Here is a 144,179-nt window from a genome sequence, read left to right as displayed (position 1 = left end):
GTAGTAGAATGTCCCACCTCTTCATTAAGATTGTATGGATTTGTGGGTGTTGGGCATTGAATCGTGTAATGAATCGAGGGCAATCTACGCTGGGTGGCTTGGTGTGGATCTGAGTTGGGTTATGTGATGGAACTGTTGCATGGTCCCTGCTCACCATGTTGGTGGCCTGCAGAAAGGGAGCCAGCACTAAGCACACCTGCTGCATGTGCCCCCAGTCGTCATCGGGGACGATGGACAGGATGTTGCTGGTCTTGTCCCTTTTCTGAGCGGCGGACACAGTGGCCAGGGCAAGGTACTGGTTGACAGCGTGCTTCTGTTCAACCAGACGCTCCAACATCGCCAGGGTGGAGTTCCAGCGAGTTGGAACGTCAAGGATCAGCCGATGGCGTGGCAGCTCCAGCTTCTTTTGCACGTCTTCCAGGCTCGCAGAGGCTGCAGGCGAGGGCCGGAAGTGACGCACAACATTCCTTGCCGTTTCCAGCAGTTCGCCCATCCCCTGGTAGGTGCGCAAGAACTTCTGCACCACCAGGTTCAGCACGTGGGCAAGACAGGGGATGTGGGTCAGGTTTCCCCTGTCGATTGCGGCAACCAGATTGGCCCCATTGTCGGCCACCACCTCTCTGACTCTGAGGCCTCTGGGGGTCAGCCAAATCCTCTCCTGCTCCTGGAGTTTGGCCAACACATGGGTTGCCGTCAGTTTGGTCTTCCCAAGGCTGACCAACTGCAGCAGCGCTTGGCAGTGGCGTGGCTTCACGCTGCTGCTGAGGCGGGGGGTTTGGCCAGGTGTGCCGGAGGATGGCAGAGGATCGGAGGAACCTGCTGCAGTTCCCCTGACCCTGCGGGGTGGCACCACCCACTGTGTTGCTGCTGCTGCTGTGCCCGCTGCTGCTCTCCCATCCTCACCCCATTCCACCAAGCTGACCCAGTGGACAGTGAAGGACAGGTAGCGGCCAGTCCGGAAGCGGCTGCTCCAGGAGTCCATGGTGACGTGGACCCTTTCACCAACCGCGTGCTCCAGCCCTCGCTCCACATTGGCCATCACAAAGTGGCGCAGTGCAGGCATGACCTGGCGGGCGAAGAAGTGTCTGCTGGGGAGCTGCCAGTCTGTGGCTGAACAAGCAAGCAGCGCACGCATGTCGCTCCCCTCCTGCACGAGCGTGTACAGCAGGAGTTGGGAGCACATGGCCCGTGCCAGCAAGCCGTTCAGCTGCCGCACGCGACGGCTGCTGGGAGGCAGAGCCCTAACCACCCCCTGGAAGGACTCGCTCAAAAGGCTCTGGCGTCGCCTTTTGCTAGCACGGGAATCAGCGGAGACAGCAGAGGAGGCCACTGAGGACTGGCTCCCAGAACAGGCCTCAGTGTCGGCGGCAGGAGTTGCAGAGGGGGGAGGAGCAGTGCGTTTCCGCACTCCTGCTGGTTGTGCTGGAGGAGCAGGAGGGCGGGTGGCTGCTGTTGCTGCTGCTGAAGGCTGTGCAGTGATGGGTGTGGTGCCACTGCCAGCACCAGATGCCTTCAGCCTCTGGAACTCCTCATGCTGGTGGTAATGTTTAGCAGCAAGATGGTTGATAAGAGAGCTGGTGCTGAACTTTAAGGGGTCTGCATCTCTGCTCAACTTCCGCTGACAGTGGTTGCAAGTGGCGTACTTGCTGTAAACTGTGGGCATGGTGAAAAATTGCCAAATTGGTGACATGAAAAACCCCCTACGGCCTGGAGCCGCTGCTGCCTGTCTCCCTGTGGTGGTTGGGGGGGGGGGGGAGGGCTTGGGTGCGGCTCGTGGTGGTACTGGCAGATGCTGCTGCTGCTGCTGCTGAGCCTGAGACACCAGCAGGCTGTGGGACCTGCCTACTGCTGCCAATGCTTGCAATGATGCGCCTCCTTGCAAGGCCCACAAGCGCATCCTCCTCCTCCTCCTCAGAGCTGCTGATGATGACATCCCCAGGTGCTGGTGGTGGCACCCAGTCTTTGTCCGTCGCCCTGTCATCATCATCATCATCCTCCCCCTCCTCAAACATGTCCTGCTGGGATGATGACCCCCCAAACTCCTCTCCTGATGCATGGATGGGCTGCTTGACTGTCGCCACCGTCTTACTGTCCAATCCCTCCTCCCCCAAAGTGCCCATCAGCATCTCCTCCTCAAAATCGCCAACAACAGCAGACAATTGACTCATGATGCCTGGGGTCGAAATAGACTGCTGAATGACAGGTCGCCAACTGACGGTGAACTGGCCTCCTCCCCAGGCCCTGCTGGGCGGCTGCTGCGAACAGGGGTGGTGGTGGTGGTGAGGGTGGAGGCCTCGGATGCAGAGCTGATGGCGGGCTGCTCATCCTCCGTCATCAGTTGCATCACAGTGGCTGCATCCTTTTCCTCAATGGGACGTTTCCGACCCGGCTGGGGGAAAATAGGAGCAGGTACTACACGCTGCTGCTGCTGTGTCTCTGCAGCGTGAGTTGCAGATGCTCCTGCTGGGCGCCCAAGGCGTCCACGGCCAGTGGCTATAGGCGGAATGTTAGCCACTGACGCAGCTGCTGCTGCTGCGGAACTGTGCATGGTGGCGCGGCTTGCCACAATGCTGCTCCCTCTCCTCCTGATTCCCTTGCTGCCCTTCCCCTTGCCCAAACCGCGCTGGCTGCCACTTCCAGACATCTTAGATGTTTTGGGCGTAAACAAAAACGTTTTTTAAAAGGGCGGGTGAAAAAGTGGGGTACTTTAATGGAGTGGGTTGGTGGGTGAGGTGACACTAATCACTAAGTGATTAGATCGCTAAGTGATTACTAGTACAGTACAAATACAAAATACAATAATCAGTAAGTGTGAACAGTGGACAGTGAGTGTGTCCCCTAGTACACTAGTACAACTAGAAAATACAATAATCAGTAGTAATCAGATTCAGTAGAAGGAAATAGAGTGTGTGTACACTACAGACAGTGCACGCACACACACACGCAGGAGCTAGCCTATGAACAGTGATTGAGTGTCCCTAGTACAGTAAGTACAACTAGAAAATACAATAATCAGATTCAGTAGTAATCAGATGATTCAGTAGAAGGGAATACTGTGTACTGTGTACACTACAGACAGTGCACGCACACACACACGCAGGAGCTATGAACAGTAACAGTGAGTGTCCCTAGTACAGTAGTATAACTTCAAAATACAATAATCACTCAGTAGTAAAGGACAAGACAGGGTAGAATACACAGCAGAAACACTGGTATAGATGAGAAATAAACTAACAGAGGACAGGAGGACAGCTGCCCACACAGGCAAGGCCCTGAGGCCTAAAGCTGTGTAAGCTTGCCTGCAGCAGCAGCTGTCTCTATGTAACACACAAGCTACTAACTAAAATACAATCTCTATCTAGCTAACAACAATATAGGTGTGTATAGCAGGTGTATGTGAGCAAAAACGCTAGGTGATTGACCACAATAGAGCACTTGCTAAGCCAAAGCACAAAGGAGCAGATCTCTCTCTGTACAAGTCAAGCAAGGACGGAAAAAACGAACATGGCGGCTGCTATTTATAGGGTAGGGGCTGGTCAGGGTCCCCCTCTGTGATTGGCTGCCGTCAGAGGGCCTGGGAGCCCTCTGATTGGCTCTAAGGACATCAATCTGGGCTATGATGCTATTCGAGCTCGGTATTCGAGCTCGAATAGCGCGGTTTGCTCGAATAGCGCGAATAGTGAGTGGGCTATTCAAGTTCACTCGAATAGCCCATTCGAATAGCTGCAGCTATTTGAGCTCGAATACCGAGCTCGAATTGCTGAAAAAGAGCTCGAATATTCAAGCTACTCGAATATTCGAGCTCTGCTGAGCATCCCTGCAACACACTGATACAATTCACACAACCTGATTAATATTTAGAAAACACAAAAATAATTCCTATCTGGAGTGTGTACATTATAAAATATAACTTTTATTAATATAATTAAAATAAATTCATATGCCTAATTGACCTAACTGAGGTAGGTTACAAAATCAATGATCAGATATTAATCATTTGTGAACATACATCTGATCAACCTATTCCTCACTAAGATTGCTAAAGTGCTATAAAGAAACCCCCCACCACCAATTCAACATGCTTCAGCTCCCCATTTGGAGCCGTCGTCAGGGAATAAAGTGCTAAGTGCTAGGGTGCAAGGTGCATATCTTATAAATTAACAATCATGACATATAGAAAACAATAAATAAGAGCTGTGCTCTCTAGCTCAGTCAGGCACTGATGACAACACTTTGATTATCTGCAAACTGTGTGGTCAGCACTTGAAAAGAGGCCAAGACCCCAACAAACTGGGTACCACTTGCATGAGCGCACATTTAAAAAGCCACCACCCGGTGGCAGCATCTAGCTACAGCACAAAGCTCTGTGCGTTGACCTCCATCCAAGAAGAAAACTGCATCTGCTGCATCTTCCTCCACCGTCTTGCCTCCTGCCATGTAAATTACCTGTGCTGCTGCAAGTGTGGGATGTAGCCGAGAATTACAGTTCTCAGCAGGGCCGGATTTACAGTTTAGGTGCCTATAGGCACTTAAGCTCCGGCGCCTTTAAATCCCCCTTAACACAGGCCACACCCCCACACACCCCACAGAAATTCAGATGTGCTTCCCTCTTCCCCCCATTGTCAGATGTGCCAGCTATAGGTGCCCCAGTATAGGATTGCCAGGCATAGGTACCCCAGTATATGCAGCCAGCTATAATTGTCCCAGTATAGGTTAACCAGCTATAGGTGTCCCAGTATAGTTAGCCAGACATATGTCCCCCAGTATAGATAGTGAACATAGGTGCCTCCAGTATAGGTAGCCAGGTATAGGTGCCCTAGTATAGGTTATCCAGCCACAGTATAGGTTAGCCAGCTATAGGAGCCACAGTATAGGTCAGCCAGGTATAGGTGCTCCCTCTGCTCCCCCTCCCTCTGCAGAGTGCCAACAGAACAGTTACTAGAAGAGGCTCACTGGCTCCCGACATTCCAACGATGATCTCCATTCAGCAGCGGCAGAGTGTCCAGCGCCGTCTCCATGGCTACAGCAGGTCTCTCTGCGTGTGACCCGACGGCTTGTAACAGCAGTTACAGGATGAGTCATGTAATGCACTGTTACAAGCCACCGGGTCATAAGCAGAGAGACCTGCTGTAGCTGTGGAGACAGCACTGGATGCGCTGCTGAAGATCATTGCTGGAATGTCGAGAGCCAGTAAGTCTCTTCTCTGCTGGCACTCTGCAGAGGGAGAAAGGGGAAACGGAGAGGGAGCAGAGGAGCCACTTTGGGACAGCCAAAGTGCCACCTTGTATACATGGCTCGTCTGTAGGCACACGCCTACAGTGCCTATAAGTCAGGGGCGCCTCTAGTCATTTTGTCACTCCAGGCGAGAGAACCTGTGGTGCCCCCCCCCCCCTTCCCCCGCCTGATAAAACTCAGATAATGTGGCACCCATAAGTCAATAGCAGATAACATGTCCCCCGCAGATCATACACAGATAACAAGTCCCTCACAGGTAAAACACAGATATCATGTTCCCCGCACATCAAACGTAGACACCATGTCCCCCGCACATCAAACGCAAATACCATGTCCCCCACAGGTCATACGCAGATACCATGTCCCCCGCAGGTCATACGCAGATACCATGTCCCCCGCAGGTCATACGCAGATACCATGTCCCCCACAGGTCATACGCAGATACCATGTCCCCCGCACATCAATGTTTAACAATTAATTGAGATGGAACTTGCTTTAATTTATTGATCCATGTGAAGTCTGTACCAGGGAGGGCAGGGGAACACAGAGGAGGGAAGAGGAACACAGAGGAGGGAAGGGGAACACACAGGAGTACAGAGGAACACAGAGGAGGGAAGGGGAACACACAGGAGGCAGGGAGACAAGAGACAGGAGGGCAGGGGAACACACAGGAGGGCAATGTAACGCACAGGCGGTAGGGAGACAAAGAGACAGGGGAACACAGAGGAGGGCAGGCGAACACACAGGAGGGCAGGCAAACACACAGGAGGGCAGGCAAACACACAGGAGGGCAGGCGAACACACAGGAGGGCAGGCGAACACACAGGAGGGCAGGCAAACACACAGGAGGGCAGGCGAACACACAGGAGGGCAGGCGAACACACAGAAGGCAGGGAGACGGGGAACACACAGGAAGGCAGTGAGAAAAGAGACAGGAGGGCAGGAGAACACACAGGAGGGCAGGGTAACACAGGAGGCAGGGAGACAAGAGGGCAGGGGAATGCACAGGTGGCCAGGGGAATGCACAGGTGGCCAGGGGACCACAGATGGGCAGGGGAACACAGGAGACAAGCAGACAAGAGACAGGAGGGCAGGGGAACGCACAGGTGGCCAGGGGAACGCACAGGAGGCCAGGGGACCACAGATGGGCAGGGGAACACAGGAGACAAGCAGACAAGAGACAGGAGGGCAGGGGAACGCACAGGTGGCCAGGGGAATGCACAGGAGGCCAGGGGACCACAGATGGGCAGGGGAACACAGGAGACACGCAGACAAGAGACAGGAGGGCAGGGGAACACACAGGAGGGCAGGGGAACGCACAGGTGGCCAGGGGAACGCACAAGAGGGCAAAGAAAGGCGCAGGTGGGCAGAGGAACGCACAGGAGGCCAGAGGAACACAGGAGGAAAGAAGAGAAGAGACAGGAGGGCAGGGGAACACACAGGAGGTCAGGGGAACGCACAGGTGACCAGGGGAACGCACAAGAAACGCACAAGAGGGCAGTGGAACGCGCAGGTGGGCAGAGGAACGCACAGGAGGCCAGGGGAACACAGATGGGCAGGGGAACACAGGAGACAAGCAAACAAGAGACAGGAGGGCAGGGGAATACACAGGTGGCCAGGGGAACGCACAGGTGGCCAGGGGAACGCACAAGTTGGGGGGGAACGCACAGGAGGCCAGGGGAATGCACAGGAGGCCAGGGGAACACAGATGGGCAGGGGAACACAGGAGACAAGCAGACAAGAGACAGGTGGCCAGGGGAATACACAGGTGGTCAGGGGAACGCACAGGTGGCCAGGGGAATGCACAGGAGGCCAGGGGAACACAGATGGGCAGGGGAACACAGGAGAAAAGCAGACAAGAGACAGGAGGGCAGGGGAACACACGGATGGCCAGGGGAATGCGCAGGTGGGCAGAGGAACGCACAGGAGGCCAGGGGAACACAGATGGGCAGGGGAACACAGGAGACAAGCAGAAAAGAGACAGGAGGGCAGGGGAACACACAGATGGCCAGGGGAACGCGCAGGTGGGCAGAGGAACGCACAGGAGGCCAGGGGAACGCACAGGAGGCCAGGGGAACGCACAGGAGGCCAGGGGAACACAGATGGGCAGGGGAACACAGGAGGAAAGAAAACAAGAGACAGGAGGTCAGGGGAACGCACAGGAGACCAGGGGAACGCGCAGGTGGGCAGAGGAACGCACAGGAGGGCAGGGGAACACACAAGAGGGCAGGGGAACACACAAGAGGGCAGGGGAACACACAGGTGGCTAGGGGAACACACAAGAGGGCAGGGGAACACACAAGAGGGCAGGGGAACACACAAGAGGGCAGGGGAACACACAGGACAGAGCAGCACTAACCCTCCAAAATCGTTGTTTCAAGCAGCTGCAGCATCCCTTTTTCCTGTCTGCTGGGGCTCCAGTGAACTGCACCATAGAAGGCAGACCATGCCAGGCAGTTGTCTCCAGAGCCCCAGTTCCTTCCTGGCCTTCTTCCTGCTTCCTCTCTGGGCTCTTCACAAAAGGGGCGGAGCTACATGGAGATGAGCCAGCCAGAGTCCTGCAGCACAGGCAGTGATGATGATAGAGGCATCATGAGAGGGGGCTGCTGCGTGTATGTGCACAGGACAGGGGGCTTAGCAGGAGGGCACAGTTATGTCTTGTCACACCGGCAATTAGAATCCGGATTCCTGCGGCGACGAGTCACGCTTGCGGGGGCGGAGCTGGAGGCGGTGCCACGCACGAGGTTAACAGAGTACCCGTGCAGCTGCTGCTATAGAGATGGGGCCAGCCGGGCTACTGGAGGAGGAGGAAAGGGTGGGACTGGGAGGTGGCTAGCATGCTAGTGTCATGCCTATTGGCTGGGGGCATGCATAGAGGCGGCAGCAGCGGCGGAGCACGTGGTTTAACATGTAAACAAACCACGGAGGGCTCCAAGTTGTCACAGACGGTGACTGTAATAGCGGCGAACGCGGCGACGCTCCCCCTCCCCTTGCCGCTCCAAGCCCTTGCCTATATTGCCTGCAGCTAGGAGCGCCCCTGCTATAAGTAAATCCGGCCCTGGTTTTCAGGCTCCAAGTGTGGTGAGGAGGAGCTTCAGTGCACAGTGGCTGGTGTCCGTCACAGTAGTAGCTGTCAGGACCAGGCATCATACCCGACACCATCTACTCCATTGTCCCAGATTTCTGACAGCAGCAATAAACCTTACATCCAGGGGCTTAGCTACAAATCATGGGGCCCCATATCAAAGCTTTTCTAGCCCCCTCCCACCACCCAAAAAAATAAAGACCACATTTACTTACGGTAAAGTCTTTTCCAGGAGTCAGAAGGACAGCACCCCTCCTTGAGACTTGTCTCTCTTCCCCAAGTTGGACAGGAAGCTAAAGGATTAAAAAATTAGCATAACAAGCAGGCAGGCAGCATAAATATCCGTAGCTCACCCTGAGTCCTCAGTTAGTAAAAAAGATTACACGGACCATACTTGATGCTCAATAATGTGCGTCATCAGTTCAAGCCAATCACTAGAGCGAGAAGTGCAGGGGAGACGGATGTCTGCAGTCATCGCGGGCACATTGTGGAGGTAAGCTGCCTCTACTGACTCAATCACCCGGGGGGGGGGCAGATACGCAAGGGGGAGGGAGCACATGCTAGCGGGGGAGCGCTGAGGTCATTAACCATCGCAGGAGCGTTAGGAAGGTAAGCTGCCGCTGCTACAACCCCAGGGGGTTGGAGACGCAAGGGGGAGGGAGAGAAGGCTAGCAGGGAGTTGCCACTATTAACAATACACCGGGGGGGGGGGGGGGCAGGAATCACAAGGGGGAGGGAGGGAGCAGGCACACAAAGGCAGGGAATCCCCCGTCGGGTCGGCGGTTCCAAACGGCGGGCGTTCATAAGTCCCAGGCTGTCTCCCAGGACAGCACCCCTCCTTGAGAGATAGACAAGATGAAATCTTAGGGTGGGACGACTGCCTGTAGAACTTTTCTGCCAAAACTCAAATCTGCACAGGATAAGACATTAAGTCTGTAGTGCTTGACAAAGGTGTTCTGGCTGGACCAGGTTGCTGCTTTGCAAATCTGTTCAATAGATGCACCAGCCCTCTCTGCCCAGGATGTTGATACACCTCTTGTTGAATGAGCTTTAATTGAAGAAGTAAGCAGTTTCCCCTGTGACTGGTAAGAAGCAGTAATAGCCTGTTTGATCCATCTTGCCAAGGTGGCTTTAGAAGCCTGATTTCCTCTTGATTTTCCACCGAACAAGACTAACATTGTATCAGATTTTCTCCACTCTCTTGTTCTTTCTAGATAATGAAGAATACATCTTCTTACATCCAAGCAATGTAATCGCTTTTATTTATCATTGGATGGATTAGGAAAAAATGAAGGTAAGTATATTTCCTGAGATCTGTAGAACCTGGATACTACTTTAGGAAGAAAAGAAATATCTAGTCTTAACGTAAATTGGTCGTCTGAAATTATACAATATGGTTCTCGGATTGACAAAGCTTGAAGTTCACCAACTCTTCTAACTGTTGTAATTGCTAAGAGAAAAGCAGTTTTTAGAGAAAGAAATGTATCCGAAACTTCTTCCAACGGTTCGAATGGTGTTGCACACATAGCCTGAAGGACAGTATTTAAATCCCAGGAGGGGATTCTGGAACGTATTACTGGACGAAGGCCTCGATTCATCAACACTTAGCAAATTTGTTAACAACAGTTTGGTAAAATACCGAATTTGTTAACTTCATTTCAGGATTCATCAAAGTTATCTACAGCTGTTAGCGAACATTCGGTAACGATTCGGTAACGATTCGCTAAAACGGAATAAAGTGCAATTCATGAAAAAGAAAGTGGGCGTGGTTTAGCGTTACATTTAGGATTAGTTATCTCCTTCACTGCTCTGTCGTTATTCCTGTCAAATCATTGCTGACAGAGAAGATGGAGCCATTTGAAGTGGTTATGTATCAGCTGAGAGTGATTCAAAGGCGCAGAAGGGCAAGAATAAGGTCTGCAACCATATTAATTTGTAAGAGAATAGATTTATTTGCTATAACTCGACATCTGCATTTCTCTTGAATCATCTTGTAAGAGAACACAGGCAGTGTCAGGGTTAACTAATTTGCTAGCTGCACTATAAATTTTTAGAAAAGGCTCCTATCAAATTGTGGGATTGTCCCAACCACTTTCAGAATCCTGGTCCAGGTGTAAAGCCCTATTCAGAATGTTGCTACGTAGTGCTCAAAGGACTGCCTTTTACCCACAATTCCATGGGAATCTTATGGCCTTGTGTTAAAGTACCACTGTAAAATGGAAATATCGACACGTTACCGAATGGTTACCGAATTGTTATCGAATTCACACCGAATGAGGAAAAACCTTGATGAATACAACTAGAAATCGCTAAACTTCGAATTCGGTAATTTAACAAACTGGAAAAAGTTATCTCAAAGAGAATGATGAATCGAGGCCATAGTCTCTTCAATGCCTGAAAAATCTAATAAAATATTCCTCTGCTGCTTGCTTTCTTTCTTAAAATACACTGATTGCAGAAGGTTGAACCTTCAATGGCCTCGATTCATCAACACTTAGCAAATTTGTTAACAACAGTTTGGTAAAATACCGAATTTGTTAACTTCATTTCAGGATTCATCAAAGTTATCTACAGCTGTTAGCGAACATTCGTTAACGATTCGGTAACGATTCGCTAAAACGGAAGAAAGTGCAATTCATGAAAAAGAAAGTGGGCGTGGTTTAGCGTTACATTTAGGATTAGTTATCTCCTTCACTGCTCTGTCGTTATTCCTGTCAGATCATTGCTGACAGAGAAAGTGGAGCCATTTGAAGTGGTTATGTATCCGCTGAGAGTGATTCAAAGGCGCAGAAGGGCAAGAATAAGGTCTGCAACCATATAAATTTGTAAGAGAATAGATTTATTTGCTATAACACGACATCTGCATTTCTCTTGAATCATCTTGTAAGAGAACACAGGCAGTGCCAGGGTTAACTAATTTTGCTAGCTGCACTATAATTTTTTAGAAAAGGCTCCTATCAAATTGTGGGATTGTCCCAACCACTTCCAGAATCCTGGTCCAGGTGTTAAGCCCTATTCAGAATGTTGCTACGTAGTGCTCAAAGGACTGCCTTTTACCCACAATTCCATGGGAATCTTATGGCCTTGTGTTAAATTACCGCTGTAAAATGGAAATATCGACACGTTACCGAATGTTTACCGAATTGTTATCGAATTCACACCGAATGCCGAAAAACCTTGATGAATACAACTAGAAATCGCTAAACTTCGAATTCGGTAATTTAACAAACTGGAAAAAGTGATCTCAAAGACAATGATGAATCGAGGCCAATGTCCTTTCTGAAAGCCTTTTGGAAGAAATTGGAGAACCGAAGAGGATAAGGTTAAATCTAGAGATCATCCCTTACACCATTCCGAGTAGACTCTCCATGCCTTTTTATAAATATTTCTAGTTACTTTCTTCCGACACTGTATTAAGGTTTCAGATAATTTATCTGAAAATCCTTTTGCTTATAAGATATTCCCCTTAGGTTCCATGCCGTAAGGTGAAGAAGTTGAAGGTTGTGATGAAATGCCATACCCTGCTAAAGCAGATCCTGTCGATCCGGTAGAATAATTGGTTGAGATACTGCCAGTTTCTGTAATAACGTGAACCAGGGTCTTTTCGGCCAGAATGGAGCTATTAGAATGATGTGGGCCTGATCCTGGATGATCTTGTTCAGTACCTGCGGAATAAGGGATATCGGAGGAAAGTTGTACATGCGATGGGTTCCCCAATTCAGAGAAAAGGCATCCACTGCTCAAGGCTTGTCTTGAGGGCATAGTGAACAAAACTTCAGACACTTGGTATTCTCCCTGTTAGCGAATAAGTCCACTTCTGGAGAACCCCACTGGTCTATGATCTCCTGAACTACTAATGGATTTAGGGCCCAATTGTCCTGTTTCAGGGGAGGTCTGCTGAGAAAGTCTTCCAGCTCGTTGGCGGTACCTTTTAAGTGTGTGGCCTTGAGAGATTTGAGATTCTTTTCTGACCAATTCATGATTCGCATCGTCTGAGACCACAGTATTTAACTTCTTGTTCCGCCCTGCCGATTCAGGTAAGCCAACACACTGCTGTTGTCTGTTCTTATTAATACATGACGCTGGTTTATCTGTTTGCTGAAGTGTTGAAGAGCATACCAAACTGCTTGAAGTTCCCTGCTGTTTGATGACCTTGCTCTCATCTTGCTGGACCACTGTCCCTGAGGGAAGCAGGAAATTTGGGCGCATGAGGCAGGTGGACAAAAAGGGCGCCGCCATTCACTCCCATAATAAATATCGTTTAATCGGCGCCCAACAGGAAAAAAGGGCGCCGGAGAAAAATAACGTTTTAAAATCGGCGCTCAGGGACTTTTAATGTTTTATAACTGTTTCTCATGATTACACATTATTTAATGATTTATAATTTTTTAAACATTATTTTTAAACGAAAAACAGTACAATATTTTTTAAAACATTACTTTTAAACGAAAAACCGAACACTTTTTTTTTTAAAAATTTTTACATTTTTAAACGAAAAACCGCACCATATTTTTTTTTAAAGTTATTAATGCTTATCACAGGGGGGTCTTAGGTTTAGGCACCACCAGGGGGGTCTTAGGTTTAGGCACCAACAGGGGGGTCTTAGGTTTAGGCACCAACAGGGGGGTCTTAGGTTTAGGCACCAACAGGGGGGTCTTAGGTTTAGGCACCAACAGGGGGGTCTTAGGTTTAGGCACCAACAGGGGGGTCTTAGGGTTAGGCACCACCAGGGGGGTCTTAGGGTTAGGCACCACCAGGGGGGTCTTAGGTTTAGGCACCAACAGGGGGGTCTTAGGGTTAGGCACCACCAGGGGGGTCTTAGGGTTAGGCACCAACAGGGGGGTCTAGGGGTTAGGGATAGGTACAGGGAGGGTTCTGTGTGAGAGTAGGGTTAGGTTTAGCTTTAGTAAAATTCTTATTAATGTTTTATAAAACGTTATTATAAATTTCAATTGTTAAACAGGGAAGATTAACGTTTTTAAAATTGCCGATTTTATACACATTATTTAATGATTTATAACTTTATAAAACATTATTTTTAAACGAAATATAACACAATTTTTTTTTAAACGTTATTCATGATTATCTTTTAAAACCCTGCGCCCTTTTTTCCCGGCGCCCTTTTTTAACGTACGCGTCCCTGAGCTGGAAGACAATCCATGTGGGCTCCCCAACCCCAAAGACTGGCATCTGTCGTTATCATTGATTGACAGGGATAATGCCACAGACGACCTTCAAACAGATGTGCGAGATCTTGCCACCACATGAGTGACACCTTTACATTGTAAGGAACTAATACTCTCTTGTCTAGGGATTTTACGTCTCTGTTCCACTCTTTGAGGATACAAATCTGTAAAATCCTGGAATGAAACTGACTCCACTGGATGAGTCAGTAGTCCTAGGATCGCCATAGCTTTTATGAGAGAGATGTAATGAGCCTGCTGGAAAGAAGAAACAGCATTAAGAATCGCAGAAATCTTTCTGTTCGGTAACAATACTTTCTCATCAGAAGTAGAAATAGAGAAGGGTGGAGAGACGATTTAGGCCAGTTAACAAGCCACCCTAATGATTGCAAATTCTAACTGAGCTAACACTGAGTCCCTAGAATCTCCCCAAATTAATAAATCATCAAGGTAACCCAGAATTGATATAGATTTGCTCCTAATGACAGCTAATACTTCCGACATGATCTTTGTGAATAACCATGGAGCAGAGGCGATGCCGAAAGGTAATGCATTAAATTGGAAATGTCTTACCTTTCCCTCCAGATGAATGGCAAACCTGAGGAATTGCTGTGATCTCAGATGTATTGAAACATGCAGGTAGGCAGGGCTGGGACAAGGTCCACCATCAACAGAGGCTGAGCTGCCCAATTGCCCCCCCCCCCCCCCCGACCATCTCCGTAAGCTTACTGCGCATGCACGGTTCCCTGATGACCGTACTGCACGTGTGCAGTAAGCTTACAGAGACGTCCTCCACCATCTTGCCAGAAGCGCAGACAGGCCGTCCATGTGCACAACTGCCAGCAAAGTCACAGGATTTTTGAAGCTTCAGCCAGACGACTGATGGGGATCCTCAGGACGCCGAGGGACCGTGGAGACTACGGGGGGGGGGGGGGGGGGGGGGCTAGAGGTATGTATAAAAGTCTTTTTTTGCAGTTCAGGGTCTCTTTAAATATTCAGAAGATGGCTAAATAATACATTGGGCTTGATTCACAAAGCTGTGCTAACTGTTTAGCACGTGAAGTACTGCTCGTGGAGTTTTGCGCGCGCAAAGTGCCGCGATCACGGACATTTGCACGCGATCACGCGGACTTTGCACGCGATCACGCGGACTTTTGCCTGCGATCGGCCGCTGATCGCGTGCAAAAGTCCGCATGATCATGTGCAAAGTCTGCGTGATCACGTGCAAAGTGCCGCGATCGCGGACATTTGCGCGCGATAACGCGGACTTTGCACACGATCATGCGGACTTTTGCACATGATCAGCGGCCGATCGTGGGAAAAAGTCCGCGTGATCGCGTGCAAATTCCGCATTATCGCGCAAATGTCCGTGAATGCGCGCAAATGTCCGAGATCGCGCGATCGCGGCACTTTGCACGCGCAAAAGTCCGCGAGTGGCACTTCACGTGCTAACTGTTAAGCACGCCCGTGCTAAACAGTTAGCACGGCTTTGTGAATCAAGCCCATTGTGTTTCAATCAGCCTGACAGTGTCTTGATTAAAGTAAAGTCACATAATACAACAGCAGCATTAAAATCTGAATCTCCACTTCCACTAGATATTTAATGGTACGCAGAATTAATTGTCTCATCAGAGTGACTCTGACATCACATCACTGTCTGTGTGAGCTCTTCTGAGGACAGTCAGTGACATGACTATGTACTCTGTAATGTGCTGCAGCACGTCAGTGCTATATAAATACATAATAATAATATGGTAGGACATTAGACTATGACTATGGTAAGGATTAGATTGTGAGCTCCTCTGAGGACATTCAGTGACATGATACCTTTGTGGAACCTTGTCCGCGTTGTATGCACTCCACAGTGGTCGGCGCTGCTCGCTCTCTTCTTGCAGTTGGAGAAGCCATGATCCCGCCCTGCTCCAAGCTGATAGGGCGAACTTACCCCCAATGAAGCATGGCCCTCTGGGTAGGCCGCGGCGGAGATCAGCGAGTGACTGAATGCTGCAGGCTGCCATTCTAAGAGGTAAGGAGGTGGTCCGTGTCGCCCAGTATCCAATTAGAGTACTTGTTTCTTTGAGAGTTGGGAGGGGTTATTGGCTTCCACTATAGTACTAAAGAAGCGCTTTTAATGGTGTCTTGTGTACATACTGCCTCTGAAGAAGCTGGTTTAAACCAGCGAAACAGCTGTCAGGCACTTGATACCCCCACTGCTATGTACCTGCTGTTTCCCCCACCGGAATAAAGGGATTTTTTAAAGGAGTCGTGCCCCGTTTTTTTCTTCTATTCTATTGGATTGCAAAGGCTTCGGACGAGCACGCCCTGTGTCCCAGTCCTGGTGTGTCTGCCCTGCTGCGTTTGGTGCCAGGTACTGTCGTTCTCTTCTCACAAGTCAGTGACATGACTAAGTACTCTGTAAAGTGCTGCAGCACATATCAGTGCTATATAAATACATAATAATAATATGGCAGGCCATTAGAATATGACTATAGTAGGATTAGAGTGTGAGCTCCTCTGAGGACAGTCAGTGACATGACTATATACTCTGTAATGTGCTGCAGAAGATGTCAGTGCTATATAAATACATAATAATAATATGGCAGGCCATTAGAATATTACTATGGAGGAGAGTGCAGTGTTGCCAACCTTTCACGTTATTTTCTACTTACAAATACCTAAAAATTTACTGCCAAAAGATTTTTTTTTACTGACAAAACCCCCTGCGCCGCGTGGCGCGCCGAAAAAATGGGCGTGGCCACGCAACAGGATGTGGGCGTGGTCATGGGTGGGGCCAAATATACATGATTTTAATATTGCTGTGAAAGGTCTGCCAGGGAAGTTTGAGCTCTGCCATAATGTTTCCCCCCCTTCCCCCAAAATACATGTAATCTTACAGCATTTCACTAAAAATCCACGTAATCAGGCAGAGGTTCTTCCAAAATACAGATAATATGGCAGTGGTTCCCCAAAAATAGATGTAATCTGGAAGCAGCGATTCCCCCAACATACACATAATCTGGCACCAATTCCCCAAAATACATTTAATCTGACAGCAGTGGTTCCCCAAAAATAGGTAGCCCCAGGTCTATAGGTGTCCCCAGAATAGGTGGCCAGGGGTATAGATGTCCCCAGAACAGGTAGCCAGGGGGAGAGATGTCCCCAGAACAGGTAGCCAGGGGTATATGTGCCCAGTATATGTAGGCAGGGGTACAGGGCCGGTTCTAGACTGGCACATATGAGGGGGCAGTCAAATGGGTAGGGGGCAACATGTTCAAGGACATTTGCGGTGACTAAAGTGGGCATGGCAAGTAAATGCACATAATGAGAGACAGCGTTTTACCAGTGAATGCACATAAGAGACAGCCTTTCACCAGTAAATGCACGTAATGACAGACAGCTTTTCACCAGTGAATGCACGTAATCAGGGACGCCTCTAGCCTTCTTGTCACTCCAGGCAAGAAATCCTGTGGCGCCCCCCCCCCCCCCCATAAAAAATAAAACAAAAATCATATACATTATAGAACACTTCACACATGATATAAGCCATCAGAGAGGGATAACTATGAAATGGGGCCCTAGGCAAGATAACACTTTGCCCTCCACTGATGGTCACCTGGCTTATTTAGTTAGACTTGGTGGGGGCTAGCAACCACCAGGCCCCTAAACTCTCTCTAGACCCTAGGCAGCTGCCTAAGTTTGCCTTGTGGATGATCAGCATTGTATGCCATACAGCACATGCTGCCAGTATGCACCTCAAATAAATACAGCATCCACACTACAAGTTCCAATGGCAGTCACATTGCAAGATTGGATTATCAAGCAAGACATTCTTACTTTCAAAATAATTTTTCACAAACATTATGAGATATGCAAATATGTTACCACCTGTTAGGGTAGGACTGGAGTGAGTATATCATGACATTGAAGGGCTGATATGGTAAGGTGGTTTAAGGCCCAGTGCACACCGAGCGGTTTTAGCAGCGATCCGCCAACCGCATCTGTCTGTGAAAACGCTTGGCTAATGTATTTCCATGGGATGGTGCACACCAGCGGTTTGAGGTTTTTAGCAAACCGCAAACGTGCCTCCTGCTGCACATTTGCGGTTTGCAGAAGCGATTCTGCCTCAATGTAAAGTATAGGAAAAATGCAAACCGCTCTGAAAAACACTAGATCAGAGCGGTTTTCCAGGCGTATTTGTTACAGAAGCTGTTCAGTAACAGCTTTTACTGTAACAATATTTGTAATCTGGTTCACAAAAACACTCGGCATGTTTAGAAAATGTCTCTAAACATGCCTAGAATCGCTCTGAAATCTGCTTCAAAAACCGCTAGCGTTTTGAGGATCTGCTAGCGGTTTTGGTGTGCACTGGGCCTAACAGTTTGATTCATAATCCATTCTGGAGATAAGCACAGTGTGTTTGTAGTGTAAGTGATACAAGAGAAGAGAAGTAGAATAGAGGGAGGGAGGGTAGTGGAGGGTCAGAATTGATGACATGGATGAGTAGATATCTATGAGTAGAATAGAGGCTCAGTGGGTACCACTACTGCATTTTAGTGCTGAGTCCTAGGCTTGAACATTGGCCAGGGCAAAATCTGCATGGAGTTTCTGTCTTCAGACACTTCAGACATTTCCTGCATCCTAAAAAACATACTAATAAGTCAACTGGTTTACCCCAAAACAATCCTATATTGAAAATATTAGACTATAACTGTGGTAGGGATTAGACTGTGAGCTCCTCTGAGGACAGTCAGTGACATGACTATGTACTCTGTAAAGTGCTTCAGGAGATGTCAGTGCTATATAAATAAATAATAATAATATGGTAGGACATTAGACTATGACTATGGTAGGGTTAGATTGTGAGCTCCTCTGAGGACAGTCAGTGACATCACTATGTACTCTCTACAGTGCTGCAGAAGATGTCAGTGCTATATAAATACATAATAATAATATGGTAGGACATTAGACTATGACTATGGTAGGATTAGATTGTGAGCTCCTCTGGGGACAGTCCGTGACATGACTATGTTCTCTGTAAAGTGCTGCAGAAGATGTCAGTGCTATATAAATACATAATAATAATATGGTAGGACATTAGACTATGACTATAGTAGGATTAGATTGTGAGCTCCTCTGACAGTCAGTGACATGACTATGTACTCTGTAAAGTACTGCAGAAGATGTCAGTGCTATATAAAGTACTGCAGAAGATGTCAGTGCTATATAAATACATGATAATAATATGGTCGGACATTACAGTTTGACTATGGTAGGGATGAAATTGTAAGCTCCAGTGAGCAGTCAGTGCTACATAAATACACAATAATAGTTCCAAATGCTACTGGCTCCCCTGAAGAGTGCTCAGACTAGTGTACATAATTGTGCACATTGTTCCCCAAGTAGCAGTTGTTTGGTCAGAGAGACAGTGGGAGAGGGAGCATGAGCAGAGGGTGAGGGCAAGCAAAGTTAAGCTCCACACTCACCACAGTGACCGCAACAACACAGGAAGATGGATCCAGCGAGGTGTCCCCTCATGACAAGCGTCCAGCGATTCATCTTCCTGCCAGCGGGTATGCGAGATGTCACGTGACATTACAGGACGGTCGCGAACGAGAAGTCAAGCGACCTCAGTACTTTACTTGATCCTCAGTGACGGTCACTTTTCACCACACAATGCTAAGCGATGTCACGACATCGTGTAAAATGACTACTTGTCGCTCAAAAAAAAAATTGATGGACATCGGGAAAATCGTTGGAAAAATCGTGAGGTGGTACATAGCATTAGAGAGAGGGCAAACAGACAGCATTAATGGAAATACATTATTATGCCATCTTCAATTATAAGTAGTGATGGATGTAATTACACACATTGCTTACATGTCCATTATCATTGTTTGAGCTTTAGATGCTGCCCTCCTATTCACTCTCTCACAATGAAAGACAAAACCTGCAACCCCCACTGTGTCCATTACACACTTCAAACACTGTCCTGTTAAATTCAGGGAGAAGTTTGGGCTGTGTAGGGGAGAGGATCAGATGATCCTACCTCTCCATAGCTAGTCATGGCGATCCTCCTGACATCTAGACATGCAGACATTCTAGCAGAGCACACAGCTGTCTGCAGAGTTTACTGTTTGTTTGTTTGTCTCACTCGCTCTGCAGACTCAGTAACATTTGGGGGTAGGGCGCTGTCACCTCTGTGGAGGGGCAGAGAACAGCTATAAACCAGACACCTTCTTCTTAGGGAGTATCTATAATTCTGAACTCTGAATGATTCTTTATCCGTGACTTAGCAGAAGGCTATTTGTGAAAAGAGCAGAGTAACCAAGCAGCTCAGGGTGACCCAAGCTACTAGGAATGTATAGGGGGATAAAAGGAACCAAATGCCCTCCTACTAAAAAAGCAACGCTTGGTGTAATTTTCCTTCTTAAAACAGAAGGTAATCTTTTTCTCTCCAGTCCCTTACAACGGTCTTTCAGGACAGGAATTTTTATTTCCCCTTGGACTGACAGTAATTTATTGCGCCTTCCCCATCAAAGCCCTCTCCAAGCCGCTGCCTGGGTGGTCAGTAGGTAAAGGCGCCCCTGCACGTAATGAGAGACAGCTTATCACCAGTAAATGCACGTAATGAGAGACAGATTTTCACCAGTAAATGCACGTAATGAGAGACAGCTTTTCACCAGTAAATGCACATAATAAGAGACAGCTTTTCACCAGTAAATGCACATAATAAGAGACAGCTTTTCACCAGTAAATGCACATAAGAGACAGCCTTTCACCAGTAAATGCACGTAATGACAGACAGCTTTTCTACCAGTGAATGCACGTAATGAGAGACAGCTTTTCACCAGTAAATGCACGTAAAGAGAGACAGCTTTTCACCAGTAAATGCACGTAATGAGAGACAGATTTTCACCAGTAAATGAACATGAGAGACAGCTTTTCACCAGTAAATGCACATAATAAGAGACAGCTTTTCACCAGTAAATGCACATAATAAGAGACAGCTTTGCACCAGTAAATGCACATAATAAGAGACAGCATTTCACCAGTAAATGCACATAATAAGAGACAGCTTTTCACCAGTAAATGCACATAAGAGACAGCTTTTCACCAGTAAATGCACATAATGGCAAACAGCCAGTGTCCTCAGTATATGTAGCCAGCAGTTATATGTGCCCAGTATATGTAGCCAGGGTTATATGTGCCCAGTATATGTAGCCAGAGGTATATGTCCCCAGTATATGTAGGCAGGGGTATATGTGCCCAGTATATGTAGGCAGGGTTATATGTGCCCAGTATATGTAGGCAGGGTTATATGTGCCCAGTATATGTAGCGAGGGTTATATCTGCCCAGTATATGTAGCCAGGGTTATATGTGCCCAGTATATGTAGCCAGGGTTATATGTGCCCAGTATATGTAGCCAGAGGTATATGTGCCCAGTATATGTAGCCAGGGTTATATGTGCCCAGTAGATGTAGCCAGGGTTATATGTGCCCAGTAGATGTAGCCAGGGTTATATGTGCCCAGTATATGTAGCCAGAGGTATATGTGCCCATGGGTAGCCAGGGTTATATGTCCCCAGTATATGTAGCCAGGGTTATATGTGCCCAGTAGATGTAGCCAGGGTTATATGTGCCCAGTAGATGTAGCCAGGGTTATCTGTGCCCAGCAGATGTAGCCAGGGTAAGGGTTATATGTGCCCAGTAGATGTAGCCAGGGTTATATGTGCCCAGTAGATGTAGCCAGGGTTATATGTGCCCAGTAGATGTAGCCAGGGTTATATGTGCCCAGTAGATGTAGCCAGGGTTATATGTGCCCAGTAGATGTAGCCAGGGTTATATGTGCCCAGTAGATGTAGCCGTGGTTATATGTGCCCAGTAGATGTAGCCAGGGTTATATGTGCCCAGTAGATGTAGCCAGGGTTATATGTGCCCAGTAGATGTAGCCAGGGTTATATGTGCCCAGTAGATGTAGCCAGGGTTATATGTGCCCAGTAGATGTAGCCAGGTGACCCCCCAAAGCAGGAGGGGAGCAGCGCAGTGGAGGGAGAGCTGTGGCATCAGCGGCGGAGAAGGGGGGCAATTCCCCCCCCCTTCTCTCACCTTAGTGCTCTCCCTCGCTCGCTCTCCCCTCCTGAACTAAGTGACGAGTGGCTGGCAGTGGCAGGCGGCAGCGAGCGGAACTTACCTACGTCTCGTCGCCGGCGCGGGATGATTTGCCGCTACTCTGGTCTGGTCCAGACCAGAGCAGCAGAACTTCCGGCGCAGGAGCGAGACGGAAGGTAAGTCCCGCCTGCTGCCAAACGCCACTGCCAGCCACTTGTCACTTAGATCAGGGAGAGCACTAAGGTGAGAGAAGGGGGGGAGATTGCCCCCCTTCTCCACCGCTGCCCACAGCTCTTCCTCCACTGCGCTGCTGTCCTCCTGCAACAGAGCGGGCGGCCGATTGGCCGCCCTTTTACAGGACAGGAATTTTTATTTCCCCTTGGACTGACAGTAATTTATTGCGCCTTCCCCATCAAAGCCCTCTCCAAGCCGCTGCCTGGGTGGTCAGTAGGTAAAGGCGCCCCTGCACGTAATGAGAGACAGCTTATCACCAGTAAATGCACGTAATGAGAGACAGATTTTCACCAGTAAATGCACGTAATGAGAGACAGCTTTTCACCAGTAAATGCACATAATAAGAGACAGCTTTTCACCAGTAAATGCACATAATAAGAGACAGCTTTTCACCAGTAAATGCACATAAGAGACAGCCTTTCACCAGTAAATGCACGTAATGACAGACAGCTTTTCTACCAGTGAATGCACGTAATGAGAGACAGCTTTTCACCAGTAAATGCACGTAAAGAGAGACAGCTTTTCACCAGTAAATGCACGTAATGAGAGACAGATTTTCACCAGTAAATGAACATGAGAGACAGCTTTTCACCAGTAAATGCACATAATAAGAGACAGCTTTTCACCAGTAAATGCACATAATAAGAGACAGCTTTGCACCAGTAAATGCACATAATAAGAGACAGCATTTCACCAGTAAATGCACATAATAAGAGACAGCTTTTCACCAGTAAATGCACATAAGAGACAGCTTTTCACCAGTAAATGCACATAATGGCAAACAGCCAGTGTCCTCAGTATATGTAGCCAGCAGTTATATGTGCCCAGTATATGTAGCCAGGGTTATATGTGCCCAGTATATGTAGCCAGAGGTATATGTCCCCAGTATATGTAGGCAGGGGTATATGTGCCCAGTATATGTAGGCAGGGTTATATGTGCCCAGTATATGTAGGCAGGGTTATATGTGCCCAGTATATGTAGCGAGGGTTATATCTGCCCAGTATATGTAGCCAGGGTTATATGTGCCCAGTATATGTAGCCAGGGTTATATGTGCCCAGTATATGTAGCCAGAGGTATATGTGCCCAGTATATGTAGCCAGGGTTATATGTGCCCAGTAGATGTAGCCAGGGTTATATGTGCCCAGTAGATGTAGCCAGGGTTTTATGTGCCCAGTATATGTAGCCAGAGGTATATGTGCCCATGGGTAGCCAGGGTTATATGTCCCCAGTATATGTAGCCAGGGTTATATGTGCCCAGTAGATGTAGCCAGGGTTATATGTGCCCAGTAGATGTAGCCAGGGTTATCTGTGCCCAGCAGATGTAGCCAGGGTAAGGGTTATATGTGCCCAGTAGATGTAGCCAGGGTTATATGTGCCCAGTAGATGTAGCCAGGGTTATATGTGCCCAGTAGATGTAGCCAGGGTTATATGTGCCCAGTAGATGTAGCCAGGGTTATATGTGCCCAGTAGATGTAGCCAGGGTTATATGTGCCCAGTAGATGTAGCCGTGGTTATATGTGCCCAGTAGATGTAGCCAGGGTTATATGTGCCCAGTAGATGTAGCCAGGGTTATATGTGCCCAGTAGATGTAGCCAGGGTTATATGTGCCCAGTAGATGTAGCCAGGGTTATATGTGCCCAGTAGATGTAGCCAGGTGACCCCCCAAAGCAGGAGGGGAGCAGCGCAGTGGAGGGAGAGCTGTGGCATCAGCGGCGGAGAAGGGGGGCAATTCCCCCCCCCTTCTCTCACCTTAGTGCTCTCCCTCGCTCGCTCTCCCCTCCTGAACTAAGTGACGAGTGGCTGGCAGTGGCAGGCGGCAGCGAGCGGAACTTACCTACGTCTCGTCGCCGGCGCGGGATGATTTGCCGCTACTCTGGTCTGGTCCAGACCAGAGCAGCAGAACTTCCGGCGCAGGAGCGAGACGGAAGGTAAGTCCCGCCTGCTGCCAAACGCCACTGCCAGCCACTTGTCACTTAGATCAGGGAGAGCACTAAGGTGAGAGAAGGGGGGGAGATTGCCCCCCTTCTCCACCGCTGCCCACAGCTCTTCCTCCACTGCGCTGCTGTCCTCCTGCAACAGAGCGGGCGGCCGATTGGCCGCCCTTTTACGGACGCTGCTGAATTCCTTACGGAATTCACGGGCAGCTTAATTTGTATCAAAAATTACGTGGTTGGCAACACTGTTAGAGTGTGAGCTCCTCTGAGGACAGTCGGTGATATGACTGTGTACTCTGTAAAGTGCTGTAGTAGAAGATGTCAGTGCTATATAAATACATAATAATAATAAAGGTGGACATTTGACTGTGACTATGGTAGGATTAGAGTGTGAGCTCCTCTGAGGAGAGTCGGTGATATGACTGTGTACTCTGTAAAGTGCTGTAGTAGAAGATGTCAGTGCTATAGAAATACATAATAATAATAATATAGTAGGACATTTGACTATGACTATGGTAGGATTAGAGTGTGAGCTCCTCTGAGGACAATCGGTGACATGACTATGTACTCTGTAAAGTGCTGCAGAAGATGTCAGTGCTATATAAATACATAATAATAATATGGTAGGACATTAGACTATGGTGGGATTAGATTGTTAGCTCCTCTGAGGGCAGTCAGTGACATGACTATGTACCCTGTAAAATGCTGCAGAACATGGCAGTGCTATATACTGTACATACATAACAATAATATGGTAGGACATTAGACTATGGATATGATAGGAATAGATTGTGAGCTCCTCTGAGTACAGTCACTGACATGACTATGTACTCTGTAAAGTGCTATATTCTTTGTTACAGCTGTAATAAATCTGCACTGTTTCTACTTCCTGCTTTCATGGAAGCAGAAATATTGCTAACATCCTGTGCTTTCAAATGAGCTTATATGCCGTATATGTAGTGGCAATCAGGTGGCACAGGGGATAGATCAAATTACTTCTTGTGATTAGACACAGATGAGGGGGAATTAGGCTAAGCTCTCTAAATACATACAGGGTGCATTTCAGCACGTTTTCCCTTTGTCCTGTGAGAAGTTCAGGTCCACTTTAAAAGTGAAACAGGATGGGATGCTTTTGGAGAGGGAAATACAGGGAGTGCAGAATTATTAGGCAAATGAGTATTTTGACCACATCATCCTCTTTATGCATGTTGTCTTACTCCAAGCTGTATAGGCTCGAAAGCCTATTACCAATTAAGCATATTAGGTGTTGTGCATCTCTGTAATGAGAAGGGGTGTGGTCTAATGACATCAACACCCTATATCAGGTGTGCATAATTATTAGGCAACTTCCTTTCCTTTGTCAAAATGGGTCAAAAGAAGGACTTGACAGGCTCAGAAAAGGCAAAAATAGTGAGATATCTTGCAGAGGGATGCAGCACTCTTAAAATTGCAAAGCTTCTGAAGCGTGATCATCGAACAATCAAGCGTTTCATTCAAAATAGTCAACAGGGTCGCAAGAAGCGTGTGGAAAAACCAAGGCGCAAAATAACTGCCCATGAACTGAGAAAAGTCAGCACGGTGGCGTAGTGGTTAGCTCTCTCGCCTTGCAGCGCTGGATCCCTGGTTCGAATCCCAGCCAGGGCACTATCTGCAAAGAGTTTGTATGTTCTCTCCGTGTCTGCGTGGGTTTCCTCCGGGCACTCCGGTTTCCTCCCACATTCCAAAAACATACAGATAAGTTAATTGGCTCCCACTAAAAAATTGGCCCTAGACTACAGTACTTACACTTCATAATATAGACATATGGCAATGGTAGGGATTAGATTGTGAGCTCCTTTGAGGGACAGTTAATGACAAGATATATATATATATACACACTGTACAGCGCTGCGTAATATGTCGGCGCTATATAAATACTAAATAATAATAATAACAATAATAAAAGTCAAGCGTGCAGCTGCCAAGATGCCACTTGCCACCAGTTTGGCCATATTTTAGAGCTGCAACATCACTGGAGTGCCCAAAAGCACAAGGTGTGCAATACTCAGAGGTTACCCAAGGTAAGAAAGGCTGAAAGACGACCACCACTGAACAAGACACACAAGCTGAAACGTCAAGACTGGGCCAAGAAATATCTCAAGACTGATTTTTCTAAGGTTTTATGGACTGATGAAATGAGAGTGAGTCTTGATAGGCCAGATGGATGGGCCCGTGGCTGGATTGGTAAAGGGCAGAGAGCTCCAGTCCGACTCAGACGCCAGCAAGGTGGAGGTGGAGTACTGGTTTGGGCTGGTATCATCAAAAATGAGCTTGTGGGGCCTTTTCGGGTTGAGGATGGAGTCAAGCTCAACTCCCAGTCCTACTGCCAGTTTCTGGAAGACACCTTCTTCAAGCAGTGGTACAGGAAGAAGTCTGCATCCTTCAAGAAAAACATGATTTTCATGCAGGACAATGCTCCATCACACGCGTCCAAGTACTTCACAGCGTGGCTGGCAAGAAAGGGTATAAAAGAAGAAAAACTAATGACATGGCCTCCTTGTTCACCAGATCTGAACCCCATTGAGAACCTGTGGTCCATCATAAAATGTGAGATTTACAAGGAGGGAAAACAGTACACCTCTCTGAACAGTGTCTGGGAGGCTGTGGTTGCTGCTGCACGCAATGTTGATGGTGAACAGATCAAAACACTGACAGAATCCATGGATGGCAGGCTTTTGAGTGTCCTTGCAAAGAAAGGTGGCTGTATTGGTCACTGATTTGTTTTTGAATGTCAGAAATGTATATTTGTGAATGTTGAGATGTTATATTGCAGGGGTCCCCAAACTTTTACGGTTAAGGGCCGGGCCAACATACTTCAAACTAATGGGGGCCGGAGTATACATAATATGATGTAGAAAACATTACATTTCACCTAGGTAGTGTAAACTATTACCTGTTTACACTTGCAGCCTTTTTGTCTCCCATTCATTCAAAGCAGATATTATGCCCCCAATACAGCATGTGCAGATAGTAAAAAACCTCTTTTAGCCAGACAGTGAAGCATACTCAGGGAGCAACCTGTCATCCAATAGGAAAGCAGTATCACCTGATGCAGAATTGGATTGGAAGCCAGCGAATGACTGCTCGCTGGCTTCCATGAGGAAGGGTGGTGCCAACACTGCTATTCTATATGCGAGACACCAATATTTAAAGATGCAGCGGACCGCATATATATGTAATACATTTTGTGTGTGGGGGGCCGGTGAAAATGCTTTAGGAGGGCCGCATTCGACCCGCGGGCCTTAGTTTGAGGACCACTGTTATATTGGTTTCACTGGTAAAAATAAATAATTGAAATGGGTATATATTTGTTTTTTGTTAAGTTGCCTAATAATTATGCACAGTAATAGTCACCTGCACACACAGATACCCCCCTAAAATAGCTAAAAATATTCAGCTTTGATATTAATGAGTTTTTTGGGTACATTGAGAACATGGTTGTTATTCAATAATAAAATTATTCCTCAAAAATACAACTTGCCTAATAATTCTGCACTCCCTGTATTTGAGGAAAGATAGGGTAGAGAGGCAGAGGGGTAGAACATTTAGAGACAGAAAGGGGGGGGGGGCAGGGGGTTAAAGGGAGATATAGCATGAGGAGTACAGACTAACCAGCAAGCTCATGGTGACCCAGAACTTATTGGAGTGTGTAAGGGACTACAATGGTCTAACTCTCCTAGCATGAGGAGGGAGGAATAGAGAGTGATGGAAATGGGGAGGGGCATGGGAGTTGGTGACATAGAGGCCAGCATCATCACAGACCTGGCACAGCACTCATAGTTACCCCACCTGTGTGCTATCCTATCACCCAGGAAGTCCAGCTCTTACAACCCCCACATAATCATGCAGCAGCATCATGAAGCCCAAGGAAGAAGGAGAGTTTCAAGGAAGAAGGAGAAAGAGAGAGCTCCCAGTTGGACACTCACTGCAGAGAGGGTGAGTGTATCCTGTACACATGTGGCAGCCAGCAGCGTTGGGGAAACTGATCCAGTGGCAGGCAGTATGCGAGCTGGAAGTGAGCAGAATCATGTCTGCATGTTCTGCTCTGAACACTTTTCTCCCTCTTCTGAACATACTTCTCCTTGCAGTGCCTCTCCCCCCTTCCCCCGCATTGCTACCTGTCTTTTGGAAGCCTTCGTTCTTGAATTCCCCGGGTTCCTCTCTACAGTCAGCCCTGCCCCTCAGTGTCACATGGAGAAGACAGGAGGGGAGGAGCGCTCTCCTCTCTATGCACGCAGCCAGGAGAGACTGGGGACAGCGGCAGCAGACGGCTGATCACCGATAAACAGCTGATCTGCTCCGCTCGTCATTCCCAGCAGCCAGTAAAGTGAGCGCAGCGCAGTGTAAACACACCGGGGGTGGTGGGCGGCCAGCCAGGCAATACACAAACCTGCTCCCTGCGCCCACGCAGACTGCAGTGACCTCCGCCCAGAGGCTCCAGCCTCGAGAGCCTCTGTGTCGGCCCGGCCCTGCAGGTAGGCGTCTTTTAAATCCAGAGATGCTAGGAAGCAATTTTTCTGTAAAAGATTTATCACAGAGTAAATATTGTCTATCCGAAACCATCTATATTTTACTGACTTGTTTAATTCCTTTAAATTCAGGGTGAACCGAAAATCCCCCTGAGGTTTCTTTACTAGGAATACCGGGGAGTAAAACCCTAGTCCCTGTTGGCACGCTGGTACCTCTCTGATCACTTTTTTCAGAAGAAGAGAGGACAACTCCTTTTGCAAGGCCAGTCTCTGACATATGTCCATGGGAATTGGGCACACCATGAATCTGGTCCTGGGGGCGCCATGCTGCTGGATTAAGCCCCACCCCTAAATTAAGCCCGAATCCTGGACTAAGCCCCACCCCCATGGGTGTTCTATTACTTGCTTCTGCTGCATCTACTTGGCGTAAGTTGCATGCAGCTGCCACCTCTGTGCCTTGTGCATCCTTCTTTCCCCCATTGTGCCTCCTTCTGTCCTATTGGTGCCTCCTTCTGTCTCCTTGTGCCTCCTTCAGCCCCTTGTGCCATGTCTGACCCCCTGTTTGTTCTTCTGTCTCCCTTTGTGCCTCCTTCAGTCCCCCTGTGCCACCTCTACCTCCTTCTGTGCCCCTTTGTGCCTCCTTATGTCCCCCTGTGCCTCCTTATGTCCCCTTTGTCTGTATTTGTCCCCTTGTCCTACCTCTGCCCCCTGTTCCTCCTTCAGTCCCACTCTGCCTCCTTCTGTCCTCCTGTGCCTCATTCTGTCTCCCTTTGTGTCTCCTTCTGTCTCCATGTACCTCTTCAGTCCCCATGTGCCACCTCTGTCCCCTGCGCCTTCCTCTGTCCCTCTGTGCCTCCCTCTGTGCTCATTTGTGCTTTCTTCTGTCTCCCTGTGGCTCTTTCTGTCCCCCTCTGCCTAATTCCGTCTTCCTGTGCCTCCTCACACCCCCCTCTGCCTCCTTCTGCCCCCCCTTTTGTACCTCCTTCTGTCCCCCTGTGCCTCCTTCTTTCCTCCTGTGCCTCTGTCCCCATTGTGCCGTCTCCTTCTGCCCCACTTTTTGCCTCCTTCTATCCCCCTGTGTGCCTCCTTCAGTCCCCCTATGTCTCCTTCTGTCCTGTTTTGTGCCTCTTTCTGGCCCTCATGCCTTCTTCTGTCCTCCTGTACCTCCCGCTGCCTCCCTATGTCCCCCTGTGTGCCTTCTTCCTTACATGTAGTTTCTTTCTTACATGTAATTTCTGGCGAAATGCTGCCTCAATAAGTGTAATTCCTGATGAAATGCTGCTGCATTACAATTATTTTCTGGTAAAGCATTGGCGCATTACGGTTATTTCCTGGTAAAAAGCTGGCACATTATCATTATTTTCATGGACGGGGGAAGGGGGGGGGGCACCATGGAGGTGGGGGGGGGGATGCCACAGGTTTTCTTGCCTGGAGTGACAAAGTAGCTAGAGGCGCCCCTGCATCACACATACACTCAAGGGAATAAAATAATGGTATAGTCCATTAAAAAAATAAAAAAAAAAATAAATATATATATATATATATATATATATATATATATATATATATATATATATATATATATATATTCACTAGATCTTTTGGCTTCTGTCTTGCCTAAAGCCTTGTACATGCACTCAGGCACAGGGCCTGCTGTGACATGCCATCATCCCTCCTACCTTCTTCATAGCAACAGGGGCACATGTACACAAGCCAGATTTGTAGTCAGGACTCAGGAGAGCCACATTTCATCTACCTATACATAGCTTAATTCTCCTTTTATTATGGATAGGTGGGGGCCAATTAAACTACCAGGATATGTTTTGGGGACATACAAATTTCACACAGTGTCTTAGCAAAAACATGAGCCTGGAGCTCTGTACATGCACAACAAAAACACTACTCAAAAGAAGCTGCTCAACCTCACCAATGCTAGCAGGTACGTAGTGCAGTAGCCAAAGCTGCACTCGATTGAAAAGCAAAATCTTTATCGCAGATCCAAGATCAGACACAGGAACAATGGTTCATAGAGCCAACCAGATTCAGATTGTTCACAAATCATGTTTGATGAACTAATGAAATGTACTGGCTTTATGGTTGGTTGTTAGCATGTCTGTGTTCTAGGTTGTGTGATGATACCAATTTTACTTTTTAAGCGAGTGTGGACCTTCCTTCCTATCTTTACCAAGTCCTAACTGCTTAACCACTATACTGCTTGAGGACTCATGCACAGTGGGTCGCTGCGTTGTAATACAACGTTGAAGTCACATCGCAGCATTACAATGCAAAAAAGGTAGTAACGCACATCAACACTTACCATCGCATACAGTAGGTACAGTAAAGCATACAGGCAATGAAAAGTATGCTTTCCTGTACCTGGTAATGTGTGCATTTAGAGGTAACACACGGCAAGCAGTGCATTGCTATAACGCTACACGTTACAACGCGACGCCAACGTTGCACTGTGAACGTCCCACAGGATTAGCATTGCAGTGCGGTAAAGCTACCTTATAAGAGTTTATAAAGCAGATCCAAAGCACCCCACTGTGAATAAGGCCTGAAGAACAACAGCTGTCATTACTGTCAGTGATATAGTGATCTGGCATGCAAGAAAACTAAACACTATATAGGCCACTACATTTTTACATGAGACAAGCATTAACAAGCGCCTTGGGGCAAAAAGCCAGCTTTTGTATGTCCCCTCAGGACGCTGCATCCCCTCGACTGCTGTGGGGAGCAGAGAAAAGTGGGGGTGATATTCCTCATACAGCTGCATACAGAGCAGGAGCATCCTCTGCCCGCTCTCTAGCTGAGCTCATCCCCAGCCGCTGCTCCACGTGAGGGACCAGGCCTCGTTCACTCACCGTCTTCTTGGCGGCCACCACGATTGCAGTAATCCCAGACCTGCGGAGGACAACACATCGTCACTGCAACCTCACCCTGCCATTCCACACAGGACCCGCCAGATCCCCCCAAAACCACAGAAACCCTCCGGCAACTGGAGCCCCACTCACCAGAGGCGCAGCTCAAGATGGCCGGGGAGCAAGAAAGGAAGGAGTTTCCACAATGCACCACATTTTACCCACACAGCGTGGAGAGGCGTGGCCGCCTGGAACATACGCTGAGTTGGAATGCAAACGTTGCGTTTCAACTCAGCGTGCGCTCCAGGCTGCGCCGCTTCTCCCCGCTGTGTGGGTGAAATGCAGTGAATTGTGGGAACTTAATCCTTTCTTGCTAGCTGAGTAACCTGTTCCCCTCCCTATCAGGATAAAAGCGAGCTATTAGCAAGGTTGAGAATCTATAAGCTAGTAATACAACTTTTTGAGAATAGAAAGGCTGAAATCAGCTACTCAATGTTAAAAAAATAAAATAAAAATCTGCTATGATATCCTAGGAGTGGCTATATAGGGCTTGATTCACTAACCGACACTAAGCCAGTTAGTGTGCCTTATCACTTAGTGGGCACAAACTACAGCGCTAACCTTATCTGAGGTTAGTGTGCCTTATCTGAGGTTAGTGTGCCTTATCTGAGTTAGTGTGCCTTATCTGAGGTTAGTGTGCCTTATCTGAACTTAGTGCCCCTTAAGTAGCTTTGTGCACACTAAAAGATGCACAAAGCTACATCGCGCACTGCACCGATCGCGCACTGCGACGATCACATCGCACCCGCTATACTGTACATGATGCGACCTTAAGGTCACTGTGCGCGGTGCAGTGCACGATGTAGCCTTGTGCATCTTTTAGTGTGCACAAAGCTACTTAAGGGGCACTAAGTTCAGATAAGGCACACTAACTCAGATAAGGCACACTAACCTCAAATAAGGCACACTAACCGGCTTAGCTCGGAAAACTCTTTTTTACTCCGCGGCGCTAACACTTCGCGCCGGTTAGTGAATCAAGCCCATAGTAAAGTAAAATATCAATGCAATGATGCTATTCAAAGAACTAAGCAACTCCTCCTAGTCAGCTCGTGACCCATTCAAAGAAAGTTATCTTTGACAGCTTGGAATTGACAAAAAAAAAAACTGACGTATTTTGAGTAAACTGCTTCTATGTATAGTGCAGAAAAACGTAATGTGATTTAATATTTAATTAATAAAAACTGTAATTGTATGCTTCCACCTGCATCTCTGTGTGCTGCCCAACCCCAGGGGTGCAGCTAAGGTTTTGGTGGCCCCAAGCAGTCCATAACCTGAGGCCCCCTCCATGAAAGAAGCGCAGCAGCGAAAAAATGGGTAGCCACACCACAAAACAAAGCAAAAATGTGCGTGGCCAAAACATGATGTGGTTGAAGCCAAACACTAGCAAAATACAGGTAGTCCCTGGTTTATTTATTTTAAGTATTTATATAGCGCCAACGTATTACGCAGCGCTGTACAGAGTATGTTGTCTTGTCACTAACTGTCCCTCAATGGGGCTCACAATCTAGTCCCTGCCATAGTCATATGTCTATATCATGTAGTGTAGTGTATGTATCGTAGTCTAGGGCCAATTTAAGGGTAAGCCAATTAACTTATCTATATGTATTTGGGATGTAGGAGGAAACCCACGCAGACACAGGGAGAACACAACAGATGTTGATCTGGCTTGGTTTGAAACCAGGGACTTAGCACTGCAAGGCGAGAGTGCTAAACCACTACACCACCGTGCCGCCCAACATATGAGAGGCGGCACAGGTGGTACCCTCTATAGTACCAGCTATAGGTCCCCCCCCCCCCAGTATTGGTAGCCCAAAGAGTTGCCCCCAGTATAGGTTAGATAGGTAGGTGTCTCCAATATAGTTAACCAGTATATTTGCCCCAGTATAGGTTAGATAGGTAGGTGCCCCCATATAGGTTAGATAGGTAGGTGCCTCCAATATAGGTAGCCAGTATATTTGCCCCAGTATTGGTTAGATAGGTAGGTGCCCCCATATAGGTTAGATAGGTAGGTGCCCCCAGTATAGGCTAGATAGGCAGGTGCCCGCAGTATAGGTTAGATAGGTAGGTTCCTGCAATATAGGCTAGATAGGTAAGTGCCCACAGTATAGGTTAGATAGCTAGGTGCACGCAATATAGGTTAGATAGGTAGGTGCATGCATTATATGTTAGATAGGTAGGTACCCCTCAGTATAGGTTAGATAGGTAGATGCCCCAGTATAGATTAGATAGGTAGGTGCACACAGTATAGGTTAGATAGCTAGGTACCCCTCAGTATAGGTTAGGTTGATGCCCCCAGTATAGATTAGATAGGTAGGTGCACGCAGTATACTTTAGATAGGTAGGTACCTCTCAGTATAGGTTAGGTAGGTGTCTCCAGCATAGGGCGGGGAAGCGGCAGACCGAAGTTTCAACTCACCTGCCTCGATCCTGCAAGCAGCTTCTATCTTCATCCTGTCCCGACGTCCATCACATCAGTAAGAGCTCCCCTGTGACGACATGCGGTTACGTCATCACAGGGGGCGCTGTTACCATAGCGACAGATGACGGAACGGGATGAAGATAGAGGCTGCGTGCAGGATCGAGGCAGGTGAGTTGAAACTTCACTCTGCCCGGTCCCCCGCCGCTGCGCACACCCTCCTGGCTCCTGCGGCTGTCGCTCTGCTTGATGCCTGCACCTGGGGGGAGCCGCCCCCTTAGTGTGAGGCCTCAAGCGGAGGCGTGGCTCGCCTGTACGCTGGCGGCGCCCCTAGCCAACCCATAGTGTGCATGTGCATGGCTGTTGGCACACGGAGGGCTGTGGGCATGCACACTCCAATGTGCATGTGCCCATGGACATGGCCGTAAATGCGCAGTGTACACCTGCTAATGGTATAGGCATAATAGCTAGTCCTAATAATTATGCCCCTTAATGCAAGGTATACACGATGCAATCTTTCGTCAGATCAACAAGTCAAAAAACAATAATTTCTGACATGTTTGATTTGCTCCCAATCGATAACGTCGGGACCAGTTTTCAGATCACTACTGCATAAAATTGACCTCGTTAACGATCAGGAGCAGATCGGACATGTCAGAAACGAGCGTTTCGACCCATTGATCTGACGGACAGTTGCATCGTGTATACCTAGCATTATGTACATCTGTAAAGGAAATGTCCGAGCTGGAAAAAAAAATGACATCTACTTACCTGGGGCTTCCTCCAGCCCTGTGCTGAACACTCCAGACCATGTGGATGTGATTGACAGCGGCTCTGGCGCAGGCACAGAAGATCCCAATCTGGCGAGATCTGAAATGGAGGAGATATTGGGACACCGGAGCTGTGATGGACATGTCGGCTGCCAGGGGCTGGAGGAAGCCCGGGTAAGTAGATGTCATTTTTTTTTCCAGCTCGGACATTTCCTTTAACTCACTAAAAATTGCTAAAATAATGAAAATGAACAGCAGGTGGCACTAATAGCAAGCTTAATGAATGTGTTTGTATGTGTGCAGCAATGGCCGTAAGAACTCATTTATATGTTATAGAGTATAGAACAGGCAATAATTTTGCATACCTCTCAACTTTTGGAGAGAGGAAAAAGGGACACTGCTCCAGCCACACCCCTAATCAAATGCCACATGCTAAGTGTGCTGTCATAACCAAATACACATGAACTTATCAGCAGTTTCCTCCCTCTATTTGAAAAAAATAAGGCCAAAAATACCTATGAGAAATAACTAGATATTTTTCCACATTAACCGCTTCTTTACATTTAACCTGAAATCTCTCTCACACAATAATTATGCAGCATGTTTTCCCCAAAACATATTATTCAGCATCAGCAGCATGGGCACTAAACAACATAATTATCAATGTTTTTCTCCAAAAACTTAAATAGGTGTCAGCCCCAATGGACAGTGTTTCCCCCATTATTAATGTGCATTTCACATCAATAAGTAGGGGTTCCCTCAAAGATTATAAGGCAGATGTGATGTTCTGGTTGAGATGCATTGACAATGTCCTCCTGGCCTGGCGGCTAACGGTGGAAAAATTGCTTGAGTTCTTGTCCACACAGAATCAAAATGATAAGATCATTAATTTGACCTATAGTTTCAGTAAAATAAAGATATCTTTCTTGGATTTAGTAATTGGGATACAGGATGGTGTTGTGTCATTGTGTGCAAAGACATTCAGGAAGCCGACAGCGGGAAGTACCTACCTTCATTATGGTAGTTTTCCTTTGGGACACCAGAAGCGAGGTATTAACACTGGTCAGTTCATCGGACTCAAAAGTAATTGTGTTGACAATGGGGAGTTTGAGAGAGAAAGGTGGGTGAGCTTTCCTGTAGAAAGAGGATATCTTGATGGACAAGAAAGAGGTTATCCAGTTGATGTACTTGAGTCTTCCCTGGAGAAGGTGAGACTGAAGTCCAGATGTAACAAACTTACCTGGTGTTGTCTCTGGAGGCTGCTCTGAGCAGCTGGAGGAAGCTTCCTCTTCCTCTTTGGTCGGTTGCATCCCCGGCTCCCCTGTAGACGTGAGTCAGCATGTTCGCATCCCCGGCTCCCCAGTAGATGTGGGTCAACGTGTTGTTTCTGTCAGTCTCTCTAGGAGGATGCGCACAGCTCAGAACTGCCTTTATAGGTTAAGGAGGCGTGTCTGAAGTGTGTAAGCTGATTCCTGCAGTCAGCTGACACTTGCTGCAGGGATGTTGCTGATTGGTCTGATTTTCCTGGGGGCTTGGTCTGTGCTCTATTCCTGCTATATAAACCCTTGGCATTCAGTTACTCGCTGTCCGTTATAGCTTTCAGTTCTCTGAGCGCTGGACCTGGCTATACTACTGAGTGTAGTTAGTTATCCGCAGAGCTACGTATATATGCAGACACTGCCGATATACAGTATACATACTCTACTTAGTTCAGTATTGTGTATTGTATATTGTAATCATCCTGATTGTTATTCTGTGTATGACCTGGCATGCCCTCCACTTTGATTAAAGTCTCATCTCATCTGATCTTATGTGTATGACTTCAGCCTGTTTAACGATTTAGCACCTGTCTCAGCCCTTTGTACTTTAGCCATCTGATTACCAGTGTATGAACTTAGCATGTTACTGACCCAGCTCTGCCTTAATCCTTTTGTACCGCATATTTCTGACCTCACGTGTATGACCTCAGGTGACGATCTGACTTAAAGTTATAGTATACTCAGTGTACACTTATACCAGCGTTACACCAGAAGTGAATTGTTAGCCAACAAACCTAAACAGCAAAAAAATAATGTAGTTCGGATGATAACTAGATACGGTTCGCACTGGCCGTCTTGATAAGCACTGGTCAGTACTGGGGTTGGACCCTAAATTCACAGAGATCGTTAGCCCTCGGCATTCCTTACAGCAAGGAGGGCAGATTCCTTCTAAAACTGTTGTATAATAGGAGGAGCTAGGAAGGTCTCTCAGACATGCAGTGTGTGAGAGGAATTGCTGCTGCTGAGGTAACCAACACACCTGCTGTATTGATAGCAGCAGGTTCTGAGGAGGAATTCAGCAGGTGCGAGGAGCATATCACAAATCATGTATAGCCTGCACTCTGCAATAATGTCTAGCCAGCAGTTTTACTTTACATCTGTAGAACTGCTACCAAGCACTTCTTAATCTGCACAAGTTTAGGGATGGATTTGCACTTTTCTTAACTATAGTGCAGCTCTAGAAATTCATGCTAAAATGCCACTATTACCTAGGATTTAAGAAGGTTCTTATTATCATGCAGAACTGTTCTCCCTGCTGGTTAGAATGGATTAAGAAGAAAAAACTGTCGGTAATGCGTTGATAAATCTCCCCCTAAGTGTCTTACTTTACACCCCAGTCTTTGATCAAAGACTCATACCTGCTGTATCTGTGATATTTTCTTCAGCTCTAAACTTAAAGCTCTGCTAGACCCCCAACCTATCACACAAATCTATGAAAGTACATCATCAGCATTTAGTGTAACTCTCATTGGTTTGTGTCACATGGGAGGGTATGGGTGTGCATAGGGGGCATGGCAGAGCCCCACTTTAGAGCCCACTCTTGTAAAAAGGAGTTCATTTTTGTGAATTAAAGGCTTTGACCAAAATGTAGTGATATATTTGTGGCTTGGAATACAGCTCTGAACTCATCACAAACCTGTAAAAACAAATAGCATACCTTCTTGCTAGTTTGTGTGATTCCAGCAAGGGTGGGGTCATGGTGTGTATACAGGGCCGGCCCTAGACTTTATGCCGCCTGAGGCAAAATTTGAAAAAATCGCCCCCCCCCCGGCCGTGGGGGGGGGGGGGGGGGGGGGGCTGCGCCGAGCTAGAGGGGTAGCTGGCAGAAAGGGGGTATTGGGCCTAGCGGTGGGGAGGGGGGTCGGACCCCCCCTCCCTCGTCTGGGTCCCCCGATCTGCGCTCCTCCTCCAGCGTTAAGTACCAGCCTGCATATGATGAAGAGGCAACGGGCGGGGGAATCACTCACCTCTTCCGCGTTCCATCGTGCGCTCCACTGACGTCACTTCCTGCAAGGCCGTCCACTTACAATACAGTGGGCGGCGTTGCCGGAAGTGACGTCAGTGGAGCACACGATGGAACGCGGAAGAGGTGAGTGATTCCCCTGCCCGTTGCCTCTTCATCATATGCAGGCTGGTACTTAACGCTGGAAGAGGAACGCAGATCGGGGGACCCAGGCGAGGGAGGGGGAGGTCCGACCCCCCTCCCCACCGCTAGGCCCAATACCCCCTTTCTGCCAGCTACCTCTCCAGCTCGGCGGGCCGCCCCCAGCATACATGGACAGGCGGGTGCCGCCCCCCCAGATCTGCCGCCTGAGGCAAATGTTTCACCCCGCCTCATGAGCGGGCCGGCCCTGTGTGTATACAGCTCAGAAATGAAAAGGTAGTCACATTTACAACATGCACCTAGGCTTCATAGAATAAGCGTCAGATACAAGGCGATAACGGTCAGTTGCTGTCTATTGTGTGTGATGGGACAGTAAAAATTGCTTAGTTCCTGAATATAGCCTGTGTGCGGAACCTTCTTCATGATTGCCTGATATGACCGCCATTGGGTTCCAGCAACAGCTCGAATAAACCAGTGTGCGGTCCTTTCAACTGGGTACTACACATTGTAAAATAAGGAGAACAGAGGGTTGCATATTGTCAACCCAGGTCTTTTATTTTCAGAGTCTAATACATACTGTATTTAAGATATTTTCTTCAGCTGTGAACTTAGAACTCTGCCAGGTCCTCACCCATCACATAAACCCATGATAGTAAACCAGCAGCAATTTGCAGAGCTTGCACTGGATTGAGTGACAAGGGAAGGTATGTCACATTTACAATATTTCACCAGTCTTGCATGGGTTCCCTTTCTTTCTTTAGCTAAAGTCATACACATGTTATATTTGTGGCTTTCACTTCAGTTCTGAACTTATGCTGGGAATACACGTTTCGTTTTTGCCTTCGTTTTAGCCTTCGATTCGTTCGGTAAACGAATCGAGTGTTGAAAACGTATGTGAAAATAGTCATAATCTCATTATAGTTTCGATTAATAGACCCCAAAAACGAACGACTAGTGATCGAACATGTTTGATATTATCTCTCTTTATCCATCTAATCGAGCCATTGGTAGGCTTGATGGCTGTTCAGATCGATTATATATTCGTTTATGCCGTCCGTCCCTGTACTACGTTTCGTTTCTTTGCAGCCTTCGATCATTGGAAAAACGAAACCATCAGAATCGGAAAAAAAACGAAACCGTGGGTGGTGATATTAACCGTACGGTCGATTATTTCGGGATCGAAAAGGACAAAAGGCACAATCGAAACGAAGGTTTAAACGAAGGCAAAAACGAAACGTGTATTCCCAGCATTAGAGCTCTATTATACATCACAACCATGACAAAACCTGTGACAGCCATTTCCCTCCTGCGCTTTAACTGGTTTCTGTGATATTAGGGAGGGTAGGGGTCATGGTGTGGCTTCAATTCAAATCTAAAATTGTGGTTAGGTTTATAATATGCACTAGTCAGTGTGTCAGCTCTTGCCCCCTTAGCCCTGTCCTAGCCAGGTGTAGGTGCCCCCAATATAGGTGTCCAGGTATAGTAAAAATATACTGGTGGAGGCGCCCTTGATGATATGATACTACTAGATGCTGTATATTTGAGTAGCATCATTTCTTACCTTCTCAGAAGGACAAGCCATTATTCAATGGAAAAAGTAATGTTTATTCCTGCATGAATAAACATTATTTTTGCATTAAATAATGGTTTGTCCTTCTGTGAAGGTACGAAATTACGCTTCTCAAATATACAACATTTAGCAGTATCATATACTCAAGGGCGCCTCCACCGGTGGGGTTTTTTTTTTAGCACAGTCCATAATACATAGGGGTTTTTTAATCACAAGGACCTTCAGTCCTCACAACTAATCCAGGAGAGTGACCGACCAGCATTTGTGCCAACAGACCTGGGACACTGAGCAGGGACGGTTATATTCTTGCAGGCTCAGACGGTGGTTGTAAGTTTTGCAACCTACCCTTGTGAGTATAATACTTACGCACATGTGCTTAAAACACTTTGTCTAACAAAATTATATATTACTGACACGAGCTGGATAGCTTCAACAATTTATTAAAGACTTAAAACACATGAATTCGGTCAATATCCACACACACCTTCATTACACATCCATACTATAGAGAGGCCTCTCCATTCACTTTAAACTAACTGTTTCCACTACTCAATCTAAAAAAATATATATATATAAATATATATATCCCCTAAAAAAGGCTATATCTAATTGATCGTCCGTTTCAGTCTCCTTAATCAAGGTTCCATTTGCAGGTATTAGCAGTGAAAAAATCATCACTTCAAACTCTGCCGCTTTTCTAATCAAAACATCTTAATCTTTGTTAAAAGAATCGTTTTGCAAAACAGCGATGTAGTCAAACTCACGATCTCCTTTATAATGAATGCACCGCTTCTTTGGAGAGTCCTTTTAAAGTCGCTGTTTTGAAAAACAATTCTTTTAACAAAGATTAAGATGTTTTGATTAGAAAAGCGGCAGAGATTGAAGTGATGATTTTTTCACTGCTAATACCTGCAAATGGAATGATCTTTGATTAAGGAGACTGAAACGGACGATCAATTAGCATAGCCTTTTTTTAGGGGATATATATATATATATATATACAGTGGTGTGAAAAACTATTTGCCCCCTTCCTGATTTCTTGTTCTTTTGCATGTTTGTCACACTTAAATGTTTCTGCTCATCAAAAACCATTAACTATTAGTCAAAGATAACATAATTGAACACAAAATGCAGTTTTAAATGATGGTTTTTATTATTTAGTGAGAAAAAAAACCTCAAAACCTACATGGCCCTGTGTGAAAAAGAAATTGCCCCCTGAACCTAATAACTGGTTGGGCCACCCTTAGCAGCAATAACTGCAATCAAGCGTTTGCGATAACTTGCAACGAGTCTTTTACAACGCTCTGGAGGAATGTTGGCCCACTCATCTTTGTAATTCAGCTTTATTTGAGGGTTTTCTAGCATGAACCGCCTTTTTAAGGTCATGCCACTACATCTCAATAGGATAAAGGTCAGGACTTTGACTAGGCCACTCCAAAGTCTTCATTTTGTTTTTCTTCAGCCATTCAGAGGTGGATTTGCTGGTGTGTTTTAGGTCATTGTCCTGCTGCAGCACCCAAGATCGCTTCAGCTTGAGTGGACGAACAGATGGCCGGACATTCTCCTTCAGGATTTTTTGGTAGACAGTAGAATTCATGGTTCCATCTATCACAGCAAGCCTTCCAGGTCCTGAAGCAGCAAAACAACCCCAGACCATCACACTACCACCACCATATTTTACTGTTGGTATGATGTTCTTTTTCTGAATTGCTGTGTTACGTCTACGCCAGATGTAACGGGACACGTACCTTTCAAAAAGTTCAACTTTTGTCTAGTCGGTCCACAAGGTATTTTCCCAAAAGGCTTGGCAATCATTGAGATGTTTTTTAGCAAAATTGAGACAAGCCTTAATGTTCTTTTTGCTTAAAAGTGGTTTGCGCCTTGGATATCTGCCATGCAGTCGGTTTTTGCCCAGTCTCTTTCTTATGGTGGAGTCGTGAACACTGACCTTAATTGAGGCAAGTGAGGCCTGCAGTTCTTTATATGTTGTCCTGGGGTCTTTTGTGGCCTCTCGGATGAGTGTTCTCTGCGCTCTTGGGGTAATTTTGGTCGGCCGGCCACTCCTGGGAAGGTTCATCACTGTTCCATGTTTTTGCCATTTTTGGAATAATGGCTCTCACTGTGGTTCGCTGGAGTCCCAAAGCTTTAGAAATGGCTTTATAACCTTTACCAGACTGATAGATCTCAATTACAATACTTTTGTTCTCATTTGTTCCTGAATTTCTTTGGATCTTGGCATGCTGTCTAGCTTTTGAGGTGCTTTTGGTCTACTTCTCTGTGTCAGATAGCTCCTATTTAAGTGATTTCTTGATTGAAACAGGCGTGGCAGTAATCAGACCTGGGGGTGACTACAGAAATTGAACTCAGGTGTGATAAACCACAGTTAAGTTATTTTTTAACAAGGGGGGCAATCACTTTTTCACACAGGGCCATGTAGATTTGGAGTTTTTTTTCTCAGTAAATAATAAAAACCATCATTTAAAACTGCATTTTGTGTTCAATTATGTTATCTTTGACTAATAGTTAACGGTTTTTGATGAGCAGAAACATTTAAGTGTGACAAACATGCAAAAGAATAAGAAATCAGGAAGGGGGCAAATAGTTTTTCACACCACTGTATATATATATATATCCCCTAAAAAAAGGCTATGTCTAATTGATCGTCCGTTTCAGTCTCCTTAATCAAAGATCATTCCATTTGCAGGTATTAGCAGTGAAAAAATCATCACTTCAAACTCTGCCGCTTTTCTAATCAAAACATCTTAATCTTTGTTAAAAGAATCGTTTTTCAAAACAGCGACTTTAAAAGGACTCTCCAAAGAAGCGGTGCATTCATTATAAAGGAGATCGTGAGTTTGACTACATCGCTGTTTTGCAAAACGATTATTTTAACAAAGATTAAGATGTTTATGTTCATATGCATATATATATATATATATATATATATATATATATATATATATATATTTTTTTTTTTTAGATTGATTAGTGGAAACAGTTAGTTTAAAGTGAATGGAGAGGCCTCTCTATAGTATGGATGTGTAATGAAGGTGTGTGTGGATATTGACTGAATTCATGTGTTTTAAGTCTTTAATAAATTGTTGAAGCTATCCAGCGCGTGTCAGTAATATATAATTTTCTGAATTACGTATTTTGAGGGTTAAGGGATCCCCTCCACAAGACACGCAGCTTGCTGTAAAAGAATTTTTCCAGCGCCGGAAAGTGTGTTTTTTAAATAATATATACTTTGTCTAACAATACTGCACCATTTGGTTCCTGGTCTTTCTCATTCACAGATACTTGGAGGTTACGGGTAACCATCAAGGGTCAAAACTTTTACTATCCAGATATAGGTCTCCCCAGTATATGTAGCCTGGTACAGGTGGTGCCCCAGTATAGGTAGCCAGGTACAGGTGGTGCCCCAGTATAGGTAGCCAGGTACAGGTGGTGCCCCTAGTATAGGTAGCCAGGTACAAGTGGTGCCCCAGTATAGGTTAGCCAGGTACAGGTAGTGCCCCCAATATAGGTAGCCAGGTACAGGTGGTGCATCCAGTATAGGTAGCCAGGTACAGGTGGCGCCCTCAGTTTAGGGAGCGTGGTACAGGTGGTGCCTCCAGTATAGGTAGCCAGGTACAGGTGGTGCCCCCAGTATAGGTATCCAGGTACAGATGGTACCCCAGTATAGGTTAGCCAGGTTCAGGTGGTGCCCCAGTATAGGTTAGCCAGGTACAGGTGGTGCCCCAGTATAGGTTAGCCTGGTATAGGCCGCCAGTGGAGACTTACATAAGCCTGTTACAGCATGAATCTTCTCGCCACTCTCTAGTCCTGTTGCTGCTTCGGCCTTAGCCTCACGGGCTTCGTGTCCTACCACCATAGTTACATCAGGCAGTACCTCTGACGTCATGAGAGGTGCCTGCCGGGGTAACCATGGAGACAGGACGCGAACCCAGCTAGGCAGCAATAGGACGAGGAGAGAAGTGGTGAGAGGATTCGGCTCTGGAACGAGGTTAAGTAAGTTACTGGGGACCACACAGCACAAGGAAGGCCGCCAGCAAGAAAACAAGCCCCCCCCCCCTCTAAAGTGGGGCTCAAAACAGGGGCATGCCTTGCTTATATGCTGGTGATACACCTTACCTTTTGTTAACCAGAGGCTTTGATCAAAAACTTTCAATTATAGTTGTGACTTTCAATTCAGCTGTGAGCTAAAGGTGCGTACACACGCACTACTGTAACTAACGACAGGTCCGTTAGACCCTTCTGCTCTACTGTCGGCAGAATGCCCGCCCAGCGTGAGGGTATGACGGACCCATCGTTTGTTACAGTAGTGCGTGTGTGCGGCTGTGCACACCTTAAGAGCTCTGCCAGACTCCTTATCAGTCAAACACACCTATGAAAGTAAATCAGTAGGAATTAGCAGAATTCTCAAGGGTATGTGTGACATGGGATGGTGTGGGAATAGCTGGGGCATGGCAGAGTCCCACTTCAGAGCTGAACATGTTGTCACATTTACAACATAAGCCAGGGGCGTTCCTATTGTCCTTGGAAATCAGGGGCACCTGTGGGCACTAGGTGGGGGGCGTATGCGGCAAGTAGGTTTAATGCTATTGTCTCATATGATGATGATTCAGCTCTTCCCATAGTCTCACAGTTAGCAATCATGTGACCCCCAACAAGATAAATTCAGCAATTGTGAGGCCCCCAACAAGACAAATTCAGCAATCATGAGGCCCCCAACATGACAAATTCAGCAATCGTGAGGCCCCCAACAAATCATGAGGCCCCCAACAAGACAAATTCAGCAATCTTGAGGCCTCCCAACAAATCATGAGGCCCCCAACAAGAAAAATTCAGCAGTCATGAGGCACATAAATAGACATCATTTCACATAAAAAGGGCAGAATGCCCCCTTAATATGGTAGACACCTCTCACCTGACTTCTGAATTTTCCTCTACAGGCTGCTGTGCCTGGCAATACTGTTTTTGGCTGGATTGGGGATGATGTGTGGGCTGAAAGTCCTGGCAGTGATGCTGTGGCCTGGCTGGCGGTGATGCTGTGGCCGATGCTGTGGCTGGGTTGATGGGCGGTGATGCTGTGACCTGGCTGGCGGTAATGCTGGGCTGTGCTTGGCTGGTTGAAGTAAATGCTGGCCTGACTGGTGGTGATGCTGTGGCCTTTTTGACAGTGATTCTGGGCTGGTTGGCTGGTGGTGATGCTGGGCTGGCTGGCCTGCATAGTTTAGGTAGTGACAGGTGCCCCCTAGTTAAGGTAGCACCAGGAGTCCCCCAGTTTATGTAGTGACAGGAGCCCCCCAGTTCAGGCAGTGACAGGAGCCCCCCAGCTCATTTAGATACAGGAGCCCCCCAGTGTAAGTAGAGACAGGTGCCACCCAGTTCAGGACCGGAGCCCTGTGGCCGCGGCGTCCTGTTACGGTGCCATCTTGGTATACAGATGAGGAGAGGAAACTCTACATCCTACTGGGGGAGGAGGAAACAACCATGCAAATAGCTGCCCGATATGTCACAGCCTGCCACCAACTGAGAGGAACATGATACCACATGGACTGTATTCCCCCCCAATACCCCCCTATGGACTGTATATCCCAGTCCCCCATGCTGTCCCTTACATCCTCCACACACCTATGGACTATATACAGGCCTGGATTTCTGGAAAGGTCACAGAGGCCATGGCCTAGGGCGATAAAAATTAGCAGGGCGCAGGACTTGGAGAGATAAGAGGTCACATGCCAAAGTAAATCACCACTCCTGCTTTGCTCTGGTCTGCCTGAATTCCAGAGATCCCTGTATCTCTCTTACTTGTGCAAAGTGTGTGTTATGGCAGTCGGCATCTGCTGTCACCTGTATGATGAGAGGGGACAAACAATCTGCTGTAAGAAGAAAAATATATGGGCTCAAGTAGCAGAACTCTTGAGTTCCGATTAGTTTTTCTCATTCAGCACGCATTCACAGGCAGCAATTACCAGCTCTCCCCCTCCCAGAAACTCTCCGCCCACATCCAGGATTTTACCTCCACAGATGAGGAGAGGAAACTCTACATCCTACTGGGGGAGGAGGAAACAACCGTGCAAATAGCTGCCCGATATGTCACAGCCTGCCACCAACTGAGAGGAACATGATACCACATGGACTGTATTCCCCCCAATACCCCCCTATGGACTGTATATCCCAGTCCCCCATGCTGTCCCTTACATCCTCCACACACCTATGGACTATATACCCCAACCCCCTTTATCCTTCCCCTATTCCCACAAACCCCCCCCCCCCCCCCCATGTTAATGTTTTGTTTTGTTTTGCTTTGGCAATGCTAAATGTATTTGGTCCTGCCAATAAAGCTTTTTTGGATTTGGATTTGGACAGGGACCCCCCAGTGTATGTAGTGACTGGAGCCCTCAGTTTAGGTAGAGACAGGAGCCCCCAGTTTAGGTAGTGAGTGACAGGGACCCCCAGGTTAGGTAGTGACAGGCGACCCCAGGTTAGGTAGTGAGTGACAGGTTCCCCCAAGTTAGGTAGTGACAGGGATCCCCAGTTAGGTAGTGACAGGCACCCCCCTTACCTTGACAGCCAGCGTCCCTCCCCCCAGGCCCGCTTAGGGCAGTTTTTGGGGGCTGGAGGGGTCGCAGCATGAGGGGAGAGCTTGGTTGCATGTCGGCGGGGAGGGGGGGCCCCCCCCTCACCTCGGGCTTTCCCCTCTGCGCTCCCCTCCAGCATTAAATAGTCCGTATGCAGACGGCGGGCAGTGGCAGATACATACCTTCCTTGCGCTCCACGGATGTTCCACTCTCTAGCTTCTGGCGCGACTTCCTGTATAAACAGGAAGTCGCGTCAGACACTAGAGGGAGAAACGTCCGTGCTGGAACGCACGGAAGGTATATGCTGCTGCCCGCAACCTGCATACGGACTATTTAATGCTGGAGGGGAGCGCAGAGGGGAGAGCCCGAGGTGGGGATGGGACCGTCCCCCCCCCCCTCCGCTGATGTGCAAAGCTTTCCCCTGTAAATAGATTGGGGACACCCTAGGACATGTTGGGGGCATGGGCCCCCCTAAAATAGGGCTAGCGACGCCCATGACATAAGCCCAGTCCTGTATCGGTACTCTCAGGTTAATTAGTTTGAGACACTTGTTTTTGGTGCACAGGTTTCTTTGGCTATCCTATAAGCTGTAATATAATATTGAGGTTCTGGGGTACAGGAGACCTGAAATTTGGCGTACGATCAAATAAGACATAGCAGAGTGGGGAGAAGCAGCGGGGACTGTGCTAGGATTGGTATTGAGTTTGGCTACATTGCTGGGGGAAGAATTGTGTTAAGGTGGCCACACAGCTTACAATAAATGGATCAGTTTTTACAGCAATTCACTAAAAATTATTGAAAGTTTTTTTTGTTTTTGTTTTTTTGTAATTTGCGTGAAAAATCCAATCAGATTTCCTGTTTTGTTTTTTTTCTCAATCAGGAGTGGTGGAAATTAATGATCAATTTTTTGGTAGGATTGTATAGAGTGTGGTAGATTGATAATTTTTGTAAAACCAATAAAAAATTTACATTAGAATTCAATGGGAGGATAACTGTTTCAGTGATATGTAGAAACAAGCAATTAGTGTGAAAGTGTAGGATGTGAAATATGAAATTCATGAGAGAAAAAGGGTATTTAGGAAAATGTATAAATTGTAAAGGTGGTTATGTTAGAATTAATAAAGAAGTGTTAATGTAATTATTATTATTTAGTATTTATATAGCGCTGACATCTTACGCAGCGCTATACATAAGTATATTGTCTTGTCACTAACTGTCCCTCAAAGGAGCTCACAATCTAGTCCCTACCATAGTCATATGTCTATGTATGTATCAAGTAGTGTATGTATCGTAGTCTAGGGCCAATTTTTTAGAGGAAGCCAATTAACTTAAGTGTATGTTTTTGGAATGTGTGAGGAAACCGGAGTGCCCAAAGGAAACCCACACCGACACGGAAAGAAGATCCAAACTCCGTGCACATAGTGCCCTGGCTGGGATTTGAACTGGGGAACCAACGCTGCAAGGCGAGAGCGCTAACCACTATGCAATTAATAATATTATTTGAAAAGGCAGGTAGTGGAGGGATTCCTTTCCTGTCAGTGGGTGATTTATCAGTGCCCTAATATGTATATAAGTGTCAGCACTGTATCACATTGAAGTTTCCCACCTGGGTCATGTGTAGCCTTTGTGCTTTAAATAGTAGTAAGGTGAGATATTTAGTGCAAAGTGGTTAACACTACAGCAGGGGTTCTGCCTCTACCTTCGCAGTGTAATTGCAGTTAGAGCGGGACTACAAAAAAATGGCCACCTGAGTCCACATTCGCAGACATATTGGTGGCTTTTGTTTTGTGGTCATACTCTAACTACAGTTGCAGGGTGAGGAGAAAGATCAGAGGGAGTGGAGGGATAGGTCAATCTCAAACTGGATGAAAGGTGTGCACTGTTTGCAGTTGCCTGATGAGTGATTGCAGCCAACTTCATCTGCCTTTCCCCGGTTACCCTCTTCAGTCTAGACAGTTTAGACACAGCTCAATCAACTGCCTCTCCTAAACAATTAAAAGCAGCTTGCTTTACTAGCCCAGCACCCTCACCTGCCTCTCTGCAGCTAGCACCCTCAGTCTGAATCTATCACCCTCAGCCAGTTTTACCCCACCCTCACCGGCCTCTCCCGAGCTACCCCCGCCAGAATTCCATTATCCCCACCAGCACCCTCTGCCAGCATCACGTTATCCCCACCCAGCACCTGCCGCCAGCATCACGTTATCCCCACCGAGCACCCCCGCCAGCATCACATTATCTCTACTGAGCACCCCCACCAACATCACATTATCCCCACCTAGCACCCCGACCAGCATCACATTATTCCCACTCAGCACCCCCACTAGCATCACAGTATACCCACCCAGCATCACCATCCAGTGTTATATTATCCCTAGCCAGCACCCCCTGCCAGCATTACATTATCCCCACCCCCCACCAACATTACATTATTATCACCCAGCACCCCCAGCCAGCATCACATTATCCCTTTCAGTACCCCCGCCAGCATCACATTATCATCAACCATCACTATAGTGCTCGCCCGAAATGTAGCAAAAAATGACTGTGGATTTTAGAAGACGCCCACCCAAACTTAACCCGGTCACTATCTATGGCACTGAGAACATCATCAAGAACAAGAAGAAGGCCCAGCAAAGTCTGTTATTCCTGAAACAACTGAGAAAGTTTGGCATGCCGCAGGAGCTGCTGACCAATTTCTACACCGCCACTATCAAATGCACCCTCTGCTCTTTCATCATCGTCTAGTTCTCAGGCATAATTGCAAGTGACAGCAGGCACAAACTACAAGAGTAATCAGTGCCACTGAGAGGATCATCAGGTCACCCCTACAAGATCTGAGGAAGTGTAGTCATTTTAAGACTGCCCACCCTTCCAAACCAGGATTGTGGCCTCTCTCTCCCCTTAGAGAGAGAGGGCAATCCTGTCTGGTCCCATTGTGTAGGCAAAGCCTGTCTGATAGTGTAAAATTTACTTTGACCCTTGCAGTAGGGTGAATGTAAAGAAGGGAGATCCACCCCTTCATATTCTGGCCTAGGCCAATCATGACTAGCAATGCCAGGTTACCCGGTCAAAGGCCTGCTCGGTGTTCAGTGGAGATAAGTAACCCCTCCACTGAACACCGAGAAATCCAATGCTGTATGTCTAATGTTTTATGGCCAGGGCCAAACTCAGTCTGATCCCTGGAAACAAGCTGCAGGATGAAGGAGATTAACCGATTTGCAATCATTTTGGTGAATAATTTCAGATCATTGTTGAGGAATGAAATTGTCCTGTAGCCGGAACAGGAGAGCATGTCCTTCCCCTCCTTATGTATGTCTGCAATGTGGGCCTCTAAAAGTTAAATGCCATTAAAAAGAAGAGAGAAAGTAGGTCACAAAATTCCTTGTAATAGTGTATTGTTAGTCCATCAGGGCCGGGGCTCTTACCTGTTGCTGTCTGTTTCAGAGCAGGGACAAACTCATCCTCACTGAGTTCAGCTTCCAGGTCTTTAAGGTCATTATCATTTAATCTGGGAAGGCCATCAGTCCGCAGAAACTTGCCTATCAGGGAAAAAAACCTGCATTTTTCTGCAATATTAACCAATTTTTGCAGTTGGAATGTGAAAATGTGCATTGCCATTGACATGTAGATCCTTTTTTTTTATGCAGAAAAATTGGATTCGAAAATTTGCACTACAATGCATGTCAAATGCAATGCCATTGACTTGCATTAGATGTGCAAATTTGCAAAAATGTAAACACGCACAAATTCTGTCATGTGTGAAAGGGGCCTTAGGCATCAGCTGTTTTCTTCCGTGTTCTTCATTTGCAGCCTCACTTGTCCATTTCAGCCTCCTCTTCCATATGCTGCTACTGTTCTTCCATGTCCCGCTCCCCCTTGGGCAGCACCTGCCATAGGCCAAGGTCTATATGGCCTTTCCAGAAATCGAGCCCTGAGATCAGGTGAGGATTCTGACTAGATTCTGAACATTTCTAAAAATGTATAAATGTAAAAAAAAATTAATTTCTACTAGTTTTGGAACCAACAGTAAATATTCAGCAGAGATGTACCTGACAGCACTAAAGATGCCTGTGTTAAATTTCAGAATGTGAATCAGGGTTTGGAAAGATTTTACAATGAGGTGAACACAGACTAAACAGTTTACAAAGTAATACTGTACTGTAAATAATAAACAATTTTATTCATTGCATTATTTTCTGTACTGTTCCTCTTTCAGCTCACTTCTTCTATCTAGACTCACAGGAAGATTCGTTTGTTGTCAGACAAGCCCTAAAAGATCTCAAGTAATACCAAAAACTACAGTTTGTATATTTTCCAGTCTTGTTGCTTAGAGTGACAATCAACTGTACCCCCAACACACCCCACCCCCCTTACCAAACTACACCAATGCAAGAACAGGGGAGTAATTAAGTGGAGTAAGGGGGCATGTAGGCATTTCTGTGGCAGTGAATGAGATGAGAATTATTAGTATAGATTTTATGCTCCCCATACAGTACTATGCTCCGTTTTAAAACTGGACACACATTCCACTTCAAGGCACCAAAATTCACTGTCCCACAAATCCATGGCCGTTTCTTTGTAAAGTGAACATTTAGCACTTCAGAATTTCGAAAGACTGTTTCTTTGCAGTATTTGCCATTATACAGTAAGAAGAAGGTAGTTACACTTTAAATCCAGCGATCATGAAATTAAATGGTATTTGCATGGACATGTTTGTTAAATCTTTCTAAGTGGTTTTCTTGGCACTGATTGTGGCTGCATCCAAAACAAACCCTGGGCTGTATAGAGTTTCCTTGGCAGAGGTGTGTACCTCTTTATAGAACAATCTATTAATTACTGTGTATTAGTGAGAGTGCAGCACTGTGTGTACCTGAGACTCCTCTACAGGTTATTCTCATCATGCTCCTGATCCAGGTGACATTGATGTTCAGCTGTGTCAAAGGTTGGTACAGGAAAATCTCCGCTTTTTGGAGAAACTTCTTATAGATCACTTCTAGGGGCCTAACTAGCCATAGAGGATAGGGGCCTAACTATAAAGGATGGGGCCTCTAAACAAAATCCAATGTAATTTCACTTTAGGCAAAGAAGGGTTAAGTATCACAATGCTATACAAATATTGTGGTTTAATTTAATTAAAAATACCCCTTTAATATCAGTCTGCACACAAGTATATTTCAGAATCAGCACCAAGAATTTCACATTTCACTGCTTTGCAGCCATATCTATAGCACACTGCTTGGTGTACAAAAAAACCCCCAAATTCCCATTGTATTTTTTTCTTTTGCATTTCAGATAAAAATATAAAAAAGGTCAATTCAAAGAGACTATGCTATACCTTTTGTACTTGCTATATACTTTATATGTTATATATCCTCATACCTTACCAACTGATTCAATAAACTTTTTTCTTGAGTTTTCTCAATGTTCGCACACATCTTGGCCCCTATTCAATTACCCTTTGTCCTGAGTTTTCTTCCGGGAGAACATTTTTCATCCTACCCCCAAAATAACCTTTCAGAACTTGACAATTGCAAAAAACATTTAAAAAAAACTGCAGAAAGTAGGTAAAGTAATATTTAAGTTTTTTTTTTTTTTAAATACTTACATATTGATTTAAAGAGACACTGAAGCGAAAAAAAAAATGATGATATTATGATTTGTGTGTGTAGTACAGCTAAGAAATAAAACATTAAGATCAGATACATCAGTCTAATTGTTTCCAGTACAGGAAGAGTTGAGAAACTCCAGTTGTTATCTCTATGCAAACAAGCCATTAAGCTCTCCGACTAAGTTAGGGCTGGTTCAGACGGACGTTTGGAGGCGGCGAGTTCGTTGGCGTCGCGGCGGCAATACGTTCGGGCTTTCAGCAGCGTTCGCATTGCGTTTGGATGCAGTCGCGTTTTTTCTTCCCCTAGGGGGACATTACCCGTCGCGGTTAACCGCCCCTGGAAGCAACATGTAGCTTCCAGGGGCTCTTTGAACGCCAGTGAAAATCGGGACCCGAACGCCGCGTTCGTGCAAACGCGCATAAAAGCTTGGTACAAATGCTCCCATTCACTTGAATGGGAGCGTTTAACGCCAAGCCCCGAACGCTGGCAGTAAACGCTCTGCAAGCGTCCGTCTGAACCAGCCCTTAGTCCTGGAGAGGGCTGTTATCTGACTTTTATTATCTCAACTGTAAGTGAACTGTTTACTTTTTCTTTGCTAGAGGAGAGGTCATTACTTCACAGACTGCTCTAAAAGACTCATTTTGAATGCTGAGTGTCGTGTAATCTGCACATATTATAGAATGATGCAATGTTAGAAAAAACACTATATACCTGAAAATAAAAGTATGAGAATATTTTCTTTGCTGCTAATCTTCTAGTAATTATTCATAGTACACAACCAATTCACTATATCATATTTTTTTTTCCGCTTCAGTGTCTCTTTAATAAGTACAGTGGGATGCAAATGTTTGGGCAACTTTGTTAGTCATCATGATTTTCCTGTATAAATCGTTTGTTGTCATGATAAAAAATGTCAGTTAAATATATCATATACAGGGGTCCCCAACCACCGGGCCGCGGCCCACTGCTGGTCCGTTGGCAGTTTCCAGCTGGGCCGCGGCGGGTCTGTCATCTCCCCCTCTCCCCCGCGGCCGCCGCTCCTGTTGCCTTATGAGCGGGCGGCCGCTTACGGATTCCCCCAGGCGCCGCTCTCCTTCAGTATCTCCGATAACAGCAGCGCGTCTTGCGGAGCAGGGAAGGAGGCGGGGCAGCGGTTGCCATGGTAGCGGCGTAGCATATCGCCGCTACAGGAAGCCGCTGCCCCGCCTCCTTCCCGCCTCCACAAGATGTCATAAGGTAACAGAAGCGGCGGCCGCGGGGGCACCACCTTCCTATACTGGGCACTTTACTAGCCATGCTGGGCAGTATACTAGCCATGCTGGGCACTATACTAGCTATACTGGGGCACTATACTATCCATGCTGGGCACTATACTAGCCATGCTGGGCACTATACAAGCCATCCTGGGGCACTATACTAGCCATGCTGAGCACTATACTAGCCATCCTGGGGCACTATACTAGCCATGCTGAGCACTATACTAGCCATCCTGGGGCACTATACTAGCCATGCTGGGGCACTATACTAGCCATGCTGGGGCACTATACTAGCCATGCTGGGGCACTATACTAGCCATGCTGGGCACTATACTAGCCATGCTGGGCACTATACTAGCCATGCTGGGCACTATACTAGCTATACTGGGGCACTATACTGGGGTAACTATACCACTATACTAGCCATACTGGGGCAACTAAACTCCCTATACTGGGGCAACTATACTAGTCATGCTGCCGCACCCCACCCCCCCCCATAACCCGCTGCGCACAACACTGTCCACTAGGCAGCACACCACCCACATCCTCCCCCTGACCCCTCCCACCGCCATCCATCCCCCCCCCCCCCCCCCCCCGCGGTCCCCGGAGAAAAATTTGGTCCCCGGGCCGGAAAAGGTTGGGGACCCCTGATATAGGAGACACACACAGTGATATTTTAGAAGTGAAATTACGGTAAGTTTATTGCATTTACAGAAAGTTTGCAATAACACAAGTTTAAACAAAATTAGGCAGGTGCATAAATGTGGGCACCACAAAAAAGAAATGAAATCAATATTTAGTAGATCCTCCTTTTGCAGAAATTACAGCCTCTAAACGCTTCCTGTAGGTTCCAATGAGAGTCTGGATTCTGCTTGAAGGTATTTTGGATCATTCCTCTTTACAAAACATCTCTAATTCATTCAGGTTTGATGGCTTCCAAGCATGGACAGCTTTCTTTTACTTAGGGTCATTGTCTTGTTGAAAAATCCAGCCTTGGCTCAGCTTCAGCTTTATCACTGATTCCTGGACATTGGACTCCAGAATCTGCAGATACTGAGTGGAATCTATGCGTCCCTCAACTTTGACAAGATTCCCAGTCCCTGCACTGGCCACACAGCCCCACAGCATGATGTAACCTCCACCATATTATACTGTAGGTAGCAGGTGTTTTTCTTGGAATGCTGTGTTCTTTTTCCTCCATGCATAGCGCCCCTTGTTATGCCCAAATAACTCATCAGCCCACAGCACCTTATTCCAAAATGAAGCTGGCTTGTCCAAATGTGCTTTAGCATACCTCAAGCAGCTCTGTTTGTGCTGTTAGCTTCCTCTGCATCACTATCGCATACAGCATCTCCTTGTGCAAAGTGTGCAGAATGGTTCAACGATGCACAGTGACTCCATCTGCAGCAAGATGATGTTGTAGGTCTTTGGTGCTTTTCTGTGGGTTGACTCTGACTGTTCTCACCATTCGTCGCTTCTGTCTATCCGAGATTTTTCTTGTTCTGCCACTTCAAGCCTTAACTTGAACTGAGCCTGTGGTCTTCCATTTCCTCAATATGTTTTTAACTGTGGAAACAGACAGCTGAAATCTCCGAGACAGCTTTCTGTATCCTTCCCCTAAACCATGATGGTGAACAATCTTTATCTTTAGGTCATTTGACAGTTGTTTTGAGACCCTCATGTTGCTATTCTTCAGGGAAAATTAAAAGAGGAGGGAAACATATAACTGACCCCCTTAAACACTCTTTCTCATAATTGGATTCACCTGTGTATGTAGGTTAGGGATCACTGAGCTTACCAAGCCAATATGAGTTCCAATAATTAGTTGTAAAGGTTTTGGAATCAATAAAATGATAACAGTGCCCACATTTATGCACCTGCCTAATTTATTTAAACAATTATTGAGCACTTTCTGTAAATCCAATAAACTTCATTTTACTTCTCGATTATCGCTTTGTGTGTCTCCTACAAGATATATTTAACTGACATTTTTCATTTTAAGAACCAACGATTTTTACAGGAAAATAACAACGATTAACAAGGTTGCCCAAACTTTCACATCCCACTGTATTTTCTTGCTTGCTGGAGATTTAAAAGGTATTTCATTGATAAGCTATGAAAATATTTAATGTATGTTCTTTTATATTTTATATTGATGAAAACCAGGCACTCTCTTTGTCTAACATGTGTCATGTAATCCATTGTGGTAACCTTGTGCCTCAGTTTACCTTTGATGCAGGCAATGTTTCAAGCCTGCTGTCTGTTACTTTTGAAAATGACAAAACCCAAATAAAATATGTTTAAAAAAAAGAAAATATTTAATGTAAGATAACTCAGGAGAAAATTACTTTGCAGATTAGATGAAAAAGAGAGAACACTTGCATTGAAGGGCATCCATGGCTATAGTCACTAGGTCGTTTCCGCGAGAGTTGATCCAGGGATTTATCTGACTGCCATCTGGACTTGGAAAGGAATTATTCCCTTTTAACGCTAATTGGCCCAGGCCTTATAAGGTTCTTTGCCTTCCCCTGGTTCAAATGAGATATGTGCTGGCTCATGATGATGTTTTTTTTTTCTGGTTGAAGTTGATGGATGGATGTCTTTTTTCAACCAAACTAACTATGTAAGTATATAAGAAGAAAGGCTTAGGGCTGGTTTCCACTAAATCAGTGTGCATCTTGCATGACGCATGCTGGCACTTACAGTGATGAGATTACGCATCTGAATCTATGTAGCCGTCCCATTTATGTGTGTTTGTGTGTGTGTGTGTGTGTGTGTGGGGGGGGGGGGGATGCTGTCCGAATCACAGTTCAGACAGCACGGCTATTGACGGAATAGGCAGCATTTCCTTGCTCAAATGTGGGGGAATGGCCCTTATTGAGTGGAAAAAGATCCTTATTGAGTCAGGCCTTAAAGTAAACCTTAAGTGACAAAAATAAATTGAGTTTTACTCACCTGGGGCTTACCTCAGCCCCCTGCAGCTGATAGGTGCCCATGATGAGTCGCTCTGATGCTCCGGGTCCCGCTGGCGGCCACTTCCGGTTTCACCGTCAGGACCAGTCAGGCTGGGGAACGCGGCTGATACTACGCGTTTCCAGCCAAAATAGCACCCCTATGCGGCCATATGGCCGCGACCTGCAAAGTCGTAGAACTTTGCAGGTCCCTTTCTGTGTAATATATCACTCTTCTGCCGCGGGGATGCAGCAATTTCACTTAGGCATTTACTCTTTACAGGCTGACTACAGAGTCTCTTTAAATGAGTAAAAAATAATGTAAGGTGAAAAAAATAATATTATACTGTACTTTAGTAAATCAGGGACAACTTCATTCAAACTGTCTTTTGCTTGCTGCCTTCTAAAAAATAAGGACCTTGATTTTATGAAGAGAGAATGTTTCAGTTTCCTCTTCAATCATTCAGATTCACAAACATATCTTTTTTGTTAAATTTTCTAGAACCTGATGATTTGGGTTTTTAAAGAGACAACAGGCAAAGTCAGTTGAGATAACTCATGGGAGAAGTCTCATACATAACGGCCTTTGTCATTAATCGGCAATTATTAGCATCAAAATTTTCTCTCTTCAATTGCTATGTGACACTGAGGTTTTTTTTTACTGTCTGTGATGTACTAAATCCCTCCATAGGAGAAACAGAAAAAAATATGACTTTTATATATGTCTCTCTCTTTCCCTTCTAGTGCTCTCTGCTGCACCCAGCCTGATTCTGCCCACCAATGTGACCCTCTCAGAAGCTGCACCCCCAAATACACTGGTTGCCAAGATGTCTGCCACTTATGATCCCAATGACTATATCGTAGGAGCACCTTTTATAGTCAATTCAAATCCAGTGGTTCACCCATTTGTCGTTATTCCTAAGGCTAGGGATAACTGGGAGGTATGCATATTATTACTCAGTAATCTAGATGTATGATGTGGATAAGGGCCATATGGAAGAAATATATTCATGATGGGGTGATCAGCTCTGAATAAATTGAAGTACGATATATTTATAGTAGAGAGACAAAGGGAAACTGTCAGACCAACAGAGTGTAGCTCCGGGCCCGTGTGCCCCTTAGGTAGATTGTGATCTACCAATAGATCGCAAATGACTTCTGGATGGATCCCACATCACCTGCCTGAGTGATGTATGCCTTGTGCTTTGTCTCTGTGACCTAGATGAGCTTAGTGTGATATGCTGTCCTGAAGTTTTGCTCAGTGTAGAGGATTACAATGTTGCAAGGTGGGAAGCTATACAATTAAGGGACCCATACACTGGTCGATTTCAGCAATCGATCGATAGATTCTGTAGAATCGATCGTCAGAAATTGATTCTATCGAATTCCCAGATCGGTCGATTTGTGGCCGATTTCGATCGATTTCGATCAATTCGATCTATCTGACAGGATGGAAAATCTAGGTCGATCTGCTTCTGGCCCATAGAGTTGCATTGGCTCTAATGGGCCAATAATGCATTTAGATTGATTTCCAATAGATTTCTTTCTGAAATCTATTGGAAATCTGTTCCTAGTGTGTGGCACACATCAAAGTGGAAATGGAAAGTCAATATGGTTTCTTTATGTTAATCAAAATGTGTTAAATATTGATTGTTTATCTGGGGGTAATCTGTTTCCTACTGTATCTAGCTAATAACAACAAGCATGCCCAAGCTGAATTTCGAGGCAGTCCCCCTGTATACTCTACAAATCCTGCTGGAAGACAGTAAGGGGGCAACGGCAACCCAGTCTATTGTTATTGAAATTACAAAAGTGAACAAGGCTCCGGTCTTCTATGGAACACTGGCTAAACAAGGTATAGTTACTGTCCTGGGGGGTGGGGGTCAAGTGCTGGTTGTAGTTAAATTTGCTACTACGAGCAATATGGAAATGTTTAAATTGTTCAGACTTTATATAATTCAGAGTATGTTCAGTTTATTTTAGCATTTTTGGTGCATCTGCCAGACAGAGCTGGTCACAAATAAATCCCATATTCCAGTAGTGTGTAAAATTCCCACTCCACGGATTCTGCCCTTTTTCTCAGTAATGATGAGGGTGACATTATCTTTGTCTACTTATTAGCTTTACATTGAATGGGAAACTAAGGCTAGGAACATAGTGGGAACTTACTGAACAACTGATAAACTGCAAGAATATTTTTTGCTAAATCCAACTTCTGCCTCCATGTTTAAAGCTAACTAGGCGAAATCCTGGTCATCAGTGTTCACGGGATGTATTGCAATTCAATAAATAATGTAAATGCATATAATTGGCATAGTGTGAATCAAGCCTTATACTGAGGTTTTATTATTATTATTTAATATTTATATAGCACCAACATCTTCTGTGGCGCTGCATAGTGTATATTGGGGTTGATTCACTATATGACGTGCCTTATCAGAGTTAATACATCTTATCAGAGTTAACAACCCTTATCAGAGTAGTATAGCGAGCTCTACGAACTTATGACTGCTAATTGGCAATGACGAGAGCTCCACCCGACCTGCCCTGGGCCCCTGCGGGTCCAATCACTTTAAAGGACCTTATCCCCACACTTTGACTGGCCCAATAGGCTGCCTGTCACTTGACAGAAAACTTGACAGGCAGCCTATTGGGCCAATCAAAGTGCGGGGATAATATTCTTTAAAGTGATTGGACCCGCAGGGGCTCAAGGCAGAACGAGTGGAGCTCTCCTCATTGCCAATTAGCAGGCATAGGTTTGTAGCGCTCTCTATGGTACACTGATAAGGTGTGTTAACTCTGATAAGATGTGTTAACTCTGATAAGGCATGCTATTTATTATAGTGAATCGACCCTAATGTCTTGTTACTTAACTGTGCCCCACAGGAGCTCACAGTCATTTTTTTTTCTAAACTGCCCAATAGGCAGCAAATAGTAAAGTTTGCTTTATTATTATTATTATTATTATTTATAAAGCGCCAACATATTCCATGGCGCTGTGCAATGTAAGAAAACAGACAAGGGATTCATAATGATACAGACAATGATATACATCAAATATGAACACTGATACAAAATACAGAACTGCAGATTACAATAGCAAATTTAACATGATGACTAAAATGTATGAATGTCTAACAGAGTGCAAACAATTAAATTAATAACATTCCATGACACAAAAGGAACAATCTAAAGAAATGGGGGGAAACAAGAGGTGTGGGAAGTATACAGTATATGTACAGGCAGTGCGTGATTAGGTTATTTAGTGGGTGCATGGCCTAAGCTAGAGAATATGCTTGTAGGAAAAGGTGGGTTTTGAAGGAGCATTTAAAGATATCAAAGGTGGGAGAGTGGCGGATGTGCTGTGGAAGGGCATTCCAGAGGAGGGGTGTAACGATTGTGGAATTATCTCAGTGGTCAGCACACAACATGTGCGCTGACACTGCGGAAACCCTCCACAAGCGTTTGGATAAGGGAACCCAGCTTTGGTGCAAATGCACCTGCAGAGAGGAATTCCAACCGGCAGATGGAGCTGTGGAGTACAGAGGAAGTTGGTCTCTGTACTACCACAGATGCCAGATGTACAAAGTGAAGCAAAACAGGGCAAGAAAGCCATTTGAGAGAGTGTGAGCACAGAGACAGAATGTATGTATGGCCACCAATCTAGTCGCCATCCAGCGACGGTTGACATACAACAGCGAAGACCAAAGCAAGAAAGCAATCGTAAGAATGGCGATCGCTAGCAGAGACACAAGACGGAGCAAAGACAGAACATAGAATGAATAAAGACAGAACCAATTAGCAAACTGCAATCCAACACGAAGGAACGGACAGGACTAGCTAAACGCGGTCACCACATGTTAAGCACAATAGCGTCAAAGCACTTCACGGCACGGTCACCGCACGTTAAGCGCAACAGTGACAAAACGTACCAACCCTGACTAACAAATGAAACACGGAAAAATGAACGTAAACAGAGAACGCGAACATTTGCTAATTGGTTGCCTCACCCGGACAACAGCAAGCGTTCGTTCCAGACAAGACAGACAGAAGGAGTAACCAGTAGCAACCGCAGCTAAAGTTAAACTCCAAGGTTCAGACAAGAGAGATCCACCACCTCTAACGCTAGGGCGAATGCGATCTAGGAACAGGACAGAACGATTCTCTGTCAGCCACCGCTGGCGACAGTACCATCGCACGGACCAGACAAGACAGACAGAAGGAGTAACCAGTAGCAACCGCAGCTCTGGCTTACACTCCAAGACAGAGTACAGAAGGATCCACCACCTCTACTGCTAGGGCGAATGCAATCCAAACAGACAAGACAGAACTAGGCAATACAGATAATAAACCACCTGACTGCGCTAGAAGGAATGCTAGTACACTCCCAAGGATAACTACTCTAAGACAATATTAGCAAACAATATCAGAGGGCTGAAACTCAAGGTAAGTCCAGCAGAACCAAACCTTTATGACCAGCAGGGAATTCTGGGAGGAAATGGCATTTACACTGCAAGCCTTCAAAGGCAGCAGATAAGCAATTTGCATGGCAAGTGGATGCAAATCCCTCACCAGAACAGTAAGTCTGAAACTTGCAGAATGAAAACAGGTCTCCTTTTCAGGGACCTGCAGCATGCAGACCTGAAAAATGGTAAAAAATCTGCCTGCCTGTGCAGACAGCAGAGCAGATCATTACAAGGGGTGAGGCACGTGAGAAGTCTTGTACATGTGAATGTGAGGAGGTAATAGTAGAAGAGGCACAACTTTGGCGAGGTCTAGACTTTGGACTAGGATTAGGTTTAGGGTTCCACAGGAATGGTGAGGGAGAACATGTTCCAACACTACACAAACAGTGGCAGTTTTATGGGACAAAGTGGTGGCTAACTTGTAATGTAACCAGAGGCCTTCTAGTACCCGGATATTAAGCAAGAGGAGAAAAAATACGATCCATTATTCATCCAATCCCCATTTTAGGGCCATTTCTCTAAAGCATCACAAAAGGGCACTTGCAATTAAAAGTGTTACTCTAGCTAAATTGCTATTTTTTAGTTTTAGACTTAGTAAGGAAGAGCATGGCACCTTTTCTTGGTATCTTCTCACTGGAAAGTACACAGAAATCCACAGAGAACAGTCTAGCGTGTGGTTTAAGACTTAAAAGCCTCGTACACATATACGAGGACCAGGGGTATTTCTAGTATCCTGAAAGATCAGGGGCATGCTGCACCATAAAATGCGCATGGCCATAGGTGAAGCCAAATGTACATGAACTTAGAAGTATAAGCAGGCCTGCCCAGCAAAACATTGGATGAAGCCCACTTTCCTTTAATACAAACAATAATGCCCACCCACAAACATAAATAGACAGCATATTGCATAAGTAGGCAGTGAGTGACCCCTAAACATAACTAGGCAGAGTTACCTGGCTTGCGTGCTGTGCTGGCTGGCCATCTGGCTTCTGTGCTCTGCCGGCTGGCCTGGCTTGCTGCTGGGCTGGGTGGCCTGTTCCTCGGCTGGTTCTCATCCCCCATAGTTTTCCCTGGAAGCCTAGTGCCCCCCCACCCCTACACCATATTTCCTGGTGGTTCAGTGGTCCTTAATCACCCCATAGTATTCCCTGGTGGTCTAGTGCCCCCCAACTTACTACCATATTCCCTGGTAGCCAAGTGGTTCCTTCATCCCCCTACATTGCTTCCTGGTAGTCTAGTGGCCCCCCAACACCCCATAGTAGTCTCTGGTCATCTAATCATCCCCCAACCCCCAATAGTGTTCCCTGGTCCCCCATAACATTTCTTGATCATCTAGTGGTTCCCCCCACCACAGTATTCCCTGGTCATCTAGTGGTCCTCCCAAACCCCAATAGTATTCCTTGTTTGTCTAGTGCTCCTCCCAACCTCCTATAGTATTTCCTGGTTGTCTAGCCATTCCCCCCATCCCTCCACAGTATTCCCTGGTTTACTCCCCCTATACTGATACCTGGCCATCTAGTGGTCCCCAACCCCCATAGCATTTCCTTGTTCTCTAGCAGGCAGCACTAATTCACCTTCTCCGATGCTCAGTGTCTGAGTCTGGACCCAACTCCAGTCTCTGATTTCTTTTCAGACACTAGAGAGAAAAGCCTGGTACAGAATATGTCTCCAGACTCTGGGGCAGCTGGAGGAGGTGAGGTGAGTAGTGCTGCCCACTGTGCAACTCTGTGATAGGGGTCCGGGGCACAGAGGTACTCAAGATCAGGAGCATCCCCAAGAATAGATATTTTTTTTGTTGCTCCGTCCACAAATCTTTATGTTTAGAAATGTGCCTGATGAGGGCTTTGGCCCTGCAGCGATCGGGATAGATCCCCCCAGGCAGCAGTTCAGGGCCCTATGCTGTACAAACATGTTACCTGCAGGGTAGCACTTGTATGGGGGGGGGGTGTTTGAGGGCCAATGAGCAGAAAATGATAGAGCGACTTCTCATGGGCGGGGTGAGTGGGGAGAACAATGTGATCGGGGGCTGCTTGGACTTCAAGGTCGCTGAAGATCCACTATTACAGACCTTTAGGGGATGTTTGGTGGCCATGGTACACATTAGATACATGCTAGATTTTCGGTTAAGGTGATCTTTATTGCTTGTGCTAGCCGAGTTTAATCTAGCATGTGTACCGCTTTAGGCTTTAAGCCTGGTATACACCATGCAGATCCTATTTAAAGAGACTCTGTAACAACATTTTAAGCCTTATTTCTTCTGTCCTATAAGTTCCTATTACTGTTCTAATGTGGTCTGTCTTACTGCAGCCTTTCCTACTTGCACTGTCTCTGTAATAAATCTTATCTCCTTTCCTCTGTCGTGTCTGTCGGGCTGCAGCAGGGAGTGGCAGAAACAGCACAGAGGGGCACAGGAGAACATAAGGAATAGAATGGTATGCTTTTTATTGTAAGAATTTTAGAGTACAGATTCTCTTTAAGCAAGTGATCAAATTAATATTCAGATCTGACATCAATCTGAAATAGAGGAAAGGTATTGTGCACACGTATGCACATTTTTCCAATTCTTGATCAGATTTCTGATCATTTTCCATAATTGGATATCAATTTATATATAGCATTTTTCAATCGAGAAACAGATTGGTTTTGAGCTTGAGGTCAGTTGCTGTCAATCAGTAGTCTGTATTTTTTCCCAGATCCGATCATTTTCCCGACTGGAAATAGAATCTGAAGCGAAATTGGCATGGTGTGTACCAGCCTTTTCTTAGCTGCAATTAGCTCTCCAAGCTGCCATTATTCTTTTATCTCGCAGTGCAGAAGATAAACATTGAGAGAACTTCTGTCTGCAAAGTAGAAATATAGAAATCTGTGCAGTAGATGTACAGTCTTAGCAGTGTAGTGCTTGCAGACTGAAGTAGATATTGCATTATTCTGCAGGATGGCATCTTCCACATTAGCGGGATGGGATGGAAGCTAAATTTGACACACATAACTATTTAAATACAAAATAAATAAATAGAATAAATAGTCAATAGGGAATCGGGAGGTTTTCATATTGTAGCTCTAATTTAACAGCATGTTGTCTCCACCATTACTACATAATTGCTCCTGTCACTGATGCGAAGCTGTCATTTTTTCTTTTCAGATGTCGAGCTGTACATAGCTGAAAACACAGCAGTATCCACAGTCATTTACAAGGTGGCAGCCAAGGACCCAGATAACAACATCCTACAGGTAATAACTGCACCAGTTATAAAGCATTCAGCAATGCTGGAGCATTACAAAACTCTTATTACTTGCCTTGTGATTCCCCTGCTAGCACACAGGTTAAGCCATGGCTATGGGGCCATTTATTACAGTCGGCAACAACTCCTCTAGTCAACAATCTTCTTATTTTTTTCACTGGGGAATACTGTTTCCCACTTTGTAAAATAATTGTATTATACCATAAAAACGATGTAGTGTTATACTTATATTTTATTTTGAAAAGCACTAGCAACTATTATCAAGTGATAACACAGAGGCCTTGTTCACAACTACAAATGCAGATGGCAGTGCGATCGCAACGCAACACATGCAATCGCACACCTTCTGTGTTGCCGTACGTTGCACTGCTGATCTCAGTCACTACAGTGAATGGGTCAGCATTGCGTTTTCCCAAAAATGCATGCAGCAGTGCAATATCGCATCACATTGCTGCGCAGCGCATTTCAAAGTGTAGCATTTTCTGTTCCGCTGTGTTTTGAAAAACTGACAGTACACTACTGTCAGTTTCTCCAAACTCAACTGTACACAAATAGCTAAATGCATGGATAAAATATACCACGGACATAATACGCTAAACTTGTTTCATGAGTTATTTCAGATCTTTTACTCACTATACATAATTATTTGTCAATATCTCGCAAGCAAAAAGCACTCAAAATAAAAAAAACAGACATTACTGAGCATGTGCAAGCAGTGTAACGCACAGCATGCTGCACTTTCATTAAACGTGCAGCGTTATACTCTGCACTGTGAACAGCACATTGATTTTTCATTGCTGTGAGTTGGGCTGCGTTACAGGTTGCTGTAACGTGGGACTTTAATGTCCCACTGTGAAAGCAGCCTTAAAGCAAACCTGCACTAAAAGAAAAAGACTTTAACTTACCTGGGGCTTCTAATAGCCCCCTACAGCCGCCCTGTGCCCACTCTGTTACTATGTGTTCCTTCAGTCCTCCCCAGCGACCATCTTCTGAACGGCTGACTGGCGCGTCAACTGGCCACGGGACTGGGCATTCACAGGAGTGTGATAAGGAGGCGTGGACTGGGGCCACGCATCTAAATGATACTAGGGAGCTGCAGGGAACCAGAGGATCATTCAGTGACGGCGTAATCTGGTAGACCCCAGGTAAGTGAATTTTTTTTTTGACAATTTAGGTTCACTTTTACCTTTTCACCTGGGTGGTAACCCAGTGCCATAGACCCCACCATAATATTGTCTTCACTGCCTGGATACCAGAAATGGTGACAAGCCCTTTGTCCTTAACATTTGGGCAATGGTGCATTGCAAGTGCAGAGATTTTTCACTCTCCCTTTCCAATGTACCCCTTAATGTTTAGGCCCATTGGGGTGGCACATTAGGTTGTGGTAGGTTGTAGGGTAATATATTAGTTAGCCTCCCTTCCACTGTTCACTTTGGGTGGTAGACGTGACCCAGGGGTTGAGGATGATGACCACAGATCCAGAAGCCAGGTTTGCACCGGGAGGAACAGCACTGTCTGCCTGTTGGAGGTTGTTGTCACCTCTGTAACTGAGGACCACATACTGTAGGTAAGTATACGATGTTAGGGTTCTATCTATTAAGCAGGTGAGCTGGAGGCAGGCAAAATCCTGGAGTTAGGCTTAACACGATCACATTGATTTTTTTTTTAATTAGGCACAGCTGTTTAACATACTTATTTTCATGTTCTTACTGTTTACATCTTTTCTTACCTCTTTGAGACAGTGAACATCAAGCTAGTGGGTGAAACAGTCAACTTGAATGCCACCGATAATTTAAAGAGGAACTCCAGTGAACATTTTACTGTTGGCAGGTGATGTAGCTGGTTTTTTTTTGTTTTTGGCAGTTGGAAACAGCTGTAAACAGCTATTTCCCACAAAAGTTTGAACTTTTCTTGTGGGAGGGGTTTCACCACAATATCAGTCATACAGCGCCCCCTGGTGGTCTGTTTGTGAAAAGGAATAGATTTCTCATGTAAAAGGGGGTATCAGCTACTGATTGGGATAAAGTTCAATTTTTGGTCGGAGTTGCTCTTTAAATCTTGTGTTGAAATAGACTGTTATATTAGGCTCCTAGTAAACAAAAGATTATCATTCCGTTATGGAATAAACTGAAGTTTACTTAAAAAGCTCATCATGTTAATGATTTACTGTCCCATTGCTCGCACCTTTGTTTGTTATGTGGGCATCACAAGCTAAAGTGTATTATACATAACACTCTGTTACCAAGAGACTTTCTATATACAGGATAGACTGTCAGCAGTGATGATGCCAGTTACCCACAGCCATTGTAAGCTTTGTGTCATTGAGTGTGTTTAGTGGCTTCGAATACAAAACCAAGTAAATAAAGTTCCTATCTGTATAGTAGATCGCTATTGAAATAATAACATGTTGCTGAGTGGATTGATACTTCAAATAGCTGTGGTAGAAAAGAAAAAAAGGGACAGAGAGAGAGAGAGAGAGAGAGAGTAAGCAAATATGGCAGTGACTGACGGAATAGTTTTGAATCTCTTGTTCAAACAATAAAAAAGAATTACGAAACACGATGTATTCTGTGCAAATACAAAGGAAGTTCTAAGGTGATGTACTGTAAGGTAATTTGAACTCCACTAATGGGTTTGTTATTGTAATCTTCAGCCTTGACTCTGTCCTCCTGCTTTCTGCAGTGTTCAGAGGATTTAAAGGAAATGCACTAATGTTTTTTTTTTCCCCATTTCGCTTTTACTTATTTATTAGATAGTACTAAACTCAATTTTTTAAAGCCTTTTTCTAACTCAGGAAAACATAAAATATCACAAATGAAAAGTGATATTTGTTTAGAGCTTCACTTTTTTGCTTTGACTAGGAAATTCTATATGATTAAGAAAGGAAAGCAGGAAATTTGGGTGCCCGCTAACGACAAAAGGTTGGATGCCGCCATGGGCACCCATTGAAATCTCATGGACACCCGTGGCACCTGATAAATATTGGGTAACGGGGTCACGCGCAATGCAAAATATGACTACAAAGCAAGCTATTTGTAGCCATATTTTGCATTGCAGACACCCCCTGTACATGATATTTATTGGGCGCTGCAGATGCTCAAATTACCAACCTTTACCAATATTTCAATGAGCCCCTATCATGGCACCTGAAAATTAGCGATTTGCAGAGTATTTTTTCCCACGGATTGGTGGTGGTGGGGGCAATGGACAGTTAAGGCTAGCTGTTTGGGTGGTCAAGATTAGGCGTGCTGGAAGAAGGTGAATAAGATTAGCCGTTCGGAGGAAGGGTTAAGGTTAGCCGTGGGAGGGTTAAGGTGCGTACACACGCTCTACAAAAGGAAACGACGGGTCCGCCAGACCCTCCCACTGGGCGGTCTTTAGCCGACAGTATGCGCGTGTGTACGCGCTGTCGGCGGACTGATAAGGTTGTTTCTGAACGATCCGCTCAGCAGATAATAATATATAAATATAGGATGTGTTTCTGATACTGAAGTCAGGAAAATTACCCAAAAAAGTGGGTATCCTGAATGACTTACTGAATTCTACTATATATTTTGTTTACTGCAACTGTAATACTCTCTTCTGCTTACAAGGCATTATGGTGTATATATACTATACAGTACATATATTTTAGTTGGCTGTGACATGATTGACCAGTAGCAAACTTCCACGCCCAGCATGACATCTGGTCTGAAGTCAGCTGGCCAAGGAGCATTCATTAGGGTCGTGACCACACTCGTGAGCTGCACTAGTGCAGTCCAGCTGACTTTAGGACAGAGGTCATGCTGGGCATTATGGGATGGAGGTTTGCTGTGCCAAACTACTATAAGTATGTACTGTGTGTGAGAATATAAATAAATATATATACAGTGGGATGTGAAAGTTTGGGCAACCTTGTTAATTGTCATGATTTTCCTGTATAAATCGTTGGTTGTTACGATACAAAAATGTCAGTTAAATATATAATATAGGAGACACACACAGTGATATTTGAGAAGTGAAATGAAGTTTATTGGATTTACAGAAAGTGTGGCCAAACTTTCGCATCCCACTGTATGTGTGTATATACAGATTTCTACAATCCCGTGTGCCAGATTGTGTGATATGGTGATGATACAGTGTGCGTGCGTGTGTGCGCGCGCGCTTGTGTGTGTGTGTATATATATATATACATATATATATATATATATATATATGTATATATATATATATAGTATGTATATGTATATGTATGTATGTATATTCTATCTTGCTGCATGCAGGCCTTGAATTACGTGTATTTTATAATACTAAATAATAATAATAATATTTTATAATGCACACGGTGTCCATTGCAGTTCACACAAATTATAGCACGTGTGTTATGTAACATGGACATTGTGAATATAGTTTAAGGGTATATGCACACTATGGCCTCAATTCACCAACACTGCTTTTGATAATGCAGAAAACAGCTTTTTACTGATCACCTTGCCAAATGCCAATTCAATAAACCTATTACCACACTGAAAAGTAAAATGACCGACTAGTGAGGTAAATTACTGACTTGTGCGGTTAGTATCTAAAGGAATGTCAAGAAATTGCAATTCACAAAGATTCAAGCGTTCTGTAAATGAAGTGAAAGTGTTCTGTATTTATCTCTAGCTCTGACCAGCTGGTAATTCACAATCTCCATGCAGTAAAAGTTGAAAGATATAGCAGACAGCCAATAGAGAGAGCCAGATAGCCAATATGAAAAGCCACACAGCCCTGCTTCTCATCCCATTTGATCCAATACTCTGGTGGGCGGGACTTCAGAACGGCAGAGCAGAAGGAGACATTTAAAATGGTTTTTCTGTATCCCTTTAGATGTGTATATCTGTATACCGATACACAGAAGAGCTCTCTCTAATTAGTATAGATGCAGATCTAAATTGATACCGGGAATGCACTGGACAAAAAACAGTACGGCTCATGCACAGACTTGTAAGAGAAGACTTATAGCTTGCTGCCTGATCTGCTCCACAGCTGGTAAGACTTACTGAGCAGGGCTTAGTGAAATGAAGCATGTTTTTTCGGTATATTACCAAACTTCTACCGCATGCAGGAAATCTTAGTGAATTTGGAAAAAATTTGAAAAATACAGAATGCAGTATTTTACTGACCTAAATTATTTTACTGACCTGCCCTTTGTAAATTGAGGCCTATATCTGTTGCGTGCATGCAGATTTTGAATTAATATGTGTGTTATAAAATACTGTGATCAGTCGGCGATAGGATTTTCTTTTATTCTATGTTTTTAATTTGCAAGTTGACTTATTTAACATTGACTAATGTATTCACAGTACTCCATCAGAATTAATCCAGGCAATTCTGGCTTTCAAATTGACAACACGGGAACAATATCAACCACTCAATTATTTGATTATGAAAGCAACGTTAAAAGGTAATGTAAAGAATTTGAAAAGAGAATGGCCAGCTTGTTGCGAAATCTATTGAAGTGTGTGTGGGTGCGCATGTTTGCAAGCATTTACCTGCATTTGTATGGAGTGAACCTCAAGTTAGCAAACCTAACATATACAGGAGGCCTGCTTTATAAAAAGCCATGGCAAGTGGTAATGAAACGAGGGTGGGTCACTCACAGAATAATTAAAAAAAAATGCTGGCCAAAAATAAATGTCGATCATGGTGGAAAATTCCCTCAGAGGCTTATTTGACTTTACTGCTAAGGATTTCAATTAATCCATTGGTATGGGCCATTGTACAGTTGTGTTCAAAATAGTAGCAGTCAGACATCACTAACCTGATCAATCATTGTTTTTGGTCAAAATTATATTTCTACATCAAATCAATAGAGTTTTGGATGTCCACACTTAATTGACTTGATATCAAAACATAATTTTCATGCACCATGCCAACAAAATATATAATAAGGATAGGATATATATTATATTAATTTTTAATTAAAACTTCAAACACTCACCTGGTGTCTTGATTTGATTTCCTTCTTCCATTCGTAGCTCAGCCCCCTAAAGGAAGAGGGCACAGGCACTTATCTGATTTGTCATAGAGAAGCACCTATGACCTCTTCCTTTAGGGGGGCAGGGCTACGAAGGGAAGAAGGAAGCCTGGTAAATATAATAAAGTTTTATTTAAAAAAAAAAAATCACAAATCATAAGTTTACTGTACAGTGTCTGGCAAGTATAATAAAGTTTTATTTAAAAAAACAAAAACAAGTTGCAAATCAAAAGCGCTGTACAGTTTACAGTGCTTCCAAGCATTGGGAAAACAGTGCAAATGCCCTAGGAACCACTGCACACAGCGTATTACGAGGAGGATAGGAGGCGCCCTTGTGTTGTATTCGGTGTTCGCTTTGTATAAAGAGACTCCACTAGGTAGAGAGTTCTGAAGTTTTTTTTGCACTATAGACAACGCGTTTCACGGTTTAAACCGCTTCCTCAGGTCAAGTACAGATGCTTTCAAAAAATAAACAAATAATTTATAATGGACGCTCAGTATTCAATAAATTAAATTAAAAAGTTACCCTAGGTAACATGAATGGAATAGTACAAAATTACACCACTAAAATTACCTAAAAAATTATAAATATTAATATGCTGAAAATTCCATACGTTTCAACAACTATAATAACAAATTAAAATGACAAAAATTAAAAATAAACATTATTACACATTGCCATATGGTGATACTATAGGTAACTGAAGAACAGGGTATATGTATCTACAATTAGTTTAAGGTTGGAGCATTTTCAAGCCAACCAATATCCGCAGTAAAAACACGTATATACAATGTATTAGTACTAAATGGGAACCTAATATGGAGCAGGGCCAGATTACTGACCAGGCAACAAAAGCAGTCGCTTGGGGCCCCATTCAGAGTCAAAGGGGCCCCATCAGCACATAAACCAGCCCTCGCCATCCTGTCAGCGGTGGCTGGATGGTATAATGGTTAAAGGGACTCTGAGCTGTGCAGTAACTATGGAAAGATGCATATCATTTTAAAGCTCTCTTTCTCCTCTTTCCAATGATATATAAATGGCCGCTCTATGCCTTTTAGTTTTCGCTATTTTCCCGATCCAAATCGCGGCCACAGGACGACTTTTCTCCAAAGTCGGCAGCTCGATTCAGCACAATGCAATGAAATATAAGGAACGCAGGGGGATATAATTACAAACATCATGCTGGTAGGTTTGAGGATGTAATTAATTAGTTGTGGGTATGCTTAAAGGCATACCCACAGGCACTGTTCGGAGTCCCTTTAAGGGCTCTGCCTCTGACACAGGAGACCAGGGTTCGAATCTCGGCTCTGCCTGTTCAGTAAGCCGCCACCTATTCAGTAGGAGACCTTAGGCAAGTCTCTCTAACACTGCTACTGCCTATATGGCGCGTCCTAGTGGCTGCAGCTCTGGCACTTTGAGTCCGCCAGGAGAAAAGCGCAACATAAATGTTATTTGTCTTGTCTTGTCAAATGATGCCGTGCGCTGCTGATTGTCTTCAGAGCCAGGCTCTCCTCCTAGGTCCCCCTCTTGCTACTGTGCGCTCTGCCGCTGCCCACTCTGCCCTCCCTTCCCACAGAGAACTACAGCTGCAGCAAGAATGATAGCAGCAGATGGCAAATGCTCACTCACCTCTCCATGATCCAAGCGATAGAGATCCCGTCATCTAAAACCCATCTGTCTTTTCTACAGTGCAGCCGCTCGCTCTGAACTTCCTGATTCTCAGATCAGACAGGAAGTAGGAAGTAGTAATAGTAGTAGTAACAGAGCGGCAGCACTCTAGAGGAGACAGATGGGCTCTGGATGACGGGACCTCTATTGCTTGCATTGCAATAGGTGAATGTGAGTCATCTGGTGCTGTCATTCTCCCCCGCTGCAGCTGCCTTCTCTGGTGGACTATCGTATACACTGGGTTGGAGGCTGCATGGTGGCTGTCTAGTTTGGGAGGAAATCAGTTGTTCAGTGGTGAGGGTGGTTATGTAATTCTGACTGGGGAACGGCTTCTGGTTTGGCAGTGTCCAGAGCTTTCTGCTATTGCCAGGCTGGAGATGCAGGGGGAAAGTGCTGCTGCTGTTATATCTGGCGCCCTCTTCACAGGGGTCCTCCAGCCCCTGGGAGCAAATGTCCCAGCTATTCATCCCTCGCATTTTGCCGCTGCTATTCCCTGCATTGTGCACCCACAGAGGAAAGCGGGCTGTTGCCCATAGCAACCAGTAGCTCGGCTGCCCGGTGTGTGCGGCATGTTGCTGTGCAGCTGCATCTTCTGATTCTATTACGACATGATGGGGGCCCAAATGAGTTACTTTGCTTAGGGCCCCATTTAGCCTTAATCCGGCTCTGATATGGAGGACACAAGGTGTAAAAAGGTCATGGGAAAGAACATATGAGGGTATGTGAATACGGCAGCTGTATGTGAGTATGTGAGTATGGATTAAAAATGAAGGCAACTCTCTTACCATTTGTTGTAGGTGATGGTCTATTAGTTCTGACAGATGTGAGGATAGTGAGTTTATGCCAGCTATGATTGGCCTGCCCGGAGGATTAGTTATGGATTTGTGAATTTTGGGTAAATGATAAAAGTGAGCTACAGTCGGGTCTTCTTGGATGAGTATGAAGTCTTTCTCAGATTTGTTCAGAATGCCTTCTCCAAGGGCGTCAATCACCAATTCTTCAGTTCATTCTTGTAGGTATCGGTTGGGTCTTGTTCTAATACACCATAATACTCTGTGTCTTTGAGTATTCTTTCTGCTTCCTTAATGTAGTCCACTTTATTCATTATTACGATCCCTCCCCCTTTGTCTGACGATTTTATAATGATCGTGGTGTTATTCTTCAGACTTTTGATCGCTCTCTGTTCTTGTTTTGTCAAGTTTGATGTAGAGTCTTTGTTACCCAGGTTTCTAAAGTCTTCCAAAACTTGATTATAAAATCCCTCTATGGCCTCGATTCATAAAGCATTACCTCATGCGGTAATGCTGAAAACAGCAGACTTTACCGACCACTTAGCAAAATGTCAATTCATAAAGGCTGTTACCGCATGAAAAGCTGACATTACCGACCAGGGAGCTAAATTACCGACTTGGCTGCAGTTACCGACAACACATGTCAGTAAATTGTCAGCAAATGTCAATTCATAAAGCCTTCAACATGCGGTAAGCCTGGCGGTAGTTACCGAAACCTCTGGTGAGGTCTTAACAAGTTACCGACAGCTCTGACAGCTCTGATTAATGCAAAGTGCAGAGATCCGAAAGTCTGTTTGATTCATCTGTGGAGAGAGCCAGAAAGCCCTCTGTGTGAATCATTTCAGCAGGCAGGGAAAGACTGTGTGACTCATCTGTCTGAGTCATCAGTGGTAAGAGCTGGCTGTGTGAGTAATTTCTGCAGGCAGGGAAAGACTGTGTGACTCATCTGTCTGAGTCATCAGTGGGAGAGCCAGAGAGAGCCATCTCTGTGATTCATTTCTGCAGAGCAAAGAGGGAATCGGGACACTGCTCTACTCTACCGCTCAATGGGCTGCGGTAATTTACCGACCTCCAAGGGCAGCTGGGGAAATCTTTATGAATTAGCACACAGACCGGGAAAATACCGAGTGCGGTATTTTCCCGACAAGATTTTTGTTATCGCACTGCTGTTTATGAATCGAGGCCTATGTGAGGCCCCCTATACATGGTAGGATAAAAATTGGATTTATTTTCAGGCAATCCGGAATCCATTCAAGGTAAGCCCTTTATATATACTATGAGCCTCTCTATGGACTATGCCCACACCCACTCCTTATTGGAACATTTCTAGCAGCATTATCCAAATACTGCTTACCAGCAATCTATATACGAATGTCTCCTACCAGATCCCCATATACAGATCCCTCCAGACTGGACTATATTTATATCACCTCCAGCCCACCACCTGTTACGAGGTCCACCACATATACAGCTCCATGCAGTCCTACAAACTGCACCTTCATCCCTCCTATACCTTCTCCCACACAGATATTGGCTTGTCCACATGTTTACACCCATATCCCTGATCTGAGGATCCATACTCACATACAGCTGCTGTATTCACATACCCTCATATGTTCTTTCCCATGACCTTTTTACACCTTCTGTCTTCCATATTAGGTTCCCATTTAATACTAATACATTGTATATACGTGTTTTTACTGCGGATATTGGTTGGCTTGAAAATGCTCCAACCTTAAACTAATTGTAGATACATATACCCTGTTCTTCATTTACCTATAGTATCACCATATGGCAATGTGTAATAATGTTTATTTTTAATTTTTGTCATTTTAATTTGTTATTATAGTTGTTGAAACATATGGAATTTTCAGCATATTAATATTTATAATTTTTTAGGTAATTTTAGTGGTGTAATTTTGTACTATTCCATTCATGTTACCTGGGGTAACTTTTTAATTTAATTTATTGAATACTGAGCGTCCATTATAAATTATTTGTTTATTTTTTGAAAGCACCTGTACTTGACCTGAGGAAGCGGTTTAAGCCGTGAAACGCGTTGTCTATAGTGCAAATAAAACTTCCGAACTCTCTACCTAGTGGAGTCTCTTTATACAAAGCGAACACCGAATACAACACAAGGGCGCCTCCTATCCTCCTCGTAATACGACGTTTAATCACCCCACTAGTGGGGTCCTTCACGACTATCCAGAAGTGAAGTTTTTTATCTAAAGGAGCAGCGACCAACCATTCTAAAGACCGAGTGGGGACGGGACTTCCCAACATGCTTGTCCGAGTGGTTGCCTTTGTAGCAACCCACACTTGTGAGTATAATTTACTCTTACCTTTATTTCAGTTACCTGAAGATAATACACCATAAGGGCTCCTGGTACTCCTGCGTTTTTTTTCTTTTTCCTTTTTCTTCTTTACTGTACTAGTTACAGCCCCCACACTGCACACAGCGCTGCAGCAATTTTGAAGGCCTAAGGGTGCATTCAGACTATATCCGTTACAGAATAATTCTGCATGTCCACTCACTGCCCATACAATTATATCGGCCTGGTCATCTATACACGGTAATGGAGCTCATTATTCTAACGCGCTGCTTGCAGGCTTTGAATGAATGTGTATGTTATAACGCGCAACGTCCATTGCAGTTATACGCACACATTATAAGGTGTGCGTTATGCAATGCAGTGACTCACTGTGTTAAGAGCCAAGGTTTGTCTTCATTGAAGTAAACCACCTCAAACGTTAATTTATTGTTTCAATTCATTTTACCATCTTCTGCTCCTTTTTGTCCTGTTGTGCATTGTATACCCCCCCCCGCCCCCCGGGTCAGGTTAGGGCATACCCTTGAACCCGGTTTATGGACCCCCAGGGCCTTTTTTCTCAAAAAAGTGCGACCATCTCCGGCTAGCCTGGACCCCCGAGTGGAATCGGGTTTATTGATCTCCACCTGACTGCAGTGGTTGGTTGCCCCTTTGCAACCTTCCCTTTGTGGGTACCCTCTGTTTATATTTTTTTGCTTCTTCTATCATTTGAGACATACTGCACCATTTGGGCTCCCGGTGTCTCTGTGTTTTTCCAGGGTGACTGTTCACCCTCTACTTTGTCTGCGTTATGCAATGCGCACAGAGTAAATCCACCCTTATAAGAGTAAGGTGGCTACTAATGGTCCAATTTCTAGCAAAAAATCGTTTGAGCAATCAGAAATTCTGATCGGAAGAAAAATCGTTCACTACACCATCAACGAACCAATCTTTGCTTCCTATCTATCACAACCAATCAAGAAAATCCAAATTTTGGTTTGACAAAAATCCAATCAGACGACTATTTTTGTAATCGTTCATAATCGATTGTGCCCATCAACTGAGACTATTTTCAACCAATCCGATCAGAATTTCTGATCGCTCAAACGATTTTGCGCTAGAAATTGGACCATTAGTGGCCACCTTAAGAGATGTTATAAATGAATTAAAAAAGAGGTTTCACAAAATAGATATTAACTACTGCACTGGTATGGGGTCAGAAAATAAATTCCTCTGGCTGAGAGTGTTTATTTAGTTGCTTTTTTAAAGGGAACCAAAAATGACAATAAGTTCACCATTTTAAATTATTTAGGATTTTTCCGGCCCCCTGTTGCCATCCTGTTTCCTCATTGTCTTTCTGTTCTTATTCCTTTAGCCGCTGTGTCTGCCTGATATCTGGCTGACTCAGCCAGTCACTGGGCTATTGCAGATGTGCAACCCTGGGCCATGCACGCCTCAGTTATGCTCCTGTTGCCGGGAGGCAGCGTTCTGTGTATTTGCAATTTTTGCAAATTGCACAAGCGCAAATGCTTCCTACAAGGGTAGCGCGGTCAAGGCTCTTAGAGCCAACCCTGCAGCTTCCTACAAGGGGAGCGCGATCAAGACCCCCGAGCCAACCCTGCAGCTTTCAGGTGGCAGCGGCTGTAGGGAGAAGAATGGAAAGACAGTGAGGGACCAGGGCGACTACAGGGGGCTGGAAGAAACCCCAGGGAAGTTAAACTGGTGACCTTAATGTCATTTTAGATTCCATTTTATATGGCTGGCTGGTTCACTGTGTGCCAGAGTGACAGCTTATTCATATAGTAGGAATATGCTGTACAACTCCAGCAGTCTATGATATTCCTAGGGCCCCCTCTGCACTGGGAGTATTTACTATGCAACATCACACTGCATGGCTATAGCACTTTTTTTTAAATATACAGTGGGTTGCAAAAGTATTCGGCCCCCTTGAAGTTTTCCACATTTTGTCACATTACTGACACAAACATGCATCAATTTTATTGAAATTCCACGTGAAAGACCAATACAAAGTGGTGTACATGTGAGAAGTGGATCGAAAATCATACATGATTCCAGACATTTATTACAAATAAATAACTGCAAAGTGGGGTATGCGTAATTATTCGGCCCCCTGAGTCAATACTTTGTAGAACCACCTTTTGCTGCAATTACAGCTGCCAGTCTTTTAACCACTTGAGGACCTAGGGCTTTCTACCCCTTAAGGACCGACCACTTTTTTTCCATTCAGACCACTGCAGCTTTCACGGTTTATTGCTCGCTCATACAACCTACCACCTAAATGAATTTTGGCTCCTTTTCTTGTCACTAATAAAGCTTTCTTTTGCTGCTATTTGATTGCTCCTGCGATTTTTACTTTTTATTATATTCATCAAAAAAGACATGAATTTTGGCAAAAAAATGATTTTTTTTAACTTTCTGTGCTGACATTTTTCAAATAAAGTAAAATTTCTGTATACATGCAGCGCAAAAAATGTGGACAAACATGTTTTTGATTAAAAAAAAACCATTCAGTGTATATTTATTGGTTTGGGTAAAAGTTATAGCGTTTACAAACTATGGTGCAAAAAGTGAATTTTCCCATTTTCAAGCATCTCTGACTTTTCTGACCCCCTGTCATGTTTCATGAGGGGCTAGAATTCCAGGATAGTATAAATACCCCCCAAATGACCCCATTTTGGAAAGAAGACATCCCAAAGTATTTACTGAGAGGCATAGTGAGTTCATAGAAGATATTATTTTTTTGTCACAAGTAAGCGGAAAATGACACTTTGTGAGAAAAAAAAAAAAAAAAGTTTCCATTTCTTCTAACTTGCGACATAAAAAAATGAAATCTGCCACGGACTCACCATGCCCCTCTCTGAATACCTTGAAGGGTCTACTTTCCAAAATGGGGTCATTTGTGGGGTGTGTTTACTGTCCTGACATTTTGGGGGGTGCTAAATTGTAAGCACCCCTGTAAAGCCTAAAGGTGCTCATTGGACTTTGGACCCCTTAGCGCAGTTAGGCTGCAAAAAAGTGCCACACATGTGGTATTGCCGTACTCAGGAGAAGTAGTAAAATGTGTTTTGGGGTGTATTTTTACACATACCCATGCTGGGTGGGAGAAATATCTCTGTAAATGACAATTTGTTAATTTTTTTTACACACAATTGTCCATTTACAGAGATCTTTCTCCCACTCAGCATGGGTATGTGTAAAAATACACCACAAAACACATTATACTACTTCTCCTGAGTACGGCGATACCACATGTGTGGCACTTTTTTGCACCCTAACTGCGCTAAAGGGTCCAAAGTCCAATGAGTACCTTTAGGATTTCACAGGTCATTTTGAGAAATTTCGTTTCAAGACTACTCCTCACGGTTTAGGGCCCCTAAAATGCCAGGGCAGTATAGGAACCCCACAAATGACCCTATTTTAGAAAGAAGACACCCCAAGGTATTCCGTTAGGAGTATGGTGAGTTCATAGAAGATTTAATTTTTTGTCAAAAGTTAGCGGAAAATGACACTTTGTGAAAAAACACAATTAAAATCAATTTCCGCTAACTTGTGACAAAAAATAAAATCTTCTATGAACTCGCCATACTACTAACGGAATACCTTGGGGTGTCTTCTTTCTAAAATGGGGTCATTTGTGGGGTTCCTATACTGCCCTGGCATTTTAGGGGCCCTAAACCGTGAGGAGTAGTCTTGAAACGAAATTTCTCAAAAATGACCTGTGAAATCCTAAAGGTACTCATTGGACTTTGGGCCCTTTAGCGCAGTTAGGGTGCAAAAAAGTGCCACACATGTGGTATCGCCATACTCGGGAGAAGTAGTACAATGTGTTTTGGGGTGTATTTTTACACATACCCATGCTGGGTGGGAGAAATACCTCTGTAAATGGACAATTGTGTGTAAAAAAATCAAAAGATTGTCATTTACAGAGGTATTTCTCCCACCCAGCATGGGTATGTGTAAAAATACACCCCAAAACACATTATACTACTTCTCCCGAGTACGGCGATACCACATGTGTGGCACTTTTTTGCACCCTAACTGCACTAAGGGGCCCAAAGTCCAATGAGTACCTTTAGGATTTCACAGGTCATTTTTGTTTCAGGACTACTCCTCGCGGTTTAGGGCCCCTAAAATGCCAGGGCAGTATAGGAACCCCACTAATGACCCCATTTTAGAAGGAAGACACCCCAAGGTATTCCGTTAGTAGTATGGCGAGTTCATAGAAGTTTTTATTTTTTTGTCACAAGTTAGTGGAAATTGATTTTAATAGTTTTTTTTCACAAAGTGTCATTTTCCGCTAACTTGTGACAAAAAATAAAATCTTTTATGAACTCACCATACTCCGTACGGAATACCTTTGGGTGTCTTCTTTCTAGAATGGGGTCATTTGTGGGGTTCCTATACTGCCCTGGCATTTTAGGGGCCCTAAACCGTGAGGAGTAGTCTTGAAACCAAATGTCGCAAAAGGACCTGTGAAATCCTAAAGGTACTCATTGGACTTTGGGCCCCTTAGCGTACTTAGGGTGTAAAAAAGTGCCACACATGTGGTACCGCCGTACTCAGGAGAAGTAGTATAATGCGTTTTGGGGTGTATTTTTACACATACCCATGCTAAGTGGGAGAAATATCTCTGTAAATGACAATTGTTTGGTTTTTTTTACACACAATTGTCCATTTACATAGAAATTTCTCCCACCCAGCATGGGTATGTGTAAAAATACACCCCAAAACACATTATACTACTTTTCCTGAGTACGGCGGTACCACATGTGTGACACTTTTTTTGCAGCCTAGGTGCGCTAAGGGGCCCAACGTCCTATTCACAGGTCATTTTGAGGCATTTGTTTTCTAGACTACTCCTCGCGGTTTAGGGACCCTAAAATGCCAGGGCAGTATAGGAACCCCACAAGTGACCCCATTTTAGAAAGAAGACACCCCAAGGTATTCTGTTAGGTGTATGACGAGTTCATAGAAGATTTTATTTTTTTGTCAAAAGTTAGCGGAAAGTGACACTTTGTGGAAAAAAACCAATAAAAATCAATTTCCCCTAACTTTTGACAAAAAATAAAATCTTCTATGAACTCGTCATACACCTAACAGAATACCTTGGGGTGTCTTTTTTTCTAAAATGGGGACACTTGTGGGGTTCCTATACCGCCCTGGCATTTTACGGGCCCAAAACCGTGAGTAGTCTGGAAACCAAATGTCTCAAAATGACTGTTCAGGGGTATAAGCATCTGCAAATTTTGATGACAGGTGGTCTATGAGCGGGCGAATTTTGTGGAACCGGTCATAAGCAGGGTGGCCTTTTAGATGACAGGTTGTATTGGGCCTGATCTGATGGATAGGAGTGCTAGGGGGGTGACAGGAGGTGATTGATGGGTGTCTCAGGGGGTGGTTAGAGGGGAAAATAGATGCAATCAATGCACTGGGGAGGTGATCGGAAGGGGGTCTGAGGGGGATCTGAGGGTTTGGCCGAGTGATCAGGAGCCCACACGGGGCAAATTAGGGCCTGATCTGATAGGTAGGTGTGCTAGGGGGTGGACAGGAGGTGATTGATGGGTGTCTCAAGGTGTGATTAGAGGGGGGAATAGATGCAAGCAATGCACTGGCGAGGTGATCAGGGCTGGGGTCTGAGGGCATTCTGAGGGTGTGGGCGGGTGATTGAGTGCCCTAGGGGCAGATAGGGGTCTAATCTGATAGGTAGCAGTGACAGGGGGTGATTGATGGGTAATTAGTGGGTGTTTAGGGTAGAGAACAGATGTAAACACTGCACTTGGGAGGTGATCGGACGTCGGATCTGCGAGCGATCTATTGGTGTGGGTGGGTGATCAGATTGCCCGCAAGGGGCAGGTTAGGGGCTGATTGATGGGTGGCAGTGACAGCGGGTGATTGATGCGTGGCAGTGACAGGGGGTGATTGATGGGTGGCAGTGACAGGGGGTGATTGATGGGTGATTGATAGGTGATTGACAGGTGATTGACAGGTAATCAGTGGGTTATTACAGGGGAGAACAGATGTAAATATTGCACTGGCGAATTGATAAGGGGGGGTCTGAGGGTAATCTGAGCGTGTAGGCGGGTGATTGGGTGCCCGCAAGGGGCAGATTAGGGTCTGATCTGATGGGTAACAGTGACAGGTGGTGATAGGGGGTGATTGATGGGTGATTGATGGGTAATTAGTGGGTGTTTAGAGGAGAGTAAACGCTGCGCTTGGGTGGTGATCTGATGTCGGATCTGCGGGCGATCTATTGGTGTGGGTGGGTAATCAGATTGCCTGCAAGGGGCAGGTTAGGGGCTCATTGTTGGGTGGCAGTGACAGGGGGTGACAGGGGGTGATTGATGGGTGATAGGTGATTGGCAGGTGATTGACAGGTGATCAGTGGGTTATTACAGGGAAGGATAGATGTAAATAATGCCCTGGCGAATTGATAAGGGGGGGGTCTGAGGGTAATCTGAGCGTGTAGGCGGGTGATTGGGTGCCCGCAAGGGGCAGATTAGGGTCTGATCTGATAGGTAACAGTGATAGGGGGTGATTGATGGGTGATTGATGGGTAATTAGTGGGTGTTTAGAGAAGATAACAGATGTAAACAATACATTTGGGAGGTAATCTGACGGCGGGTTTGCGGGCGATCTAATGGTGTGGGTGGGTGATCAGATTGCCCGCAAGGGGCAGGTTAGGGGCTGATTGATGGGTGGCAGTGACAGGGGGTGATTGATGGGTGATAGGTGATTGACAGGTGATCAGTGGGTTATTACAGGGAAGAACAGATGTAATGAATGCACTGGTGAATTGATAAGGGGGGGTCTGAGGGCAATCTGAGCGTGTGGGCGGGTGATTGGGTGCCCGCAAGGGGCAGATTAGGGTCTGATCTGATAGGTAAAAGTGACAGGTGGTAAAATTGGGTGATTGATGGGTGATTGATGGGTAATTAGTGTGTGTTTAGAGGAGAGAATAGATGTAAACAATGGATTTGGGAGGTGATCTGATGTCGGATCTGCGGGCGATCTATTGGTGTGGGGGGGTGATCAGATTGCCCGCAAGGGGCAGGTTAGGGGCTGATTGATGGGTGGCAGTGACAGGGGGTGATTGATGGGTGATTGATGGGTGATTGATGGGTGATTGACAGGTGATTGACAGGTGATTGACAGGTGATCAGGGGGGATAGATGCATACAGTGCATGGGGGGGGGGTCTGGGGGGGGGGGTCTGGGGAGAATCTGGGGGGTGGGGGGTGATCAGGAGGGAGCAGGGGGCAGGGGGGGGTATAAAAAAAAATAGCGTTGACAGATAGTGACAGGGAGTGATTGATGGGTGATTAGGGGGGTGATTGGGTGCAAACAGGGGTCTGGGGGGTGGGCAGGGGGGGGTCTGATGGGTGCTGTGGGCGATCTGGGGGGGGGGGGGAGAAAATCAGTGTGCTTGGTGCAGACTAGGGTGGCTGCAGCCTGCCCTGGTGGTCCCTCGGACATTGGGACCACCAGGGCAGGAGGCAGCCTGTATAATACACTTTGTAAACATTACAAAGTGTATTATACACTTTGTATGCGGCGATCGTCGGGTTAACATCCCGCCGGCGCTTCCGTATGGCCGGCGGGATGTTGCGGCGAGTGAGCGGCGACAGGCGGAGGCGGAGGATCGCGTCACGGATGACGCGATCGCTCCGCCCATGCCCAAACAAGGACCGCCGCCATTTATCAATACGGCGGTCCTTGCGGCGTCTGCTTCCCGGCCGCCATTTGTCTATACGGCGGTCGGGAAGTAGTTAAGGTATGTCTCTACCAGCTTTGCACATCTAGAGACTGAAATCCTTGCCCATTCTTCTTTGCAAAACAGCTCCAGCTCAGTCAGATTAGATGGACAGCGTTTGTGAACAGCAGTTTTCAGATCTTGCCACAGATTCTCGATTGGATTTAGATCTGGGCTTTGACTGGGCCATTCTAACACATGGATATGTTTTGTTTTAAACCATTCCATTGTTGCCCTGGCTTTATGTTTAGAGTCATTATCCTGCTGGAAGGTTAACCTCCACCCCAGTCTCAAGTCCTTTGCAGTCTCCAAGAGGTTTTCTTCCAAGTTTGCCCTGTATTTGGCTCCATCCATCTTCCCTTCAACTCTGACTAGCTTCCCTGTCCTTGCTGAAGAGAAGCACCCCCAGAGCATGATGCTGCCACCACCATATTTGACAGTGGGGATGGTGTTTTCAGAGTGATGTGCAGTGTTAGTTCTGCCACACATAGCGTTTTGCATTTTGGCTTAAAAGTTCCATTTTGGTCTCACCTGACCAGAGCACCTTCTTCCACCTGGTTGCTGTGTCCCCCACATGGCTTGTGGCAAACTGCAAATGGGACTTCTTATGCTTTTCTGTTAACAATGGCTTTCTTCTTGCCACTCTTCCATAAAGGCCAACCTTGTACAGTGCATGACTAATAGTTGTTCTATGGACAGAGTCTCCCACCTGAGCTGTAGATCTCTGCAGCTCGTCCAGAGTCACCATGGGCCTCTTGATTGCATTTCTGATCAGCGCTCTCCTTGTTTGGCCTGTGAGTTTAAGTGGATGGCTTTGTCTTGGTAGGTTTACAGTTGTGCCATACTCCTTCCATTTCTGAATGATCGCTTGAACAGTGCTCCGTGGGATGTTCAAGGCTTTGGAAATCTTTTTGTAGCCTAAGCCTGCTTTAAATTTCTCAATAACTTGATCCCTGACCTGTCTTGTGTTGTTGCTCCCAATATTCTCTTAGACAACCTCTGAGTCCCTCACAGAGCAGCTGTATTTGTACTGACATTAGATTACACACAGGTGCACTCTATTTAGTCATTAGCACTCATCAGGCAATGTCTATAGACAACTGACTGCACTCAGATCAAAGCAGGCCGAATAATTATGCACACACCACTTTGCAGTTATTTATTTTTAAAAAATGTTTGGAATGATGTATGATTTTCGTTCCACTTCTCACCTGTATACCACTTTGTGTTGGTCGTTCATGTGGAATTCCAACAAAATTGATTCATGTTTGTGGCAGTAATGTGACAGAATGTGGAAAACTTCAAGGGGGCTGAATACTTTTGCAAGCCACTGTATATCTATTTTCCTTTATGTCTGACCCGTCAAAATGTAAGACATAGCGCATACATGAATTAAATAATATGTGCAACTGACATGCGCTGTTAGCTATCAATTACTGATTTGGATGAAGTTCAATCCTTGGTTACAGTTCTTCTTTATATCCTAATGAAATAATTTAATTTGCCACTATGGAAATTAAGGATGCTTCTTCTCTACACATTTAATAAACGAGGCTTAATGTACATTGAATGACTTTGAAGATTGCTTTCCACTAACTCTTTGCTATCATTATCTTTCAGTTACACTATAAATGTTACCGTAAGTGATCGGGCTCTTGCAAGCTCAGCCAACCTAAAGGTCTACATTACTAATATAAATGACAATGACCCAACGCTGACCTGTGAGTAAGTATTTCTTGTCAATGGACCATTTGATTTTTTTTTTTAATGAAAAGTGTACCAACAAGAGACCATTTACCCATCATTACTGTGGTGTTTCCCAGGCCACTGCTTTGGCTATCCAATTCAAGGCCAGTATCCCTATGGATAGAATGAAAATGCCATTGCAGTAAATCCAATCAAGAAGGAAGGCTGCAAATGGATGCAGCAAATATTATTCATATTTTGTGCAGACTTATGAACCATTGAGACATACGCATAGGCAGAAATCTGGGTATTTGGTAAGCTGTGTACTGCTGCTATGGTTTCCAGCAAGCTTCCTATAAATTTCTAGCAGTTGCAGACAGAGGTGGATGGAATACAAAGAAATGTTGCTATCAGTGGCGTAGCTAAGGAGCTGTGGGTTCCGATGCAAGTTTTACAATGGGGCCCCCCAAGCACTCTATACATAACAATTGATACGGTGAACTAAAACCTGACAATGGCATCTACAGTGTCAAAGGTGCAAGAAGGGGATGGGGAACAGTTTGTAAGGCCCAGTGCACACCGAGCGTTTTTTGATGCGATCCTGCACGTTTGCGGTTTGCAGAAGCGTTTCTGCATCAATGTAAAGGAGAGGAAAAACGCAAACCGCTCTGAAAAACGCTACTTCAGAGCGGTTTGCCAGGCGTTTTTGTTACAGAAGCTGTTCAGTACAGCTTTTTCTGTAACAATTTGTGTAATCTGCTACACAAAAATGCAGCCAACACCGCTAGGCATGTTTAGAAATCCGCTCTAAACATGCCTAGAATCGCTCTGAAATCTGCTCCCAAAACCGCTAGCGTTTTGCAGATCTGCTAGCGGTTTTGGTGTGCACTGGGCCTTAATGATTACCACTATTCAAAGTATCTATAGAAGTGATTATTATGAGCACAGGTCCAATAGAGAGCTAAAACTGTAGTTGAGGGAGGGCCCTTCGGGGCCCCTCTGGCCCAAGGGCCCCGATTCGGTCGCAACCTCTGCAACCCCTATTACTACGCCCCTGGTTTCTATCTTGAATTGTGGTTACAGAGGAGGTGAATTTGGAAAGCTGGAAGCTGACTGGCAAATACATGAATGCAAAATACTATATATGATCTCTGCCACTGAGGGGATGTACACTTGCAGTCATTTTTACAGGACACCCACTCCTAGGGAGAGTAGCAGCAATGCTGAACTTTCTCCATTTATAGACAATTTGTCTTAGTGTGAACTGATGAACTGCAAGGCTTTTGGAGATTTATAACCTTTTCCAGCTTTATGCAAATCAACAATTCTTAATTGTAGCTCTTCTGAGAGCTCTTTTGTGCGAGGCATCGTTTCACATCAGGCAATGCTTCTTGGGAAAAGCAAACCAAAAACTGGTGTGTGTTTTGGGCAAGGCAGCTGTAACCAACACCTCCAATCGCTTCTCATTGATTGGATTCCAGCTGACTGGCACCTCACTTCAATTAGCTCTTGGAGATGTTTTTAGTCTAGAGGTTCACATACTATTTCCAACTGCACTGTGAATGTTTACATGGTGTGTTCAATAAAAACAAGAAAACATTTATTTGTGTGGTATTAGTTTAAGCAGACGGTGATTGTCTATTGTTGTGACTTAGATAAAGATCAGATTACATTTTATGACCAATTTGTGCAGAAATCCATATAGTTCCAAAGGGTTCACAAACTTTTTCTTGCTACTGTATGTAATAATGTAATGGCATCAATTACAATATGACTAGAATTGTGATGATATACTTTATGTTATAATATTTTTTTTTACTAAACCATTTTGGAATCCCTCTGCAGTGCCTTACGGAAAGCTGAGTGTTGTCAGCTGCAGGGTGATGCACTTTGCTTGGTTTTTGGCATATTGGGCAATTGGTGGTTATCGTATTGCATTGAGAATTGTGAAGTGGTATGATCAGATCTGAGCAGGTTTCTTCCAGAATGCTTATAGGAAACATGAGGGGAGCTGTGCTTTGTTTGGTCCACCCAGCTGGTATTTCTTTCATTGAGCTTTGTTGGAGGGATGCGTATATTACCTCTATGTGTGTCTAGCTTAGAAGGCTGCTGAAGAAAGGAGGGGTGAGTATTTTCCATTCAGTAATGACTTCTCATTCCCTGTAAAAACAAGGCCCAAAGGTAACCTGAAGAACTAATAATGGTATAACTATTGATGATGATGTTATCCATTCAGTCATATCCGACTCTTGGCGATTTTATGGGTTAACTCTCTCCATGCTGTTCGATCTTGTTTCCACCAGTTGCCTTAAAGAGACACTGAAGCGAAAAAAAATTATGCTATAATGAATTGGTTGTGTAATACGGATAATTACTAGAATTTTAGTAGCAAAGAAAATATTCTATTATTTTTATTTTCAGATATTATATAATGTTTTTATAACATTGCATCATTCTCTAATATTTGCAGTTTAGACACTATTCAGCAGTCTAAATGGGTTCAAAAGTTCACTAGTCTGCTCTGGAGAATCTTCCCTGCAGAGGGAAAAAAAGATATTGTCTTTTAAAGCTTATTATCTCAAGTGTCTGGCAGAGTTCTCTGCGACTTTGAAAGTCGTGGAGCTCAATGACTAATTTGCACAGATAACAACTGGAGTTTCTTAGCTCTTCCTTTACTGGAAGCAATATTAAGCTCAATCTACACGATACGATTTTTTGTGCGATTTGATTACGATTCTATTTACGATCCGATTAAATCAGACATGTCCGGTTGGGATTCGATTCGCGATCGCAAAACAATGGCAAATCGAATTGAATCGAATCCCGGACATGTCTGATTTCATCGGATCGTAAATAGAATCGTAATTGAATCGCACAAAGAAGCGTATCGTGTAGATGGGGCTTTAGACTTATATCTCTGCTGCTAATGTGTTTTTTGTTTGTTTGTTTGTTTTTAGCTGTACTACACATACAAATCATTATATCATAATTTTTATTTTCACTTCAGTGTCTCTTTAAGCTCAACCCTGTGTCGGCTTTGATGGTGTCAAGCCAATGCATTCTCTGGTGGACTTAATGGTATAACTACTTTGATATAAACCCTTTTCACTTTGATATAAACCCTTTTCACCTTACACAGCTTCAACAGCATCACAGAAACTGGGATTACCATGAAGACAATATCTTCTGGGAACATGGCTAATATTGATCTGATTGAGGAACTGCCAATAGGGACAACAGTAAATATCTGTTCAGGCTCTGATGCTGACCTGATGAATGACCTCACTTTCTATCTGGACCCCGGGAATCCCTACTTCACCATTAACAGAGGTGATGGCATTAAATCTTTTATTCTATTTGTGTTTGAGGAATTTTTATATAAAGTGACTACGTCTACAACTACCTTCAGCTGTCAATACACCATGGCCCATATACAATTAACGTTTTCTCTTGAGTTTTCCCCCAGGTCATATATTTACACTTTGTCAATGAAATGCCTTCTAAACTTCCAGCAAACGAGATAAATACTCAAAATATTTTTAACAGTAATTTTACACCTACTTTTTGGTACTTTACCAAATGTTAAGTGATAAAAAGGTATTTTAAAAATAAGTTGAAAAATAATAATTGATAATTTTCATTTAGAGTCATTTGCAGAGAGAGTTTATTGACTGGTCCAACACTAAACAACTTGCATATGAGTATGTCATTTCGTACCTACAGAGATTGGAACTGTGATCATAATGTTCAAGATGGACAGTGAGGCTTTCGGGTTTGTGAATATTCAGTCCTACACTGTAAAAGTGTGCGACCGGGACAATAAGTGTGCAGCAATCCAAGTCACAGCAACTATCCTGCCAATTAACGACAACCCCCCCTTCTGTGAACCCTACCTGTACAGGTGAGGAGTGGGAAAGCATGACATATGGAATATGCCGGACTGCTAGAAAAACATGGAAGTGTTTATTGTATTACATTTTATATTGCTTCTTTCAATATTGTCCTGTTAACGTGTACTGGAAAAGGGGCTTTATTAATCTCCAAAACATGTCCAATATTGGAAAGGTGTACCACAAAACATAACTAGCATTATACATTATATAGTTTTTTTTGTAAAGGACCATCATTGCCTAAAATTGTAAAATTTAAAATACATGCATATAAAATATAGATTTCTTTGAGAGTGAAATGCACTATAAATAACTTTCTTCCTATTTTGCTGTCACTTACAGATTTGACAGTTTTTTTATTTTCTAGAAAATGTATTCATTTTGTAGAATACAGAATACACAAGTATATAAGCGCTTTACAATAAAGTACAGGTGAGACCAAACAATACACCAGATCAACTCAGGTGGAGCGCTATCAGTAATAAAAAGTGAATCCAGAAAAAGCAGATAAGCGCTCAAATAGTCCAGTCCTACAATAACACTGGAGACACCCCTTGTAGTCTCAGCTGAACATGCAGATGTATTTAAGATGACATCCAGGGTAAGGGACACATAGGTATCTCCCCCCAAATTATAACGACTCACCAGATGGTGCGGCCTGCAGGGCCCGTCTGCGCAGCAGGGGTATTGGCCACCCCTCAGCCTCTCTGGCAAGTCTCCACAGCTGAGTCCTTAGATGGATGAACCTGGGTACTATAGAGCTGCCCCTCCAGCATAACACGACGGATGTCTCCTGCAATCACCTCTTCATTTTGTAGAATACAGACTAACCAGCAAGCTCATGGTGAACCAGAACTCATGGGATTGTGTAAAGGGCTACAATGGTCCTAAAAGCCAACTTAGGGCTGGTGCACACCAGAGCGGTTCTAGAGCGTTTTTAAAAACGCTTGCAGGGGGAAAAACGCTTGGCTAATGAAAGTGAATGGGCTGGTGCACACCAGAGCAGTTCGTTTTTTGACAAACGCAAACTCGGGGGCTGCAGCATTTTAGATTTCTGAGGCGTTTCTGCCTCAATGTTAAAGTAGAGGAAAGTGGAAAACGGCTCTGAAAAACGCTAGATCAGAGCGGCTTTCCAGGTGTTTTTGTTACAGAAGCTGTTCAGTAACAGCTTTACTGTAACACTATTTGAAATCTGCTACACAAAAATGCTGCAAAAAACGCTAGAGAAAACCTCTCTATACATGCCTGGAATCACTCTGAAAATTTGCTTCAAAAACCTCTAGCGTTTTGCGGATCTGCTAGAGGTTTTTGGTGTGCACTGGGCCTTACTAAAATGCTGTGGAAAACAAAGTTTGCTTTCTTAAAACAGAAAGAAGAGAGCCAAATTAATCCATGTTCCCAAAGTACAGTTTATCTGCTCTGAAAGCTGCCATTGCAACTTATTGCATAGCTGCTTTAATTATATATTATAATGTATCTAGTGATCACTTCTACAACAGAGAGAGAGCTCATTTTCAACACAACTAGGAATGTATACTAATTGTAGCAGAGAAAGGAATGAAAACAAAATATAATGTTATCACCTCTTCAGATGTGGCAGCAAGCTTTCCATTGAAGAAGAGAGAGCTGTATTTAACTGTTTGAATGCTGTTCTTCTACAATTTTTTTTGTGGTAGTAGATTTTATGCTGTAAATAATCTTTTAGCGCAAAGAAGAAATGCTGAGTTTCATACCACTTTAACTTTTCCTACCCCATTGCTTACCTTAACCATCCCTTCCGATGGTAAAAAATACAAAACAAGACAAAAAAATGTAAGAAAAAAACAATAAAAAATAGATTTTTTTTAGGCGCCACCATAGGGGCCCAATTAATTTATCGGTAAGGAGAGGACATATGTGCACCTGCTGTGGACGCTAAATATCGGGAGTCGGCACTGCGAACGCCCAAATTTCCCTTCCTTACCAATAAATTCAATGGGCCCCTACCAGGGGCGTAGCAATCGCCATAGCAACCATAGCGTTGCTATGGGGCCCGCCCGAGCCCTACGTCACTGGGGGCCTGCAGCAGGATGCCCCGCTAGGTGCTGGAGGGGTCGCAGCGTGAGGGGAGAGCTTGGTGGCACGTCAGTGGGGAGGGAGGACGCCCCCCCCCCCCTCCCTCACCTCGGGCTCTCCCCTCCAGCATTAAATAGTCTATATGCAGGCGGCGGGGCAGCGGCGGCAGATACATACCTTCCGTGCGCTCCACGGATGCGTCTCTCTCTAGCCTCTGACGCGACTTTTGGGAGAGCGCAGAGGGGAGAGCCCGAGGTGAGGGGGGCCCTTCCTCCCTCCCCACCGACGTGCCACCAAGCTCTTCCCTCATGCTGTGACCCCTCTAGACCCCAAAAACCTCCCTGAGTGGGCCCGGGGGAGGGGGGCCTAACCTAGGGGGTGCCGCCTGTCACTCACTACCTAACTGGGGGGCGCCTGTCACTCACTACCTAACTGGGGGTCCCTGTCACTCACAACCTAACCTGAGGGGTGCCTGTCACTCACTACCTAACCTGGGGGTCCCTGTCACTCACTACCTAACCTGGGGGGCCCCTGTCACTCACAACCTAACCTGGGGGGCCCCTGTAATTCACAACCTAACCTGGGGGGCGCCTGTCACTCACTACCTAACCTGGGGGTCCATGTCACTCACAACCTAACCTGGGGGGCGCCTGTCACTCACTACCTAACCTGGGGGTCCCTGTCACTCACTACCTAAACTGGGGGCTCCTGTCACTACATACACTGGGGGGTCACTGTCACTAACTGAACTGGGGGGCACCTGTCACTACTTACACTGGGGGGCTCCTGTCACTGCCTGAACTGGGGGGCTCCTGTCACTGCCTGAACTGGGGGGCTCCTGTCACTGCCTGAACTGGGGGGCTCCTTTCACTACCTTAACTGGGGGGCTCCTGTCACTACCTAAACTGGGGGACTCCTGGCGCTACCTTAACTAGGGGGCACCTGTCACTACCTAAACTATCCAGGCCAGCCAGCCCAGCATCACCATCAGCCAACCAGCCCAGAATCACTGTCAAAAGGGCCACCGCATCACCACCAGTCAGGCCAGCATTTACTTCAACCAGTCAAGCACAGCCCAGCATCACCGCCAGCCAGCCACAGCATCGTCCACAGCATCACCGCCAGCCAACCCGCCACAGCATCACCGCCAACCCAGCCACAGCATCGGCCACAGCATCACCACCAGCCAACCCGCCACAGCATCACCGCCAGCCAGGCCACAGCATCACCACCAGCCAGGCCACAGCATCACTGCCAGGCCTTTCAGCCCACACATCATCCCCAATCCAGCCAAACACAGTATTGCCAGGCACAGCAGCCAGTACAGGAGAAGTCAGGTGAGAGGTGTCTACCATATTAAGGGGGAATTCTGCCTATTTATGTTAAATGCTGTCTATTTATGTGCCTCATGACTGCTGAATTTGTCTTGTTGGGGGCCTCATGATTGCTGAATGTGTTTTGTTGGGGGCCTCACGATTGCTGAATTTGTCATGTTGGGGGCCTCATGATTGCTGAATTTGTCTTGATAGGGGCCTCATGATTGCTGAATTTGTCTTGTTGGGGACCTCATGATTTGTTGGGGGCCTCATGATTGCTGAATTTGTCTTGTTGGGGGCCTCACGATTGCTGAATTTGTCTTGATAGGGGCCTCATGATTGCTGAATTTGTCTTGTTGGGGGTCACATGATTGCTAACTGCGAGACTATAGGAAAAGCTGAATCATCATCATATGAGACAATAGCATTAAACCTGCTTTTTTAGCTTTTTAAAACAGAAAATAAAACTGGGAGGTTCTAAAAAGAATGAATATATTTTTCAGTAGAAGGATGGATGAAATTGTTTATCTTCACAGTTTATTTTCAACTTGGATTTTCCATAATGTTCATGTATGAGTTAAAACGTTTGTACAGTATTTAGTTTAAATTGCTGTTGCCACAAGGGGGCCCTGTGATTTCTAGTTACGCCCCTGACTACCTAAACTGGGGACACCTATAGACCTGGCTACTTATACTGTACTTAGAGGGGTGTGGGAATGTTGAGGTGGAGGGTCCTGGAGGAATGTTTGGGCGGGAGGTCTGAGGTACGTGGGGTTGGAAGGTTGTGTGTGTGGGGGGTGGGGGGGGCATAACATTTTTTTTGCTATGGGGCCCAGTCATTTCTAGCTACACCCCTAGCCCCTATAGCAGTGCCCAAACTTCCATCGATAGGAGATGCCCAAATGTCCTGCTTCCGTCTGGAGAGTCTATATATCATCCAGGTAATTATATCTGTTAATTTTTTCCCCCTCAGTCAGGTAAACTTTAACCATAATCTAAATTATACACGTGAAACACCAGCATTAAAGTATACATTTTTAATTGGCTATTGTTTTATTTATGAAAAATAGCATCATGTACATGTTTATAGAACACAATCTTGGTGTCAGTAAAGAACACCTGTATTTTTTTTTAATTCTGTTAAATATATATCTAAAAGGTATGTAAACAATCAGAATCTAGCCAGAACCTTTTTGTTTGCCATAGTTATCATGCCATCCATGGCTATTCCTGTTTTATTTGATCCATTTGCTACTGTTTTCACTTTTAATGTATAATCACTGAGTAACATATCTGCTCTGAAGTTTTTCAAGCCCAGAAAAGATTCAACAAGACACAGTTGTTGCAACGTTGAATTGTCACGACTCTGATATTCCCCCGGATGTCTTGACATATCTTCCTAGCAACGGCCCAGTCGGTGCAGGCAAATTATTCCAGCAAATGGCAGATTCGCGCATTATAAAGGTGAGATTGCTTTCAAAGAATGATGTGTCAAATGTGTTTTAAAGATCACTATTACAACTCTTCTTACTGCATCCATTTCAGTGGAATATTTTTAATTTCCTTAAAGGATAAGGGTTCTTGTAAATAAATTAAATCATCCTTAATTTGTTCAATTATAATGCATACCTGATTTGTCTCCACTGATGAGCCCCAAGTCTCCTATAGTTTGCAAATACTTCCATTGCACAGCAGGATGGGGTGCATTCACTAATACATTGGCAAACAGAGCATGTCAAATTCATTGAGTTGTGTAAACTATATAACGTGTGTTGCGTAGATAGTGTAGCTAGCCTTAGGGCAGGTTCACAATGTGCACTGAATCACATTCGCTATTGCGATTTGGCAGGCAAAATCTTGCGTTTTACCGAGATTGGCGCATGTGATTTCCATTCAATAGAACGAGAATCACAGCACAATCGTCACCAAAGTGCTGCAAACTGCTGCATCCAGTGCATGCAGCACTTTTGCGATTTGTTCAAATTGCAAACTCTGCAGTGAGATCCATAGGGATACATAGCAGCAGTGCTTTGCTTATCATCAGCTATCAGCAAAGTGCTGCAAAAGTGACAAGTGTGAACCAGCCCTTATACACACAATGTTTATATTGCTTGTTTAATGTCAGTGTCAATGTTAATAGCTGACTTGGTCAGCATTAGCCAGCCAGTATCACACATTACACAAGCCATGTATACATTGTGAGTATTACGTGAGTTACACTATTCACATAATGCTTTTACATAGTTTGCATAACTCCTGGTAAACTTTATGTGCACTGTCTTGGCATGTAAAGATTAATGTAAATTAGTGCATAGTCCAAGGGTGGATTCAGGGCCGGCCCGCCCATGAGGCGGGGTGAAACGTTTGCCTCAGGCGGCGCTTCTGAGGGGGCGGCACCCGCCCGTCCGTGGGTGTGGAGTGCCGCCCGAGCTGGAGGTAATAGCGGGCAGGAAGGGGGTATTGGGGCTAGCGGCGGGGAGGGGGGTCGGACCCCCCCCCCCTCCCTCGCCTGGGTCCCCCGTCCTCCGCTCCCCTCCAGCTTGTTATGCGCGCTGGCTGGCTGGCTGTGGCTGTAAGAGGCAACGGGCGGGGATCACTCACTTCTTCCTCGTTCCAACGTGCGCTCCACTGACGTCACTTCCTGCGGCGTAGCAGGAAGTGACGTCAGTGGAGCGCAGGCTGAACGAGGAAGAGGTGAGTGATCCCCGCCCGTTGCCTCTTACAGCCACAGCCAGCCAGCCAGCACGCATAACAAGCTGGAGGGGAGCGGAGGACGGGGGACCCAGGCGAGGGAGGGGGGGGGTCCGACCCCCCTCCCCGCCGCTAGCCCCAGTACCCCCTTCCTGCCCGCTATTACCTCCAGCTCGGGCGGCCCCCCCACACCCACGGGGGGGGGGGGGGGGGGGCGCAGCGGCGATTTCTTTAAAGTTTGCCTCAGGCGGCAAATGGTCTAGGGCCGGGCCTGGGTGGATTTATTATTTTTCCACCCAGGCCAGCTTTCTTGTGCCTTCATCTCCATGAGCCAAAGCCACCCTTCTATTCCACGTGCAGCCCCTCCTCCAGATTTCACTCTCATGTGCAGAAGATCCTCTCTTTCATGCTCAGTTCCCTTGTGCAGTTGCTCCCTTCTCCTGTGTATTGCTCCCCTTTTGCAGCCTCATTTTCCATTTGTAGTCTCCTCTCCCATATGTGGCAACCACTATTTCATGTCTAGCACTTCCTTTGAAGACCAGGAGCCCAAGGCCCATGCCTTTGTGGCCTTTCCAGAAATCCGCCCCACACCCCAATGTTCAGTGTTCAGCTCTAATGTCTCTGCACTCTTCCAGTTTTCCTGTACCTCTCCTTGCACTCCTTTACCCCATTACTGTGTGGATAGCTTACACATATCTGTAATCTGTAGTGAGGTCTGATAGTTGTTCTCTGTGTACAACCTTCCTTCCGAGTGGCATAGCTAAAAAGTTGTTGGCCCCAGTGCAAGTTTTACATTGGACCCCCAAGCACTCTATACATAACAATTGGTACCAAAACCTGACAAGGACAACCACAGTGTCAGAGGTGCAAAAAGGGGATGGGAAACTGTTTGTTAATGATTACCACTATTCAAAGCATCTACAGAAGTGCTTATTACCAGCTTAGATGGGACAAATAAAGAGCTAATACTGTGGTTGAGGGTGGGTCCCTGAGGGCCCCTCTGGCCCAAGGGCCCCAGTGCGGTCACAACCTCTGCACCTCCTATTGCTACACCACTGCTCCTTCCTTTGTTTTTGCTAATATCATCTATCATAGAAGCAAGTGCCGCATGACCCCTCCTCCTCCTTTGTATGAGACTTATATTTGATTCAATAAAAAATTTCAGCTTAAGAGAGTCAAATATTAGAGTTGACTTATACTGGAGGTTGACTTATGTTTGAGGATACTGTATATGGTACTCCTCTCACTTTGGCATATTTGCGCACTGATTTGTACTGTAATAAGTTTAAATGTATTAATATTTTATTTGAAAAGAAAACCTTAAGCGTGTTTTATTGTTTCCTAGGTAAATGAGGATTTGGTGTATGATGATGATCAAGTGACAACATACGAGATGACGATGTCAGTATCAGACTCACCAGACACAACACATACAGGTTAGCTTATCTTTATTCATTTTAATGGGGTTTATTTATTTAATATAACTGTACAGTTGGAAACTCACGATCCAGACACTGGATGGAACCGTTGAAGATGAGGAGGGTGGAGTACAGCCGGACCAAGAAGCAGAGGCAGCCGCTAGTTGGGTCACAGTTAGAAGGGGTAGGGGAAAAAGTGGCAGGGAGGCTAGTCCCGAGTTGTCCCTCACTAATAAGTATGCTTGTTTGCGTAATATTGGGGAGGATGATTCAGGAGTAGCAATGCTGCAGCAGGATGTGCTCCTTAGCAACCAAGGGGCAGACTGCTGTAACGAGAAAGGGAATAGGAGTGCAGCTAAGGCTAGACAGGTACTGGTGGTAGGGGATTCAATTATTAGGCGCACAGATAGGGTAATCTGTCGAAGAAACCGCGAATGCCGTACAGTCTGTTGCCTCCCGGGTGCTCGGGTTCGGCATGTAGCGGAAAGAATTGACAGATTACTGGGTGGGGCTGGGGAAGACCCGGCTGTCATGGTACACATTGGCACCAATGACAAAGTTAGTGGGAGATGGAAGGTCCTCAAAAATGATTTTCAGGTACTTGGAGATAAACTTAAAGCAAGGACCTCCAAGGTGGTGTTTTCTGAAATACTGCCAGTGCCACGTGCTACATCTGAGAGACAGAGGGAGCTTAGGGAGTTAAATAAGTGGCTGAGAAATTGGTGTAGGAAGGAAGGGTTTGGGTTCCTGGAGAACTGGGCAGACTTTGCAGTCGGCTACAGGTTCTACAGCAGGGATGGGCTGCACCTTAATGGGGAGGGTGCAGCTGCATTGGGGGAGAAGATGGCTAAACGGTTGGAGGAGATTTTAAACTAGGATCTGGGGGGAGGCGGGAGGATAAAGTCTCAATACGTAGACAAGATGAGGTAAAAAGACAGTGGGAACCTATCATTATGGAGGGTGGAGAGGGGGGTGGGGACAGTGTAAAGATTAAGGAGGTTGGTAAAAATTCAAGTAGCCCATTTCATGTAAACAAAATTGGTAAATGTGGTGGTAAAAATATAAAGTGCATGGTAACCAATGCTCGGAGCCTTGCAAATAAAATAGACGAACTAGAGTTCATTCTGAATGACAAAGGCTATGACATTGTGGGAATAACCGAGACATGGATGGATGAAAGCCATGACTGGATAGCTAATTTAAAAGGATACAATGTGTTTAGGAGGGATAGAACAGGTAAAAAAGGTGGAGGGGTTTGTCTCTTTGTTAAGAATTCTCTTACAGCTGTCCTCAACGATGAGATGGAGGAAGATTGCGAAGATGTGGAGTCCGTTTGGGTAAATATTCATGGTGGAAATAAAAGTTGCCAATTGCTTATTGGGGTATGCTACAGGCCACCTCTTATTAATGAAGCTGCAGAACTGCGATTACTACAGCAGATTGAAAAAGCTACAGGTAAAAATGAGGTCATAATTATGGGCGACTTCAACTTTCCAGACATTGACTGGAGTATTGAGGCTACCCACTCTGGTAAAAGCAGCAGATTTCTGGCAGCACTACAGGACAATTACTTGACTCAAATGGTAACTGAACCAACTAGGGGGAATGCGTTACTGGATCTGATCATTTCTAATAGACCAGATAATGTATCAAATGTGCAGGTTCAAGAACATTTGGGAAATAGTGATCACAACATGATAACGTTTGATCTGGTGACTGATAGGCCACGGGCAGCGGGACCACTAAAACTATGAATTTTAGAAAAGCAAAGTTCATTCAAATTAGGCAGGCACTAAGTTTAGTGAACTGGGATAATGTACTACAAGGGGAAGACACTGAAGGGAAATGGCAAGCTTTTAAACTTATACTCAATCAATACTGTAGTATGTATATCCCATATGGAAACAAAATGTCTAGGAATAAAAAAAGGCCTCTATGGATGAATAGAAAGGTTAAAGATAAAATGAAGAGGAAAAAGAATGCCTATAAGGTCTTAAAACAGGAGGGGACCGAGGCTGCACTAAGCAATTATAAGGAGTGCAATAAAAATTGTAAAAAAGAAATTAGGCAGGCAAAGATTGAAGCTGAAAAACAAATCGCTAAGGATATCAAATCTAACCCAAAAAAGTTTTACAAGTACATTAACTCTAAAAAAAGAAAGGTTGACTGTATAGGACTCCTAAAGGATGAGGATGGGAACTCAATGGTGGATGACCAAGGTAAGGCAGAGTTATTAAATGCGTTCTTTGCTTCTGTCTTCACAAAAGAAACAGCACTGTTGCAAACTACAGAGGCGGAAGAGTCTCAATCTTCTAACTGTAATATTAAATACTTAACGCAGGAAGAAGTGAAGGCAAGACTAAATAAATTAAAAATAGACAAGGCACCTGGCCCGGATGGCATGCATCCTCGGGTCCTAAGGGAATTAAGTTCAGTTATAGATAAACCCCTTTATCTTATCTTTTGTGACTCTCTTGCAACTGTCAGAGTCCCAGTGGATTGGCGTACAGCCCACGTTTTCCCATTATTTAAGAAGGGCAAAAAATCTGATCCAGGAAATTATAGACCTGTAAGTTTAACATCAGTTGCATGCAAACTATTTGAGGGGTTACTAAGAGATACTATACATGACTTCATAGTAGAAAATAATCTTATTTCTCAGCATCAACATGGGTTTACTAAAGACAGGTCCTGTTTGACTAACATGCTCAGCTTTTATGAGGTAGTGAATGCTAATATGGATATTGGGAATGCTGTAGATGTGATATACTTGGACTTTGCAAAGGCCTTCGACACTGTTCCCCACAAAAGTCTGGTGCAAAAGTTGAGGATGCAAGGACTGGGGAAGAGTCTGTGTTCATGGATAGGGAACTGGCTAATGGACAGAAAACAAAGAGTTGTGGTCAATGGATCGTACTCAAAATGGGAGACTGTTAGCAGTGGGGTCCCACAGGGGTCTGTTCTGGGTCCAGTGCTCTTCAATTTATTTATTAATGACCTAGTAGATGCAGTAGTGAGCAATGTTGCTATTTTTGCAGATGATACAAAATTGTGCAGAATCATCAACTCTCAGGAAGATAGTGTCATATTGCAACAGGATCTGGATAGGATGGCTATATGGGCACATACATGGCAGATGAAATTCAATGTTGACAAATGTAAGGTCATGCATTTTGGACGTACTAATGGTCTAGCACCATACAAAATAAATGGGATACAGTTGGGGACATCAAACTTGGAGAAGGACTTGGGAGTACTCATTGACAACAAGTTAAATAATCGTACTCAATGCCAAGCAGCTGCAGCTAAAGCTAACAAAATTTTGGGATGCATTAAAAGGGAAATAAAAACTCGAGATGCTAGCATAATATTGCCCCTGTTTAACTCTCTAGTAAGGCCACATCTGGAATATGGAATTCAGTTCTGGGCACCACATTACAAAAAAGATATTGCAGTTTTAGAGCAGGTGCAGAGACGAGCAACAAAATTGATGCGTGGGATGGAAGGTCTCACTTATCGAGAAAGGTTAGATAAACTGGGTTTATTTAGTCTAGAGAAAAGACGCATTAGAGGGATCTAATTAACATGTATAAATACATCAGAGGGCAATATAATACCTTGGCGGATGAGCTTTTTGTCCCTAGGCCTTCTCAAAGGACTAGAGGACATGATCTGCGCATGGAGGAAAAACGTTTTAGCCATTTATTTAGGAAAGGGTTCTTTACAGTTAAAGTGATTAAGATGTGGAATGCATTGCCACAGGAAGTCGTTATGGCAAACTCTATACCTGCATTTAAAGGGGTCTTAGATGCTTTCCTTGCGTTGAAAGACATCCATGGCTACAATTACTAGGTAATGTCTAATGATGTTGATCCAGGGATTTTATCTGATTGCCATCTGGAGTCGGGAAGGAATTTTTCCCTTTAGGGGCTAATTGGACCATGCCTTGTAAGGGTTTTTTCGCCTTCCTCTGGATCAACAGGGATATGTGAGGGAGCAGGCTGGTGTTGTACTTTATACTGGTTGAACTCGATGGACGTATGTCTTTTTTCAACCAAAATAACTATGTAACTATGTAACTATGTAACTATGTAACAGTATAAAAAATAGTAATAATTATAAATATGCCAGATCAACCACTGATTATCCTCCGATCAAAAATTGTTTACAAACACATTACAAACACATTACAAACGCATTAATGTCAGTCTGTACCGCATCAGATCAATTGGGCGTTGCGATCAGCAGGCATCTAGTAGATTTTCAATAATCGGATGCCCAACCGGTCATTTGAGCGCCCAATGCGGCTCTTATTGCTTATCCCAGTCTAATACAACCCTTTCACCGTGTGTGTGTGTGTGTGTGTGTGTGTGTGTGTGTGTGTGTGTGCGTGCGTGCGTGCGTGCGTGCGTGCGTGCGTGCGTGCGTGTGTGTGTTGGGGTAGGGGTAATTGCTGAAGATATGATTCACTGACGTAAGTCTATGGAAGAGAGGACAAGAAGTAGGGATAATAAAAATTGCACCCTGCAAAAAGAAAACACAGAAACAACAGGAGCCCAAATGCTGCAGTATGTCACAGTACCAGAAGTTTATAAAATGTGCGGATGGATTATACTCACAAAGGTGGGTTGTAGAAGGGCCACTAGAAGCAGGTGAAGATGTATAACCCCGACTCCACTCGAGTGACCAGGCGAAGCTGGTATTGATCACACTCTTGGTAAAAAGAAAGTCTCAAATGACATAAATTGGTCAAAGAGGGATGATCCCCCTCCGAAAGGAGGGTGAAGGCACAGGATAAAGGGGAAAGAGGCGCCCAGAGAAGATAAAATGCGTTAAAAGCAAATAAAATGAAAAAAAAAGTGAGGTGGCTTACCTCATTGAAGACAAATTCACATATTAATAGAATTTGAATTTAATAGAATGCACTGGCAACGCATTTTGTGGGTGCATACCCGCTTCCCCAGGCCAAATAGCAGTGCCTAATAGTGCTTGTAGCCACAAATAAGGCAACTGTTTAGAATGCAGCCTTAAAAAAAAATCAGTTCTTAAACAGACAATAAAAAGATGACACTCTCTTTTCTATGTTACTAATGTTCTAGTAACCATTGGTACCACACTTATGTCATTAATTTATTTTCAGTTCAGGTTTGCTTTAGGGCTTGTTTCCACTGTTGCGACGCGATTTCGCCGGCATTCCGACGCTTGTAAAAACGCATGCGGATGCGTTTCCGCATGCGTTTTTACCCGCGATTTCGCGTGCGATTTCGCATGGCAGGGTGCCATGCGAAATTAACCATGACACTGCCAGGGCAAAATAAAATTGAAAAAGGTGCGAAATCGCGGGTAAAAACGCATGTTTATTATTAAATACATTAGCGGCGATTCGCATGCATTCCACTCGCAGGCGAATTCGTTGGCTCTTTTGTGCGTTTTTTTACCGCTGAAAAAAACGCACCTCAACAACGCTACAGTGGAAACAGGCCCATCCACTTTCATTACATGTGCGAATCTGCATGCGTTGGACGCATGCAGATTCGCGATAGTGGAAACGAGCCCTAATACTTTAAGCCATAATCCTAAATAAGCATGCAAGTCAAATGTTTCTGACTGAAGCCTGGATGGATTTTCTGCATGCTTGTTCCAGGTGTGAGATTGAGAATCTGCTGAAGCCAGAAAGATCAGCAGAATGGTGCTGTTTAAAAGGAAATACATATGACACCCTCCATATCCCTCTAACTTCAAGTGTCCTTTAAGTACAAATCTTTTACTGAAATTAAGCAACCATCCTGTGCTGATAATGAGAATATTTTGGTTTCTATGAATTATGCTGCGAGATGTATACTAGATGGTCACAGCTGATTTTATAATTGCACTCTCCTTCACTTTCACACCAGCTGTGAACAATCTCTATCCATTCCTTATTTATTTCCATTTTATTTTCAGCAACTGCAACAATTATTGTGTCTGTTACTCCAGTAAACAATTATGATCCAGAGTTTGACCCAGTGACCTATACCTTCACTGTGTATGAAACTGCAAAAGGTAAAAACTGATATTTTATATCTTTAAGCAAAAATCAATGACAGTTCCATCTGGGTAATGTAGCCAGTCTGGCTGTATGTAAATGCAGGAGAATTATAATGCTAATTTTTTTTTTTTTTTAAATCCCTTTTTTTCAATGTACAATTTTAAAGACCAAGTGCAGTTACAAATGTTTTATCAATGTTATGTATGGGACTCAGAGAGCTTGATGCACAAAATCGCAGTAATAATGCCAGGCACAGACAGCACACAGCAATATTATCCTTACTTCTGGCAGCATGTACCTTAAGTTATGCTATTAGCGTGACAAGCAGTACGCGAGTACTGCGACCATTGCTATGGTAACACTTGTTACTAACCAGCGTTAACATTAATATAATTTGTTACCATAGCAACGGTCACTCTACTCGAGCACCGCAGGTTGCACTAATAGTGTAACTCGTGGTACATGCTGCCGTAAGTAAGGGTAGTATTGCCATGCGCATGACAATATTACCCCAGTTTTGTGCATCAAGCCCTGACTTATTTATAAGAGCCATGTTAAAGAGTACCTGAACTGACGTGATACGATGAGTTAATCAAGACCACCTACAGTATACTAGTAAGATTATTTAGAATTTGCCTGTGTTCACTTTTTTTTTTTCATTGCAAGTCAAAACAATTTGGTAGAGCAAACAGTCGTGAAAACACCAAAAGCACAAAGCTAATTATTTATCTTGGTTGGAAGATGAATGAATAAAATTTTGACGCAGTTGCTGTGTTCACATTCAGAGATCTGATTTAAACCTTGAAAGTGAAAATAAGAATATGTAACACCAGGAAAGTTTTATGTATCATTGCTACTACACATAAGTAATTAGCCCATAAGTTTATTTGGAGCTCAGACTTTGCTGGCGTTAAGCACCAGTTATTTTATCTACAATCAAGCTAAAAAGTCCAGTAAGGGATCCAGTATTATGACAGGACTAGGAATTATCATAAATATCTTCTGTTTTAAGAAGGCAAACTACACTGAGCATTGCTTTTTATTAGGAGGGCTTTTCAGTCTCTTAGTCCCCTATGGTATACCTTCCTAGTTGGTTTGGGTCACCCTGAACTGCTTGGGTATTCTGTAGGACCATGAAAGTGTCTGTGAGGTAGAGCACGCCCGACTTGCAGAAGTACTTTTTTTGCTAGGCCTAGTGTGTGTGTGTGTGTGTGTGTGTGTGTGTGTGTGTGTGTGTGTGTGTGTGTGTGTGTGTGTGTGTGTGTGTGTGTGTGTGTGTGTGTGTGTGTGTGTGTGTGTGTGTGTGTGTGTGTGTGTGTGTGTGCGTGTGTGTGTGTGTGTGCTGCCAGTGAAATTCTGGGCGGTGATGATTACTATTCTCCCTCCAAGTCATAGCATTAGAGAAGTAATTTGGTATCCAACAATCTCCAGAACCCCAAATTACTGCTGTGCAGGCCATGCACTGAAGCATTGTTTCTATAGCGGTGCCCAATTCAGGTGCTATGTGGCGTGCACCGTGCACCAAGAAGCCCTGCCTCGGTTTTCATCCCTTGTGATTGATGGCTGTAGATTAAAATAACTTGTAGACAGTATTTTACACCTGCTTTTGTATTGGCAATGGTGCACAGTTTTTCCAGGCAGAATTCAAACATTCTTTTGTCTTTAAATATATTGCCAGTCTCCATGGTTATCTCTTTCTGTATTTACCTCTCAGACTCATTCAGACAGAGTTGGATGGCTAACTTCTCTATATGGCGTTGTTTTCTTATTAGAGGCTACTGTTGTGGGGCAGGTGACAGCAACAGACGCAGATCGGCCAAACTGTGTAACCTACAGGATTCGGGATGGAAGTTCAGATATTATTCATAGATTCTGGATAAACCCCACGTCAGGAATAATTGAATTAGTGACCAACCCGGATTTTGAGACTAAACCTTCATATACAATGACCATTGAAGCAAGTGACTGTGACCCTATCAGTCCTCGCAAGGCCCTTGCAACAGTAAGTGCACTTTTTATTTATGCAGACAGTATTTCAATACAGTCTAATACTGCTCTTATCGTGTTTCCCCAAAAATAAGACAGGGTCATCTATAAATGTTGCTCCAAAAGATGTGTTGGGGCTTATTTTCAGGGGCTGTCCTATTTTTCCATGAACAATAATATACATTTATTCAAATTTAGTCATGTCATCACATTCTGGAACATCATCATAACTCTCCAAAAACTCTGACTTTCATCATGAATTTCTTGATACTCTGTTTCCTTTTTTCATGTACAATAATCTACATTTACAAAGATCCTGGCATTGCCAGCCTTAATTGTTTTGGGTCTCGTAGGGTCTTTTAAGTGGGATCTTTTTGGGCTGTCTGCTTTCCTTGGTGAGGGTCTATCTGGCCTACTGCATTGCCAATCGATTTGACTCTCTACATGCATACCCTAGTTGCCTAGACACTATTTAATTTAGGGCTTATTTTTGGAGTAGAGATTATATTTCAAGCATCCTTGAAATTCCCAGAAAATCATGCTAGCTCTTCTTTTCAGGGAAATAGAGTATGTATAAATGTGTCCTGAATACTGTTTGTTCATGGATCTCCATTGTTATACATTTGGTCTGATTATGTACACATCAATGAACTCAAACATAAAAATTGAACTCAGATACCAAAAAGGGACCCAGCAGGTGTCATCCCACTTAGCCTACAATCAAACCATATGTGATAAAATTAAGCTGAGTTTCTGCTGCAACCATTCTGTTGTTCATGGGTTTTTGAAATGGTCTCTACTTCCCAGGCCAGTGTATGGACAGGTCAGTGAAATGCTCTCCCATATCTGCTCCTGTTTTGATTGTGCATATAGCCCTAAATTTAATTAAGAATACTTCTGGTACGACATAGCAAAAGCTAAAACTATGAAAACAATTTTTTTGAAGATATATGCTCATTTAGAATCTGATACCAGCAGCACATTAGGACAGTGGCTTGTTCATCCTTTAGGACAGTGGCTTGTTCATCCTTGTACAGTGCCAGATTACCCACAAGGTAACTGAAGCAATTGCCTCAGATCCTGTGGGACCATCTGATTGTAAGGGGGTCCACCACGGCCCTTATGGCGACCCGCAGCATGGAGTGGTGAGTGGAGTTTGGAATGCAGACCCTGGAATGGAGTGGTGAGTGGAGTTTGCAGATAGGCACTCACCTCTCCACACTCCAGAATAGCTTCATTACCTCAGCATCCCATTTCCATGGCTTCAGCTGCATAAAGAGAAATGCTACTGGAGCAATAGCTTCCTATGGAGTCACACCTGGGTGTGGCTGCAGCTGTGCACAGATGCAACATGCCATGTTTTTTTGCCACCAGGCAACACCTTCACGTTTGAAACAATGAAGTGCATGGGTTTACACACTTCAGCCACATTCTCCTTAATCTCTCCCTTGTCAGATATCTAGCTTTCAGAGTTAGACAAACATGCAACTGCAATTGTTCCATTAAAGCATATATGAGCCCTACAAAAAATGTTTTTCATGTTTCTTCATGGTTTGTAGACGGAAAAACTTTTGCTAAAGCAAATGGCTATTACTGTATTCCTGCTAACATCATTTCCATGTTCATTTGTTCCCCTTGCAGAACACAAGTCCGACAGATAGTCAAAAAATGTATTTCTTAGAGGAAAGATTTAGTGTCACTACGTTACATAACAACACAACGACCCTACCATCCATTATTACTCACTGCTCTCGCCATTAACATGATATTTTCCTCCAGTTGCCATAGTGATGTCTCCTAGGTAGTAATTGCTGTTTGAATTTCGATTTGCAGATCTCTCCTGTTTTGGCAGTGAGTTGTCTTTCACTATACGAAGCAATCGTGTAAAAATGATTAGCAAGTGGGGTTTTATTTATAAGCAGGAGGGAGCACAGTGGTATTCTCAGGGGATGATTATACACATTGCTGATATCATTACGTAACACAGGGTATTCATAAACAGAGAATGTGTTCAGACATTTTTCTCAAGGAGCCTAAAGATTGTGCAGACAAAAAAAGAAGCTGGTAGTGCATTCTTGCCATGCACTGAGTGTTCCTTGGTAGCTGGTATGGAATGCTGACCACTCACCTGTACAGTGTAAGGATTAAACAAGCTGTTCATAATATGAATTTGTCTGTAAAGGTTCTTATTTATCCAGGTCATGTTGTATATATTTACTTACCTATCATAGTTCTCTTTCATTGGAAGTTGTAGGGGTGTAGAGGGTTCAATATCTTTTTATGTCCTATGCCAAGGTTCTGCTCAGATCTGTTCTCTTTTTTTCACAACTTCCTGTACATTATCTAGTCCCTTCCCTCTAGGTCTCCCTCCAGGTTTTACTCCACTTTTCCTTATTACAAACACTTTTTTAAGACTTCACATTTACACCATTTGCCTAAATCACCTCTGTTGTGCTTGTTCCATACCTTCTTCTATGGGACTACCTATATTTGCATCTCTATAGCCTGTATCCTGCGCCAGGGCTCTTTTGTTGTAGACTCATAGTTCAGTTGGTAAAAATGGTATCAGTAAACAAATCAGTAAACAAACATTTCAGTATTTCACATTTATTTCTTGGTTTGGAAAAAAAATCGGGGAGAATTGTGCAGCAATGCGGAGCCGTGCATTGTGATTCCCACTTGTGTGGCATATGTTGCGGAAGTGGAAACGAGGCCTTAATCTCCTACTACATAGATGTCATAACATTGAACAAAAAAGACTTTATAATTAGCGGACACCCAGGGACGGATCTAGGGGGGGGCAGACGGGTCTCTTGCCCCAGGCGCAGTTTGTTGAATTGTTAAAAAGGCGGCAAAATTTGGATGGGGAATGGCAGTTTAAGCGCCAAAACCTGACCTTTAGGCGCTTAAACTGGATGGGGAATGGCAGTTTAGGTGCCAAAACCTGACCTTTAGGCGCCAAAACATGACCTTGCCCCAGGCGCAAATTGGTCTAGATCCGTCACTGCGGACACCTTATAGCAAACTGTGCACCTGGAATACATTTTTTAAAAACAAACCTCCCCATTCTATCTTGAACCTCCCATTCGTGATAAAATGTACAGTTGGGGGTGGGATGGGGTTTGGGTGAGGATAATTACTCAACTAAGGGGGTCTGCTCCTCTGGCTATGGGTGTTGCCATCCTCTCCATGGACCAACTGCTGCTGTACCACGTTATGAACGTCCTGTGGAATCAGGACCGTTTCTCGGCATTTTGATGCCCTAGGCAAAGCACCCTTCCTCAGCACCACCCCTCTTCCTCACACAATCTTCTGTAAGGAAAGAAGGCATATTAAAAAAATACTGTATCTATAATAAAAACATAAATATATTGTTTGTGTACAGCCTGGTTCCAAATATTGTCCTATAAATGCAGAAGAGTTGCACCAATTATTATAGATCTAAAACAATTACTGTTTATTTAGTGTTTTAATAGTGCCTGCTATATCACTGCTATACTATTAGGAACTCTTTTGTTATTCTAGTGTCAGCAGTGCCCATTTGGGTGTCAAGTCATCATTCATCACTTCCTTAATGGAACCAGCAGTTGTGTATAAGAGTCCCATAAAACTCACTAAGAACTACTCTGTGGTGCCCCTCCTTTTGGTGTCACCCCAGCCATATGCAGACATATTTACCCTTCCGATCCAGCGCTGGTGCCGTACCATCTTCCTCCCTCAGGCTCTTGCAGAAATAGATTGGATTAACCAAACTATATATACTCTACTGTGCAGGCGCTGGCATCTCATGTCTGCGGAGTAGAGGAGACTCTATTGGGCTTGTCCATTTCTGGCAGAGCCCGAGAGGGAAGATGGTTCAGTACCTGCACTTAAAAGGTAAATATGGCCGCATGCTCCGCCGACATGCTTGTCAGCTGATTTTTTGGGGGAGCCAGCGCTAGATAGGGGCTACACAGGAGGACGGGGAAGACCTCATTAGGATTCAGAGGCTTCCCCCTTCGGGGTAAGTACACCTCAGGGGCAATTTTTTTTAAATTACAGATTCTCTTTAATTCCCTGTTCCAAGTGTTTCAATTACACTCAGTTAAACACCTGATTTGGCTACAAAGACTATGTCAACTGCAAAGATCAGCTCAAAAATTCTGACTGTTCCATATGTTCATCTTAAAAAACTCTTCACTTCCTAACACCATTGTAAGTACAAACTAGTACTGAAATCACAGCACTGTGATGTACTCCCCTTTGGTATTAAATTGTTGCAATACTAGTTTGGACATCCAAATGTAATTTTAGCAGCATCAACAGAGACTTTGAACTAGCTCTCTATGGTGATGAACTTGGACAGCACTAAACTAGACAAAGGTGAAGCAATGCGCTGTGCATGTTCAAACGACCCATAAGTCATTGCAAATCTGTTGTATTGCATGAGCTTCATCCATTGTGGTTACTGTGACATCAAACTGCCTTTATGTTTTGATTTACCCTCATGTTTACTACATTTCACTTGCTATCATTTTGTGAATACTAACCTGTGCTTTCCGCTAGGTCACAGTTAATATAATAGAGGAGAATGATGAGGCTCCAGTGTGCAAGCCTTCTAGATACACTGCTGTCATTTATGATAATGTTACTTCTGGAGTAAACATCAACAATTTCAGACTGAGCTGCAAGGACAGAGACTCCAATGACACAAGCATGCGTTTCGAAATAGCATCAGGTGGTTTACACTGAATGGAATCTTTATTGCTTTTATTTTACCCATTTACAGTATTAAGTACCAATATCTTCCACAGTCCTTTACAGAGATCACTGTCATTCACATCACTCACTGGGGCAGATTTATCAAAACCAGTACAATGAAAACATTAGCAAAACTGGTGCATAGATCTAGGCATCAGCTCGGATTTTGCTCCAGTTTTGTTACAATTTTCCTTTTGCTGCTCTTGGTAAATCTGCCCTATTGTCCCTCAAAGAGATGTAAAATCTTATGTCTCTGCAATGGAGATCATAATCCACCTAAACAGAGGGAAGCCTCAGGATCCTATTGAGGCTTCCCTCTCTGCCGTGTTGTCCCCCGTTGCTGAGCGCATCACCCCAGAAGATTAGCGACAATCTTCGCTGCTACTGTGCAGACCCGGTTCCAGAAAAAGAGCTGTGTGGCCCCAATGATAAGGGGGGCCGCACTCTGCAACAGTGGCCTTTTTCAGCAGTGAGGAAAGCCTTGATACGATCCTGAGGCTTCCCTCTTTTAGGGTATTTATTTGGTTTTGATCGCGAGCTTCGGCTTGGGATTACTTTAACCCTTTGGGGACCGGCCGCCTAACTCCCCTTAAAGAGACACTGAAGCAAAAAAAAATAAATGATGATATAATGATTTGTATGTGTAGTACAGCTAAGACAAAAAACATTTGGAGCAGAGACATAAGTCTAATATTGTTTCCAGTTGTTATCTATGCAAATAAGCCATTGAGCTCTGTGACTTTGAAAGTGGTGGAGAGCTCTGACTTCTGATTAGGTTATCTCAACTGTATTGTGTTTTTCTTTTGCAGAAAACCGTTCAGGACAGGTCAAGTTCACTGCCTGTTCTACATAAACTTTTAGAATGCTGAGTAATGTGTAAACTGCAAGTATTAGAGAATGATGCAATGTTATAAAAAAAGCTGTATAACTGAAAATAAAAATATGAGAATATTTTTTTTGCTACTAATGTTCTAGTAATTACCTGCACTACACAACCAATTCATGATATCATAATTTGTTTCTCGCTTCAGTGTCTCTTTAAGGACCAGGCAAATTTGCATGCGGGGGGGGGGGGGGGCGTTTGGGGGGGGTCAGGCAGCCGGATCCCTGCAGGAGCTTGCTGGACATTGTGTCCCCTCTATGACCAGGTGCCTCCCCTGTATGCAGCAGCCTTTACTCACCTCCCAGGCTCCAGCGATGAGCCGCTGTGGACCCCTCCGCTCTCGCCGGCATCCCTGCTCGTACTGCCGCTCAGTTCCGGGTCTTGGCTTGATGACGTCATCAAGCCGGGACCCGGCACTGATATGAGAGCGAACGGGGATGCTGGCCAGAGCAGAGGGGAGCGCTGATCGTCGTGGGAATGGCAGGGAGGTGAGTGGATCCTCTTCCCCCCCCCCCTACCGCCGCATCTGTCACAGTGATCACTATGATCCGCCAGCGATCATAGTGATCACGTGATCAGAAGATATACGTGATGACTTCTGATCACTGAGGGGAGATGTCAGCTGTCATATGACAGCTTAATCTCCCCTCTCAGGTGCGCACGATCACGTCGGAAGCGGAAACGGCAGGCGGCGTAGATCCTCTATCAGGCTAGAACAGCCACAAGTGTGGCGTAGGCTTTAATATAGGCGGTCCCGAAAAGGTTAAAGATCCCTGATGGACACCCTTTTGTGCTTATTACACTCACTGTAACAGTTACTTGACGTTCATTTTGTCTCTCGCTTCCCCAGAAATGTCTGTAATTTGTAAGTTCAGGGTGGCTTTCTCTGCCTGCTGATGTCACCCCCATGTACCTTTTCATACTGCTTCTGCCCCATTCATTTTCTGAGGATTAGGGAAAAATGACTCTTTACACTTGTCACCCCATATTAGGCTGCCCATTCACATCCCTTCCGCAAGGCTTGCACATTTAACGTGGTGTGACGGGGTGCACCAGAAGTATGCAAACTGCCACATTCCCGATGCAAAGTCTGCAGCATGTTGCCGCATGATCTGCGGCTACCATGCAAATTATGCAGCAATGGTTGACGCAGTAAGTACAAACAACGGGAGCGCAGTGTGACATAGCGTGCATGCACGGACCAATGGAAATCCCAGTGATGTCCTTCCTGCCCAACAGGGAGTATGTCACTGAGCGGGGGGCGGCTCTATGCATATGACTCTGTCGCCACATGGTGGTGCAGTGTCATAGAAAGGCTGGTTTCTGTGGTGCGATGCAATGTAAGAAAGAAAGATAAAGAACAAGAAGGAAGGATATAGATGTAGCAAGAAGTATACAGAAAAATAAAGAAGAATATACTGTAGATGTAGCAAGAAGTATACAGAAAAAGAAAGAAGGATATAAATGTAGAAAGAAGTACACAGAAAAAGAAAAGAAGGATACAGATGTAGCAAGAAGGACACAGCTGTACAAGCAAGAATAACAAAAGAAGCATACAGAATAAGAAAGCAGGATAGAGATGTAGCAAGAAGTATACCAAGCAAAAAAGAAGGCTACAGATGTAGCAAGAAGTATACTGAACAAGAAAGAAGGATACAGATGTAGCAAGAAGTCAGTGGCGGACACAGCCAGCAGTGGGCCCCTGTGCAAAATTGTAATTGTGGGCCCCCTATGACCTGCGGCGCGCGAAGTGCGCTGCGGCAAAAAATGGGCGTGGCTACAACCTGCGGCGTGCAATGCGTGCCGCAGCAAAAAAGAGGGGTGGATAGAACCTGTAGCGCTTAGCGCAGCGGCAAAAAAATGGGCGTGGCAATGACCGGATGAGGGCGGAGCTAACTGTAACTTAATGCGAACCCGGGGTGAGGGTTTATTTCCTTTTAAACAATACTAGTTGCCTGGCGGCCCTGCTGATCTATTTGGCTGCAGTAATAAACTGAATTACACCAGCAACAAGCATGCAGCTAATCTGTGAGGATCCGCTCGGCTGCCTGCGCAGGCAGGCAGCTTTTTGACCACTGTTCAGGTCTGCATTCTGCAGGTCTCTGGAAGAGAGACCTTTTGTCAGTTTTGCAGCTTGCTGCTGAGGAATTTGCATACGTTTGTCATGCAGATTGCCTAGCCACATCCTTTGTAGGCTTGCTCTATAAATACCATGTGATATCACAGACCTGGGCTGGTCATAAGGGTTTGTCCTGTGAAACACTCCTGGAGTGTCAGCCTTGCTCATTGTTTGAAGATTAGCTTAGAGTAATTCCTGGGACTGCACTAGGCAGGTTCCCTAGTGCAGTTAGGATTGCATATCTGTTTTGTTTGTCTGTTGCGATTGTCCTGTCCCAGCGGTGGTCGACAGGAAGTCGTTCTGATCTTTGTTCTTGGAGTATAGCTGGAGCAGCGGTTGCTACCAGCTATCTCATCTGATCTGTCTTGCCTGGATCGCACTTGCCTTGCGCTAGTGCTGTGGATCCGTCTGATCTCCATCTCTCTTTCTATACTTGGTTCGCACTTGCTCTGGCGGAAAGAGCAGTGGATCCAGCTCGCTCTGTTTCTATACTTGGATCGCACTCGCTCTGGCGGAAAGAGCAGTGGATCGTATCTCTCACTTATTCCTGTTTTCGTGTATCTGTCTTGTCTGCTACGAACGGTTGCTGGAGGCTCGGTGAGGTAACCGTTAAGCAAGCGCTCGCGTCCTCTGTTTCATGTTTGTCTGTCGGTGGTTAGTTAGGCGTGCTTGTCTCTGTTGTGCTTAACACGCGGAGACCGCGCATAAACGCGTGCACTATTGCGAATGAGTGCGGTGTTCGCGTTTAGTTAGCATTTGTTATTTTCCTTATCTTCTAATTGTATGATTTGCTGTGCCTTTTCTACTCTCGTGCTCTGCCTTGCTGTAGCCTTGTGTCACCTCTGGCAATCGCCTCTCTCGCGATTGCGTTCCTACTTCATATCTGCTGTTTGTGCACCGTCGTGGGTTGGCGACTAGATTGGGGCACATACATACATTCTGTCCCTGTGCTCATTCTCTTCCACAATTGCTTCTCTTGCGATTGCGTTCTCACTTGGTTTCTTCTGTTGTGTGTCCACCGTCGCAGGTTGGCGGCTAGATTGGTGGACATACATACATTCCTCATCTGTGCTTATTCGGTCTTGTGTCGCTGTCAGCAATCTGGCGATTGCCTTCTCACTTTATCTTCATGGTTGTGTGTTCACGTCGCAGGGTGGCGACTAGATTGGTGGACACACATACCCTGTCGCTTTGATCTCTCTCTTTCAGGGCTATCTTGCCCTGCGCTTTGAGTCCGCCAGGAGAAAAGCGCGATATAAATGTTATTTGTCTTATTTGTCTTGTTTCTTCCCTTCGTACAATTCCTGTCTGGCGTCTGTGGCAGGGCAGAGGAGCTGTTCCTCTGCACTCCACAGCTCCACCTGTCGACAGGAATTTCCCTCTACAGGTGCATTGCACCTTTTGCTGGGTTCCCTCAAATTATACGCTTGTGGAGGATTTCCGCAGTGTCAGCGCACGCCCTGTGCACTGATTACGGAGAGAATTCCTCAATCGTTACATAATCTTCTCAGTTCTGACAATATTGTCAGAAACCCCTGACCTGCTGCATGCTTGTTCAGGGTCTATGGTTGAAAGAATAAGAGGCAGAGGACCAGCACGGCAGCCAGGCAACTGGTATTGCTTAAAAGGAGAGAAATATGGCAGCCTCAAGATTATTCTCACCTCAGGTTCCCTTGAAAAGTGCAACGCAAAGACAGTGGGCCCAAGTTTTGGTGACCCTTTCCCCAGAAAATTCACATAATTGTGCAGGTTTTCTCAAGAAAATACACATCATGTCGGCAGATATGCCCAGAAAATACGTGCAATCATGTCGGCAGATATGCCCAGAAAATACGTGCAATCATGTCGACAGATGTGCCCATAAAATACGTGCAATCAAGTCGGCAGATATGCCCAGAAAATACGTGCAATCAAGTCGGCAGATATGCCCAGAAAATACGTGCAATCATGTCGGCAGATATGCCCAGAAAATACGTGCAATCATGTCGGCAGATATGCCCAGAAAATACGTGCAATCAAGTCGGCAGATATGCCCAGAAAATACGTGCAATCATGTCGGCAGATATGCCCAGAAAATACGTGCAATCATGTCGGCAGATATGCCCATAAAATACGTGCAATCAAGTCGGCAGATATGCCCATAAAATACGTGCAATCAAGTCAGCAGATATGCCCAGAAAATACGTGCAATCATGTCGGCAGATATGCCCAGAAAATAGGTGCAATCATGTCGGCAGATATGCCCAGAAAATAGGTGCAATCAAGTCGGCAGATATGCCCAGAAAATAGGTGCAATCATGTCGGCAGATATGCCCAGAAAATACATGCAATCATGCCGGCAGATTTGCGCAGAAAATACATGCAATCATGTGGCAGATCTGCCCAGAACATACACCTGCTAATATAAATAAAAAAACAAAAACATTTACTCACCTGCAGCAGCAGACCTCCTGTCCCAGCCTCCATCTGGCGCGCAGCTCCCATGGGTGGTTGGGTGGATAGGTAGCCTGGTAGGTGGGTGAGTGGGTGGGTGGGTAGGTAGCCGAGGTAGCCTGGTGGGTGGGTAGGTAGCCTGGTGGGTAGGTAGCCTGGTGGGTGGGTTGGTAACTAGCCCGGTAGGTAGGTAGGTAGCCTAGTGGGTGGTTGGGTAGGTAGGTAGGTAGCCTGGTGGGTGGGTAGGTAGGTAGGTAGGCAGCCTGGTGGGTGGGTAGCCGGGTGGGTGGGTAGGTAGCCTGGTGGGTTGGTAACTAGCCCGGTAGGTAGTCGGGTGGGTGGTTAGGTAGGTAGCCGGGTGGGTAGGTAGGTAGGTAGCCGGGTGGGTAGGTAGCCGGGTGGGTGGTTAGGTAGTCGGGTGGGTAGGTAGGTAGGAGGCCTGGTGGGTGGGTAGGTAGCCGGGTGGGTAGGTAGGAAGCCTGGTGGGTAGGTAGCCGGGTGGGTAGATGGTTAGGTAGCCGGGTGGGTAGGTAGGAAGCCTGGTGGGTGGGTAGGTAACCGGGTGGGTAGGTGGTTAGGTAGCCGGGTGGGTAGGTAGGTAGCCGGGTGGGTAGGTAGCCTGGTGGGTGGGTAGGTAGCCAGGTGGGTGGTTAGGTAGGAAGCCTGGTGGGTGGGTAGGTAGGAAGCCTGGTGGGTGGGTAGGTAGCCGGCTGGGTAGGTGGTTAGGTAGCCGGGTGGGTAGGTAGGTAGGAAGCCTGGTGGGTGGTTAGGTAGTCGGGTGGGTAGGTAGGTAGGAAGCCTGGTGGGTGGGTAGGTAGCCGGGTGGGTAGGTGGTTAGGTAGCCGGGTTGGTAGGTAGGTAGGAAGCCTGGTGGGTGGTTAGGTAGTCGGGTGGGTAGATAGGTAGGAAGCCTGGTGGGTGGGTAGGTAGCCGGGTGGGTGGGTAGGCAGGTAGCCGGGTAGGCATGTAGCTGGGTGGGTGGGTAGCTATCCGGGTGGGGGTCCCGACTCCTATCCTCCCTCCCTCCCTTCCTCACCTCGGGGGGCCCCCCTCCCGATATGCACGGCGGGAGAGCGGCAAATACAAGAAGTCTCCGCGGCTCCAGGCAGGCGCTAGAAGCTCAGCCGCTTGGTCTCCAATATGTCTCCAACTCTGTATGCTGCTCGCTACTTCCTGGTTTAGTAGCGAGCAGTATATAGAGTTGGAGACATATTGGAGACCAAGCGGCTGAGCCTCTAGCGCCTGCCTGGAGCCCCGGAGATATCCTGTATTTGCTGCTCTCCCGCCGCGCATACCGGGAGGGGGATCCCCTGAGGTGAGGGAGGGAGGATAGGAGTCGGGGGGCCCCCAGGGGAAAAAAATAAATAAAAAAAAATATATAAAAAAAAATACTTAATGGGCCCCTGAAGCAACGGAACTTCAGGGGCCCTCGTGCGGCGGCACGGCCTGCACGGCCGTATGTCCGCCACTGCAAGAAGTATACTGAACAAGAAAGAAGGATACAGATGTAGCAAGGAGTATACAGTACAAGGAGTATACAGTACAAGGAGTATACAGTACAAGCAAGAAGGATACAGATGTAGCAAGAAGGACGAAGAACAAGAAAAAAGGATACAAATGTAGCAAGACGTATACAGCACAAGGAAGAAGGATACAGATGTAGCAAGAAGTATACAGAACAAGGAAGAAGGATACAGATGTAGCAAGAAGGACACAGATGTACAAGAAAGAACAAGAAAAAAGGATACAGATGTAGTAAGAAGTTTACAGAATATATTAGCTTGATATAAGTCCAATACATAATAATAATAATAATAATTATAATAGGAAGTATACAGAACAAGAAAGAAGTATATCAAATGAGAAAGAAGGATACAGATATAGCTAGAAGTATACAGAACAAGAATGAAGGATACAGATTGAAACAGCAGATTGCAGATGAAAAAAGTTGAAAAAATATTTTTTATTAATTTCTACAGAATGTTCAACTTTTTATTTAAACATTTTTTAAAACTTTATTACAAAAGGGTTGGGGACAGAAATGAGGGGGCAAAAATATAGGGGAATCTGCCCTCTACTCCACCTAGCTAGTTGTCCTTAACATTGGCAAGGGCAATTTGCAAAGCAAAGAAGGGGGTGGTTTTTTCTTTGCCACCCTTCTTTTGCAGACTGCCCCCCCAATGTTACCCCAGTTTTATTAGTCATTTGAATTACTATTGCTCAGAGGCAAAGCTCCACATAAGTGTGTTATGTAATTCCTACATTATACCAGCCTGCATGGGGGAGGCAGTAATTGAGACTTTGGGGCACCCTCTTTTTTCATTTAAAAAAAATATATAAAACATACTTTTTTTCTTAGTCCTGCTTTAGTTATAGTGTTCATACTCACAGGCTCAAGCATGTGCAGTGCTATCAAGGGTGACATTGTTGGACATCACACTGCAATTTGATAAATGTGCTGGTAGCCCTCCATCTGGCCACTGCAATGCCCGGTGATGTGTAGAAAGATGTTTTCCTGTTTAGCTTAGTGGAGCACAGTATCTGTGTTGCTACATGTATTCTGCTTCAAATAAATGCAAATTATCTTGTGAAAACTTCACAATTGGTTAAGTTCTGGTTCTTTTCACTCCTTGGGTTTGTTAGTTTGTTTAGGTGGCAACACATACGAGCCTGCAGGGGTACCTTCACTTTGGCATATATCTTAAAGTGTACCCAAGGTCACATGGGGCGGGGGGGGGGGGGGGGTTGATTTTCCCTTTAAAGCAAATGTGAAGCAATGCTAATAAAAAAGTTACTCACCCATGTGGAGGAAAGGCTCTGGATCCCCTCTCCGTGCCCTCAGTCCACTACTGCCCCTTGTTGAAATTCCCCACCTTTGGGGCTCCTTGGCTATCTTCAGACGCATTCACGTGTGTGCTTCTGAAGATGGGCACATCTGTACTGTGCATGCGCGCACCCAGAACCTGCTTTTCTTCAGAAATACACAGGGATGTGACTACTTCTGAAGCCTTCCGGAAGGCGTATTAGACAGGTAAGGCTCTATGGGATCCAGAGCCTCCCCTCTACATAGGTGAGTAGCTAACTTTTTCTGCATCGCTAAAAATTTGCTTTTAATGGGGATTAATTATTTAAATGTCAGAAAAGCCACCTGTTCACCATAAACGGTCCTTGTCTATATTCATGAAAATCCAGGAGCTTGATAACTCTGATCCATCTATCACTGTATACACCCACGCTATCCTATTACTACTGAGTTTAATTCTATTGTTTAGAGCTGGTGAGTTGCTTTATAATTTGGCTCCTTCTAATTCTCTTCCAGGGAACACAAACAATCACTTTGGCTTTGATCCCACTCACGGTTCGAACAACCCCAAACTGATAGTAAAATCACCTTTTGATTTTGATAATGGGGCAGACATGCAGCAGAAGTACGACTTGGTGGTCCACATAATTGATGACAATGTTAAGAGCGGTAATGTGCAATATCGAAGGACTGGAACAGCAATGGTCATAATAAGCGTCCTCCGAACCAACAGCCCAATTGTACCTACATCTGACTACTATGTAAGTGTAAGATAATGAAATTCTATCTGAGGAAATTTGTCTTCAAGATGGTCACTGCACAGCTTTGTAAATGTTTTATCTTAAAGGGAATCTGAAGTTAAAATAAACTCATGAGATAATGAATTGTATGTGTAGTACAGCTAAGAAATAGAACATTAGTAGCAAATATATGAGTCTCATATTGTTTCCAGTACAGGCAGAGTTAAGGTTCGTATACACGTCCGATAAAGATCGTTCGTTACGAACGATTCGTGACGTTTACACGATATTCAAATTAGACCGAAAAGATCGTTCGTAATGAACGATTGTGTACACACGTGAACGATATAAGTATAAAGTACTGAACGACGAACGATTAAAAAATGCGTGCGCAAACGGAAGTGACGTTATGACAGGCAATAAGAACATGCGTTATCGGACGATCTTTGTACACACTGCAACGATTGAACGATTATCTTTCGAAAAAATCCGCCGGGTTGGATCGGTCCGATTGAACGATAACGATCGTTATCGTTCACAAAAACGATCGTTCACACTTTTTGAACGCACGATTATCGTTCCGATTGTCGTTATCGTTCGTTTTTGAACGATCGTTATCGTACGTGTGTACTCAGCTTTAAACTTCAGTTGTTATCTATGCAAAAGAGCTTCTCTGGCCTCTCCCCAACTTGGGTGGAAGCCAGGGCTGTTTTCTGAAGTACTTATACATCAAACAAACAGTGAAAGACAACTTCAGATAAGGTAGGGAAGTTCAAAGGGTATTTTATCTCTGCTCTGTTTCATAGTTTAAAATACAGAGTGTAGTTTTTAAAATCATGTATATAACTGAAAATAAAAATATGAGACTATTTTCCTTGCTAATAATGGTTTTTTTTTTTTAATTATCTCTACTACACGTACATTATTTCATAAGTATTTTGTTGTTTTTTTTTTCTTTGCTTTAGTGTCACTTTAATCAATAAATGTAATAAATTAACTAATTCTAAGAGATGCTACACAAGACTTTATAGCAGAGAATAATCTAATTTCTCATCATCGGATTACTAAGGACAGGTCTTGTTTGACTGACAAGCTTTTATAAGGGAGTAAATGCTCAGCTTTTATGGGGTGGTAAATGCTAATTAGGATATTGGGAATGCTGTAGATGTAATATACTTGGACTTTGCAAAGGCCTTTGATGCTGTCCCCCACAACAGTTTAATGCAAAAATGAGGATGCAAGGACTGGGGAAGAATCTGTGTGCATAGATACAAAACTGGCTAATGGACAGAAAGCAAAGAGTTGTGGTCAATGTATCATATTCTAAATGGGTTACTCTTAGAATTGGGTCCCGCAGGGGTTAGTACTGGGACCAGTACTCTCGTCTATTTATTTATTAATGAGCTAATAGATGAAGTAGAAAGTAACTATTTTTGCAGATTATACAAAACTGTGCAGGATTATCAACACACAGGAATATGACATATTGCAGAATGATTTGGAAAGGACTGCTATACGGGCTTGTAAATGGCAGATGAAATTCAATGTGGAAAAATGTAAACTCATGAATCTTGGTCATACCACCAGTCTAGCACCATACAAAATAAATGGGATATCGATGGGGACATCAAACTTGGAGAGGGACTTAGGAGTACTTGTTGCCAAAAAAGTTAAATAATTGTAGCAGCTGCTGTTAAAGCAAATAACATTATGGGATGCATTAAAAGGGAAATAAAAAACTTGGGATGCTAGCAGGTCAGAGAAGGTGGCTGGTGGGCCCCTTGACACCCACAAGACCCCTAATATTTTTATTAGGTTTTTGCATAAACAAAAATGGCATCAACAATTAAGCAGAAATTAACATCGCTGCAAGATTACTCACTTTCCAGACAGTTGTCTGATAGTACAGTATGTGTGAACAGGTCTAGCTGCCACCCCCGAGGGTACAGTATGTGTGAACAGGTCTAGCTGCCACCCACGAGGGTACAGTATGTATGAACAGGTCTAGCTGCCACCCCCGAGGGATCCACTCAAAACAATCTTCCGTGACCACAGAGTTACAAGCTAATCACGTCGTTTTACCATATTTTTTGGACCATAAGACGCTCCTGACCATAAGAAACACCTAGGTTTAGAAGACAAAAACCAGGGTAAAAAAAATAAACTAAACTTGGTGCGTACATGATGCAGGGGCAACTTGTGGATCTTTTCCCTCAATCCCCCTAATTATTTCCCCCTTGAACCTCTTGTGTCCTTCTCTGTACCTCCTGTGTCCTTCTCTGTCCCTGTGTCTCCTCTGTTCTCCTGTGTCCTCCTGGCCCCCTGTGTCTCTTCTGTTTCCTGGTGCCTCTTCTACCCCCCACTGCCTCATCTGCCACTGCCCAGCTAGTGCATTGATTGGCCAATGGCCAATGACGGAGCCCTGTTCCCACTCATTCTGAAACAAGGATCCACTAAGCTCGATCCTCCGTGGGCACAAGGAAGAATCCCTGTATCGGCTCATCCCTGGATTCAATGGCTGCCTTGGTAAGTACGTCACCCACTGGTTGCTGGACACGGATGACACAGGAGGACAAAAGAGACATTGGGGACATGGAGGACACACTGGGATGCAAAAGACAAAGGAGGGCAAAAGAGGCTCCGGGGGACACAGATGAAGACGACACATGGGGCAAAAGAGGCACTAAGGGACACTGAGGATGAGGACACGGGGACAAAAGAGGCACCAGGAACATGGAGGACACGGGGACAGAAGAGGCACCGGAAGACAGACACAGTGGGACAGAAGAGGCAGAGAGAACAGGAGAGGCACTGGGGGACCAAAGAGACTCCACTGGGGACAGCACCTTCGGACCATAAGACGCACTGACGTTTTCCCTACTGTTTTGGGGAGAAAAGTGCATCTAATAGTCTGAAAAATATGGTAATTTGTAAAATGGGATTCAACGCTCCCATACTTTCTTAAATTTTTTATGACATGTATGTTTCTTGTATACACGGTTTAACCAGACCTAGTCCCTTTACACAGGGGCTGTACTCTGATATCATTTAAAAATACAGTAGAGTCCCAGTTATCTGGAACTCAACTATCCAGCAGATTCAACCAACCAGCACAGTGTAGTCACAGTGGTGAAGGCCAACTTCTTAGGCTATTAGTGGGCTCTGCAGTGCTTCAAAGCTCCCCCACAGTTAATATACTTTCAATTACTGTATTTTAACATTTAGTACAAAGTTCATGGTATGTATATAGAGTGGGGTATTGTATTAGCTAGGCCTATTTCTAACCTTGAGTCTCAAGCAGCAGAAAGCACACGTATGTGGCATCATCAGCCAATCCCCATTGGTGCTGGATAACTGAGAATCTACTCTACTGTAATTACTTAATTCCTGGCAGATTTGATCCCGGGGTTTTACCTAATTGCCATCTGGAATCAAAAAGGATTTTTTCCCTTATAAGGCTAATTGGTTCAAGCCTTGTAAGAGTTTTTTTTTTTGCCTTCTTCTGGATCAACTGAGATATGTGAGTGTGCAGGCTAGTGTTGTACCATATTTTCTGGTTGAACTCAATGGACGTATGTCTTTTTTGAAACCCAAATTACTATGAAACATTATTATCACCTGATAAGTACAGAAATAAAACCGAGTAGTCTGTTTTGACCAGTCTTATCAAGTCTACTCTTCCTCACCCATTTGCATCTGGTTATCCATGTATTTTTATCATGTCATACACACAGTTCCCCCATCCCTCGTCCTGCATGTCCCCTCAGATGATACCCATTCTGTAGTCCCCTTTGTTAGTAACGGCTGTCGGCTCTATGTGCAGACAGGTACTCCTGTACTGCCGTGTCTTATGAGCACTATTTCTGTATCTGAACACAGTAACTGTTTCCATGGTGAAACTCAGAGAAATGTTGTTACAGTAGACTCTGCTAGACAAAAAGGCTTAACAGTCTGGTAGAAGACACAATATAAATCAACATAATACAGGTGCAGAATTACCAGCTAAGCCAATTAAACAAGATGATCCAAATATAAAAGAGAGGATAAAATTTTTTTTTTTGTTTCGTTATAGTGTAGCAACAACAATTACAATTCAGTATTTATAACAGCGTTCTTAACCACTTAATGGACTTTCGAGGCCAAATGAGCAAAAAAACTTAATTATCTGCATCATCTTTTAAGGCACAGAGGACGCCGTCCGTGCCCTCCGTGCCGATCCGCCAGGTCCCCCCGCTCATTAGCCCCCCGGGCCAGCTCCCAACCCCGACTGTAGCGTGGATGGGGGGTTGGCCCTAGAGCTGCGCAGCCGCACTCGCGGCTATGTGGACTGCGCAGCTGCGGCCAGATCAAGCGGGCATTTTAGGAGAGGCAGGAGAGCCCGACCCGGGCCGTGGGGTCGGGAGCCGGCCCGGGGGGGCTAATGAGCGGGGGGACCCGGCGGATTGGCACGGTGTCCTCCCAAGATGATGCAGGTAATTAACTTTTTTTGCTCATTTAGCCTCATAAGTCCTTTAATGACATGCTGACTTATGAAAACATCCTGCTAGAGCATCTTAATGGCTCCAGGAAGGTGTTATAAGTCAGACAGTGCTGCTGCCACTGCGCGTGTGCACGTGCGTGCTCCTGTGGGTGCACGTTCATACCCGTGCACGTGCAAGTAAAAAAAGTGAGAAAAAAAAACCACCCCACCCCAAAAATACACCTTGATTTCCAAATGATATATTGTCACCATACTTTGTACTAGGGACATAATTAAAATCTTGTGATAACCAGGACAAATAGGCAGATAAAATGTGTGGATTTTATGTACAGTAGTAGTGTTTATATTAAAACCATAGGGGATGAAATTGGAGAAATAGTGTATTTTTTCATTTTTTTCCTTGTATTTCCCTTTAAAATGCATATAAAATAAAGTAATTACTGAGAAAAAATATCAACCCCAAAAGCCCAATTTGTGGTGAAAAAAACAAGATATAGATCATTTCATTGTGATTAGTAGTGATTAAGCTATTGGCAAATAAAAGGGATGAGCACTGAAAGGTGAAAATCGCTCTTGTCCGTTAGGGTAAAAACCGCCTTGGGTGCAGTGTTTAAAGTGTAACTGTTGGGCATAAAATAAAAATCAATTCTTTATTTTTAGCTTGTAAACAAGTAATAAGGATGCTAACCAGGCAATACAAACGTTAAAGTGAATGGGAACCGAAATTTAAATAAAAAAGTCAGATACTCACCTAAGGAGAGGGAGGCTCTGGGTCCCATAGAGCACTCCCTCTCCTCTCCCGGTCCCCGCTGTTGCGCTGGCTCCCCCGTAGCGGTATTCGACCGTTTCGGTCAAATATAAGAGGTAGAAAACCGAAAGCCCAATATAGTGTAGTATGTATTGGAGGGTGGAAGAGGTAATGTGAAATGAAAGTAATATACTTACAAACCAGGGTTACCTCTCAGGCAACCACTGAAATGGCAGGCGGGGAGAACAAGCCTGTCCCCACTCAGGATTAAGACGTCGCTCTCTGTGGATAGGAGGAAAGAAGAGGGTGTAACACCCTTCCACCAAGGGTGGAAATCGTGATACGCAGAGATATACAGAGGAGCCAGTGGGATAAAAGTCACTAAAATGTTTAAAACGTTCGGGATGTGGTGGTGGACCAGCCAACTCAAAACTGACAAACGTACTGTCAATTAAAGTAGTAAACAATTTATTCATATACTCACAAGACAAGTTGCAACGCGTTTCGCAGGCAAAGTCCCGCTTCTTCAGGCAATAAACAACAGGAGCGATACACAGCACGGAGTCAAGAATACGCTTGGCACCTCTGTTTGACACACCTCTGTGTGACACACAGAAGTGCCAAGCGTATTCTTGACTCCGTGCTGACTTTTATCCTACTGGCGCCTCTGTATATCTCTGCGTTTCGGTCAAATACCGCAATTTCCCTGCAGAAGGGAGGCTTCGGAAATGCTTTAGTGCTCCTGAAGACAGGCCGCTCTACACTACGCACGCACGAACGCCCTTTATGACGCACTCGCGCGTGTGCAGTATGGAGCCGCCTGTCTTCGGAAAGACTCGGCTCCCGAAGACTTCCAAAGTCCCTGCGGCAGGGGATTTGAACGGGGGAGCCAGCGCAGCACCGAGGGCACCGGGAGAGGAGAGGTAATGCTCATTAAGACCTGAGCCTTCCCTCTCCTTAGGTGAGTATTGGACTTTTTTTTTTTTAGTTATCGATTCCCATTAGCTTTAAAATCACTATTACTTTTCTTGTTGATAAATGATCATTCCCAGCTTACCTGACTCTTATTTGGTACACAAAAAAATTTGGTACACAAAAAGGAAGTTGCAGGGCATGCTGGGTTGTTCTTTTTTGCTTCCCTACTTCATCTCAGACTTAACTAATGAAGCCTTTCCCTCCTGTTTTACTCTCCCACACCTCTGTTCCTCTCTGATTGGCCAATATTTCTCATGCTGAGACAATGCACTTTCTAAAGTGGAGGGCGGGCAATGCATACACAATCAGGCAAAGGAGAGTAAGGGGGGAAATGACATCAGGATTGGCTTCAAAATAGCCACAGTTAATATGGGAAATGCTAAGAAGGATGTTCTCTTTTTTTTACTGTAGAAAAATAACTAAAATCAAAATGTGGACAGTGCAATACGTTATGTAATTAGAGCAACTATTTATCTACTTACCATATATGTGTTTTTTTTTCTGAGATAGTATGGCTGACAGCTCCTTATTAAAAAGATTTCACATTCAGTAAGAACATGTATCCATGTCTGTGTCTCCCGATAAATAAAATGTACTCTTTAGTGCCTGTATAATTGCAAGAAAACTCATGTCTAACCCTGTACCAGATGCATGTTTTTGCAATGACCCAGTTTTTCCCAGAGACAAGAACTGTATACTTTGCAAAGATTTGTTTTCTAGACAATTGCACTAGCAGGTCACTAAAAATGACATTGCCAACAGAAAATACAACCATCGCAAGTGGTGACAAGTGAACCTGTCTCTCCAAGGAGCCTGTCATAGATGTGGCAATATGGGACCTAATGCCCACTGACGGGAATGATATTTACATTTACCCACTGTTCTTTTTTTCACATACATTTAGATCATTTTATCAAAAATAACAGAAACAAATACAATCAAGTGTTGCAATTAGTAGCTTAACCACTTTACCCCCGCCCGTACAAATTTCTCCGTCCCTTTTTCCATCCGTTAACCCCCAGGGAAGGAGAAATCCGTACTTTCCGCGCTCCCGCCGCTGCCCGTGCTCCCGCTCGTAAACACACCGCCCGCCGCTAGTAAACACGCCGCTCGCCCGGAGATCAATGAACGGGAAAATCCATTCCCGTTCGTTGATCTAAGCCCCACAATGATCCGCTACTCTCCGATGGGCAGCGCGATCATTGTGAGAAAAAACAAACACTCACAGCCTCCTACTACTTCCTGTGAGCGTCCGGAAGGACGCTCGCAGGTCGCAATACACAAAAAGTTACTGTTGCCATCTTGTGGCCAAATAGTAAAACTACACCCTAAGCATTTTTTACATAGAAATAAATTAGTATTACACAAAAAATTCACTCATTACCTCCCACACTCCCCCTTTTTTTTTTGTAATTAAAAAAAATTTAAAAAATTTACAATTAAAAAAAATACATCCCTGTGGCCGTGCATGCGCAGTACACGTACTACGTACGTCCGAGCACAGTATGTCTGCAGTGAAATTTTTTTTTCAGCTTGGGTAAGGTTCCCTTTAACCGTTTATATTAGCTCACTGTTCTGTCATATGCATTATGGGGGTAATTTCTTGCTCACGTGAAGCTGAATATTTGCAAATTCTTTCTGCTTTAGGAAGGCAACACTTTTTCAGATACTGGCTTTTGGTTCTTTTTTGCCTTCTGCAAAACTCCTAGTGGGCGTAATTCTCCATGACATAACTGGGCATACATAACTCTGTGAGATCACTGCCACACAAGTGCCGCCGATAGAACCATATCAATCCATACCTGGAATCAGATCAAAAAAGTCTGAAACAGCTGTTTGCAAACTGGACTGTATGACTGTATAAAATTAGCAGGTGATGGTGTACTATAAACCTGTACTTCTGGCTTTTCAGGGACATAAGGAATCATTTGCCTATTCACTCACTATCCAGAAGTGATACACGACTATGGCAATAACTTCCTTGCTCACATGAAGTTGAATACTTTCAAATGCCTTCAGTTTTAGCAAGGCAAATTTGTACTTAGACCCCGTTTACACTTAATCAGTTGCTCTCAGTTATAACTGAAAGGACAACTGACTTTCAAAGTAATGCCCATGTTTTCCTATGGCACCTTTCACACTTAAAGGGGCACTATGGCGAATAATTGTAAAATGTTAAATATGTGCAAACATATACAAATAAAAAGTATGTTTTTTCCAGAGTAAAATGAGCCATAAATTACTTTTCTCCTATGTTGCTGTCACTTACAGTAGGTAGTAGAAATCTGACAGAAGTGACAGGTTTTGGACTAGTCCATATTTTCATAGGGGTTCTCAGGGATTTATTTATTTTCAAAAGCACTTAGGGAACGGCAGTTGCTCTGTCCAACTGCCAAAAAACTGTGTAGCGAGCAGGGAAGCTGGCCAGCATAATTGTTTAAATCCTTTTTAGGGAATATCTTTATAAAGAATAAAAGCCTTGCTGAGAATCCCCTATGAAGAGATGGACTAGTCCAAAACCTGTTACTTTTGTCAGATTTCTACTACCTACTGTAAGTGAGAGCAACATAGGAGAAACGTAATTTATGGCTCATTTTACCCTGGAAAAAAACGTACTTCTTATTTGTTTATGTTTGCACATATTTTAAATTTTACAATTTTTCGCCAAAGTGCCCCTTTAACATGGTTTAACTGAAATCTTTTTACCAATGCTCTGCTATGGAGAAGAAATAAACGCGTACCCACCACTGATTAAGTGTAAATGGGGCCTAAGCTTGGAATGTAAGATCCAGACCAAATGCAGACAATAATTTTACAGTTTGATCTTGGTAAATACTGTAACAGAAGAATCAGCAAGTATAGCACACCCCATGAAAAGGGACTTTTTTTTAGTAAAATGGGGTCCTAGGCAAAAATGAATGTTGGGTCCACTGCCATTTTAATAGTGGAACGACAATTTGTTACCCCTACATTCCCTGACTTGTGGGGCCCCGGGCCCCCAAGGAGCTAGGGGCTCTCGGCCATTGCCCAGTTAGAGCTTTACCAAACTTAGCCTAGTGAAGTCAGTTGGTAAACTCTTTGCTCATACACGTGTTTGTATGCTGAGGTCTTCATGGCACATCCATATGCACCATTCAATAAATGACCATAAATGTCTAGCCTGTCTTTGTTCTAAGACCGTGATTGTTAACAAGCTGGAATCTGATTGGTCGCTCAAGGCAGTGGCAGGTTTGCACTGTGTTGTCATCCTACCTAATAAAACCCCTCTGTCCCTGCATCCTCCTCCTGTGTGCCTGTGTCCGTGCTTTTGCCGAACCACACATGCGCAGCACGCGGGCGGCCGTTGAGAAAGGAGGAGGATGGGGCCAGGGGGCCAGGCGTGTTTGCGAGCGGGCCGGGCGCACTGATGTGCGGCGGTGGTGAAAGGAGAGGAAGGGGAGGGGTGGGGGGTTGTGAGGGAGGCCTAGCGCCCGTTATGTTATTGATCTATTATTTAAGAATCCTCATTGCATGTTTCTTATATCTTATGCAGAAAAGAAAAGGAGTTACTATTGTATATAAGGAAGTCAACACATATAACCCCTCTGCCTGGTATGTGCCATTCCTGCTGACACTTATGGCTTTGCTCCTGGCCATCCTGCTTGCCTGGTCTTGCCACTTGCTATGGAAATATACAAACATAAAAGCTCTGTGCCAGAAAGCAAAGAATGGGGTGTCTAAAAAGAGGTGAGAAATGTGTATATGACTCCCTGGCTGTACCGTGAGCTGCGTGTCGTCACTGACTGTGTATTTCTCTATCTCAGAGTCCTTCTTTTCTCTTGGCTTTAGTCAGGGCCAGAGTTATATATTTTTTGCCCCTAGGCCAAGTATGTTGTGGCTCCCATTTCTTGTGCTGCAGTGTCCTACATTCCATGTTCAGTCCCCTCTTATATGTGTATCATCCATGTATTGAAGCCCCATTCTTTCATGAACACCTCCCTTGAGCATCAGTTTCCCTTTTTCATGCATTGCTGATCATTTTCACCCTCCTTCTTTCATATGTAGCAACCCCTCTTTCATGTCTAGGCACCGTCTTTAGCTGAAGCCGCCCAAGGCCTGGGCCTTTGTGGCTTTTCCAGATAATCCATCCCTTAGTGAAATACATAAAATAAATGCTGCTTCTTTTATTTAATTTCTAACTTTGGTTTATTTATTATTAGATTATTTATTAAGAGAGATTTTTTAAATAATTTTCAGGAAAATGTCTTGCATATGAAAATGTTATGCCTAGATTGAGCCCCATGAACTAAAACGTACATACGCACAACATACTGCTGACAAAGATCAGAGCAGATAATGGGTGCTCTGCTGTAGGTTAGGCCTCATATTAATGTTTGGCATTAGGGAGAATGGTAATGTATTTAGTGCACGCAATATCAAAGGGAAGTATGCTAGGAGATGCCATCTTGCCTAATAATAAAATATCCAATTCAGTGTGGAAGCACCACATTGCTAGTTTCATTGTGGCTTGCACACAGGTTCTTTCAAGACTTTTCTTCTGAATTCATAGATAAAGGAACAATCTGGGCAGGTCAGAGAGCTTGTGCTGTGGATCAGAGAAACTTAGAGACTGATAAGGCTACAGGAGAAGGTTAAAGTAAAACTATTTGAACCAGCTCATCGCTTTGGCAATAGCCAAAATCCAGCCATCAACGCGGGCTGGAGTTTGTGCAGAAGCAAGGAGAGCCATTTTTTGGCTATACCCTATGCTGAGATGGCCCATGAGGGAATGAATAGACCCAAATCTATTAACTCTTTCAGACACTTTAAAATAAGGACATCTATGGATTTTGAGTCCCTAGTTTCTTATTCTGGTTAAGAGGTATTCAACCTGTGTTCGATGGTGCACGTTTAGAATATCCTTCTCAACTGCATACTTTCTTTTCTTTCCCTTTATGTTTGGGTTTTTTCTTTCTTTCTCTGGCTAATTATATCGCTGTTCTACTGGATTCCAATAACTTTATATACAGTATCACATGCATGGTTTGATTTATGCCCTGCCAATCACACGCCCTGAAGCACAGGTACGCATTGTGGTTGATAGTCCCATTCTGTGAATAATGCTGATTGGATGCCCGGATGTGTTCCTGCTCTATGGAAGCTGATTGATTGAGGGGCATGTCTGTAATAGAGCTTACTATGATGTAGTGGGTGGGGTTAGCATGAAAGGATGGGGGTTGCTATAGGTGGGAAGGAGAATCTGGATGACACTGCATGAGTATGCCAGTTTTATAGTCGGCATGTGTAATGGCAACTGCATTGACCTGCCTGTCCCCTGTGTTTAGATCAATGAAGATGTGGGCTCAGCGTCTGAAACACCTGTAAGGTGGTGATGGTGGTGGTGGTGGTGGGTGGGTGGGGGGGGGGGGGTATTGCTGTCCATCATCCTCTGCTTTTTCAAAGTCTTTATTTCTTTACCATTTGATCGAGTTGATAAATAATCATTTTTATTTGATAACTAACATTTTGTTTTCTTGTTTGTTATTGATAGAGTCAAGATGTACAAAGAAGGTATGTATCTGTTTTTTCTTTAGAATAGAATGAATGTAGAATCACCCACTTAGACAGTTAGAGTATAATATGCAAGGGAGACAGTGTTTTGAAAAAAGTGAAAGCTTTGATGCTGGAAAACAAGGGTGTTGTACATGGAGGAAAACGACACAGCGAGGTGAAGGTGCCTCTGCAGGAGGGGCTCATGCTATGTTGGTTCAGCCCACTGGCACTATACCCAAGGAAAATGCATGTATTTGTGCCCAATAATGTATTCTCTTCATCAGATTGAGGCAGCTTTATAGGAAATATTCAGCTGAACATTATTACATTTCATATGAAAGTTAATTTGCATTAAAGTGTACCTGAGGCAAAATTGGTTAAAGCATTTATAATTACCTAGGACTTCCTTCAACCCCCTTTAGGCCATTGGCCCCCTTGCTCTCCTCCCGGGCCACTCCAATCATCTGCTGGCCAGCCCGATCTGTTCTTCCAGTTGTGCTGTACTCTGCATGTAGTGTGCAGTAGTACGTTGCAGGCGCAGAACACATCCGGCGACGGGAGGGTTGCGCATGTGGCTGGGACACGCTTGAGCAGTACAGTAGGAATTGCTGCGACTGCAAGAAAAGACCAGGATGATCAGCTGACGATTAAACTGGACCAAAAGGATGTCAAGGGAGCCAATGGCCTAAAAGGGGCTCCAGATATGTATATATGCTTTAATTAATTTCAACTCAGGTTTCCTTTAATTATCAATGCAAAAACTTTTGTGCTTTGCATGTCTATACTTACTGTAATAAATACATTTAAAATACCTATCTGCTGTCTTTTACCTTGATCCTAGCTGCTTGTTGCCAGCAGAGTGGGAGAGTCCTCCCCCCATGCAAAAGGCCCATCTCTGGACCAGACTCACTTTCTCCCTGTGCTCACAGAGATGAACTCTTTGCGACCAGCACTGCAACTACATTTCCTCGTTGCTTTGTGTGTAATAAAACATTTAGCCATTACCACACTTTACCCATTTTTTTTTTTTTTATAAAATTCATGTATACCTCTGATCGCCCTGCTCTGCTTGCAGCAGCAATGCATTTCTCACTGGTGTTTTACTGAACCCTTCTGTAAAGGCGTCGCTGGGGAGAGAGCTGGATGGGTTAAATGTTTTCTACATGCTCAGCAGTAGAAGGTGGGTAAAAATGACATTTTTGTCAGCATTTTTATGGGTTTCCCATTTTGCAAGTTTTCTGCATATTAAAATCACATGGCAGGTCTGCTTTTTAACTTATGTGATGTGCGATTCTTATTCAATGCAAATTAATAGCAATGCATAAAAAAGGTGGTGGTGGTGGGGGGTTGTCCATGATTACTGAAGCTATGAGGACCTGCTGATTATTTTAGCAAGCAGCCAGCATGGCAGTGCAATCTTGCCATTTTCTCAGATTTCTTTTAAAAAATGTCATAAGAGAAAGTGGGGTCAGCCGTATTGAACTGGGAGGTTTTGATGGTCTGTCAGAACCTATTGATGATAGAGCCGGGACAAGGTCCTCCAGCACCCAAGGCTGAGACTGCAAAGTGCGCCCCTCCATCCCCCCCACCCCAGCCATCACACACTGATTGCTATTAGACTAGGAGGCGCCCCAGGGCCCCCAACCTCCCCAACACCTAAAGGGGCCCATACACTCAGCCGATTTTCTGGCCGACCGATCGATCCCGATCGATCGATCGATCCATCGATTGCAAATCGGTTGTCCAATCGACCGATCGATGGCCGATTTCGATCGATTTCGATGGATTTCCATCGAACTAACAGGGTGGAAAATTTAGGTCGATCTGATGAGATTGCTTATCAGTTTGCATTGGCCTTAATGGAAATCTGATGGCAAAAAAATGCCATCAGATCGAATTTCAATAGATTTCAAACTGAAATCTATTGGAATTCTATCCTGGTAAAAAATGTTCTAAAAACGCATCAGATAGATCATCAGATGCATTTCTTATCTATCTGCTGCCAATCTGACGAGTGTATGGGCACCTTTAATCTCTAGTTATCTGGCTTGCAGTCACTGTCAGGTATCCTTTTTCTTATTTCTCTCTGCTTCAAACACAATTGGGAATGACAGCTGAATGAATTGTGCACCCCCTCCTACACTGCGCCCTGAGGCTGGAGCCTCTCCAGCCTCTGCCTCGGCCCGGCCCTGTGAAAGAGAGAGACTAAGGTAAAAGTTCCAGAGAAAGGAAGGAACTTTAGAAAGGACTTGGAGATGTACAAGAGACTTCCCTATTTAATATGGGGTTACTTGTTTTGTGAAGCCCAAGGGACATGTCGGCAACCTTGCCAGTCAGTCATTTGGGCCTTCCACATACTGTACAAGTGGTAACACACTCACACTTGTTGTATTTGTTACGGCCAGAACCCAAAGTCTGGCCACTTCGGGTTCTGGCCGGTCAAATCTAGAAGTGGCCGGCTCATGCGACCAATGTTCAAAATAAACTTTCCCTACGGACTTTGGCCGGCCAGAACGCATTCTGGCTAAGTGTGGCCAGCCAAGTCCCGAAGCGCCGCTCACCTCTCCTCCCCCGCTAGCCAGACCTCACATCAGGACGACCCGGATCGGAGAGGCAAAGAGAGGCAGAGCAGCGCCGCACAAGCTACCCGCAAGACGCATACACTTCCATGCTGAAGTGACGTCATTGCTCACTTCCGCATGTGAAGTGTATGGGTCAGAGCGGGTAGTGTGCGCGCTGCTCTGCTTCTCTCTGCCGCTCTGATCTGAGGTCTGCAAATAGGAAATAGCGCAGGCTGCCCCCCCTGCTCCAGCCATGCAAAGCTCACTGCATATCCCCCCTGCCGTGCAAAGCACCCAGGCATGCAAAGCGCTCAGCAAAACTACCCCAGCCATGCAAAGCGCTCAGCATATCCCCCCCCCCAGTCATGCAAAGCACCTAGCAAATCCCCCCCCCCAGCCATGCAAAGCGCCCAGCACATCCCCCCCTCCCCCACCAGCCATGCAAAGCACTCTGCAAATCCCCCCCCCCCCCCTCCCAGCCATGCAAAGCACTCTGCAAATTCCCCCCCTCCCAGCCATGCAAAGCACTCTGCAAATGACCCCTCCCCGCGCGATGCAAAGCGCCCGGCAAATCCCCCCCCACCAGCCATGCAAAGCGCGCAAATCCCCCCCCCCCCCCCCCGCCATGCAAAGCACTCTGCAAATGATCCCCCCCCCTCCGCCCCCCCCGCGATGCAAAGCGCCCAGCAAATTTCCTCCCCCCCGCAATGCTAATTCCCCCCCCCGCGATGCAAAGCGCCCAGCAAATTCCTTCCCCCAGCCATGCAAAACGCCCAGCAAATTCCCCCCCCCCCCCCGCCCAGCCATGCAAACAAAGCGCCCAGCAAATTCCCCTCCCTAGCCATGCAAAGCGCCCACCAAATCCCCCCAGCCATGCAAAGTGCCCAGCAAATCCCCCCAGCCATGCAAAGCCCCCCCTCCATCCATGCATAGTGCCCAGCAAAGCATCCCCCATCATCTGTGACTAATCACCACTGTAATTTGATCTCTCCCATCTCACTTGACTGCCACAGCAGAGCAGCTGCATTTTGGACTTTGGCCGACTGACTTTGGTCATTTCTAGAACTGGCCGGCCAATGCCAGAAATTCCCAGCATTTTGGACTTTGGCCGACATCAAATCGGCCAGTTCTAGAAACGGCCGGCCAATTCTAGAATTGGCCGATTTCTGGTTTTGGCCGTAACATATACATTGGAAGAGGGGTTAGTACCATAAAATATTTACAGCCTAATAACTAGAGCCATAGATCTGATTTACAACACTGAGGTTATGTAAAAAGGTTTAAAGGTAGCCATTAACTGTGCAATTTCGGAAAAGATCCTTTAGGCCCACCAACAGAGTGGGAAATAAGTAATCTGATCAGACTAAAGAAAATTCCGAAATTTAGATTGATGGAATGACAGATGGTATGACTGTTCGTCTTCAATACACACCATTAATGGTATCCAATCTGATTGACCATACGTCGATTGTTTGGAAGATTGTACTGTTATTGGGGTGCACCTTTATAGTGATTACTACAACAAATACCCCCTCTTCTCAGTGTTTCATTTGTTTAGCTTAGAACGTCTGAATTAAGTGAACTGTATTCTAGAAGGCAATATTCTGGTGTTTTATAACCTTGTTTTTTTCTTTCCCAACAACTTTAGGAACAAAAAAGGAGAAGACAAAAAAGGAGAAGGTTGAAGTTATAAAAGTGAGTCATTAATGGCCCAAAAGCAATTCCTATTTTCTCTGAAGTTATCTCTTAGGCCTCATTCACATTAGATGCATTGCCGTCCGTATTTTGGCAACGTATACGGAGGCAGATACGCACGAACATCAGAAGTGCATAGACTTCACTGTCTGATGTTCACATCACAGTACATGCGTTGTGTAGCAGTGCGATGCGCGAATGCATGCTGCGTGCATTTTTTTGGCACAACGCACGGGTGACCCATTCACTACAGTGAATGGGATCAGCCATGCAACGCATGGAAACGCAGATGGCGTGTGATTGTACGTGTTGCTTTCAGATCGCACGGCCATCTGCGCGTCATGATGTGAACGAGGCCTTAGGAGATAATTGTTATTTATTTCTTACAGGAGACTACAACATTTGAAACAGTCTTCAATGGTGAAGCTGTGGATCCTGGTAAGCAATTTCTGCAATCATTCTCCACCAGAAATGCATAGATTGATTGTTTTGTGATATACTAATATGATGTCTTCCCATCTGTTAGTCACAGGAAACACTTATGAGTATAACAGCAGATCTGGAGCAAGACGCTGGAAGCTTGAACAAGCCAAGGATGAGAAAGTGAAATTGACAGACCTGGCCACAATTTCAGAAGCCCCACCCACTACTCTTCCTATTGCTTCAGATGTAAAATTCGCCTAAGAGGAGACACAGAGCGTCATTTTAAAATATAGTGTTTTTAAGAATGCTCCTGTATGCCAATTCGACACTTAAGCGGTGTGGTGATCGCCGCACCACAGAAATCAGCATGCATATGTCCCTGCGTCATGGTGCGGCAACAGGGTCATATGCATAGCATCGCCCCCTGCTTAGTGATGTACTCCCTGCTGGGCAGGAAGTATGTCACTGGGATTCCTGTCGTTCCCACATGCGCGCTGCGTTGCACTGTGCTCCCTTCGTTCACTCTCACTGCGTTGCCCATTGACTTGCATTACTGCATGATTGAGAATGCGAATTTGATACTTCCAGCGCACCGCCTGAAGTGTGTAAATCTCCATAGACTTGCATGGCCCTTGTGCCGGGGATGGGGTGGCGATGCAGCTCGCAAGTGTGAAAGGACCTAAAACTGACCTGAGAGGGATATGGAGGCTGCAATATTTATTTTCTTTTAAATAATATCAGTTGCCTGGCATCCTCCTAATCTTTCATGCATCCGTAGAGTCTGAATCACACACCTGAAACAAGCATGTGGAAAATGTAGTCAAACTTAAGTCAAACATCTTATCTGCATGTTTGTTCAGGGTCTATGACTAAAAGTACTAAAAGCAAAGGATCAGCAGGACTGCCAGGCAACTGGTATTGGTAAAAACGGAAACAAATATGGCAGCCACCATATCCCTCTCAGGTCAGTGGTTAAGAGGAAATTCAACTTTAGTTGAGAAAAACTTATCCCTTCCATGTCAGACTTATATATCACTAGGCTCTCAATGAAGCAACACTTTTGTTCAGAAATAAGCAATATTTAGTTCTTCTTTCCATAGTTTTTACATTAATTGCATGTTTTTCAGATTACTTACATAAATTCAAATGCTTGACTACTCCACACTGATTGTAAAAGACTACCTGTATATACTCATGTATAAGCCGTCCCATGTAAAGGCTGAAGCCTGGCAGATAGCTAGCTGTTCAGATAATGTAAGCTCCACAATGAATATACAGTACATGTGCAATTCTGAAGAATAATGACACACGTCCATCACATCCGTCCGTGCATTCAACATTAAAGTGCACCGTGCCCAGCGATACTTTGCCAGTTAGGGTGCCCCCTGTACAGTACATGAGGATGTATCCGCAGTCCAATATTAAACACTTTTGGGATCCTGTATCACAGCAGCCGCTGTTTAACCACGTTCCCTTGCATATGCAGTTTGCCGTCAGTCTACAATACGGGGTAATCTCATCAACTTGACGTCTTTCAATTAGTTCTTTTTGCGTCACCGCCTCCCAAAGATTGCTCATAATTTTGTAAGTCCCGCTGTTCCCTCTCAACTTACCGCAGGGACTCGGCATGTAATGATTCACTGGCCGGCAACAGAGCACGCCAGACGCCGTGCATACATCAGGCAGACGCTGCTGGAGCAATCAGCTGACCAAAGCTCCGCCCACCTATGCGTTTCGATCCACCCAGGTTCTTCATCACAAAGGAAGGCAGTGGATCAATTTGCCATTCATAAATGTCTGTTGCTTTTGGTGTAATAAGCAGACTGCACAGTTATGCGGTACATGATAATTCCGGACATCGGACATGTCATACATTGCACGCTATGTATGACATGTCTGTTGCTGCTATGTATGACATGTCTGATGTAACGGACACTACAGTTCTATGTGAACAAGGGTTCCATGCTTTGCTTGTTTGACAGCCCATCCACTGAACTGGGCATGGCAGAAATCCAATGCAGTGTAGACCTAGTCACCCAAAACACATGGGGACATTTGTGTTATACAAATTGTAGACACTGCCCCTTGCCAAGTCAAGTGGATCTAAAAACTGACTTCTATGCAGTAAGTACACTCTCTAATAAACAAAAAGCAGTATATCGGACCTATTAAAAAGTATGTTATTATATTAAGTGTTCATTTAAGCGTGCCTCTAATCAGAATGAAAAAAAAATATGTTTAATACTTTCCTCAGTAGGTGCCTCTGCATGGTGCAGAGGCTCCGCTACGCTCTTCCGTTCCCGAGTTGGGACCCAACTTAATTGATGAATATTGCTGCAGGACAGGGTCGGACTGGGCCGCTGGGGAGACAGGAAAATGGCTCTGATGCCAGTTACCACGGCACTGGTGCTGCTCTCTTCCCGCATGTGAAGGGGGCTGACAACGGCACCTGACAAAAGTAGGGAAGGGAGGAGGGGGGCCGACATCATTCCACCATCCCTCTCCATGGGCCCCCCTCCTGTGTCACCCTGCAGAGCTGGAGCGCAGTGGTGCGCTGTGTAATGAACTCACCTGCTTGCTCGCTCCATGCGATGTGGCCCCACTGGCACCCGTCTCCTCACTACTTCCTATTTCCCTGCATGACGCATGATACACGCATCATGCAGAGATCAGGCAGCAAGAGAGGAGCCGGCAGCCGGAGTGGACAATGCATGGAGCTGAGCGTGAGTCATCGCACTGCTGCACTAGCTCTGCAGGGGGACACAGGAGGAGGCCCATGGAGAGGGAGGGTGGAATGATGTCGGTCACCCTCCCCAGCAAAGCCCCCAGCCCAGCAAATTGCACAGCAAATTATCCAGCCCAGCAAATTACACAGCAAAGCCCTCAGCCCAGCAAATTGCCCAGCAAAGCATCTTGCCCAGCAAATTGCACAGCAAATCACCCAGCAAAGCCTCCAGCCCAGAAAATTGCCTAGCAAAGCCCCCAGCCCAGTAAATTGCCCAGCATTCAGCAAATTGCACAGCAAAGCCCCCAGTCGATCAAATTACCCAGCATCCAGCAAATTGCACAGCAAAGCACCTAGCAAATTGCACAGCAAAGCTCCAAGCTCTGCCCCCAGCAAACATCACAGTAAAGCACACAGCAAATAGCCCAGTAAAGCCCCCAGCCCAGCACCCAGCCATGGCAAAAATGGGCGTGGCCAAAACATGATGTGGGTGGAGCCAAATACTAGCAGTTTCTAGGCTAAATTGCACCCAGGGCGAGGCGTAAAATGCGCCCACAATGTGGAGACAGGTATAGGTTCCCGCAGTATAGGTAGCCAGCTATAGGTCCCACCCCAGTATAGGTAGCCTATATAGTTGCCCCAGTATAGGTTAGATAGGTAGGTGCCCCCATATAGGTTGGATAGGTAGGTGCCTCCAATATAGGTAGACAGTATATTTGCCCCAGTATAGGTTAGATAGGTATATGCCCCCACTATAGATTAGATAGGTATATGCCCCCAGTATAGGTTACATAGGTATATGCCTCCAATATAGCTTAGATAGGTATATGCCCCCAGTATAGGTTAGATCAGTATATGCCCCCATTATAGGTTAGATAGGTATATGTCCCCAGTATAGGTTAGATAGGTATATGCCTCTAGTATAGCTTAGATCGGTATATGTCCCCAGTATAGGTTAGATAGGTATATGTCCGCAGTATAGGTTAGATAGGTATATGCCCCCAATATAGGTTACATAGGTATATGCCCCCAGTATAGGTTAGATAGGTATATGCCTCCAGTATAGGTTAGATAGGTATATGTCCCCAGTATAGGTTAGAAAAGTGTATGTTCGCATTATAGGTTAGATAGGAATATGCCCCCAGTATGTGTGCAGCGGCCTGGGTTCGATTCCTGGCCAATGTATGTGAGTTTGCTTTTGAAATCCTACAAATCCCTAAGCAAGCTCATTTTTCTCTTGGATATATCACAATGGTACATGCTAGGCTGGCTTCAGCATGTAGTGTTGGTGGTATAGTGGTGAGCATAGCTGCCTTCCAAGCAGTTCACCTGGGTTTGATTCCTGGCCAATGTATGTGAGCTGGCTTTTGACATCCTACAAATCCCTAAGCAAGCTCATTTTTCTCTTGGGTATATCACAATGGTACCTGCTAGGCTAGCTTCAGCATGTAGCTTTGGTGGTATAGTGGTGAGCATAGCTGCCTTCCAAGCAGTTGACCTGGGTTCGATTCCTGGCCAACGTATGTGAGCTGGCTTTTGACATCCTACAAATCCTGGAAGACAAGACAAGAGGAGGAGGAGGAAGGGAGGAGGTTTTTTATGCCGGATTACCCTTAATCCTGTTGTTTAAACTTTTTCTAGGGGCTTTCTTGTGATTGGCGAACAAAATTCCGCATTCCGCCGGAATTACGCATCATTCTGCCATAGCGCTATAGCAAATCACCAAATTCCAGCTGGAATCGCGGAAAACTAAATTTCGCGGAATGCGGTGAGCATCCCTACCTGTAACAGACGACTATGTATGTTCTACACTATGGATAGAAATGCACTGTTGTAAATAATTCACAGATCTATGATACAGTCCAATAACATATTCATCTTCTTAGCAATACATTCCCTTTGATATATATCCACAATCCATCTTTATTAATGTGGTCTATCCAAGAAGACTCAAGAGGGAAAAATATATTTGCCATAAGTTATTCATTAGCTGTGTTACTAATCACTAATTACTGGCTAAAATATACCACTATTCCAATTATTTTTCAACCTTAAATTTTAAAGCAAGTATATCATAACAGTCAGTAAAAATGAAGTGACCTCTATAAGTTACACCAATTAAATTTAACTGAATTTCAGCTAAAAATTATTATATTTATTAAAGATTTTGCTTGTTTGTGTGCTTCATATTGGCTAATGGCTAGATTAAACATTCATCATTTTACTGTACTGAACATTTATGTGACAAACAATCAATTTTTTTGTTCAACTGCAGCCTTTATTGGGTTTTCCATGTATTTAGATCTCTGTATGCAGAGCAGGAAAAATCTTGTAGCTGGCTTTCAGCTCCCCAGGGACTAGAAAAAGATGGGGTTGCTGGAGACCACTTGAGAACCGCGTGGTTTTCCTATGATCGGTGCTGCGTGGGCTCTCCAGCCCGCAGCACCGATCAGGATTGAGCCAGGGCGACCAGACTTCCCCGCTTTTTTCCCCACTAGGGGGATGTCCTGCTGGGGGGGTCTGATCACCGCTGGCTATTTCTGCTTAGCGGGGGGGGGGGCTCCTCAAAGCCCCCCTCCGCAGCGATTTCCGCCCTCTCTGCCCTTACCTGCTTCTCCCGCAGGCTGTGGGCTGCGCAGGACGGATATCCGTCCTGCGCCTTCTAGGATAGGCTTCAGCCTATCAGATGCCGTAGATCCCCGGCCAATCAGAGGCCAGGGATCGCCGATCTCCTTTACGGCGCTGCTGCGCAGCAGCGCCGTATGATGTAAACAGCGGGGATTTCTTCCCCGCGTGTTTACATTTAGCCTGCGAGCCGCGATCGGCGGCTCGCAGACTGTTCACGGAGACACCTTCCGTGAACTTACATGGAATGAGCGGCCGTTTCCATGGTAACACCACTTCGACCTGCCGACGCCTATCGGCGTTAGGCGGTCGTTAAGTGGTTAAACATGAAAGAGGGTCTGCTAAATGGAAGGATAGAACATGGCAGACATGGCATGGGTAGCAGGAGAAGAAAGGCGACTGCTGGCTGTACTGCACATAGAAACCTTTGGACCCCACTGCAAATCTTGGATATTGACCCCAGTCCTTACATCTAATTATGTATGGTGATGAGCAATCAAATTATGAATTTTGAGTCTTGCATCAGAATTCAGCATACTGATAGGGAATTTGAAATTCAGAATTGGCAATGAGGAATTTGGAAGTCTGCCATTTACATTGAAGTCAATGCCGCTGACTTTAGCAGTTAATAGCGAACAAATTTGCCAGCATCTTAAGGAGAATAGCGGAAAAGGTCAACTGCTTTTTTTTTTCAAAATGATGTTGTAGTTTTTGAGAAAATTAAATTTATAAAATTCAAAGAAAGATGTTTTTTAAACTCGGTAAAATGACATTTTGGTGAGTTCTGAGTTCTGTGTAAACATTTTATACATGTTAGAAAAGCGGACTGTGTGTGGTCCCCTCACCCAAGCCTTTTTAACCCTTTATCACCCATGCAGGCTGGAATAGTCAGAATTTGGAGTCTGGACTGCGTTGAATCCCCTTACATTTTTCATACGTTTGTGTTTTTAATAATCCCCCTTTTCACCAAGAGAAAAAATACAGTTTCAGATGTTTATTTACAAAAACACATGCAAAATCGCATGCGTGTTTGATTTTCCATAGGAAAGCATTGCACGCAAATCACATGCAATTCATACAGTTTGCAGGAAGAGGGAACTTGCTGTGCAAATTAAAACGCATATAAAATCTCATTGGGAATCCACACCAATGCAATTTTTGTGCATCTCATAGACTTACATTGTATGCAATTTTGCATGCGTTTTTCACTATGTGGCAAAACACTTGTGCTTCCTGTCTACATGTGCTTCCGGGACTCCCTAATGGTCCTTTAACAGACATGCAATGTATTCCCTACCAGAATCCACAAACAGCACCCCAGACACTCCCCGGAACTCTCACCTCTCATTGCTGACACTCCACCACTGCACAAAGTTTGAATATGCTACTGGGGTTCCCTGTTGTTTTTTATATTGAGTGACCCATGGGTTCCCTCCATTTTAAGTGATGGCAGCGGTGTGTGTCAGGTGCACGAGTTCGTCAGACATCTTCAATCAAATCCAGGTCCATGGTCTGGACAAAAATTAGGCATACTGAGTACAACTGTGTCCTCCTCTGTGATTTGACAAATAGATTAGTCTTGTAAAAGTTACAAAATGCATGACAATGGCAAAAGCAAGGCTTTGATATGGGGGGGGGGGGGGGGGGGGGGGGGGTAGATTGGGATAAATTGATTAAGCCCCATTAAACTTAAAGAGGAGCTGTTAGGTATAGGGTCTCAGGGAAAAAAACACATATATCAGTAGCTAAATATTGGCTGTACTTACATTACATATGCATTTCACTGTCCACATTTGGATTTCACAGAATTTTTATATAGTATTTGCAGAGAATGATGCTCCTGACAGCTCATGGCAGGTTCCATGTTTGTCTGCCTTGTATGAAGCCAATTGTGATGTCATATCCTCCCTTACCCTGCTTCCTGATGATTCGACTCACAAAAAAGATCAGGATCAAATATCCTAATGGTTCATGATCCGGACAACACTTCTGTGCAGTGAATATTAATTAGCCATGTGGCTAGGAACAATAGCGGACTCCTGCACTCTAACGGAACATGTGCCCTGTGAACAGCACATTGATTTTTCAGTGCTGTGAGTTCTGGGCTGCGTTACAAGCTGCTGTAACATGAGCCTGTAACTTCTCACTGTGAAAGCAGCCTTAGGTTGGGATAAGGAAATGAAGGGGAGGACCAAGGGAGTGCACTGGGGAGAAGAAGCAGCCCCAGAATGCTTTGCAGTATCTGTTATGCGTCCTGCCGGCCTCCTTAGGAGCTTGGGAATAACGAGCCTTGCTGTTCAGCAATCATCAAAGTAAGAGAGATTTTTAACTTCAGTATTGCCTTTTTGGCTTCCTTCTAAACTGTTTAACACAGGAGAATAGAGGTTTAACCACTTCGCCACCAGGGTACAGTATATCTACGCTCCTTTGGACTTCACTTCCCCGCCCGGAGCGTAGATATACGCACCCCCCGCCGCCGCTGTCCGCGCTCCCGCTCGCACTCCCGCATTCGTGCACGCCGCTGCCCGCTCGCCCGGAGATCAATGAACGGGAAAATCCATTCCCGTTCGTTGATCTCTGCCCCCGCAATGATCGGCATGCTTCTACGAGAAGCAGCCGATCATTGTGAATAAACTCAAAAAAAAAAATGTGGCCATCTTGTGGCCAAAAAGTAATACTTCACCCAAACATTTTTTTCACACACAAATAAATTATTTTTACTATTAATTTTAACTAATTAACTCCCACAATATAAAATATTAATATTTATTAAAATAAATAAAAAAAAATTACAATAAAAAAACAACTTAAATAGTTACCTTAGGGATTGAAATCTTTAAATATTTATATCAAGAGGGTATAACACTGTTACTTTTTAAATTATGGGCTTGTAATTAGGGATAGATGCAAAACTGAAAAAAAATGCACCTTTATTTGCAAATAAAATATTGGCGCCAAACATTGTGATAGGGACATAATTTAAATGGTGTAATAACTGGGACAAATGGGCATATAAGTTACATGGATTTTAATTATAGTAGCATGCATTATTTAAAAACTATAATGGCGGAAAACTGAAAAATAATGTTTTTTCTTCCAAATGTTTTCCTATTTTCCCATTAAAACACATTTAGAATAAAATAATTCTTGGCATAATGTCCCACCTAAAGAAAGCCTAATTGGTGGTGAAAAAAACAAGATATAGTTCATTTCATTGTGATAAGTAATGATAAAGTTATAGGCGATTGAATGGATGGAGCGCTGAAAGGAGAAAATTGCTCTGGTGGTCAGGGGGTAAAACCCCTCAGTTGTGAAGTGGTTAAATTAGCTTTTGCAGCCTGACAGTTACTCTTTAAGGTGTGCAGGAAGGGCATGTTAAGTTTACCAGGCTTTACAGAAATGAGCAACATGTTATATGAAACATCTTTGTCCCTTCTGTAGCAGGCAATGTAGTTGCCGCACATATAATGTAACTTACAAAAATGACATGATTTGTGTAGAGTTCAGTAAACTTCGTGTCCACTGACTGCATGTTATGTTTTCTCCAAGGAGATGATTTTTCATGTTATCTGAAAAATAACTTTTCAGCACTCAGCAATTGAAAAAGTGCTAAAAGTAGGTACGGTAAAAAGGTTAAAGAGACACTGAAGCGAAAAAAAACCCCAATTATGATATAGTGAATTGGTTGTGTAGTACGGATAATTAATAGAACATTAGTAGCAAAGAAAAATATTATCATATTTTTATTTTCAGTAATATAGTTTTTTTTTATATAACATTGTATCATTCTCTATTATTTGCATTTTACACACTACTCAGCATTCTAAATGATTTTACAGAGCAGGCCTGTGAACTTTTGAACAGTCCTCTGTAGAAAATAAAAACAATACAGTGACTGACACTTGAGATAATCAGTTTCAAAAGACAGAGCTCTCTGGGACTTTGAAAGTGGTGGAGCTCAGTGCAGTGGCTCTTTTGCATAGATAACAACTGGAGTTTCTCAACTCTTCCTGTACTGGAAACAATATTAGACTTATGTCTCTGCTCCTAATGTTTTATTTCTTATCTGTACTACACATACAAATCATTATATCATTTTTTTTTTGCTTCAGTGTATCCTTAAATCAAACCTATTTTGAGTAATTTTTTGCATGCTGGGAGCTTTAAGTAAACTCGAGGTGAAAATAAACTGATGAGATTAATAATTAAATTTATCCTCCTACTCCTAAAAATTACTTTAAGAATCCCATGGTTTTCCGAAATATTTAAACATTAACAAAGTACCGTATTTCACGCCGTATAAGACGCTCCGGAATATAAGACGCACCTAGGTTTAGAGGCCAAAAACCAAGAAAAAAAACAAAAAACTAAACCTGGTGCATCCATATTTCAGGAGCACCTTGTACATGACCTCCTGACCTCCCCCAAATGGTGTCCTCATGTGTCCTGCTGTCTGCCCCCAGTGTGCTGCTGTCTGCCCCCAGCTGTCTACCCCCATGGTCCTGCTGTCTGCCCCCAGCTGTCTGGCCCATGTGTCTGCTGTCTGCCCCCAGTGACCTGCTGTGTGCCCCCATGGGCCTGCTGTGTGCCCCCATGGGCCTGCTGTGTGCCCCCATGGTCCTCCTGTGTGCCCCCATGGTCCTCCTGTGTGCCCCCATGGTCCTCCTCTGTGCCCCAATGGTCCTCCTCTGTGCCCCCATGGTCCTCCTCTGTGCCCCCATGGTCCTCCTCTGTGCCCCCATGGTCCTCCTCTGTGCCCCCATGGTCCTGCTGTGTGCCCCCATGGTCCTCCTGTGTGCCCCCATGGTCCTCCTGTGTGCCCCCATGGTCCTGCTGTGTGCCCCCATGGTCCTGCTGTGTGCCCCCATGGTCCTGCTGTGTGCCCCCATGGTCCTGCTCTCTGCCCCCATGGTCCTGCTGTTTGCCCCCAGTGACCTGCTGTGTGCCCCATGGTCCTTCTGTGTGCCCCCATGGTCCTCCTGTGTGCCCCCATGGCCCTGCTCTCTGCCCCCATGTTTTCCGCTCTCTGCCCCCATGTTTTCCGCTCTCTGCCCCCCATGTGTCCGCTCTCTGCCCCCATGTGTCCGCTCTCTGCCCCCCATGTGTCCGCTCTCTGCCCCCCATGTGTCCGCTCTCTGCCCCCATGTGTCCGCTCTCTGCCCCCATGTGTCCGCTCTCTGCCCCCATGTGTCCGCTCTCTGCCCCCCATGTGTCCACTGTCCACTCTCTGCCCCCCCCCCCCCCCCCGGGTTGCCTCTACCCCTCGTTCTGGTTTCCTCTGTCCCCCCTGCGTGTCCTCGGGTCGGGCCTCCCTGTGTGAGAAATAGCAGCGCTTACCTTCTCCATCTTGCCCGCGGTGATTGAAGAGATCCGGCTTCAGTGGGCAGGTTCCTCTAGTGCCGGCTTGTAATGACGCGTCATCGATGACGCGTCATTACAAGCCGGCACTAGAGGAAGCCGCCCACTGAAGCCAGATGTCTTCAATCGCCGCGGGCAAGATGGAGAAGGTAAGCGCTGCTATTTATCACCCAGGGGGGACCCGAGGACACGCAGGGGGGACCCGAGGTGCGGGTAGAGGGAAGCGGG

The 144,179-nt window shown here is 44.9% G+C and overlaps 1 protein-coding gene across 1 annotated transcript; it reads left to right on the top strand.

Annotated features, from left to right (window-relative positions):
* Positions 1-50,192: 50,192 nt before the first annotated feature.
* LOC137531796 (cadherin-related family member 3-like) lies at positions 50,193-134,353 on the top strand. The gene is made up of 19 exons (XM_068251756.1): positions 50,193-50,260; positions 56,538-56,734; positions 57,483-57,648; positions 63,402-63,490; positions 68,826-68,926; positions 83,662-83,766; positions 86,867-87,057; positions 87,451-87,628; positions 92,293-92,452; positions 95,025-95,115; positions 101,041-101,139; positions 102,898-103,127; positions 107,657-107,828; positions 116,606-116,850; positions 126,565-126,758; positions 128,563-128,582; positions 132,774-132,820; positions 133,210-133,258; positions 133,347-134,353. Coding segments are annotated over exons 1-19 (2,493 nt in total). The 5' UTR covers positions 50,193-50,259; the 3' UTR covers positions 133,505-134,353.
* Positions 134,354-144,179: the final 9,826 nt, after the last annotated feature.

Source organism: Hyperolius riggenbachi, chromosome 9 (genome assembly GCF_040937935.1).
Source record: "Hyperolius riggenbachi isolate aHypRig1 chromosome 9, aHypRig1.pri, whole genome shotgun sequence".
Lineage (NCBI taxonomy): Eukaryota > Metazoa > Chordata > Amphibia > Anura > Hyperoliidae > Hyperolius > Hyperolius riggenbachi.
The sequence above is the reverse complement of the archived record's forward strand: the minus strand, read 5'-3'. Positions and strand labels throughout refer to the sequence as shown.

Bases quoted from the DNA above. Each gene is read 5' to 3' on its own strand.
- LOC137531796 (XM_068251756.1), top strand. The intron at 87,058-87,450 runs GTGATGGCATTA...TCGTACCTACAG, and splicing joins CTACTTCACCATTAACAGAG to AGATTGGAACTGTGATCATA. The intron at 95,116-101,040 runs GTTAGCTTATCT...TTTTATTTTCAG, and splicing joins ACCAGACACAACACATACAG to CAACTGCAACAATTATTGTG.